Source organism: Rousettus aegyptiacus, unplaced genomic scaffold (assembly GCF_014176215.1).
Source record: "Rousettus aegyptiacus isolate mRouAeg1 unplaced genomic scaffold, mRouAeg1.p scaffold_m13_p_3, whole genome shotgun sequence".
In the NCBI taxonomy this organism is placed as follows: Eukaryota; Metazoa; Chordata; class Mammalia; order Chiroptera; family Pteropodidae; genus Rousettus; species Rousettus aegyptiacus.
The window spans coordinates 139482616-139626794 of NW_023416306.1; the positions used below are offsets into that span (position 1 = coordinate 139482616).

Consider the following 144179-nt stretch of genomic DNA (forward strand, 5'->3'; position numbering starts at 1 on the left):
GAACTTGGCTATTACCGTGTTCTTTAATTATCTCTGGAGATTTATTGGTGGAAAAATGATAATGTGAGAGACACACAATAGGCCACCAAGATGACAGCATATGCTGTCTGTTAATCAGGCCATTACTCTTTGATTTTCTACGAAAGATATAAATGAGTGTGACCTACAAAAAGGCCCCTGATCTCACCTGCTTTCCATATTGACAAATTATTTTTTCATCAAGTAGTTTTTGAGCATCTACTGTGAATCGGGCTCTGTTTGAGGCACTGGAGATAGAGCTATAAATAGTACTAAGTTCCCATCTCATTGAGCAAAGGATATTATAATATGAAAAGCAATAAAATATCATATTTGATGCTCTTAGGGATAGGCATAGTTCTATTTAATAAAGTTGCTATATCTGTGTCTTTAGAAAAGAAAAAATGTATGGTCAAATAAGTTTGACAAAAAATGCAAGGTATAGTTCCGTCTTAATACTTTAAATTACACACTAGCTTATTAAAGCCCTGAGGTATTAAACGATAAAGATATCTGTTTAACTCTATTTCCCTGACTTATTTGACCATCGAAACTTTTTTTTTCATTTTTGGGTTAGCACTTATTAACCTCTTGTGGAATGAATGTTCCAAAGAAATGAGTTTTATGAAATACTGAACCACGATAACTCTTTGTTATTGTTTTTGTTTTTATGGATGTTCTATGATTCTATGTCAGTTTTAGTTTTTATTTTATATGGTACGTTTTGGAAGGTATAATGAACCTCTACTAGCTCAAATACATAGCAACAATCAACTATATTATAATACAGGCGTCGGGAGCCATTAAGAGACACTGAAGAAGTCACGTAGCTGATGGCCAATGAAGCAACTGCTGACTCTGCTTAAACAATGGTTCTAGGAAGCAGGGTGTGGAGTTAAACGTTACTGACCCTGGAGGGGAGGTTTGCCTCCTAAAGAAATACTCTTAAGATAGCGGAATGTTTTACAGCCCAGAAAAGGATGTTTGTACCCTGAGGGAAGGATATATAGGAACTTATGTAAATGTCAGCATTCTTATGGTAATGTACATTGTGCTTTGCCATTGTACTCTGTGCTTTGCTATCGTACTCTGCTATTGTAACCAAAAACTTATATAAAGGCTGTGCTAAATAAACTCGAGGCTGCAGCATTGACTCTATGCCCTCCCGAAGTGCTTTTCCCGTCTTCTTTTTTCTGAGGCTTCACCCCCCTCTTTTAGGTGCTTGCTGTTCGATCTCTGCCGGCAGGCTCCAGCATACAGGTCTATTGGATATACTTTTTTTTCCTCACTGTTTCCAGGTTGTTTTATTTCTGTAAATTGCTATAACTTTTAAAAACCTTTAAACTGTAAAATAAAGCATACAAACGGAAAACTAAACAAACGGAGAGCTTAACGAATAATTATAAGGTAAATACCCTTGTAGCCACCACCCACGTCGAGAAATAAAACATTTCCAGTCATCTCAGCTGTCCATCACATGCCCCATACAATTCACAGCCTCCTCTCTTCCTCCAAAATGCCCACTATCCTGTCTTAGTAATTATTCTTTTGAATTTCTTTACACTATAGTTTAGTCTTGCCTGTTAAAAAAAAAAAAAAACCCACACCTTGCTGTGTCTTTTAAGTCCCTTTAAGTCTACAGGTTTTCTCTCACCTTCCTTTTTCTCCTAATTTATCTGCTGTAGAATTCAGTCTGGTTGACACCTAGAGAGTCTTACAGTCTGGATTTTGCAGATTGCACACTCAGGATCTCATTCAACACGTTCCTGTGCCCTCTGTGTTTCCTAGAAATTGGTGGCTGAATCCAGAAGCTTCATCAGGCTCAGATTCAATCCCTTTGTGTCCTTTTTAAAGAAAGTCTGGTTTTCACTTAAAATTTTTTTAATGTTAACAGCCATTGATATCAAAGTCTAACACAAAACAGGAGGAAACAACGTAAGAGGATGAGATATTTTTGACTTATTCCATTCTTTATGCAAAAGACAGCATATATGAAATTTGGGATTCCACTGTATAATTTATTATAATTTTGAAAATTTTACTTTATCATAGGAACTAATGTCATAAATATTATAACTGGAATTTTTTTATGTGCAGTTTCTGACTTTATGTTCACGGGTTTGTTATGGCAGTAAGAATATTTGCTCAACTGCTTTCTGGCTATACACCTAACAATTTGATAAACGAGACCTGACCAGCAGGGAAAACAGAGTCGGAACTTTTAAACATTCACTTAACCATAAAAATTGTGTTACTGTGTTAAAAAAGTGATCTTAAAAACCAAAGTCTTACATCTCAGTTTTACTCAATAATTTGTTTCTAAAATATTAACCCTGTTATTGTGAAGTTTGTGATAATTAATAACAGTCACTTTTATCTGAGCATTATTGTTTACAAAGCACTTAATTACTATTATCTCAATTAAACTTTTCCCAGCTTCATAGATAGATGATATTATTTCTACATTACAGATAAGATCACAAGCTCACAAACGTTAGGCACCGTGTTAAAGATTGCCCAACTATTAGGTGGCAGAAATGGGATGTAAACCCAGTTCCTTTATGCATAACCTCATTGTTTCCTTTTCACTATTTCACTCCTCTGGAATGGGACTTTCCTTTCCTCTCACCCCTGTCCCGTTTGCCAGATTACAAATGGATAACTGCTTTCCCAAGTAGTTTACAAGTCACTTAGCCTCAGATCATTCAATCGACTATAACATATCTCATTTCTTCAGAGTAGCAGAGAACACTTGTCCCGCAAATTTTATATCTCCTTCATGCCACAGTAATAGAATGGTTAGCCAGGAAAATGGCCACCCAGACTAAAGTTCATTTTCTAGCTTATTTGGCAGGTAGGTATGGTCATGTGATGAAAGTAACCATGTGTGACAGTTTTTAGAAGCCTTCATTCCAATGCGCCCCTTTGCCCATTCTTGTCACTTTCTTAATCCTGCCGCCCAGAGCAGAAATCCTTTCTTGGATAGTGAGAATGAGGGCTGTACTCTAGGAATGTCACCAGGTTGGTGAGCTAGAAGGAGATCCTGGATCCCAAGGACTTTTGGGAGCAGAACTGGCTGCTCTACCAACTCGTACTGCAAAGTCCTAGTCTCTTAGGCACGAGAGAGAACTTCTACTTTGTTTAAGCCATTAATATTTTGACTCGCCCAATCGCATCTTAATGTATATATTCAGTATACATCTGTGGAAATCTAGTTATTTTCCCAATGTTCTTTTACGCCTTCTCCCATTGTGAACCAGCCTGGTGGTTGAGTGAGACTGACCACACATCCCACATTTCGAGGGCACCCTGCCTGACTTAGGGCCAACATGTGGCAGTAGTGATCTGTTCAGTGACAAGCGCCTAAACCAATCAGTTCATTGTCTTCCCTTGGCCCCAGCGTTTGGTATGGGTGTGATACAAACGGTGTTCAGCTTAAGAGAGCACTCTCTCTTTAGAGAAGGATGTAATGCTGGATGTAAACACGGAAACACGTACCTTTTGAGAAACCTGGCTGGGGATACAGCTGGAGGAAGGTACAACCAAGAAATGTGTGGGAAAATGATGCTTTCCCTCAGATTGGATCAGCCCTAAAGCCTGCCCAACTTGTGGTCTTTTCAAGAAAGTGAACCAACAAACTTCCAGTTTTGTCGTTTAAACTGATTTGAATTTTTCTGTTTGCTGCATCCAAAGACATCTTAACTGACATACCCTTTAATGGCTTCAGGATTATATCAATACCCAGTTATGTATATTGAATTTCCAGGAAAGTATTTTTGACAAAAGGTCCTAATTTAACATAAGTTTTCCCACACCGTTTATCCTGTTGCTTTGTTTGCTAATTTTATTTTCCGAGTCTTGAAAGATAATTTTGGAAAGGCTGAGGTTTATGTTAAAATGTAAATGTAGAGCTTATCCTTTCTGGGAATACTTTTCGATTTTCTTATATTGTCTCATTTCTCCACCTTTTTCTTTTCCCATTTCTTGGATTATTTCTGTACTGATCCTTTTATTTTATTTTCTCTGCTCTCTCCTCTAGCTAACAGCAGGCATGTCCTTAGGTTTGGATCTGGCCCCCGATTTAATATGAAGTCCTTCTCAAAGGTGCTTCTCATCTCTTAGATTGCAAATAATCGCATTTCCAATGCATGTCTCCAACCCTCTCTTTGTGTTTTACATATCCATTTCTGCCTCCACTTGGAGGCACAGTAGCCACCTAAATGCAGTATACCTAAAACCTGACTAGTCTTTCATCTAAAACTAAATCTCTCTAAGAAGCTTTTCTGTTTTTGCTCTTGTACCACCATTCTCTCAGGCACTCAATTTCAAAATGTTGAGGTTATCCTTGTCTTCTGTTTTCCCTTTTCTACCACATTTACTCTGTAACCAAAGTGTAATCTCTTCCTTTGCAACGTTTTTAAGGTCTTTTACGCGGGCACAGCACTTCACAATCTTGCATCTTACTAGCCGAATTTATTTTCTAACTTGTCATCCTGTCTCTATCCCTCCAACTCATTTTATAAGTGAATTCTGAAACACTGCCTTGCTAAGAACCTTCAAAGACCTCTTAAAACCTTTATTCTGGCATTGAAGGCCTCCAAAATGGGTTCTTTTACTCAGCTCTCCAAGCCCATCTCCATCAATCAGCAAAGTGGTACACTCATTTCTTCCCAACTGTCACGTTCACATCTTCTTTGCCCACATTCTTCTCCATCTTCTTATGTGCCCTCTTTCTTCTGATTGCTCCTTTAAAGTGAAGTTCAAGTTTGATTTCCTCAAAGAAGTTGCTTCTAAGGTAGGTAGTAGAATGGAGGTCCCCTCTCCACTTTTTTCCTTTTTCTCCCAGAGTCAGACATATGTCAGGCCAGCCTAATGGAAGACATTCGACCTTTTAGCAAACCTTCAAGCAACTGCAGGAAACACCTAAAGATTGTTTAACTTTCTCCATGAGTGATCTGATGTTTTTTAGATACCAAAACCTGAGGGTTGACCACTAAAAGGCCTCTTTGTTTTCTTTCCATCTTGAGCCTCCAGGGTTGGAAACCCCAACTCCATCTAGCAAGGAACCCAAATAGGTCAAAAGACTGACAACTGGCACAAAAGGCAATGTATTGCCTGAGTCAGGAGAAAGAGAGATTAAAACAACAACAACAAAAGAAAACTCTTGTAGCTACAGGGGAGGAGACTTCCCTGATAATGTAGTGCAGAAAGGAGAGATTGAGGTTTGGCTCCAGTGAGAGAATTCAGGGAGTGGAAACTGATAAAAGAAAACAGAGTAGTCACTCCTGTATCTCCAATACTAGAAGAAAAAAGGCTATTTTGTACATTTTTTCAGACTTTGTGAACTTGACCTGTCTCTAAGGGGTAAGACTCCTTGGGGACAAGAACAATGTTATCTCCTTCTTTCTAGAATATGAATATAATGTATCAGTCAGGGTGCTGGCCGGAAATAAATGGCACATTCAAGAGAATGATTACTACGACAGGAGTTAAACAGATATTTTTATTGTTTAATACCTCAGGGCTTTAATAAGCTAGTGTGTAATTTAAAGTAGTAAGATGGAACCGAAGAGTTTAAAAAGGAACTATTGTCGGAGGCATGGGCGGGGTTAAGGGACCCAACAAAGGCTGGTGAAGTACCTAGGAATTAACAGCTGAAAGCTGTTAACTGCTATAGGCCTGAAGAGGCAAAGGCAGTGAGCGGAGTCATCAGAGACCTAAGGAGCTGAAACCTAGGAGGGAGACTACCCAGCTATAGTTGTGACCAGAGAGTAACACAGCCCCTGCCAGAAGCACATAGGGTGATAGGGAATAAATCTTCCTCTGTGTCCCTCCTGTTTATTCTCAGGAGCGGTGCTTCTCTTTGGCCATTCCCAGTGGAAGGCCACAGGATAAGGGAACTACACCTGCAAAATGCTCAATTTTGCTGTGAACTGAAAATTGATCTAAAAAATATTTATCGATTAAAAAGGAACAGTCTGAAAATTACAGAAAAGTTGCTAGTACGGATAACATTTTATCTTGAACTACTGGAGAGTATGTTGCCAACCCGATGCCCCAATACTCCCAAGTACTTTAGGGGATGTATGTAGGACATTTTCCTACATAATCACAATAGAATCATCAAGATCAGGAAATAAATATCAATAATGCTACCTGATCCTGAGATGCCATTAAATGTCATCAATTATCCCAGTAATATCCTTTATAGCAAAATAAAGGATCAGGTTCAGGAACAGAAAAAAGATAAGAATTTGGAGGTTTGAATCAACTTTAATAGATGGCACATTTGAGCACAAATGATCAGGAATGTAAAAACTAGAGGTCAGTAATAAAGAGCTGGAAACTTCCAACTCTTCATGGACTGAAAATAAAGAGTTTGAGAAAAGGACTAAAAGAAGAGGAAGCTAAACATTAAAACAAGTTGAGCTAATGATTGACATAAGAAAGATTTGGTCTTTAGACAATGCACTGAAACAAAGTTTCAAGTAGCTGCAACCAAAACAGACTTCAAAATACATGACAAGAATAAACATCAACTTCAGCAGCACTAAACAATGCTTTGAATGAGAATTCTTATTTTCAAGTTGTATTAAGCTGTACTCACAAGAAACCAGAAAATAGCAAGGAAGAGTAACTGAAAGAATCCAACAGAAAAAAAAAGTTAGAAAATGTTAAAGTGCCCATGGAACGAGTTCTAAACGATAAAGAATGTCAGAGCAAGCCTTAGGTGGGCATGTGCTAATGATGAGAGATCAGGCTACTGTTCTTGGAGAAGGCAAAAAGGATGGTGGGAACTTGGGAGTGGATATAACAAATGCATTAGAAAATGGCTGCTTCCTAGAAAATGAATAAAAAGAGTTGGAGAAAAATGGATTGATATGGCTGAGTTAAATGCTTTTTAAAAAAAAGACACTAAATGTCCAATTAATAACTGAAGAAGTTAAATTATTTGATGCACTTAAAGATCATATTAAAAGTCACTAAATGAGTAAGTATCATTGCAGTTAGGGGGAAACACACACACACACACACACACACACACACACACACAGAAAAGGAGTCATAGTTCTGGCAGAAACTTCAACTTCTTTTTCAATTGCATCAAGAAAAAGAAATGAATTTTCACCTAATAACTGATTTGGAGAGAATTTTCCCTGTGAAGATAGAGGAGAACCTGTCCAAAGCAGATGTGAACCTAGCCACACGTGTGAAGACGTATAAAACAGAAACCTAAATTCCTTCAGAAAAATTCAGAAAAACTGCTGGCTCTTATCAAAGCTAGTTCATTCCCCATGGAAAAAATAAACTCATGATAACGGGTTGAGAGTTCTTTTGGCTGAGAGAAACTTTGATAATTTAAGAAAAGAAAATGCATGCATTGAGTTATTTGGAAAAAGATCCTCACATTCCTGACATTCCAAATAGGATATTTGACAGAGGCCCAAGAAGACCACTAGGGAATTCTCTGGATGACCAGATCCCGAAGAAGAAAGAACATCTGACTGTGATGTCATGGAGAAAGGGTCCAGGGTCCTATATGGACCAGATGGAACTCCCACAGGATCAGAATCCTAGAAAAAGAATCCCTCTGTCAGGCCAGCTCCATCTTGACATGGATCCTCTATGAGAGCAAGACAGAGCTTGTTTCGGTGCTCCTCATGCTGACAGTCACCCAGGGGGCTACTTCTGGTTCAACTTCTCACCTGAACAGGGGCCTCTGACCCAGGCATCTCCTCTCTTATTCTCCCGTCAGGGGTCAGACGTTGTAGAGGGGACAGAGGACAATTCCTGAGATGTAGTTCCCCTTATTCTTCCATATTCTGAAAAGTGAGGCCAAAGCACCAGGATCCTTTCCACTCATTTTGGGGACTTTCTGACCCAGCACACATCACCACTGGCAACAAGAAGTATCTATACCTCAGGGATAGATTTGGCCTCTGTTCACACAGCCTAAACACAATGCATATCACCTTCCGAGTTGATGCCTCCTTCCAATGATTCTACTTCTAAGATCCAAAAGACCACAGGAAGTTACTTTTTTTAAAATCTCAACTACAATAAATTAGATCTTTTTCTAGTTTTTAGTTTTATTGCTGTTAAATGATCATACGATGACTTAAATTTTAGAATAGGGTTTTACAACAGTAGATTTTTTAAATGTGAATCTTGAAAATCAATCGCTTCCATTTTATTTTATTTGTAGATAGTATAACAATGGTATTTTTGTTAAGTTCATTAAAGTCATTCAGAAACACATATTTTTGTCTTCCAAAATAATTTTTTTGTCTTTTGGTTTTGTTGGTTGATTGCACAATAGCTCAACTGGAAACTTAATAAAACTATAATTCTTAGACAGGTTTTTAAAAAATATATACTACATAAATGTGAATTTTATTAGTAAATTGTTTCCACCTTATTTGATTTCTAGATGGTGTATCATATTTTTTATTGCTATTTAACAAGTCTCTTACATTGATCCAGAAACAGCATTTGTTGGTCTCTTTACTAAAGTGATTTTGAATGTTCTCATTTAATTTCACCGCTGTAGTTAAGTGATTATACAATTGCTCAGAGATAAACTTGATAGGATTATAATTCACAGGACTGTGTTTTATAAATGTAGCTTATTTAAAAGTGGCTTTCACAAGGGAATTGTTTCCCTTTCTTCTATTTCTAGGTGTTGTAAGGATAGCATTTTAGTTGTCTCTTTTAAACATGTCTTTTAAAATACCAACTGTTGCAACAGCCTTACGTGAGAAATCTCGCAGCCAGACTTTTGAAATTTATAGTGTATTTCTGTATCCCAAAGATTGAATTTCCTCTAGTTATAAGACCGATCTGTCTACATCAATTTTTAAATTAAAAATGAGCTAGTTTCAAATATTAATTATTGGTAAAGTGGAAAAAGATAATTCTATTTATAAGACAAATATTTTAAAATAAATTTTGGCTTTAAAAATAGAGTGGAACAAGCAAAAATCAATGAAATGGTAGGTAAATCATTGTTTAATATTCAATTTTCTTTATATTCTTTAAACGGAGAAAGCTTGAACTCTGATTAAAGGTCTGTGGTATGTAGTAAAGCTCGAACACAATATATTGCTTTCTCACCCCTTACTGTAACTTCATTATCAAAGGCCCCTAATGGTGGTCTGTGTGCTGGGGTTAGCTAGCACTTAGGAAAGGGCACTTTATGTTCCTCTCTTTCCAACTCCACATTCAGTGTCTTCACATTAATAGCTTTGACTTGGTCAAGGTGGGAGATCCCTGGAATAACCCGCCCCCATCCCTGAGAGCCAGTTTTTTAGCATATCCCTGGTCCATACAGTAGCAATTCTTAACCATCACTGTGCATCAGAATCATAAATGCCTGGGCAACTCCTCCCAGAGATTCTGATTTACTTGGACTTGGGCAATGCCTTGGCAAAATACTTTTCAAAAGCTCCCCAGATGATTTTAATGTGTAGCCAAGGGTCAGAGACACTGCCTGTAAATACTTTCGACTGGCCTTTGATCTGTCTATTGTGGATGAGATCTTTAGATGTTTCCTAATACTTCTTAAAGGAAAAACAAACCTACCTTATCAAGTTTTAAGTTCTCATCCACTGGGACCTCTCTCTCTTGAGGCAAGTAAAAAGCAGTATGTGAAAAGATCATACGGAGAACGCCTTTCATGAAGCCACAGGCTTTTCTCTGCTGGAATTCCGCCCCCACCCCAGAATACTTGGCTGTTGCTAGCACTCCTTCCCATCAGGCATCTATTATCAGAATGGTTTCTTTAGGTCTGATGCTGTTTTTGACAAAGGTCTCTGGCACTAACTCATTTTACATAAATGGCACTTTTTTCTTTTTTTCATATGACTTCTAAACTTTTCAGGCAAAAATAAAGGGTTTTAATGATTATTCAGCATTTTGTTTAGAGCTTGCGGAGGCTTCATTAGCCCTAACGATATGTTTGAAATTTATTTAGGATGAAGTGTAATAAATAGTCAAGGAGTTGGGCACTTGGGGGCAAGTGACCATAGACAACATCATTGCCACAGTTCCATAAAAGACATGTGATAGAGTCATGTGTGTTTTTCCTTATGAATGTCTTGGCTGTCTGCATCCTTTGCTGTACTTAACCTTTGGTGGTACCGTTTCGTAGTAGGTTAGCCATATGCTTCTGTGCTTTCTTTTCTGGAACCAACTAGAAAAGCTTGTAGGATGATTCAGAGAGATGAGGAGAACTTTGCATTCTGTCTAACTGCCAGTACTGTGTATGCTTTTATTTTTTTATTTTTTAAGATATCTTATTTTCTATTTTTAAATTTTCTTAATTTTTCAATTACAGTTGACATTCATATTATATTAGTTTCAGATATGCATGCTTTTAACAGCATTATGGAAGCATTTGCCCCTAGAGTTATTCTAAGTGGCTTATATGTGTCTGGAATTTGTTATTGTCTTCTCACTGGAAAAAAAGTAGTAATATCAGCTAAGTAGAGACAGAAATTTTAGCTTCACTTCCTTCTCTCAAAGAAGTAGTTATCATTTTTGCACAGTAAGACTTTTATGTGGTTAGCTAATAGAGTCTTTGTTTCATAAATGCTTTGGGATAAGAGAAGAAAATAAGAATGAACACATTACCTATAGGCAATAAAAATTAAATTATTAAATTATTAATATTAATAAATAATAATAATTTGTTTTCTTCCCAAGGGTATTCTTCACATTGCAATCTATTCTAAAATTTTCAAGTGATTGTAATTGCAATTGCTGCATTTATGAAATACATCTAAGATGCAAAAAAGTTTTCAGAGTAATTTTACAAATACTTAATGAATTCACCACTTAGAGTTTTTAAAATGTTAACCCTGAACCAGCTATATTTTGTTCAGATATCTTTTTCTTAAATAAAATGTTACTAATACAGTTGAAGTTCTTCTTTGTGCCTCTTTCTAATCATTTCTTTTCCCTTTCTCCCCATTAGTAACTATTCTTCTAAAGTTGTTTTGGACCTTTCTTACCCATGTCTCTACTTTTAATGTAATTGGAACTGTCCATAAACAATATCTGTCATTGTTATACATGTGTTTTGTTTGTGAGTTAAGATTTGTGTAAATGGTAACATAGTATGTATCTATCTGCAACTTTTATCACTAAACCAAATATTTTCTGAAATTATCTGTTTTGATACACACGGATCAAAATTATTCATTTTAAATGCTGTTTCTTATTCCATTGAACAAATATATCTCCATGTAGTTATCTATCATCTATTGGTCCAGATCTCTTTTTCTTCTTTTCCTTCCAATAAATTGGCACAAATAATATATGTAGAGAAATGTTTACTTTTTCTTAGGTATTTGAAAACAGCTTTCTCTTCCTTACTCGTCAACTCTCCCCCTCTTCCCTCCTCCTCTCGTTCTCTCCCCACCCTCCCCCTCCTCCTTATCCTCCCATTCCTCTTCCTCCTCCTTTTATTAGGTACTTATCAGTCCTTCTCTGGATTTAAACTTGACTGAGGGTTTTATGAGAACCACAGGAAAAAAAAAAAGGAGGAGCTCAGACTGAAATAAAATTTTAAATTTACAGGTTGAATTGCTGCTTAAATCAATTAAATTGTCCTTTAAAAACAAATAAGAAAATAATAACCTTTGCTACAAACTTATTACAATGTAATTTAATACTTTTTTTTGCATTGTTTATCTTTGAAAACAGTGTACAAATTGTACTCCCATCCAAGATTAGGCCCAATCTGTTAACTAATGGCATCAAACTCTCTGGAGAGAACATGTGAGTCATTTTACCCTGAGAAAGCACTAAGGAAAGCGTCAGCCTTTGGAAAGACCAACGAGATTCACTCCAGCAGCATTCCAGTTACCAACACTAGTTTACTACCCAGGGAAAAATCACAAAGCTTTGCCCATTGGAGAAGGTCATGCTTTTTAATTTAGTTCCATTTACGTAAAACTGACAAGTTTGGCAGTTTAACTATTGCACTTAATAAAAAGGTTTTTTCCCTCTGAGTATTTTGATGAGGTCCATGAAATTGTTCTCATAGATTGTTCATCCATTCACCAATTCGACAAATCGGTAGTACATGTCCTTCAATTGCTCACAGAGGGCGAAGGTAGCTACGTATGTAGATATGTTATATTGAAATGTTTTAAGTGAAATCAAAAAAGTGGAACAAAGTACCATAAGATCATTGATTGTGGGGATAATTCATTTTGTGTAGGGATTCAGGGGCAACTATAATGTAGCAGGTGGATGACATGTTTGTGTGGGCCATAGTTCTTGCCTCTTCTCTGCACAGCTTGATAAGCCACCCAAATGCAAGAGCAATGGCAAAAGGGTGCAAAATGAATACTACTTTTATTCATTTTATGCTTCGTATAGACTCTTGAAGGAAGGAAGAGTGGCTTAGCCAGTAGTTTCGGAGCTTGAAAAACATTCTTTTCCCTGTGATATTCCAACAGGGCTTTCATTATCAGAGCACAACTTCCTCCTCAAGGCAGGAAATTAGGAATCAGATATGTCAATATACAAAATTACACACATGTGAAAACATATTTAGCACATTTTAAAGAAGTACTTAATGAATTTAAGAAGGGCACTGTTTCACACATACTAATCACACATTGGTTTTATTCAGCTCGGAGTTCTAGGGCTTTGCCAATACTGGAAACATAGAAAAGGAAATTCGGTCTACCCCTGAATGTGCCCGATCCCATCTGATCTCGGAAGCTGAGCAGGGTTGGGCCTGGTTAGTACTTGGATGGGAGACCACCTAGGAATAGCAGGTGCTGTAGGCGTTAAAAAAAGAAAAAAGAAAATGCGTACAGCCATGCAAAAGTAGCCTTTGACTAGTAGAGAATGAAGGAAATAACTGAGAAGGGGAGAGGATTCAAACCTACACTCAATATGCAGAGACTCCGGTGACACCCTGTATGAACCAACGATAGTCTGCTTGGCTAGTGATGACTATGAAAGTCAAGTCATTTTGCAAGAGAGTCAAGAAATATGGGATATATGGTAAGGACAGAAGCAGAAAAGAGAAGAGAAACATATGGAAACCTAGAAAAGTGCAGCTACAGTAAAAATAACAGATGGCAAAAGCCACAAGAACAATGGGGCCTTAAGGAATGCATAATCTGAGTGTGAAAATGTTGGCTCTGAGATAAACTACTCAGAAAACCAGAGTCCTTCTGAACAAGGGGGAGCAATCAAATGCCCTCACCATTTTACAAGGTCATCATTATGCCACTTTGGAAGTATGCTTTGGCTTTGTTGGGGAAGGGGCACTTAGAGGAAGGACAAAACAGGCTCATTTGCTTTACTATTCACATGTGTATTATCACACACAAAAATTACATGTAGCTCATGGGTAAGAAGTGAGGTGCGGCGAAAGATCCATGGGACTCTCTGTTACAGTAACAGTAGACTAAGACATATGTGTTCATATGGTGGTGCATTCAAAGGAAGCCAAACCATTGTACCCTCTTCCAAGGAAAACATCTAGTTTGGGTACATTATTAATTAATAAAATAAGTGATTTTTACAAGGAAATGCTGGTAACTGAGTTCTGTACGTTTTGAAAAGGGCTTTTGGTATTTCAAAGAGAGACTTGGCATTTAAAGCATAGTTATGTCTGGTGGAAAATGTCAGCAAATCCTAAAACTGCAGAACAAGTTGGTGGCTTTTTTGCAGAACGCAGTTCTGAGCAAAATCTATTCCTCTGGACTATTTTAGCAAGATGATGTAACTAGGTTATTTTAGCCAGGCAGCTTCTTTGTTATAGCAGGTGCCTGTGAATTAGGTGTGCTAGAGCTTAGGAAGAATAAGAACAGACTAATGCTGTAGGCTCCCCAAAATTAAATTTTAATGATTGGAAAATGTCATTTCCTTAAAGATTTCAAATGTCATATGAGTTCCTACTCATTTATTTAGAGAACACAAATGTATGCATTAATAGACAAAGATTCTTTTCTCACTGACTTTATTCTGAAAACATAGCAACACAAAATTATTTTATTATTATTAAAGTATTGTAGAGTTTGCCTCCCTCCAAAGGAGTGGGTTAGTTTTCCCCCTCCCAATATATTTCCTATTCAACATCCCCCCAAATGTGTATCAGGATGTTTTCAGTGACTTCCTAATTTTTTATGAAGTCTTATAAATCAGCAGTCTTCAACATTTTTGGCACAAGGGACTGGTGCTCCTATGAGAAGCTAACGCCTGATGACCTGACATGGAGCTGAGGTGGTGATGCTAGCATTGGGAAGTGGCTGCGAATACAGATGAAGCTTCGCTCACTCACCCACCGCTCACCTCCTGCTGTGGCAGCCCAGTTCCCAACAGGCCACGGACTGGTACTGGCACATGGTCCAGGGGTTATAAATGACTTGAATAAGAATAGCATTTATTAACTCATATAATAAGAAATCTCAAGGATTGGTTAAATCAGAGGTGCAGTGATGTCATCAAGGATATAGGTTACTTCCATCTTTCTGCCTATCATCTTATGCTCTCTTCAGCTAACAGCTCTCACAGTCCCAAGATGGCGGTCACAGTACCAGACACCACGCAATGACATCTAGTAGCAGATGAGGGACTGTTTCTTTCTGTGTGTTTTTCTGTGTTTCTCTCTCTGTGTCTCTCTGTCTCTCTCTCTTTGTCTCTCTCATTCTCTCTTCCTCTCTCACTAGTAAATATTTTATTTAATTTAGGAAAGTGATGAATCTCAACAGAAAACAAATGTCTTTAAGGGAAAAGAAAATAAACTTTTTTCAGAAGTATCTCAGTAGACTTCCACTGTATTTTATTAGTAAGTTCTGCATCACATACCCATGCCTGAATCAGTCACTGACAAGGAGATTGGGACCACACTGATTAGCAGTTTCTCAACCTTGACACTATTGGCATTTTGGGAGAGATAATTTTTTGTTGTGGGGGATGAAATGTACCTTGTAGGCTATTGAGCATCATCCCTGTTTTCTCTCTACTAGATGCAATAGCACTTATCCCCAAGTGTGAAAATCATAAATGTCTCCAAGTTATTGCAGAATGTCCCCTTGGGGACAAAATCAATTGGTCATCCCACTGAGAACCACTGGCTTAGGTCATTATTGATTATTCACCTTATGGGTCTGGACCCACCTTTCCTGGAGTGTGGAGGTGGTGCCGGAGATCAGGATTCTGTTAATAAGAAAAAAGGAATTGCTTTTTGATAGATGCCAAGTGTGGGCAGTTACACGCCCCCTTTCTTTCTTGCCTTTTTTCAACACATAGACCAAGGCCTTATTAAAAATATAAAATACATAAGAATGAATTAACTAGTATTACCTAGTGAATACTGGTTCCTGTCTAAATGAGAAGTGGATAAGTATTCTTATAATCAACTGGTGATTTAGAACATTTATTCAAGGGTAATTTGTGTTGAAGCACTGAAATCATGACTGGTTGGGTTCTTCAGAGTTCAGATGTTCCTACTTTTGGTCATATTCTTGCAGCAATAAATTCCTTTATTCAGGTTTTATTTCTAATGTACAAGACATTCTACCCTTGTTACTTTTATTAGTCATCCATTGGTGATGAACTCTTGCATCCTGGATTAAATTGTTTAATGAGAAAAAGTATGAATGTTTTTATTAATTCAATAGACATTTATTTGGTGCCTGTCATGTACCAGGTGTCAGTGCTATGAAGGAAAGTGACAGGCTGAAATACTACGTTAGAGAGTTAGAGAAAGCTCTCTGAGGTTTTAACATTTCAGCCAAGAAAAGAAGAAAGGAGAGAGATTGAGGAAGGGGACATGTCTGATTATAATGGGCCATAGCAGAGTTCTGACTATGATAAGAGAAGGAAGGATTGATAGGCTTAGGGATGGTGTGTGTGTGTGTGTGTGTGTGTGTCTGAGAGAGAGAGAGAGAGAGAGAGAGAGAGAGAGAGAGAGAGAGAGAGAGAGAGAGAGAGAGAGAAAAGCTACTTTCCTTTGACCTGTTGTATTTTTGTGCTTGGAATGCAGAATGATTCCCAACTGGATTTAATTCCTTCTGCGCTATGATAATTAGTGTGATATGCAAACCTGTGTCCTTTTTTTGTGATTTTTTTTTTCCTTCTGTTTCTTAAGGTAGCATTCCTGTCTTGGTTTCCAGTCTCTTAAACACAGCTTAGTCCTCCTGGTCTTCTAAGACGCTTCAGCTTCTGGCTTTATACCTAGTGCTTCCACATGAGTGGCTTCAGGCTGCAGGGTTTGTGGTCTTCTCCTAACTATCACATTTGGTCTTACTCCACTGATTGTGGAGAGAATATCTCCTGGGGAAAATCTCACTAGAAAGTCTCTACTTCTAGGAGCAGAAAGATCCCTCTATTTTTTTGGCCTCTCTTTTCAAAACATTTCTTCCATCTCTCATAATTTGGGAGGTTAAACCATTCCTAATATAGATCACTGCTGTCTTTTTTAAAAAAAAAATCTTTTGAGAATTTAAAAAGAAATCATTCAACCATTCTTTATTGAGTACCTTTGAAATGTCAGGCATTGACATTAGGATATAGCAATGAATAAAACTCAGTTCCCATCCTTTTGAAGTTGTCCCTCTACAGGGGATTATAAAAATAAAAACTAGTGTAATCAGTGCTATGAAATTTTATGAAAGAGGATAATTTTGGGAAGACTAGATAGGCTAACTAGGCTCAAAGTCTGGGCTTGAGGAGGTTTTAGCTATCTTCCCATGTAACCTCAAGGGAAAATAAAATCTAAACAAAAGTACATGCCATATGTGGCAAACTTAAGGTTTTGAAAGTACTTTCACATTTTTCTTATTTGAGCTTCATAATAATATAGTTAAATAGGTAAGGAAAGGCATTATCATACCCAGTGATCTAGTTTTGTAGTAAAGATGGGTCTAGATGGAAAATCTAATGGATCCTGCCACTAGGTTTCCTTTCTGCTGAAGTGGAAGAAATAGATTTGGTTAAGGATGAAGAGTTTGGGTGTAAGGCAGAAGATGAGATAGTGGGTGTTTTCTCTTTGGAGATAGGAGTGAGCATATTAAGGAATAAGTGTTAGGTTTTTAGTTTTTTTCTGCGTAGAGAGCAGTGATGAAACCAAGTCTATACAAGCAAGCCCAGCTTACTGGGTTTTAATATGTTTGCTGGTCTGAGATGACTAAGTGCTAATCATTGATGGAATAACCAAAGTTTTATACTGTTTATTTTTAGACCTTTTCTGTTGTTGTGCTACCTGAGGCCACCTTCTTATGAGTTCCATGGCCTCACTTTGCCACAACATCCTTACCCGGGAGATCCCTCCTGAGGGCCTGTAACAAGGCCCGAGGCTTGATGCATACTGCACTGATTCTACTGGCTTCATTTCTTGGGGGTCATTCCCATTGTATGGAGAAATAGAATCAAGGGAAGGACTTTCCTAAAGTGGTTTCGCAGCCTCCTAGTTATCTTCTTTTTCCTAGACCAGAGCTATTCAAGGTGTAGCCCACTGGCCAGCTTTCAAGTCAGTCCATTATCAATTGCAAAGTTTATATATATGCTGGTAGGTATTTTGGCCATGATTTGTATAGAAAAGAATGACAGAAGGGATTCTCCCAGCGCCTTCATTTTACAAATGAGAACTCCGAAGCCCAGCCTTCCAAGCTAGTAACAGACCAAAAATAGAACCAAAGTCTACTAGGATATCTAATAGTAATCTAATACCATTTATAGCTCCAGATCCACATGTTAGTATTAATAAACTTGTCATGTCTATTGACTGAACACTGGTGTTACTACCATTCTGGCTAGCCTGAGGATTTGACTGCTTTCCTACAAGTCGCGCTGCAGCTTTCACTCTTCACCACTTGGGGGCCGCAGTTGCTTCACCCGGTTCTCCCTTTTTCAGTTCCCCGCTCTTCCCATCCCCAGCGCCCGCAGTACGGCAGAATGCCCGGCAGGGGGCGGTGCGACCTCCTGGTCCCGCGGCCCCTCCCTGGGCCAACCGTCGATTGGGCCGGCGCGTGACGTCACGCCGTTTTAGCCAAACAAATGGGTTTCGGGGAGAGCGTTGGGCTCCGCCGCGCGGCGCTGGGCGCTCTGTCCGCCTGAGCGGTGGGGAGCAAGCCAGGCCTCCTGCCGCCGCTGCCGCTGCGTCGCGGTGTGCAGCCCCGGGCCAGGCCCCGTCCGGGGCGGGAGCGCAGGTGGGTCGGGGCCGAGCGGCGTGGCACGAGGGCAGCGCGATCGGGGTTCGGCCGCGGCCACCGTGGCCGTTCCCCGCCCCCCTCCCGCCGCTCGCCTGCGCTCCCGGGACGCGGGGCGGGTGGGGGCAGGGGCGCCGCCCGCGGGTTCGGGGCGCGCGGGGCGCTGCCGCGTCTGGGGCAGGGACCCGGCGGCCCGCACCTCCTCCCGGGCCGGCCTCCGCCCGCGCACGGGCCGGGCGCTGAGCGCCCCCGCGGGCCACGGAGGGTCTGGCGGGCCGGCGGGCGAGAGCGGCGACCCCGGTCCGGGCTGACGCCCAGGCGATCACGGATAGGCCGTGCGGAGGCACCGGACCGGCTCTCCCGCCTCCGGGACCAGCGGCAGTGAGGAAGTCGGGTCCTGGGTGGGGGTCGCGTCGCACAGTCGCTCCCGCCTGGGCTCGGCCAATCTGTCCTTCCCTGTCCCAGCGCAGGTGAGCTGGCGCCCGCCCTTAACCTTTACCGGGACCGGGCACGACGGAGGCTTGGAAACCTCTTTCGCCGCCCGGCTGGCGCAAGTCGACTGCGGGTCGGCCCCAGTCCGCTATGAAGTCATAGTGCTGTGGGTCCGCGTGTCTGTGACGTCAGGGGGTTCCAGGAGATGGGCTGTGATGTCACTGCAGGCCCTGGCGGGGACCTTGGCGCGGAAAGGCCGGGAGGATCCGGAGGGGAGAAAAAGGAAGTTTAGTCTCCTATCGACTCTTGGGAATCGCACCGGATTTGAATCGAAAGTTGTTTGGTATCAGCATTTTACAATTTTAATGTAATACTTGTCAAGGTCTTTAACTTTATATCACACAAGCATTGTTAGTACAGTTCAATATGAGACATTTGATTTAGAAACATCTGAATCAGGAGGGTTTTTTTTTTGGACGGGGGTTGTTGAATGTTTAAAAGCCTTTTAGGAAGCTACTCATAGTTTAATTGTTTGTGATCGGAATTGCTGACAAAGTAGAACTAACTGAGTGCTGGTAATTCAGTCTACTTTTTTTACTAGACAGTTTCGAGATCATCTGTCTGCTTTTTCACATTTTTGTTAGAGAATTGCCTGAAAGAGCGAGAGTGGATCTTAAAAGAATTTTTCTGTTGAGGGGGAGGAGATGTTTGAGTTAATCCAGTATTATTCTTAAATAATAATTACTTGAGGATTTAATTTATCCAGATTCTCCCTGTCCCATGCTACCATGGATAATTGAGGGTTTCCTGTGGTTATAGTTCAGCAACAAGCCTTTTTCTTACTTTTTATTTCTTACTAAGGCTGGGTCATAACAATATAATAACATCCCAGGATTGCTTGTCTGGACATGCAGCTAAAATTTTGTCTGTAGTGTTTTCAAATATGAAAGTACAGAATTTTTAAAAGGTTCCTTGTCTGAATATTGTTTTTCTTCCAAAGCTTTCAAAAGAGATCAGGCTGGAAGAGAAGCTAGTCACTTGCCATTACAGACTCTCTTCAGGAATTCCAGCTATCATTTTCATCACTTCTTCCTCTCTATAGAATCATTTAATAGAATCTAGTTTGAAAGGTAGACGGCTTAAAATTGAAGCGTAATTGCAATTTTGTGTCTTCAGCAGGAAACGGGTAGAAGTCCTCAATCCTTCACTGACCTTGACTTGTAAGGTAGGTTTTTTTGTTGCAGTTAATATTTCCTCTCCTTCCAGTTTGCTCTTTATAGATGATTGATTATGTATTGTTTCTCTGAATTTTGCATTAACATGCAGATGGAAGTAATGCTGTGTCCATTAATATAGGAAATGAAAGCAAAGATTTAGCCTCATTAATTACTATTAGATTTGACTGGAAGTTCACAAAACAAGGCTTTCATGTAAATCTCATTTTAATCATCACCATACCTTGAAAATTCGACAGCATTGTATGTACTACTGAGAGTTGTTCATTTTTTTTTTTTTTTTAAGGAATTAGGAATTGTATAGTGACAATGTTGTGTGAAGGTTTTAAAGACAAAATTTGAGCCTTTGGATCCTCAAGACTGATAGGTACTGATTTAACATGAAACTGTTCATACTGAGGGTGCTAATCAATTTACTCTTTAAGAGGAAAGAATCATAGCAAGATAATATGTAATGAAATTGGAGGAGGTACAAAAAAAGGACCCTTGCATGTGTCTTTTCCATTTGGTCTTTCCGGGGCAGGCTGCATTTCTCTGTTAATGAACTGTACTGATGAGTAAACGGGAAGGGATGAAAGTCAAACTAAATGTGAATTGAAAGACATAAATGATGATAATTAAATAGCTCCTCCTTGGCAGTGCATTTTTTCCCTTGTTTTGTTAGCAGTTATGAAACTTATTTTTCCTTATGGAAAATGAATTATAGGTAGAGAATAAATGTCTTAGTGTATTCTGATGTGACTGAGGAACAATGACAGTTATAAAAAAGCCAGCTTATTCATACAGTTGCATAACTATTTAACAAGCCATAACTAACTCTCCTGGAACATTTTTAGTTTGTTTCTACTTTGCAGGATGTTTTTCACCTAGGCCTTGCAGTTTTAAATGTAGAAAGAAGCTTTTACTTCTTATAAATGGAAATTTATTTGAGATCAGGTTAATTATTATTTTAAAATATTTTGTCCTTTTATCCATTTACAGCATTTGAAGGGACTGAAACAACCAGTCTTTAATGATACAGCATTTTTTAGAGAGATAAAAGCAAATATGAGGAATGAAAAGTGCTGTATTTTAGAAATTCTTTAGAATATGTTTATTGGGTCAATTACTCTAGTAACAGGTAGAATTACATTCTAACACAAACACTCTACCTTATCTTCTAAACTTAAAATTTATGCCGAGCCAGTTTAATTTGGTCTTGATATCGTAGTAGACCTTAACGTGTTTTAATATTTGTTGGGGAGAGACATCATTTGGTGTTACCTTCCAAAACTTGCAGCTGTTTAAAACCAGATACTTGAGGGAAGCTACTATGGTATAATGAATGCCTTCCTTGTTAGGTCATGTGTGACAAAGGCAAAACTCAGCAAGTGCATAATCTGCAGTCCTTTGGAAACAACAATAACAAAAAAGGGCAGATTAACTCCAAATGCATTTAGGTCATCTGGAAATTGAATTCCTGTCAATCCTTATCTTTGCATAATTTATCTTCTCTCTTTTAGTTCATGCTTATGGTATTTTGAAGCTGATGAACTTACTGTGTTATCTGGGAAAGCATTAATGATTAAAACGTAGGTGTTACTTGGTTGAGTTTATCAAGCTCTTGTTTCCAAGTTTTTCTTGTAGTTAGCTCTCCACAGAAGAGGCTTCAGATCTTTCCTATTTAAATATTCACTCTCAGAATCCTAGCACACTCTGAAACTAAGTGCTATTTATGTGTATTATATTATCACACACACATTTCATTCATGTGACATACATTTTTTTGAGTACCTCCGTGCCAGCTTCTTAGCCACGGACTGTGACACTCAGATGAATTGTCCTTGCTGCATAGACCTTTGACCTTTGTTTTAACTTTATTTTTTTGCCATGGAGGGCTACGGGTCTGAGAGGCTGGAATTAGACCAACAGGATGAACCATTTATATTATGCCACTTTGGCTAGAGGTCTCATCTAAAGGCCTATTTAAGGAAGTATTAGAAACTCAGGTAAAAAAAAATGGAGAACAGATTATCAGAGCTTTTCGAATTTGGATTGTCCTAGAATAAACGAAGTTTAGTGAGTGAGTACTTTCCTTGAACCTAGGGCCAGAACTAGTTCGAGTAGGCAGACTAAAATTAGAGGTAGAGAGAAGATCCAGACATCCCACTCTCACACATGTAATACCTTCTTTTCTGTCAGTACTTTAAATTGACAGATTTCTGAAATATGTGAGCCTCTCACTATCTTTGTTTCTCTTTGCCTTCTTTCTCTAACATTTTATGAAAAATTTCAGTCAGAAAAGTTGCAAGAAATGTTTATATGAATACCTAAATACCCACAACCAATTCTTTAATTCATATTTTACTGTCTTTGCTTCTCTCCATCCATCTTATGCTCCCTCTCTCCTTCTATCAATCGATTAATCCATCTTATATTTTTATTGTATTTTAAAGTAAGTATTCTTTACCCCTAATCACTTCAGCATACTTATCATGAACTATTTATTTTTTAGGTAAAATTTACATACAGTAAAATGGTGTAGTACTTATGTGTACCATTCTCTTAATTTGGACAAGTTCATACATCTGTGTAACCTATAACCTTGTCAAGATCTAGATCATTACCATCATCACAGAAAGTTCCTTCATGCACTTCCAAGTCAATTTAATTAACTTTTAATCTCCTGCAATCTTATTTGCACCAGTTTCTTGTGAAACGACCTGTTCAAAGGGTCTGCTTTGTTAGCAGCACATTTGAATGGCATTATGCTAGGTATTCAGAATATAAAGAAATGAAGAACACAGGCCCTGTTCTCTTCAAGCTTATAATTTAGTTTGGATTTTAGTTAGGTATATAAAGGGAGATGTAAATAAATGTTACATAAATTTAAAGGGGGCAACTGGGACTGCTAGAGAAAGCTTCCTAGGTGTGGGTCTTGGATTGAGCCTTTAGGATCCAGAGAAAGAGGTGTTTTGTTTTTCAGATAGACTTTACGAAGTTACAGTATAAAGGAACAGTAGCAAACAAGGGTAGTTGGGACCCAGTTTTGGAAGGAGTTTGAGCATTATTCTGTACCCAATGACAATTTTTGAGGAAGAATGTAATGTGAAAAGCATCTTAGTTGAATTCTTATCCTGTTTGTCATCTTTGGTATTGAGTTGTGTAGAAGATCTTTTCATTTTTTGAGTTGTCTTCTCTCTTCTTTCTTTGCCTGTGTCTGATTTCTCCTGATTTCTCAGCTTTGCTGGTAGTTCTTTCTTTTCCAGATCCAAGCTATCCAAAGCTCTTTTCTTGATTCTTCATTGTGCAACTTGTAATCTGGCCCTTACTTCTTAGCGTTCCTTGATTATAATTCTTTACAGGTCGTACCTACATCTCTATCCATAACTTAACTCTTGTTAGGGTTCTAATTGCTATTAGGATGCTTCTCTTTTTATATCCCTGTTATTTTGTACTTACTCTTCAAGAATCTGTAGCAAGAACATTTGCTCTAAGCAGTTGTAGGAAATGGGATTTATTGAAAAAGAAAGATACGTAAACTTTGGGCTGAATGAACAGTTTAGAATTTTTTTAAATTACAATTGACATTCAATGTTCTATTAGCATAATGGTTAGACATTTATTTGGTTTATGAAATGATCCACCCCTAGAGTACCCACCCGGCACCATACATAGTTATTACAATATTATTGACTCTATTTTGTTTGCTGTACTAGAACCATCATTATATGGTACTTTCCGCTCTCAATATCTTATGCAGGTATGTCTGCTTGTCCATACTTAGTTCACGTGTGAAACCTCAGCTTCAAGGGCATCTGGAAAATGTCATTTTTAGTTGTCTATCCTCTATAAAATAGGAAGTCCACGTGAGATTAGATTGGCATGAGTACTGAGTACACTTCAGTACACTCAGTTTGAAAAACAAGTCATTTTTGCTAGATTCCCTCGATGTGACAAAGTTAAGGCTTTTCCAATTTTGCTGTTTTTCTGCAAAGACTGCGTATTGTTCTAATTCCCTGAGATAGTAACCGTTGAAATTAACTGCCATTTAGATTTTTTATGTTGTGAGTATAACAGAAAACCAACTCAAATTTATTGGCTCACAATACTGAAAAGTCTGAAGGTAAAGCTTGATCCACTTATTTCAAAGTGACCAGAACCTTGTCTTTCTCTTCTTTTTTTCATTTAATGAGCTCTACTTCTATGATGTCGGTCCCTTTGTGGTCGCAGCATGTTCAACTGCTCAAGGCCTGCTGTCCTCAAGGCTTAAGTCCTCATGTCTTCAGGCCCACAGAGGGCGAAGCAGAGTGCTTCCACCGAAGCTCTAGGGCAGGGAGGGCTCTTGACCACTTTTGTTCCATAGACCCCTTTGGCAGCCTGAAGCCTATAGGACCCCTTTTCTGAATAATATTTTAAAATAAAATACATAAGACTATAAAGAAAAACAGTTATATTAAAATTAGTTATCAAAATGTTTTTTTAAACTATAAAATAGAATGCACTTCTTTATTAAATAATAAGATTTAGTATGGGTCTAATAATTTCCAAATACTGATGAATATGATTATTTGGAGGGCTCTGCAACCAGTGATCATGTGATAGAAAGATAGCTGGGATTTCTACTGGTTACAGAGTGACAGATATTGCTAATATTGTGGTTTGTTGATTGAATTAACAATGGAAGGAAATACTAAATTTCACTTGGAGTTTAGTGAAAGTTATAATTTTCCCCCCCGCATCTGAGTTTATCTCCACCTAAATCCATTGGGGGAAAGGGTGGTATCTATAAGCCTCAGCTTAAGAACTACTGCTAGAAGAGACTTTTGCTTCCCAGAAGGCCCAGCAAATGTCTTCTTGCATGTCATTGACTTTGAGTTATATTTCTGATATTTCTGCACCAGCCACTAAAAATATGGACTTGTTAATTTGTTTAGCCAGCCCAGGTCTACCCCTGGAGCTGGGGATGGTATCATTGCTACCTCAACAGCATGCTGAGAGAAGAGTAGATTCCCAAGGGAAATTTAGGGGCTACTGGATGCTGACTAGCAAATAGTAGATGTCCGTTATGTCATCCCCTCTCCTTTGCTCCCATAGTTAACCAGAAACCTTTGCTTGGATTTGACTTTTCCTGATCAGTCTCTGCCAACACTCTAGGCCTCCAATATGGAGTGTGTGGGATAGTCCATTGGATTGCAAAAAAGAAAAATAGAATTTCTATTATTTTTTCATCCTTCGAATATTTATTTTTGTGTATGTTTATACTGTATGTAAGATATATTAGTATAATGGTACATGTATAGATATAAAATTTATAAACATGTATTTATGGACACATTAAAATTATTTTAAATCATGGGAATGGGTCAGGATAGTTGACATAAGCGGAGAACAGTGCTGCTCAATAGAAATATAATGTAAGTTACATGTAAGTAAAAAATTTCCAGTTAGCCACATTAAAAAAGTAAAAATAAACAGCTGAAAATAATTTTATTAATATGTTATTTAATACCATATACCCCAAACATCATAATTTCAACATGTAATCAATACGAAAATTATTGAGATAGTTTACATTCTTTTTTTCATAGTCTTTGAAATTCAGTGTGCATTTTATATTTGGAGCACATCTCAGTTTAGACTGGCGCTATTTCAGGTGCTCAAGAGCCACATATGGCTAGTGGCTTCTGTATTGGGTAGCACAGATCTAGACCACTGATTATTCCGAATTTAGATTTTTATAATTGTCTATGTTTTCGTAAATCCGTATTTGCTCTCTTCTTTGTTTTTGTACAGTTGCCAGGTTAATTGAACAAAAATTCCACTGTGATGTTATTCTCTTGCCCTAGGTTTCTGTGGCAACATGTTTAAATGTAGTTTTTAAGACTTCAGTAAGATGGTCATTCCATCCTTCTGCCTCACATATTTCTGGAACTGCCTGCAGCAAACCTGGTGCTCAATTTGGCAGTTTTTTCAGCCTAGCCTTCCTCCTTCCCTCTCTCCAAATATAATCATCTATTACAAGAAGCCTGGGCCCATGAAACCTCCTTGGATTCTGCGGTCCCTCTGCAGTCGTTCCATTTCCTGAACTCCTATGGTGTATATTGAGTACTCAGCCACTTAGCACACTTTAGCAGTTCATTACATATTGTTGTTTATTGCTCTCTAATTGCTTCATGTGTATTAGTCTTATCTCCCCTATTAAATTCTAAGCTTCACATCTCATGTCCCCAAATCTAGACTCATAATTAAAGGCTTAGCTTTTTTTTCTTTCTTATCTTTAGGGGCTTGCCTGGGCTATTTAACTCTGTATCTTAAAAAATTTTTTTGAAGTTCTATTTTGTTTTCTACTCTGCTGGTTCACTTAGTCGTCTGCCTTCTAGCAGATTCAATTGTAGGATGAGTTTTTTGTATTAAAGTGTTCATTTGCTTCTTGAAAATGAAAAAATATAATTTTGTTTACAAAGTCGTCTATTTGTAGCTGTAAAACCACTCTTGGAACTGCATTAGGGAATTATCGATTAGCTGGAGTTTCTGAAGATGAAATCTGAGTTTGATAAAGAAGTCTCAAAGGACACATTTGCTCCATTGCCCAGGAACCGGGAGAGGCAAACTTGTTTCCAAAGTAGGGCAAGAGATTTTATTTCAAGTTCAGTCATCAGGATTATTCTCTTGAGGTTCTTGGTACTTTCTATATACACTCTAGTCACTTTACGCTTAGGGGAGAGGTTTCTCTAGTTCAGGCTTAGGTGAGAGCTCTATCACCATCACAATTTTTTAGCTCATTTGAGACACTACAAAGAGGGCTGTGAAAATGAATCCTGAAAATAAGTCCAAAGAATGTCATAGGTTTTGTGCTTTAAGAATCTTATCTTTCATTTGACATTTTCTTTGCCTGTGTTTTATTTAACATGTTATATGGTTAGCTTAATAAAATAGTTAAACACCAAAATTTTTAACTTGTTGAGTTTCTAGACCCGTTTGTTGATTATTCATTTACTTAAAAAAGTGCAGTGTGTTTTAAATGCCAGGCATTTTGCTAAGTGCATTGGTTGTGTTACTTTTTTTCTTAGCACTATTTTATAGATTTTCTATGTATTCTTTGGCAAGTAGCAGCCTTTATTTAAGAATTTATCTTTTGTCTTATTGATTAACACCTTGTTGATTTTTACTCCCTTTTTGGCAAATATCGATAACAAAATGGATTATTAGTCAAAATACTAACATTTCTAGAAAGTTCAAATTTTTGTTTTATTAGCAGTAGGTTGTAACTTTTTCTCAAGTTTTACATTCTAGTTGCATGTGTTTTTAATACTATAGTATAAAATACTTTTAAACTTAAAAATTATAAAGCATTTCAGAACCGAGTTTTTAAAAAATTTGACGGTTTTGAAATTTAAGTGAAAACCTATGCCGCCACACTAGTTACTATTTTATTTCTGAAACTAAAAAATGAATTATTTTCTCCTTTATTTCATCTACGGGCTTAGCATTTATATTATAAATTTTTTCAGTTATCTAAAATATTCTTGGGTTTATTACCAAAAAATTATTTGATTCTTACTGTAATTGTAGTTTGTTTTATTTCGTGATTCTATCTTGTCTATCATGCTTAAATTTTAATTATTTTAGTAGAGAATTAGGACTTATAAAGCTTCTCTTAAGAATTGTTCCTTTATGAATGCCTCATGAATTTCCCTTCCTTTTAAGAGAGGTAGGAGGGGAGCATGACTCTTTAAAGGATATCATTAATTTTGAAGATTAAAATCTGCTTGCCAGCTCATTTGTTGGACTATTGAAATACTATGGTTTTATATTATTGAAGGTCTTTTCATGTGTCCCCAGTGTTCCAAGCAATTCTTTTACTAAACATTTGCCAGATCTTTCTCTTGTTTAATAGCTCTGATTTCAGTGTTATCATCCAGTGGGAATTTCTGTTAAAAGTCTTAAGATTTTGGTTTCTTGGGTAAATTCGTTAAGGACCGGACTGACAGTTACTAATCTTTATTTCTTATAGAATCAAGTAAAAATTTGTTAAAATTAAGTTTGAGTAATCCCTCTCCTTGTGTTTACGCCGTTTATTTAATATTTTTGGGGCATGCCATATGAAATTGATTAGTCCTTTTTCACCCCCAAATTGATCATTTAGGAGAAGTTAGAAGAAAACTAATCTTTACCTTTTCCCTTAACAATTTAAAAAAAATAATGAGTGTACGTTTATCACTTTTCTGTTTTCAGAGCATGTTAGTCTTATTGGTTTATTAACGATACCATTTTTGAAGACTCAGTATGAATTCATTGTAATGTTCTTGGCAGATAGTTCTTTTCCCCCTTTAGAAGAAAACCATGTCAAGCCTTCGTCAGTGAACTTCAGTATAGTTACTCAATTTTCTTCAAGAAATTTGTCATTTGTATTGTATATTTATAGTGTAGACATTATTCAGAGAAGTAAAGCTTAATTTTAATTTTACTTCCCTGTGCATTGTATTGTTTCAAAACTATTAGTGTTCAGTTCATTCATCAAATGTTCATTATGCCTGCTTTGAGCTTTCTGCATTTGAATGTTCATTTAGTCCGTGTTGCTGAAATTCTGCTTTATAGGATAGCACAAAGAACTGTACTGGAAAATGTCAACTTTGCCACCAGGAGCATTTACTTTGAAAGGGTTAATGATTATTGTCTGTGCCTACATGTGTTTCAGAGGCCCCAAATGAAATTTCCACACTAGTTACTACTACTTTCTAAAGGGTTAGTGATTTTGTTTGTAACCTTCCCAACCTCAGTAGAAACAATTTGATGTTTGTATTCACTGTTATCAGCCAGAGGATGTAAATGATGTTTCTTTTCTGGGTTTAAATGATTGTATTTATCACTTGAGAGGTTGTTTGTAATTGAGATGGATCCGTCCATGGTTGGTGGCCTCTACTGTAGGATGTGGATAGTCATCTGGCATTTGTGTGAGAAACGACTTTCTTACCAAGTTACCTTTTAAGAATGAAAATCCAAAATTTTATGGATATTTCTAAAGTGAACATTTTTTATTTTGTGCAGTTTAATTATTACAAAGAAATAAGTATATGAAAATGGAATATAAAATATATACACTAATTATACACAAAATCACATGCAAGAATCATACTAATCATAGACAAAAAAACATGTATGTGTTGGCCAAGACTTGGGCAGCCGACACAAAACTAAACGGTCTGTTTAAGAGTGCAGTAGATTTTGAGTGATTGTTTTATTGCTTATACCATGAAAAAGGTAAGATTTTCATATGCAGATTTTAAAATAGCATTGAGAAAGAAAGCCACCTAATGTCAATTCAGTAAATTTCTCAAAAATTCTCATTTTATTTCAATTTCTAATCTAACTCACAGACTGTCATGTTACTGTTTGTAACTCTTCATAATCTTTACTACCCTAACAAGAAAAAGAAGCTTTTGTACTATTCCTTCAGCTAATCAGAAAAGTCTTCTTGGCCTATTTGATTTAGTTAGCGGCTTTTGTTTGTTCCTCACTCAAAGCAGAGATTGAGAAATTAAAACATATATAGTATATATTTCTACCAGTAGAATGACCTCAATGCTTTTCTTTTTGGTTAAAATGTTTTCTTGCCTTTTTCTCTTGAAAGAAGAATTCTCAGCATTCTTCATACCTATTTCCCCCTTCCAGCATTTTTTTTTATTATTTTGTCATTTTGGCGGCTAGCAATTCTTGGGGTAATTAGTTCAATGTGGGATCGTTTTGAAACTAAAGTCAATGTGTCTTTAAATCATTAAAATCTGAAAATATATGAAAATTTGAAAAATTAAATGGAATTTTTAATAGGATTAAAGAAAAATTTATTTGTCAAATAGGTAATGTGTTCACATGGTTCAAAATGCAAAAGATACAGAAAGTGAGTTTTCTCTCTTCTTTTCCACGGGCACACTTTTCCCCTCACTGGAGGCAACCAATTCAACTCTCCCTACCTAAGAAAACATAAATGGCAGCATATCTTACATACTGCTATATTGCTTTTTTCAATTGATTTTGTTATTTTTTACCTATTGGTATATGAAGAGTATATTAGTGATAGAAAACCTACATCAACAGTGGGTTAAACAACAAAGTCTCATAAAAGTTCCGATAGGTGTTCTACAGCTAGAATAGCAATTGGTTCAGCACTTTCTCTATTTATATTTTGAGGCATAATGAATACAGTAAAATGCACAGATATTAAGCAGGCAGTTTGATGAGTTTTGACAATTGTATAGAATAAATGTTACACACCTGTTCTATACAATTGAGAGAGAGATTGAGAGATGGCTGGCCCTCTAGTCTGTCTTCATTGTCCCCTCTCCACTTTCTGATTACTTGAGCTCTTTTTGTGATGTCACTGCTTTACCATATGTTGCTTGCATCCTCATTAACCTAGCTGGATCTCCAACTATTGCAACCCATTTCAAGCTGCGAGATGCAAGAAGGGGCAAAGGTTACATGCCAGCCTTTTTTTCAGGAAGATTTCTAGAACCTGGCACTTAACAATACTTCCCATCAAATTGTTAGCCAGAAGTTAGTGTCATATATGAATGCAAGGGAAGTTGAGAAATGGAGTCTTTTTTTTTTTACTATCTTTTCCTATTTCTAATGCTTTAGTGAATAACCTTGTTTATAGGTTGGCTTGTGGAATAAATTTCTAGAATTGGAACTACCGAGTCAAAGAATATTTGCAGTTTGAGAGTACACCTATTTTTCCACATTTTTTTTAACATAGTTTTTGTATTTTCTAATCTCATCAGTAAACCATGATGATGACAGGTTAGCTGTAATGTGCCTGATGGGGCATTTAAGTAGAGAAAGTACTGTTACTCTAGCTTAAGATGCCTTGAAAACATGGACTACACAACTACGTAATGTAATGCTAAGTTGGGTAAAGCATATCACAGCATGTTTTCATTTTATTTTGGCTAGTCCTAAAGGAGACTGATGGTTAAGGTTAGAAAAGAAACTCTCCTTAGAAAAGAAACTCTCCTACCCATGAATACTTCATGGTAAACTGACAGGAAGATAAGCAAGTAATGTGTTTTTTTTCAGGAGTTGCTCTCTTAATGAAAAAATGGATTAGGGCATAAGGTTAAAATGCATAATTTTTTAAAAAAACTTTTCTCTCATGTACATTCCTTATCATATACATTCCTTAGAAATATGTTTTCAACTAGCCTTTAATTTTAATTTTTCAATTACAGTTGACATACATGTATTAGTTTCAGGTATACAACATAGTGATTAGACGTTTATATGACTTGATGAAGGGATCACCCAGTAAGTCTAGTTTACATCTGACACCATACTTAATTATTACAGTATTATCGAGTGTGTTCCCTATGCTGTTCTTTACATCCCTGGGACTTGCTTTATAACTGGCAGTTTGTATATTTCTAAACCCATGTTTTCAACTAACCTTAATGTACCCATTAACTTAGTTGGGGAAAAAGAAACTAATCAACAGATAAATTCCATTTGATTCTTTTTAAAAAAATTTTGTTTTTCAGTTGCAGTTGACATTCAATATTATATTAATTTTAGGTGTACAACATAGTGGTCAGACATTTTTTATAACTTAGAAAATGATTCCCTGATAAGTCTTGCACCTACCTGACACCATATGTAGTTATTACAATATCATTGACCATATTCTCCAGGCTGTACTTACATGTGACTATTTCGTAACTGCCAATTGTTTTTCTCAATTCCTTCACCTTTTTTACCCAGCCTCCAACCTCCAACCCCCATCCTTTCTGGCAAGCATAGTTTTTTTTCTATATTCATAAGTTTCTGTTGTTTGTTTGTTTGTTTTTAGAATCTACATGTAAGTGAAATCACATGGTCTTTGTGTGACTTATTTCACTTAGCATGCATCCTCTCGGTCCATCCAATCTCAAATGACAAGATTTCATTCTTTTTTATAGTCAGGTAACGTTCCGTTATGTATGTACCACATCTTTATCCATTCATATTTTGATTGGAGCATTTAATTTACATTTACATTTAAAGTATTAGATAGGTGTGTAGTTACTGACATTTTATTAATTATTCTCTGATTGTTTTTATAGTTTTCTGTGCCTTATTCTCTTGCTCTCTTCTCTTATATGTCGATGACTTTCTGTAGTGTCGTGTTGGGATTTCTTTCCTTTTAGATTTTTGGTTTGTGGTTACCATGTATTTCATATACACCAAGCTAGGTTTATAGCGATCTAAGTTGATGGCTGCTTAAGTTCCAACACATTCTACAATCACTACCATTTTTACCACTCCTTTTATGTTTATGTTTTTACTTTTATGTGTATGTTTGTGTGTATCCTTTAATTTATTGTTGTAATTTTGCATGCTGTACTTTTGCCTTTTAACCTTTGTACTATATTTAGTGTTGGTTGATACAGTGCTTTTATTATGTGTTTGCCTTTGTCAGTGAGAAGTTTTTCTTTGCGATATTTTCTCATTCATGCTTTTGATTTTTTTTTTTTTTTTAAAGACCCTTTAACATTTCTTGTAATACTGGTTTGGTAGTGATGAGCTTCTTAAGTTTTTTCTGGTCTAGGACATTTGGTTCCTTTTATATAATATTTCTTGTGGTAGTTCTCAAATTTCTAACCTTTTATTCCAGTTGATAAGGGGCTTCAGATAAATTATATAATTCTGCTAAAGTTATTTTTTTTTAGAATAATAAGTGTTTTTAAAATGTGTTTTTAATTCTGTAACCTTTTGGTTGGAACTAGAGGGAAAAAGTCAATAATTTTCAATGCAACCAGGTGGTATTATGACCTGTGTTTATTTTTGAAGTAAGAAATAGTATAAAAAAGGATGTATATGCATATGTTTTCCCATACCACATAATGTGAGATCTTGGAGAGCAGAGACCTGTTAGCTACCATAGCAGATGGCACAGCACCTTGAACTTGGTAAATTGCATTTTTTTTATCTACTTGAAGTGAATCTTGGGAAGGTAGTAGAAAAATTATTAGACTTCCACTAGCAATGTTTTAGCCCTTCAGGGGTATGGGGGAAAGATATTAACGTAATATCATTGTTAGTACTTTTGAAATTATCATCTATTTAGGTAGAGAAACTTAATAAGGGGCCATTGCCTATGCTCCAGTGATAGAGACTTTGAGATACTTTCAGTATAGTATCGTTCCACCTTATCTGGAGGTCAAATTTCTGTAAATCTCTGTTTCTTAAAAAAAAAAAAGATGGCCTAGTAAGAACAGGAAAAGTGCTTCATATACTTAATGGGCTTCATAGTCAACCTCAAGCGTCTTCATGATGTCTTCATAGTGTAGAAAAATATCATTTGTTCAACAAATATTTACTGAATACCTAGCACATGTGTTCATTAAATATTTGTTGAATGAATGATATTTTTAAGTAGAATTTTTTTTAGGTTTTGCTAGCACAGATTTTTCTTTTTTGGTGGGAGACGGGGAGCAAATATCATTAAGAAACTAATAGCGCTAGCTGATGGTTTTGTTTGTTAGGTAGTGTTGGCATTGTTAATCCGGTAGGCAGGCGCTTGCCTCAGGAGTTACATGGGCTGGTCCCTGTGCCTAGAACACTGTTCTCTTAGATAAAATTTCATGCCAAACTTCCTTACTGCCTCCAAATCTGCTTACATATCGCCTTCTCAAGGAAGCCTGTGTTCATCTCCTTGTTTAAAATGGCAGCTGCTCTTTTCCCCCTGCATTTCCAAGTTCCTTTACTGTAGTCTATTTTTTCCCCGTAGTGGTTGCCTCCTTGAAACATATGTCATTTACTTATTGTCTCTCTCACCACCAGAATGTTATTAGTTGAGGGCTTTGACTATTTATTCACTGTATTCCAAGTGTCTTTTAGGTGCTGAAAACATTTGTTGAATGGGTGAAGGTAGGAAAGAAAGTAATGTGAGAAAATTAGCTGTAAATAACATTTATGTTTAAAAGCATTGTTTCCATTATTTTTAAAAGTTTTGCTTTTGGAGACCACTGTGTTCCATAATGAAATCAAAGTTTAAAGACTCACTGTATAGTCTGTTGGAATGTAGAGACCGAGTTTAGCTTGATGAAATCCATCATCTGCCTTAGGTCTCTAGCATCTTTTTGGTGAAGTTGCTGCTTATAGCCTTCTGTGGTGGTTTAGTTAATGAGAAAGAGTCTCTAGGGTTGAGCGTGTTCCACTGTGTGCAGATGGAACATCCCTTTCCTACTGGAGGTGGCTTTCCACAAAGTGAGGGGTGGCAATATTAATAGCTTCCTTCCTTCCTTCCTTCCTTTCTTTTGACTAGGCCTTATGCTACACATTTTTACATGTATTATCATTTTTAATCTTTATAACAACCCTATGAGGAAAGTATTGTCCCTTTTCTCTTGTGGAAAAGTTAGTCTTAGAAGTTAAGCAGCTTGCCTAGCTCGTAAGTGTTTTGGAGCTGGAATTCAAACCCAAGCAGTCTGACCTATAGAGGAACTTCACAGCACGAAATGCCTTCCTAGTGAATAGCACCTAGAAGTGAGAAAAGAAATCAGAAACAACTTGGTGGAACTCTAATGTCACAAAGAGTCACCTTTATCTTTATTTGCTCCAGCTTCCCATGATTTGGATAGATTGAATGAGGCCACTGTGATTGAAGCAGTAATGCTATGTTAAAAGTTAATGCTAATTTATGTAAAGTATATTTTAAATAAAACCAGAACTGGCTCCTAACCAGATCTAATAGTACTTAGACTTAGTTAAGCTCCAGATAGTTTAGCTAACCTCTGGGGCAGAATTTGTATGGTCTTCCTTCATTGTCCCTAAAAATTAGATTCAGTAGGAAAGCAAAAGTTCTGATATGGCTGTACAGGAAGGAAGTATAATTCAGCGGAGGAATGAACAGAAGGGTAGAAAGTAGGTAGGTCTTGCTGTTCTAGATTTTTAAGAGAAAAACTTCCCTATTATTTTTATAAAATTATACTCATGGAAATAGCCATCCATTGTCTACCACACAAAATAATTGGTTATTTCAAGTTTTGATTAGAAAAATCTGATTTTTTAATGTGAATTGCTTTTTGAACCCTAATGAGCTATTTGTCTTTTTTTTTTTTTTCTTGTAAGATGGTATTTTTTTTCTACCCTGCCATTAAAATATTCTTGCTCCATCCTAAGGCACCTCAGACTATACCTGGTTATCTTCAATATCATAAATTAATTTTAATTTGTTTTAAAACAATGGTGATTTCGAGGGGTAAATTAGAATCTACAATTGCAGGAAATGATGCTTGAGGATACATATTTATATGCTGAAGCCAGTAATGTGCTTTGCATAGGAGAGGTTGTAGGGCACTATTGTGTACCTGGCTAGTAGAATCATTTTATTAAAAAAAAAATTCTCCAAAGCAAGATACGAGGTACTTTTTTTGGAGATACATTGAGACCGTTTTGTGGCTTGAGATGATCATTGGTGAAAGAAAGTTTCCTTCCTAGGTTTGTAGAACTGTGATGAGAACATCATACTTAATTAAGTACTTTTCTTGATGCTCACATTCAGTTTTAGTGGGATGAAAATACTGAAAAATGTTTTTTCTTGTACACTTCTTTTTTGCCTTTGAAGTAGCCAGCAGTGACTTTTTTCTCCAATACATGTTTATGGTGGGAGGAAAATGTAATGGTTCAGAAGAGTTTATGATGGAAACAGGAATCCTTTTGTCCTGCCCACCCCTATCTCCCCACTTCAGTGCCCTTTCCCAGGGGAACCACTTCAGGTGTTTCTACGTTTGATTCTTCTAGTGATAATACCCCATGTTAACATGCTTATACTTCCACTTCTTAATATGTCCCATTTTGTTAAGGCCATTAGTAGATTTTACTCTACTTGAAGCTAACAAGTTAGCCTGCCCGTTTTATTGATGCTGAAAGAAGACTTAGACTCTTGTGTTGGTAGAAGGCACAGAGGCAGAGATGAAGTAGATTTTTACTCAGAGCAATAGCAATAGCCAGAGTATTAGCATTCATTTGTGCCAGCGTCTTGAGCCTCAGTTCCCACAAGGCACTGCAGAGAGGGCCAGATAACATCTGTTCGCATAATGGGTTTTGTTACTGGGGAAAACTCTTTTGAGTTTAGAGATTCGAAATATTTTATTATGGGCAGTAAGCATGCCTGCCCTTTGCTCCAGCAGGAGACAATAAGTATGCCTGCTCTCTGCTCTGGAGGAAGACAATTTCTGTCTTACCAAAGCTGTTTGCTGTGTGACCATTCTTGAAAAGATAGTCTAGAACAAAGAGCAAAGACAGTGCCTTGCTTACAAGACATAGAGACCCATGAAGAATTATTTCCCACTGCCACTACCTCATTCACCACCCTCTTTCTGATATAGTTAAATCATTCTTTTTAGCTCTCTGGTCACCTCGGTAAATACTATATATTTTTATTTCATTAATAGTTGATAATATCTTTCAACTTCCTGCTTTGAAAGAGGAGTATTTTAGTTAGGGATCTTTGTGTTAGAAAACCAGCTCAACCATAATTTAACTCAAAAAGGAAATTTTTTCCTAGAGAGTTCAAGAGGATGGAGTACGATTGAATCCAGGTGTTTAAACTTTGCTTTAAAGAACTGGTCTTTTACTATGTTTTTTTTTCTCCTTTTAGCTTTATTTTCAAGATCCTCTTCTTCACCCCTTCCCCCACTAGTACTGGTTCTGTGCTGTGTTTATTTTTGGACAAGTCACTATGGCAAGGTGGAGAGAATTAGAATAGTTAGAGCCTGGTTACATGCCCACTCTTGGGGATGGATATGGATACCTCCCCATAGAAGAGTTCTCAGTTGTATTCTGTTTTTGTGTGTATATATTAATTGTTTTTAAAACTTACTTAATTTTTCCATTTTCTTAAAGATAGTATCAAATATATAGTATATAGTATATATATGTAGTATCTCCTTTTAGTCTTACTCCCTTCCTGATGCTCTCTATCAATCTGTGCTTTATTTAGAACTGCTGCTCAGGCAACATATGTGATTTGCCTTCATTATGCTTCTACTTCCCATATATTTCTCTCTCTCTCTCTCTCTCTCTCTCTCTCTCTCTTTCTCTCTTTCTCCCCGCCCCCCTCCACTTTGCCTTGTTTTGCTGGGGTACACAGTAGGGTAAGACATATGGGAGGTAAATGCTGAGTAATTCCATGTCTAAAAATGTTTTTATTCTGTTCTTAAACTGGAAATAGAATTCTAGATTGAACATAATATTCTGTCAACTTTCAAGGCATTGTCCCATTATCGGCTAGTATCCTTCATTATTGATGAGAAGTCTTAGGTTATTTTAATTCTTGTTCTTTTGTAGATGAACTACCTTTTCTCTGAAAGCTTTTAGTATCTTTTTTATCATTGTTGTCTGAAATTTCTCAGTAATAGGTCTTGGTGTGGGTCTCTTCATTTGAGCACTGAGTGGACCCTATTAATTGGAGGACTTGTGTAAAGTCTTCCTTAATTTGTTAATATTTCAGTTGTAGAAAATTCATATTTCTTTGAAAACTTCCTCTTCAATTTAAGTTTTCTTGTTTTGGAATTATTATTAGTCACATGCTGACCTCCTGAATTGTTGCCGTGTCTCCTTTGATAACTTTTTGTCTTCATTTTGATTTACTTTCTCAATTCATCTCCAGAACTTCAAACCTTATATTGCCTTTAAAAATTTTTTTCTAAGAGTTTTTCTCATTCTTTTTTATCTTTTCATGGCTTCCTGCCTTGCTTTGTGGATACAATATCTTGAATCTCAATTAGAAGGCTTTTAACAAGTTCTGTTCCAGTTTAGGAATTCTTTCTTTTCCTTTGTCACTTTTTTTTTTTAACTTTTCTTTCCTTACCTCTTGCATGTTACAGATATTTGATTCTGTTTTAACCAATCATATGGAAGAATGAAGCAATATAAAACTGATTGGAATCTTTGTAACTAGATAGAATCTCTCAGCTGGTGAGTTTTGCAATAGGGTGAGCAGTTGGGAGGTCCCATATTCTTGGAGTGGTGCAAATGCAGATATAACAGCCATTAATTCTCTCCAAACAGTTTAATTTACTTGCCAGGTTTTCTCCCTAAATAAAGTAAAATCTAAAAGATAATTGGGATTGCAAAGAGAGCCAATGATCTAGGGTGTAGAAATGTTCAAGTGGTCATCTTTGAGAGTGAAAAGGGTAGAGGGTAGTATAACACAGAGTAGCCCAGATTTTGTGGCCAGACTGCTTGGGTTCAGATCTGGTCCTGCCACTTAGTTACGTGCGTTATTTAATAAGTTACTTAGCCTCTCAGTGCCCCTTTTCTCATCTGTACTATTTGGACAATAATAGTACACATCTATTAGGGTTGTTAGGAAGATTTAGTTAAAAATATATTAAATACGTGGCATATAGTAAATTCTCAGAAGCTGTTAATTTTTCCTTTTCTCCCTGCCAATAATAACGATTATGTGATTTATATATGGTGGTGATTGCCCACAGCGGAAATTTTGGTAAGATCAGGTAGTTTTAGATTGTGTTTTTCTCTTTAGAACCTCAAAGAACAGTTGGTATCATTACTCGAAGTGCTGAAACGCATATGTGCAAATGTTTTCATAGGTTCCCCTCCCCCTCCCACCTGCCAAAAGGATCTCAGTAAAGATAATTTGATAAGAAAAGTAGTCTTGGAGCACATCCAGAAAACTAGGAATGAAAAAATACTGTTTTCATACCCAGAAACTCTGTGTACAATCAGAATCATATGTGCTCAGGATGATTGGGAAGTTTTGTTCCCATACAAAACACACACTGACAGTCCGTCCCACTTCTTGGACTTCAGAAATGTTGAAAGTTTCTTTCTCAATGGATGTTTAGGGCAGGGCTGGCAGGAGGAAATAATTCCTGAAAAAAAAAATTTTGTGTGTGTGCGTGTGCGCTTTTGTGCCCCCATTATGGTGCAACACTGTGAGACTTTCCTCATCGCACTCTGCTGGCTGTAAAATTCGGGCGAGTCAATGAGTAAAACTCTTGTTTAGTGTTTCCTGCTCTCCCAAACTGGGCCTTTTTTAAAACCGGGTGTGGGGATAGTTTAGGTTATTTGCCTTGTTTTGTTTTTCTCTCTCACATGAGTGGAAGAAGTTCTTGAAATCTATTAATGCTACTCTTCTGTCTTCAGTAGTAAATTTTAGGTGTAAGGTGGGCGGCCAAGGGAAACCATACCCAGTCCAAAGGGTTAGATTGGGTCAAGAGCAGGTCTGTCAGAGTGAGCCAGGGTGTACATACAGTCCAAGCCACTTGGGCAGGACAGTTTATGAAACAGCTCAATAAAACAGGTGAGCCATGTCGCATGGACCCATTGTCACATTTCTTGTCCCCTGCTCTGGTCATTGTCTGGAAGATAGTACAGTTCAGAAGATAGGCATTAGATCGGTTCTAGGAGTACAGGAGGAACAGTGATTAGATTACTAAGAAGACAGTGCAGCCAAGGGGAACATGGGGTTCTTGGGACCAGCAGACAGACTGACTAAAAGATGTAAATGGAACTCCAGCAGCAAGGATGGGCAAGCTGGTTGCAAAGTTGCAAGCAAAAAGTCTAATAAGAACGAAAGTAAAGGAGCAATTTCTTGTTCCTTAAATGACAGTTTCTTTCATGAGACCTCACAACAGTTTACTGATGAGTATTCCAACCAAGCCTCTAGGACTGAATAGCAGGATATCATACGGAGATGATTTTTGTTGGGAATTTTTCTGTTTATCAGCTAGAATCAGAAATTTGGACCTGGGATGATGAATTTCTGTTTGCTTTTGCTTGGTGGTATAGGAAGTTTGTATGATGTTAGGCTAGTTAGGATACAAATTAAAATGCCTTTGCTTTACGTCAAGTGATTCCATAGTATTTAGGAATAAGTATAGGTCTTCAAATACAGCATTTTGTTCAGTATCAGGATGAGATTCCGTCGGAACTTAACTCTTGTTTATATTAGCCTGTGGTAAATTGGTTTCACTATACATTATGAACCCATAGAGGATGTTAAGTGAAGACTTAAGTGTATAGGGATAGAGGGGTATTCTCAGGGAAACTCACTTTAGTCGTCGTTTTCTCATAGCTAGCAGTGGGTCTGACTACTATGGCTATAATAGGCTTTATAATTATAAAGTAGTGCTAAATCGTTACTTATTAGATATAGGAAACACATTTTATGGTGTCGCTTGGGTTTAGAGAAGAATTGATTAAAGCCTAAGAAATGTTTTTTTCTTTGTTGGCAAGTTTCTTTCTAAATCCAGTCTAACTACTTTGGGCAGATACGACAAAGTATAAGGGACTTATAAGTGGAGTATCAGAAATAGTCAAGGATGTTGTACATTCATTGCTTGGAGTAGAAGATACCCACAATGGTCTGGATTGTTCTGATAGAATATCACTCTTTGGATATGACAAAGGAGAACAACAAAAGAGAGAATTCTCTGCTTCTTAAATTTCAGCAGTTGCTTCGAAGGTCCATTTATAATAGTAAATACATTTATAAGTGAATCGAATGAGCAAGTTTTTGCATGGTTGCTGTCACAGCTCTTATGGTTTCTTTCCCTACTGAGAATCCAGGTGGTCACTTGAGAAAGGTTCTTGGTTATGTCACCTGGCTTGGCAGTCTGCTGAAAAACACTTGAGATATACCTCATATGCACCCATCAACTTGGGACCCTGACTATACCAGGGTCTAATACTGCGATGGTATTAAATAAGTATCCTCCTGTTGCATTTAGGTTTTAAAATTTGAAAGCCTGCAAGTAGTCCTTAGGCACAGCTTTCCAAAGTTGAGCAGTCTTTGTTGGTGAAATGACTTCCGTACCATTGGAGAGGTTCAGGCTCTGTAAAATCTTAGGGGATGGGCTATCAGAAGGACTCAGATATCATATTGGAACTAGGTACCATGTAGATTATATACATATTTTGTTAATTTATAAAGTGTAAAAATTAGAGACTTCCCCTAACCTTGAAAAATAGAACTGGAAAACACCTTTAAATTTCTTCTTTCCCCACTCCTCACCTAAATATTAGGCTTTCATAACTCTAATCAACATCTGTGTTTCCCTCCATTTGGAGATACTGTTACTTCATACGTACATACAGAGTTTTTTAAAAGGAGGGGCGGAGACTTCTTCCATTTCCCATCATCCACATACTTTTGTAACTGTACTGGAAATGTAAAAAAAGCTTGTTTCCATTGGTTCCTTTTCAGGTAACAACTGTAAGCCCCTCTTCATTTACAAGGCAGTCAATTTTTTTGAAAAGTATTTTTTTTTTAGTGTGTTTACATACTCTAGTGGTATTGGAGTATATATTTTAATTTTAAGATGTATAACTTAATTGTAATTCATTTGTAACACAAATATGCTACTAATTGTTTAGGTAAAGGCAAACACACAATAATGGAATAAAACTAACCCTTATTCTTTATTCCAGTCTCAAATTTTGGTGGCTTTAATTCCTTTATTTTTCCAACATATTCCAGACTATTCGTGAGCTATTCTGCTGTGCTAAAGCTGTAAGAAACTGGCATCTTGGGTGAAAATGGCAGAAATCTACAACCTTAAATGAACTCACTGACTCACCATTTGCCGATCTTTGCACTTCTTTTCAGGAAAAGTAGACAGGTTTGCTAACATCATTGGGCAAGGGGCACAAACAAAGCATTATTATTTGCAAGATAGCAGCTGTTTTAAATCTTCGTCATTCTCTTTTGAAAACACTCAAAACACAAAATAGCACCAAAGAGGAGATGTGCAAAGGTGCTCTGGTATCACTGCAGAGTTGAATGTCTCATTTGCAAACACTTTTAAGTAGCGCTGTGCAATGGGTTTTTCCTACTAGTTTGTCTGAATATACTGGTGTCCCTTTTTTTTTTTTTTCGTTTATGGTTCATCATTGTCTCTGTGAATGGCTCCGTGGACAATAGACTTCACTTACTGGTTTGTGTTTTCTTATCCATGGGCTAGATTCTACTAGAAGTACGTTATTCCCATGATGTATTGATTTAACAACTTTTACTAATCCCTTTATAAATGAACTTTAAGGATTTAAACCGAAAGATATTGGGAAAAAATGGGGACAGGAATTTGAACCTAAGTTTTGTAAGTTTACCTTATAGGGGACTTATAAACAATTTTCAGTTTTCATTTCTTTTTGTTAATGAAATAGTTTTTAAAGAGTTGTTGATTAATCAGAAACTTCAGAAAAGACCTCAGAAGAGCTGGAATTTGAAATGGTTATAAAGATAGTTCCTTTTTATTAAGTGCTCATAACATTTTTGTTACGCATTTTGCGTGCATGTGTGTTAAAGACAGAACAAGATTATTTTTGCCATATTATTATTAGACCTGTGGGCGAGGTGTTATTCTTTTTTTTCAAGCTCTCTAGGAGGTTCTGATTTGCAGCTAAGGTTGAGAACAGTTGCTCTAGGAAGATTCACAGATTGCTGGCTTGGACCTCTAAGTGGTTGGTTGTGGTTTTTGAAGAGAAAACATGGAAAGAGGCTTAACATGTTAATGTCTGGTTGGGGTTGGCAGTGGGAAATATTATGTGAAGCTCAGTGGCAAAGTCAATGCTAGCGATGAGGTATGGGGGAATGATTGTTCATTAAATGGTACTCCGAGTTATGGGATTAGGCGAAATTGCCCTGTGAGAGCTTACATGATGAAGATCAGAATCCTGGGGAACCTCGAAATGTTTCGAGTGGGTGGAAGAGGGGAACAGAGATAAAAGTGTTCAAAAAAGAAGCAGCAGCAAGTGAGTATTTCAGAGGCCAAAGGAGAAGATAGGGTCAGGTTGCAGGGGACTGATGTGCATGGCATATGGTAGGTGTTGGATAAATATTTGTTGCAAGAAGAATTTAGTGAGTTTTTAAGAAGTCATAAATTTCCACTGGATTATCAGTTAGGAGGTTGCTGGTGATGTTGGTAAAAATAGTTTAATTGGAGTAGTATTTCTTCTCTTTTACTCCGGGCTCTTCCTGGTCTCCTTTTTAAGTTCCTCATCCTCTGCTTTAACAGAGTTCTGTGGGACTTCGCCCTAGGCCATTGCTTTGCCAAGTGTGGGTCCCCAGTCCAGGACCATCAACATCACCTGGGAACTTGTTAGAAATGAAAATCCTCAGGTTCCACCTAGACCTACTAAATCAGAAACTGGGGATGGGACCTTGCCATCTGTGTTTTAACAAGCCCGCCAGTTGATTGTGATCTTTGCTGAAATTTGAAAACCAGTGTTTTAAGACCTTTTCTCTATCTATGCTTTCTCGTTAGGCATTTAGTCTATTACGGCTTGAGATACCATGCTGGGTGCCCAGACTTCCAAGTTTAACTCCTTAGTCCAGTTTTTCTGAGGACCAGGTCCACAGAGCCAACTGCCTTTTATTCATCCCGACTTGGATATCTCATAGTTCTTTCAGTTCCATTTGTCTAAAAATGAACTCAGAATTTTTTTCCCAGCCATCTTTCCCCAGGTTCATTAAAAGGTACTACCATCCATGCAGATGTTCATGCTAGAAACCTAAGCTTGATCCACTTTTTTATACAAATACTAGTAAATTCTAAGCACATTCTATTATATGGGTTGAGGATACACACACACAAATAGTAATAATTTTAATAATATAATGAATAACTCCCTCTCCCCAAGTTAAGTGTGAGACAGGAAATGTCTTTCAGGAAGCCTCAATTCTCAGAGCACTAATAAGTGATTAACTTGTGTTGCTGAGTGTGATTCCAAGGTTTAAAAGTTAAGTACAAGTGTTACAAAACATGATCTCTAAGCCCAAGTTAAATACTTTATTTGCTTAACCAAAGAAACTTGTGTATAAATGTATAATATATGTGGCTACTGTTTAGGATTGAATATTAAAAAAAAACAAAACTGTGTCGTAATCGATAGGCAATTTCCAGGAAAGGGTAGGTAATGGTGTTATAGATTGTGGGAAGCTGGGACCATGATACTTTATTTAGTTCAAGTCGTGATAGTGCCACTTGCTCTGACCTTGGGCAGGTTACTTTCCCTCACTATACCTCTGTTTCCTTATCTGTAAGATGGGGATAATAACCATCTATACCTCAGAGTTATTAGAATTAAATATAATAGTATATTTAAGGGTTTGGAGTAAGTAGTGTTTGGCACCTAGGTAAAGATTCAATAAATAAAAGCATGTTATTATCTCTAAAGCATGGTGTTATCTCTTTTACCTTGGCTCTCTATTCCAGCCATTCTTGAATTCTCTTAGCTACTAGTAGTTATTCAGACATGCCCTGCCCTTTTCTGCTTTTAAATGCTTATTATATATCCAGGTCTTCACTTAACTCCTCTGAATTCCCAGATTAGGTTAGTGTTCTTTTTATATATTTCCTTAATACTTGGTACTTCTTCACAATGCTTTGTAAACATTACTATTTTTTTTAAGTAACAGCTTTATTGAAATATAATTTCGCATACCACACATTAACCCATCTAAAGTGTATAGTTCAGTGCTATTCACAGAGTTCTGTAACCATCATCAAAATCAATTTTAGAACATTTGATTCAAGTTACGCGAGTTCCACTTGCTATCATGAAGGTACCAAAAAGAATCCCTATACTTACTAGCAGTCATTCTACTTTCTCCCCACCCCTCCCAGCCTCTAGCAACCAGTAAATCTGTTTTCAGGCTTTATGGATATACTTATTTTAGACATTTCATATAAACGGAATCATACATTATGTGGTATTTTGTGTCTGGCTTCTTTCACTGCGCTTAATGTTTTCAAGGTTCATCCGTGTCATAGCATGTATAAATGTTTCATTAGTTTAATGGCTGAATAATCCATCATATGGATATACCACAATTTGTTTATTCACTCATCAGTTGATAGACATTTAAGTTGTTTTCCACTTTTTGATATTATGAATAATGCTGTTATGAACATCTCTGTACAAGTTTTTGTGTGGACACACGTTTTCATTTCTCATGAGAACATACCTCGGATTGGAATCGCTGGATTACACGGTAACTCTCATAACCGTTTCGAGGAACTGCCAAACTTTTCCAAAGCTGCTGTTCATTTTACTGTTTCTAACCTCAGTGTATGAGGGTTCTAATTTATCTATATCTTGCCAACATTTATTGTCTTTTTGATTCTAGCCATCCCAGTGGATAGGAAGTGGTGTAGTTTATATTTCCTTTATGGCTAATCATGTTGAGTATCTTTTCATGTGTTTATTAGCCATTATTATGTATTCTTTGGCAAAATATTCAGATCCTTTTTCCATTTTTTATTTGAGTTATTTGTATTTGATTGCGTTATGAGAGTTCATTATATTTACCAGATACAATCTCTGATTAGGTGTGTGATTGCAGGTATTGCCTCCCATTGTGGGAGGTTATGTTTTTTCTCTTAGGTTAAAATTAAGTTTTTAATTTTGGTTGAGTCTAATTTTTTTATTTCCTGTTGTTTGTACTTTTGGTGTCATATCTAAGAAACCATTGCCTAATCCAAGGTCATGAAGATTTATGCCTATGTTTCTTCTGAATTTTGTAATTTTACCTCTTAGATGTTATATAACTATTTTTGTCTTCCCTGTTAGAATTTCAACACCATGAGTGAACTGGGATGGTGTTTGTCTTATTTATTTTTCCTTAGGCCTCGTTTAAGGCTTGGATAATACTAAGTGTTCAATAATGAATGTTAGTGATTTTGGAAAGACAGACTTTAAGGAGCTATTATTAAAACTTAAATCTGTGAAAGATTTAGAGAGGCTTTATGCACAAGTGAATATCTTTAACACTTAACTTGAAACACTTTTTCAATTTTTTTTTTTTAAAGCTAGAAACTGAAATATTACACTTTGTTTTGGCAGGAGTTGAATTAATACTGCAGATTAAGGATACTTTAAATAAGTGTATTTATTATGATTGCCCTCCTCAGTTCTTAGAACTTATCTATTTAGCTTTACAAAATTGGGCTTTGTAGGAGTATTTTAATGCATTTGCTCTTACTTGAAGAGTTAGTTATTACTCATTTCTCCTTTGATTTTTAAAGAAAGAACTAAGGAGCAAGTCCCATGTTTCTATACTTTTATGTTTCCTCGTTATAAACATTTCATGCCATTTTCTGGGCCGTATAGGTATTGGAAGAGCCTATTTTCTGATTATTTCCACCAGTAAAGAGAATTTTGTAGGCTTTTCCTATTCTATAGATTATGTTACCCTCTCCTGTAATCCTAGATTTGTAATTAGGGTGGCATAAGAAATGAGGGCTTCGACATATATTAAATCCAACTGCCATGACTTTCTTTTAAGAATAACATAGACTTTGTCACTATAAAACTTCTTAATCTTTTGAGGAGAGAGAATTGGCACTTTGATAAGGAGTGATTTTGTTGATATAGTACTTAAGAGTCAGTTTTATGTATTTTTAGTGGATTGATGTTATAAAGTAATTTCAATATGAGAAGTATCATAAACTAGTCCTTTAACCCGATGATGGTACATTGCTAGACTTGAGACAGATTCATGGAGGAAAATTCTTAGGATTAAGCTAAATCATGGAGGAATATACCACCTCATATAACATTTTAAGAAATAATGTGAGTTTAAGCAGGTTTCAGTAACGGGTGTTTATTAAAAATGTGTATGTGTTTATATGTATTAAACATTAGGGTTTTCCATCAGAAAATAAATCAAGCAATCTGATACCTTGTAAAGGATACACAAGGGAAAGAATAGAATATGGTTTTATTGCTTAGTTACAGTGACATGTCTACTATTAAAGTGATGAAATTGTTTAATATGAGTTAGTATATGTCTCATTTCTAATGAAATTGGCTTTAGTTCTTTGTTTATGCTTGTGATTTTAGCGTTTACTATGGTAACCTCATTCTATCATTGAAAACTTAAAAAAAAAAAAAAAGCTGCCAGCATTAAGTGCTGTACTTTTTATGTTGGGAGTAGGAGGTTTTCTCTAATATTTGAAACACCAGCCCATCTCATCAACACCATCACTGTCATTCTCATCCATGAAAATATCTTTCAGAATATATAAATTGGGGTACTGATCCGATGCAATATTAAGTCATGTTTTCATGATCAAATTTTTAAATTGTTTTTCAGTCTCCCCATACTTACCCATCACTTAATTTTATTGTGAACCTGAATAATTTTATGTTTTTGTATGATTTTTTTTCTGTGATCTGTAACAGTCAGTTAATTACAAAGCAAAAGCAACATAACAGAATACCTCAAACTGCAGCTTCCACAGATTTCAAGAGAACAGCAGTTCCTGCACTTCAAAAGAGGGTGAGGCGTGGGTTTGACTGAAATGAATCATTTATTAGTGTTCTGTGTTCAGTCTAATTAAACTCTTTTTTCTTTTGACCTTTAAGTAGATTCCAAATACATTTAATGGATTAAATTGTCTTGTTTATATTTTTATTTTGTTAATTTGTTTTCAAAATAATTGCCTACATCAATATGTAATTCAGAAAAAATTTACAACTTTATACATTATTTTCTTTATTATGCTTGACCATATACCACTGCCCCCCAAAACCCCCCAAAACCCCCCAAAAAAACAAAACAAAAAGAAAAGGATAACATAGGCCATCTTTTAGAGATAAGAGGAAAATAGGAGCCAGTAGAAAATATTTGCTTTGGGCAGTTTTTTTGGGAATGCCTTTTTGAGCTGTTTTGCTTTTTGCAGTGCTTTGGGCAAGTACTGAACTTCTTGCCTCATCACCTAATCTGCGCAATAAGTCTTAAATAATGATAAATGATTTTGCCTCAAGTCACTGTAAATACAAGTAATTTAGGTGGTCAACCCATTTTTATTGTAATTATCTTTCTGGGTTTAGGGCTCTGTATGGGACTGGTTGATTTTTCAAAGTATTTTTTTTTTTTAATATTAAAAATAGGGTATTCACTTTGCGACTTTTGTTAGAAATCATAATAAACAGTTCCTATTCTTAGAACAAAGTAGGGCAGTAGGGCTGAACCTACTGAGGAACTAACTGCCCAAGAGTTTAAAATTTAAAAACCCACTGAGGTTCTGTTGAAAACAACCGGTCTGAAAAGGCACTCTCTCTCACTTTAATTTGAGCTGTAGATTTCTCTTGCACTGGCACTGACATGAAATATAAGTTCTCATTAATGCGTTAGAATTGCACCTGGAAAAAAGTTTCAAAAATCTGAGTCTTAAAAGCGAGCTATTGAAATTGTTTTATGAAAATTTTCACTGAATTAGTTCAATTGTGGGATTCCTGAATTTTATTTCCCATTTTTCTCTATTTACTAAGTACTATATCTATGTATGTCTATGTTGATATGATTACAAAATCATATTTTATTATTAAACTCTTTTTCATCCCTTCTCTTATTTTTGTCCTGAAGCCAGTCAACAATGCATTAAGTAATATATTAGTTTAGAGTGTGAATACATTGAATAAAATATTGGCATACATGGAATAAACTGATACATTTTAACCCTGTGTGATGTAGTAGTAGAGTGGCTCAGTGTTTTATCAAATAAACTACATTCTGGCTGAAAGGCCTTTATAAATATGTGTGCCTGTATGTAATCTATAGTTCTCTTTCCCCAGCCATTTAACATAGTTTCTTCTCTGCTTGAGAATAAGCCATGAAATTGAATTGTTATCACCATATTTGAAAAATAATTGCTTAATGTTTCGGACTTCGTTATGATTAGGGAACATGGGGTCAGGAAAACCATATGGGAGAATAATTCGTTTCTTGAGGAATAAAGCTGAATATCCACAGCAAGCCAAGCAGTCTTTAGGAGGAGGCTGGATGCCTTCATTTAATGCTCGCCTTCATTTAATGCTCGCCTTTATTAAATGTTTGTGAAAACACTTGGTTTTTCTGTAGTGTTGTAGTGACTGTATTTCAAGATGTCCTTTCTACACAGGATTCTTTTGAAAATTATACGTCAGATCTCATATCCAGGGCATATATTTCAAGTTTACAGATTATACAAGGAAATAAGCATTTTTGTGTTTAAAAACAGGCCATATGTAGGTCTTAGTAAATGGAACCTTTTTTGACTAGCACTTTTCAAGTAGTAAAAATTTTTATTGTGTTAAGGAGGAAGAGAACTTAGCATCTGCATTAGGATCATTTTTTCCTATATCCTATTAGCTAATTCCAAGATTGTTTAACATGGTATCCACCCATTTTATTTGGCTGCAACCTTTGCTCTCATGAAAGTAAGACTGATTGTTCTGAAATGCTGTGTGTATGTGCTTTGGCACAGCATGAAGGTACCCTTAATAACATTGTCATTGTCTTTAAAGCAGCTCGCAGTTATGACTACAAATAAAGGGTGCGACAGGAGGGCGTGATAGATAATGGTTCTTTTTCCACCCCCAGTGTTTAACAAATTTGCTTTGTACTACTAGCCTTTTGTGCTCCCTGGGCTACCTATTCCTGCTGTATTTTCTATATATTGTTTCTAGTCAACTAAAATGCTTGCATATTTGTCACCATAACTTTGACTTGTCTGCAGTTGACCACTGAATTCTCTGGAGGCAAGCAAAACAAAGTATGTGGGAAGAAGTCGAGTGACTTTGTTGGCATTTTTTTTTCACATGCATGTTTGAATACCTACCCTTAAATCATTTTGTGTGACTCTTGTCTTCCAAATGTTTGTTTCCTTTTGTCTGGTTTAGAAATTTGAGAATGGCCTTTGGTTTCGATTCCTTTCCTTTTTCAGTGCACAATAGTAATACTATCTTTACTGTAATTTCTTTTTGCTATATAACTTGCTGGCTATTTGAATGGCTGTTTTAGATTGCTGAGAGATTCTGTACAGACCAAGAAGGAAGGATGTTATTTGTCCTCTACTTTACTCAACTTTAAATAACTGTATCAAGTGATGGAGGAAGAGAAAGTAAATATTTATAATGCAGAAATCAGAAAAGGGCCCTTATTACTTTAGGAGGTTATCTTTAAATGATAGGTTCCTCACTGACCTGTTTAAGAGAAGAGGACTAACACTTAATGACCTTCTTGGCAATCTCATGTGGTTGTTAGCATTAATTTCTATTTCATTGATTCAGAAATGGAGGATCAGAGAAAACAAGCATTTTGTCTAGAATTACAGGCGCATAGTTTTAATAGTCTGACTCTAAAGCCAGTACTGTTTGTTGTAAATGTATCATTTTCCTCGTGAAGTGGCTTATTTCTAGGGTTAGTTTGTCCTTTTGGGAGATCTACTTGGTAGCATAGTAAGTATACTAAGAAACCAGAATAACTTTAATTTCTCATAAAATTCAATGCTCATAGCCTTACCTTTAAAGGTGCTACTGTAATACTATAACATGGATTATTAAATTTGATTTTTCACGTTAAGGTTCTTCCATAATTGGGTTATTATCTTTATTTTACAGATGATGAAACTGAGGTGCAAGCTTGAAGAGTTAAATTTGAGGTTCAGGTTTTCAGGAGAAATAGTGATTTACTGTAAATAGAGGAACCCAGTGATTTGTGATCAAGATACCTCAGGCAAGCAGTGCCATCAATTCCTCCTTAGTTCCTTATCTTTAAAATGAAGAGGTTGAACCCAGTGATCTCAAATGCCTCTTTAAATGCTCCAAAGTGATAACGCTTTAAAAGCTTCAGGGGTCCATGAACTTGAATGAGAAAAATGTTAGATATTTGTTTTCACTTATCTCTAAATGAAATTTACAATTTGCTTCAAACTAAGCAAATTTGCAGTCCCTGTGACTTTGTCGTCAATTGAAATCACAAATATTTTTTATATCACACAACAATTGTTACAGATATCTTGAAAATATATATGTTGGTCACAATTTGGAAATTAATAGTAGTTAATAGGCTTGTCATTAGACTTTGTTATTTTATATAACATTAAAAATAAATAAGTATTTAATACTGCACAAGTTTTAAAAAATATTTGGTAACTGTATGTTAATGTAATTAGTTTCCTTTGTGTTTGGGTCTTTTTGCTTTAAGATATTCTGAGACTCTATAGTCTTTGCATAAAGGACTTAATGGCACAAAAAAGGTTAAATACCCTTGAGCTGCATGTTCTGTGTAGTGACTACAAAATGGCCCAGGTAGATTATAGATGATATGAAAGAACTTTATTTTCTGGGGAGCTATGTGTGGATTGAGGCACCATCTCTATGTCTCATTTAGGGTTCCAGAATGATGGCCTGTGATTATGTGACTTTCCACTAATACTGAGCAGGCTCAGTAGAAGCAAAATGGTGATGATAGAAATAAATTTATGATCATCTGTTTTGCATAGTGTTTTTGTAAGAATCAAGTTCCTAAGTAGTTTTATTTGAGGGATATAGGAAAAGACCTCTTATTTGAAGTTATCTGCTATTGATTTTCCAAGTAAGAGGACTAGCTTGCCAAGAACTAAAGTTACCCACACAACACATATACTGCACAAAATATTTCTGAAACAAGATCAGTTGGAAGGCTGAGCTACCTTAAAAACTATAGGACATTCGCTGTTGAGCTTTTGTGTGTGTTTTGGGGTTTTTTTTTTTTTTTTTGCCTTTTTTCTTTTTCTTTTTCTTTCTTTCTTTTTTTTTTTTTGCTCATGTAGCTCTTACTAATTTATGTATTAATCGAGTATGAGGAAGTAAATAGTACCAAATTCTTCATATTAGTAAAAGTAGGAGTATACACAAAACTCAACACCTTAATTGGAACACAAAGGCTGCTGGAGTTCTGTCCTAAGGTGAGTCTGTTATTCCACTTGTAATGCATTTATCTTTGGGTAGGGTGGGATTTGCATTCCCAAAGTTACAATGAGTTTCCAGATCCTTATCAGTTAGTAGTAGGAGTGACTGTTTTTAGTAGTGATAATGAGGCAGCTATTCCCAGGAGGAGACTTAGTCACTGGCATAATTGTCTGAACCCTGAAATAGTTTGGAAAAGCTCAGGATGGAAAAAGCAAGCTGTTTCAAAAAACAAAACAAAACAAAAAACTCAAGCTGTTTTTTTGGGGAGGGTGAGATGGGGATGGATAGAGGTAGCAAGAAACCAGATGAACTTCCTTGCAGTTTGCAAGCTATCTAGAATCGGGAAGAGATTAGTATTATTTACCTAAAGCGTTCTAGTGTGAACATGAAGTTTGAGCTCATTAAGATTAAGTTGGTTAACAACCACTAATCTAGAAGTATGTTCTCTGTGTACATTGGCAGAATTTAATTTGACTTTGGGAAAGAAGGGATTTCTTTTAGCAGCTTGCTTTTGTTGCCAGTTTGAGAAAAACTCAAGTAGTATTTTATGCCAAGAGTATCTTTTACTGGAGAGAGGGAGGGAGGGAGAGGAGGGAGAAGAGAAAGAGAAAGAAAGTGCTCAGGATCATACAGACAAAATTACCATGCTGGGGTTTACTAATTAATAATGAAGACAAGATCATCTTCGACAATATTAGGCAGAATAAAGGTGAGAAATGTATACCATGACCTCAGGGATGTCTGTCCCACCCTGATTTTAAGTGAAAAAGCAATCTTTTTTAAGATTAGGGTTTCTTCATGGCTGCCTGCCTACCAACATAACAAGCTGTAAAACTTTGTTTAGTTTTCCTTAAATCCAGAAATGATTTTATACCAAATCCAAACAAATCAAATCACTCTTAAGGGAATAAGTGAAAACATGTGTAGTTGCCTTGGCTGGACTACATTTGTCTGCAGATTGGCTCAGTTCTCTGTGGTAAGCAAATTCCTTCTTGAAGGTTCTATGATGACCACCTTTGTCGTTATCATCATCACCATCATCATCATCATCATCATCCAGTCTGGAGGTGAACAAAGGATGTGACAACATTTACTTCTCTGGACTGTATTTTGTAAACTGACCATAACTACTTTTCTAGCTAGATAAGAGCTAAATGACAGCTATATAAAGACAGAATAAGAACAAACTGTATCCAATTGTATTAATATATTGCATATTATAATTTATACTGAACGGCTTTAATTTAGAGTTGGGAATAATAAAGATATGAAAGAAATTGAAGTTGTTGCCCCCTTACAGGCACATTTTAGAGTTCATTTGTTTATTACTTGAATTTCTCAAAGGATTAAATGGAAAGTCTTGTTGAGGTAAGAAATGTGCAAACCTGTAGAGAATTTTTGTACGAATTTATTTGAGTCTAACTGACTATAATCATGGAAGCAAGATTTCAACTGAGAGTTTGTGTTTAGAATTAGGTATTATGTGCTGCCTTGAGGGTGGTTGCTTTGAAAAAGGCATTTCAAAGGTGTGTTAACCGAGATGCATGCAAACAACCCACAGAGCTTGCTTAAGCAAAGATAAGCCTTTTACTAAAGAAATCATATCCTGGATGTAACTACTCACTGTGACATGTCCACTTAGGAATTTTATGATCAAATCACCCTGCGAGGTTACTCTCTGTAGAACCCTTTTTTTTTTTTTTTTTTTTTTTTTTGCCTACAGTCTCTTTATACTGTTTTAAAAGAATGTAGGCTTGCTGAGGGAAACATAGTGTGAGATACAGAATAATTTGATGTAAACTGCTGAGATAACTCCTGGAAAACAGGCCTCTGCCTTTTCCTGAGCTGGGTCAGGTTGGGTATCTGATGATAGAGGAACATTCCAAAATACTCGGAGTTACAAATAATTTTGAATATCAGACAGTAGTGAGCTGAGTATTAAGTTTTATACAAGTAAAAATTTTTGTTGTAGAAAAATTGAAAAATACAACAAATGAAAGAAAAATTTATTAAGAGAAAACTTGTAATCTGAACAAGGAAGCATGAACTAAAATGTTCTGAACTTTTCTGCTAATTTTTGTCATGTATTTTTTTTTTATCGAAGTGTTGAATGTGCACAGTTTAAAGATTCAGTAGCTCTGTAAGACTGTTTTGAAAGGCAACAGTTCTCCCACTTCATCCCCCACTCTCCCTCCCTAGATGCAAATGCTTTGATTTCTTCTTCTTTTTTTTTTTTTTAATGCCTACAGCACCTGATATTTCTAGGTGTTCTCCCATCCAAGTACTAACCAGGCCCGACCCTGCTTAGCTTCTGAGATCAGATGAGTTCGAGCACATTGAGGGTGGCGTGGCCATAGAGCTTCGATTTCTTATAGCTGATTCTTTTTGCATTTATCTCTGTGTTCTTGTAGGGGAAGAAAAACTATTTTTCCTACTGCTTCGTTACGTTCTCCAGTGGAGGCCCTGTAAATTGGACTGACAAGACAGATTAACAAGAAAAAAGCATACAGATTTATTTAATGTAAGTTTTATGTGACGTAGGAAACCTCATAAGGAGATGAAGACCCAAGGAAGTGGTTAAAACCGAGTATTTTTATGCTAGATTTGATGAAGAGCAAAGTCATGTAAAACTGATGACAAAAGAATATGAGCAAAGGGTGATAAACTGGGGAAATTTAGGTCATTTACTTTGGATTTTTCTCTTTGTTTCTCTGTCTTCAGAGATAAGGATGCCCCTTCTCTCTTATGACCTGCTTTGGGAAGAAGGGAGAGTCAGAGTCCTTCCTGCACTTGACATTTCTCAAATTTCTTTAGCTGAAAATATCAAGTATGCCAAGGCATTTTTTTTGGGTATCAATTCTAAACACTCATTCTTAACTGCGTTCTCGTATTATTCCTTGATTTTGCAGCTTCAGGCATTATCTCTTGATTTCCCATGATGGCAGGTGAGGATTTAGGTTTTTTCCCCACATTCCCACATGCTATTTTTGTTCTTCCATCCTAGTATAAGGTATTCATAATTTTGCTTAGATTGGTATTCAGTGTTTACATGGTTAAGACTGAAAGTGCTATTACTGTGTAGTAATCTGTGAACACTTTTACTTCTATACAGCTTTTGGGTTTTCCTGAAATTTATATTTTCCTTTGTTGTTTACTTTTATATTAAGTTTTCACTAATACAGCATGTCCTTGGATAACTTCATTTTGTTCAACATTTCATTATAATGTTGATGAGAAAAATCAGTTCCTGCCCGGGGCCACTGCCCATGTGGAGTTTGCACGTTTTCCCCTTTCTGTGTGGGTTTTCTCTTGGGATTCCAGTTTCCTCCCGCATCCACAGATGTGCATGTGAGGTGAACTGAGTGAGTGTGGGCATGGTGAGTGTCCTGTTTAGTGTGGGGTCCCGCTTTGTACCTTTAGTTCCTGGGATAGGCTCTAGCTAGCCACCCATGACCCTTGCTTGTTTTTAGTAATCCTTTTATTATTATTATTATTATTTTATTTTATCGGTGGTTTTACTTTTTTTTAATTTATTTTTTATGACGACATTGGTTAACGAAATCTGGTAAATTTCAGTTGTACATTTTAACAGCAAGGCATATACATATTCACACCGTGTGTTCACCTCCCGTAGTTAGATTTCTTTCTGTCACCACATATTTGACCCCCTTTACCCCATCTACCTCCCCCCGCCCCTCACCTCCTACCCTCTGGTAACAACTAGTCTGTAGTCCATGTCCACGAGTCTCTGTTTATTTGTCCTGTTCATTTGTTGCTTTTAGGTTTATATCCCACATATAAGTGATGTCATGTGATTTTAAACTTTTCTGTCTGGGTTATTTCACTTAGCATGATTATCTCGAGTTCCATTTGTGTTGATGCAAATGGCAGTATTTCATTTTCTCTTATGGCTGAGTATTAATCTTTTTAAACTGTATGTATAGCTTATTTATTTTAATATTTAATATTATAAATGTTTTAGATCTTTATTTAAAAGCTTGATTAATGTTTTTATGACCAGAAATATGCTGTAGGCACTTAATTCTTATTTATACCAATTAGCCTATAGTAAAATTGGTTTCCTTAGACTTTGTTTAGCTTAAATCTGCAATTTCCAAGAAACTGTCTGTGGTGTTAAGTAAGGATTTGCTGTATAATCAAATTGCAGCTTGTTCAAATTTTCTTTCAGGAAGTTCTGACACTTCATGTATTCTATTAACTTCTCATTTTCCTGAAGATGTGCCCCCATCTAGACTTGTTACCCATTGTTTTTATGACTGTCCCTTGGGATTGCCCTTCACCAGCATCTGGGTGGGTGGGGTGGGGTGGTGGTGGTGGTGGTGGTGGTGAGGGGGTGGCATATTCTTTGCTTCTTTGTGTTGGATTTCTTGTTTTCTAGATCTCATATGGTCCTGTTCCTTGGTTTATGCTCTTATTTTGGCAAAACATTCTCTAGTAGGTGCCTGAGAAAGTTCATGGGAGTTAAACTTTTAAACCTTGAATGGCTGAAAATGTCCTATTCTGTCATTACTCTTTTTTTAAAAAAAGATTTTTATTAAAATGTAGCTAACATATACTATTATATTAGTTTAAGGTGTATACCTTAGTTATTCAACATTTATATACCTAAAGAAGTATCACCATAAGTCGGGCAACCGTCTGACACCGTATACCCTTATCATAATATTATTGACTATATTTCCAGTGCTGTACATTACAATCCCATGACTAATTATTGTATATCTGGAAATTTGAACTCTGTTCTTACTCTTAATTGGTTATTTGACTGGGTATAGAAATCTGTCTTGAAATTTTTCCTTTGAAATTTTAAAGTCATAGCTTCATTGTTTTCTAGTTTCCTCTGTGTTTACTTAATTGCTCTTGAAGCCCAAAGCCATTAGCTTCTTGATCCTTTATGTGATCAATTCTTTGTTTCTCAGTCTTTGACACTGCACAATAAGGTTCATTAATGTGAATTTGGTTCCAGCCATTGTACTGAGTACTTGGTGACCCCTCTCAGTCTGGGAACTATTTTGTTGATGACTTTCTCCTCTCCTTTTTTTACCCCCCTTAATTTTCTCTTGAATCTCAAGTTTTCAGATATTGGACTTCTTGAACTGACCTTCCAATGTTCTCATGTATTCTGTTCTTTCATTTCTACTGTTACATTTTTAATTACCAAGAAAGCATACTCATTCTCACTTTATGACTTTTTTTAGTCTTTTTTTTCTTGTAGCAAATTATTCTGGCTTTATGTTTGTAATTTATGTTTCTGAAAATATTAATGGTGTGTTTTTCTCTAGAGTTTTCTTCTGCCTGTGTAGTCTCTATCAAGACTAGCTACGTGATTCACAGGGCTGAGTACAACATTGTTCAACATTTATTAAAGAATTTCAAGACAGCCACAGCAGAGCATTAAACCTAACACGGAGCTCTTCTAAGTGCAGGGTGCTGTATGACTGCTCAGGTTACATGCCGATGAGGCTAACCCTATTCTCTCTTTCTTCCAACTTGCTTTTTCTGTTTTATGCTAGAAGTGTCTAATCTTGGTTATTTGCTAGTATTTTAAGAGCGGGATCCTAAAAAGCTTATCTGAAGTTCTGAATATACAAGTAGGGCTTACCAGTTGTCATCTTCACTGTAGAGTGATCTGACTGGACAAGTTTAGTTTTGGAATTTGTCAGTATCTTCATGTTTTTGCCTCAAAGGCTAATCACTGGTTAGATTCCCTAGAGAAGTCTCTTCTAATCTTTTCTGCTTGGAAGTGAAATCTTCTGGGAAGAGTGTTGATAGAGGGGGCTGGGGTCAGTTGGCTTGTGCTAGCACATGAGAACCAATTATTAAAATGTTCAGTAACTTTTTGAGCCAGTTGCTAACTAAATACAGTAATTATTAAAGATTATACAAAGAAATGTTAGAGTAAAATCAATGTTAATAAATACTAATAACTCACCATTTCCTAATTACATTTTATTATGGATGCACTTGAGATTATTTACATCTGTATATATGGTGGAAATACTATGTAATAACAGGCTATTGTGCATCTTTTCTGAACTCTGCGTTCACCGACATCATTTGGTAGCTTGAAGCAGCCGAGGAAAGAATGTTTGTACCCAGGAATCAGTAAATATTACAAATAACTGACCCTGTCAGTCTCCGCCTCCTTCCCCCACAAGATGTTAAACATTTATTTACTAATGTACCATGGACTGGGAACTATGTTAAATTACCTTTGCCTTACCTGATGATCCCTAGTCCAATTAACCCTGTGTTTTAACCCTTCTCAGATTACCTTCAGCCTTTCACAAGGGTGAGGGGAGGGCATTTGCCTGCCTCAGTGAGAGAGGGGATCTGGGAATTGCATTTCAGAAAGATTTTCTGTTAATTCCTCCCATTTTATCCCTGCTGAACCTTTTGGGGGACCGTTCTCTGATGCTTATCATAGGTTCAGTTTTCCTGGCTCTTTGAGTCAAGTTCTTTACCTCTTATTTTCAAGCTTTCAAATATTTGTGTCTGTAATCTTTTTTCTTTTTTCTTTTTTTTCTTCAGTCTCTGTGGGTTTATATCTTTAAAAAAAAAATCTGTTGGTGTTTGGGGAAGGATCAGCCCAATAGCTCTGTATTTAAGTCCGTAATCCTTACTCAGAAGTATAGGATCTAATTCTTGAAAAAAAGGGGTAAATAGCTTCAGCAATTTAAGGGAATTCTAAATAGGCTTAGCCAATCCCCTGTTGGTTTGCAAGTCTTATAGAATGTAGTCAGGAAAAAATTCTACTGATTATAGAATATTTTTCATTTCCATAAGGAAGAAGTAACCTTGTATAAGTAGGTGTTGAACCAGATGACCTGTTGTAGTTTTTTATATGAATGTGTGGGGACATGAGGAAACAACATAAAATAGTTTTAGATCACATAGTTTGTTTTTAAGGACAATTGGAACAATATACCTACTCGTTCGAGATTCTGTAGCAATTCTAGTTGCCCATCAGTGGCAGGATCTGATGACCTGTTCACTTCTTCCACTCTGAAGCAGGCTTCCTCATGTAGTGAGTCTTTTAATCTTGTAACTTTGTCTCTACCATTAACCTTTTCTGCTCAAATTCAGACCCCCCCCCCCATTAGATTTGATGCGATTGGGTTGCTTTGATTTTCATTACTCTTAATTTCACAATAGGCCACATCGTAGTCCACCAAGTTCTCCTTTGCCTATTGATGGTTATCATTTAGTTAAGGCCAGAGTAGAAAGGAAACGGGATTCCAGGGTGACAACTTAAGTAGAAGAAACTACCTATCATCTCTCAGAAGGGGGTTGTGGGCCTCTCAGGCACTTAAAAAACTCTTGGATTCCTCTATTGAGGAATGCATATATTTACATATATTTTTTTAAAAGATTTGTAGTTCAAGACTGTAACAGCTGTGGCTAAAAGGAATAGATATCTGATCAAGTTCTGTTCGATACTACATGTGAAATAAATTAGATGACCAGGTGAAAATTCTTGTTCAAAGTTGTGACGATGGTAATTATTTCTAAAGAAACAGCGTGCAGGAATATCCAATTGCTAAATTTAAATATTTCTACAAAAAGGACTTATGGCAGCTATTGCTTGTTGCTCCTCTTTCTAGCCTCTTCTCACACAGTCTTTCTTGTTTTAAGTAGAAGGCTTTGTTTGTTTGTTTGTTTAATCCTTTGTAATTTTTGATGATTTCCTGACTGGGAAGAAATGCCTCTCTCTCTCTCTCTCTCTCTCTCTCTGTGTGTCGGTGTGTGTGTTGGGGGGGGGGGGACTTAGGCCAGGTTATTTTCATATCATCATATGCTCAGGAGCAACATTCTGTAGAGTCTGAAAAGATTTTTTTTCTGGGCTTCGAACTTTATTTATATAAAATTCATACAAAATTTCGTACAACTATCAAATCACCACACATGAAAACAAAATACTGTAAAACTGGGACTGTCTTGAGGTAGCTAGATCCTTCGGCTATCATGCTTACTGTAATCTCTCCCCAGAACCTGCCCTGCGTTTGCCCTGGCATTGCCCACATCACGTGTTCGAAATAGGAAACCTATAAATCAGGGGCCTTGCTGGCATGGTGCAGGGGGAATTATGGTAGTGTTGTGGTAGATTTAAGAAAGCTCGCTTTGGCAGTTGACTGTCAAGGTGATGGTGATTGCCTGCTTGTCTAAGAACCTCTCAGGAGCTCTTTTTCTGAGCCCTAGATTGTAGGGATATAATCTAAATAGCTGCCGCCATACCTCTCCTATTTTTGAAATGCCCTAGACTATATGTTAGGGTGAGTTTTTTGCCAAACTCATCAATGGTTTCTTTTTGCTGCCTTCTTTCACTTAGGGGACACCTAAAAAAAAGTTTTTAGGTGAGAAAGTTAAAAAGTTTTTTATGTACTGTCATGGCCTTTATTAAAATTTTTGTTAAAACTGGCTTACTATTGAAATAACAGATGGCTGTGATAAAATGGGAATGTATGAACTGTAAAAAGAAACCAGTGCAGATTAAATCATAATTTAAAATATCTTTAATATGATTCACTAAAATGTTTTTCCTTTGAGTTAACTGTTAATACTGGGTTCTCTTATTATTATTCATCTTTTGATAAAAACCAAAGAATTTAAAAAATGGACACAGAAAATGACCAAGGTGGCTTTAAAGTTTACTCATCCAAAGACTTTTAGGACGTGGACTTTCCAAAGTCAAAGAATCTTGAAAATAAAATATCAGTGTGTAAGATCAAGGCCGATACTGGCTTTTTGCTTTTTCTATTCAATGTGTTGTCAAAAAAATGGGTTATACCTATCAGGAATACCTAATCTTCTTGTAATATAAGTAATATCAGAAGGTCGTTATCCACAGATGCCTTAAAGTGGCAACGGCTTTAACATGTTATCTCCTATCCCCTTCCCTTAAAAAAAAAAAAAAAAAAAAAAAAAAAGATGTGTCTTTCTCTCCCTTATTTCCCTTGCCAAAAGTAGGTATACATGAACTTTTGCACAGACAGCTTGCAACATTTCTAACTGGTTCCAGTGTTTAGCTCGGCCCCTGTAGGTGTTCAGCATTTGTTTATTGGAGAATTGAATCAATATCTGTTTCCCAACTGGTGCCTTTCACATCCATTCTCTGTAAAGATGCTCCAGGGATCTGTCAAAAATACTAACCCAACCATGCTACTTCCCTTTTAAAAATCCTTCAGATAGCCCTCAGCAATTTAAAGTTTTATCTCCCAGACTTTTTTCCTTCTAAAATTGTTTTTGATTTTATGCAATTAACCATATATGCTGTGGTCAGAAATTCAAACAGCACTGAAAATAGATGCAAAAAAATATATGCTCCTAACTCTCCTCCCCAAATATCCAATTTGCTGGGCATGGTGTATCTTTCTGTGTATTTTCAAACTGCAGTATAGTCTTCAGTTTAGTTTTACACAATAGTATTGTCCTCTTTTCCCCCTCCCCCTCTAATGCTTTGGGTGAACTATTTAATATCATGGAAATTAATGCTTTGTGTATATTGCAGATATTATTCTCCCTATCTTTTGCTTATTGCTTGTTTTTAACTCTATGTTGTGTTTTTTTCAAACAGGTTTAAATTTTGTTTTGTCACATATATCAGTATTTTGTGTCTTTTGTTGAGGAAGGGGAGTTACCTCCCACTAAGATTTATAAATCATTCTTCAATATTTGACAGTATTGGATTTTATGTTTTACTTAATCTGGCACTTTTTAAGTTTTTGTTTATGATGAAGTAGGCATTTACCATTTCAGATACTCAGGTTTCTCAATTTATTCAAACATCCTGTTTTTCACACTTGCTCTGCCTTTATCATGTAGGATGCTGTTTGGTTGAACTACCTGTTTCTTCTCTGCTGCTTTACTATTTTGATTACTATAGTTTTAATGTATGTTATGGGAATTATGTCGTTCCCACCACAATTCATATTGACTATTCTCTCCCATTTACTTTTTTATTTAGATCGAAATCATATATCATAAAATTCACATTTTAAAAGTGTATAGTTCATTGATGTTCAGTATAGTCACAAAGTTGTGCACTCATCACTTGTAATTCTAGGACGTTTTTGTCATTCCTAAAAAGAAACTCTATACCCATCAGCAGTCACTCTCTCTCTCTCTCTGCCTGCCCTGTCTCTGTCCTGTCCCTAGACAACCACTAATCCACTTTCTGTCTTTATAGGTTTGTCTGTTCCTACCATGGAATCATAGTAATATGTGACCTTTTGTGTCGGGTTTCTTTCACTTAGCATGGTGTTTTCAAGGTTAATTCATTTTGTAGCAAGTATCAATATTCCCTTTTTATGGCTAAATAATAACCCATTATGTGTGTGTGTGTGTGTGTGTGTGTGTGTGTATACCACAATTTATCCATTCGTGCACTGATGGACATCTGGGTTGTTTTTACCTTTTGGCTTTTAAAATAGTGCTGCTATAAATTTTTATGTACAGATATTTGTTTGAGTACCTATTTCCAGATCTATATACCTAGGAGTAGAATTGCTGGGTCATGTGGTAATTCTCTGTTTAATGTTTTTTGTGTTACCTTTAATTTTGATCTTTTATCTGATAAGTTTTGACTTTACTATTAGACCAAATAATTTTTAATTTAATTGTTTAATTTGAAAGCCCCAAATAACATGTAGTTTGCAAATAATAACAGATTTTTGTTTCTTCCCTTTGAATATTTTCATCTTTTTGTAATATGATAGCTGACATCTTTGTTTTATTGCTAGCTCTAATTTGGGAATGTTTTTAATATTTTGCTATTGTGTATGCTTTGCTATTTTCTGTAAGTTTCTGATAGATTCCTTTTATTAAGGTACAGTTTTCCTCTATCTCTAGTTTGCTAAGACTATTTTAAAAATTATATGTAGGTATTGGATATTATTTTAAGAATTTTTGAGATATGGAATCTTTCCTTTAAACAGTGTTTCAGGAGCATCGGACTTGTGTATTGGCCTTAGTTGATTCCTGATTATTTCAGTGGATTTTTCCCCCCTATCCAGTTTGTTGGTTACCCATATACAAAATTTGAAAATTAATCTGAGAACCTCTGTTCTGGAAAATCTGTAGTGCCAAGTTCAGTGCTGATGTAAGAGCTGTACATGTTAGAATGTGGTGCAACATGTTTATTTTCTTTAGTCCTCATTCTCTTCATTTTTTCCTGTAAGCTAAACCACTTAAAATCTTGCTGTTAGATTCATGAAACACACTCCTTTACATGTTTATAAATATACTTCATAATTAGTTCTGCTCCTCCTACCTCATTCCTGATAAAAAACAAAGCTATAGAATGCTTTGAATTTTCAGTGAAGTAGCAAATTATCTCTCTTCATAGGTTGCTCATCACCATAGTAACAAGGAGCCAAGTCATGCTTCAAGTGGGTCAGAATGCTGGTCCATTGCTTTTCAGAAGGAACTAAGACAATCTGAATACCATTTTGTAGATTAGACAGCTGGCCTGCCCAAGGTGTGTCTCAACATCCCCAGCATGCGCAAGGTACAGGAGATAGTTTGTAGAGGAAGTGAAATTCCCTGAGTTGAGGTTTCATGACATTACAAAGACTCTAAAACAAATCTAGATGTTCTTTACTTTCTGCCTGAGGATAATCAAGTTGTTTCCTTTTAAGGCTCATTAACCCCTTCCCCTGCACCCCCACCCCTCAGTCCCCAAATCCACCTGAAGACAACTGGTAGAGAAGGTCAGGGGACTAGAGAATTAAATGAGGACAAGGTAAAAAGTGATTTTTACATTTGGGCCAGATCTGTGAAATGGGAACCACAGATAATCTTTAGTTTGAATTCATTGTGATTACATTTTACAGTCCTTTGTCTTAGATCTTGCTATGAGAAAAGGTTGTTTGAAACCTAAATTTTAGAGATTTTCCTTAGCAGTTGTGTTTAAAGATAAGATCTTGGAAGAGGCTTAATTGGGAGAGAAATAGATCAAAATTTGAGATTTTTCTGCCTGAAACATCTACCCTGACTTTTGGAGGATGTCAAAAATAAAACTTAATTTTTAGTTGGCTAATAAAATATAGAGGATTGTCTAATTTTTTGTTTATTAATAGAATTAAAGAGTTAGGAAAATCAAAATGTAATTCATTTGGATTAGCTAAATAATTTTCTTTATAGAATGATGACCCCCCAAAAAGCATAAGTTTAATTATTATCAGGAAAATATGGGAGTTTGAGATGTAAAATAGAAAAACTCCCAATAATACAAACTCTGGGGACATTTTGATATTAATTAGAATATTAGAGGTCTCCTGAAACAACTGGTATAATTTTTATTCAATAAATATTGAGTGTCTAAAACATACTGTTTGGGTTCCAGTAGACACAGAGGTAAATGAAACTAAGGCTTCTCCTAGAGCTCTGTTCTAGCGGAGGAAGATGCACCAACATGGACACACGTCAGGAGGGAGTGCCTCTTGTAGAAGATAACATTTGAACAGAAATGTGGAGGAAAGAGTGACACAGGTAAATATCTGGGAGAGGAAGCAAAAAGAAACAGCTGCAGGTATAAAGCTGTGAGATGAGATTGTGCTTTGTGTGTTGGAGGAACAGAGGGAAATCAGTCTCACTGGAGCAGAGTAAGCACAGGAGACAAGTAGAAATCAGAAATAGTCGGGGGGCCATTTAGAGGGAAACCAGTGAGGAGTGTGTCACAGAGAATTATATGATGGAACTTACCTTTTTCCTTATCATTCTGGCTGCTGAGTTTGAAAGTAGACTATATGGGGAGCAAGAGTGGCATTGAGAGACTAGTAAGACACTAATGCAGGTGAGAAGCAGTGGTGGCTTTAGAGCAGGCAGTAGCAGCGATGGTGGTAAAGGGTAGTTGGATTCTGAATATATTTTGAAGGTAGAGCAAGTGGGATTTGGTGATGTGCTTTGCGAGAGAAAAAAGGGGGTCATGGATGACTCAAGATTTTTTTGGCTTTAGCGACTGGAAAAATAGGGTTGTTGTTTACTAAAATGAGGAAGATTTTGAGACAGTGGTGGAGCATATACACAGGGAATCGGAGTTTTGATTTTGGACATGTTGTGTTTGAGTGTTATTAGAAATGCAAGTGGAGATTTTGAATTGTCGGTATTGTCAACCTTAAAAATAATATAGCCAGTTCTTTTACCAGCAAAAATGAGTTTATTCGGGAATGGCAAAGGAATTGAAATTTGGGACACTTGGGCTATGACAAACCATAGGCAAGTCCTGGAGATAACAAAGGAGAAGTATACTGCTTTATAGAGAAAAAGGAGGGAGTTAGGAGGAGCTGTAAATAAAATGTCCATTGGAGGAAACCAGGAATTGAAGCATAGTGGCTTTCCATTGGCCGATTCATTACGGTTTCTCAGTGGCTGGGTCTGTTGCGAGGCAGGTAGAAAATCTCCCTACTTCCTGCTGGTATAGTAACTATCTTCCTGTGGAGAAATGTCAGGAAGGGTGTGCTTCCTGTTGGAGTCTGCAAAGTGTCCTGAGTGGTAATGCATGAGAGTGCCCCTTTCAGGACTTCCCACTCCATTTTAATGAGGATTTTAAATGAGGTTTCCTTCATTCGTTGTCACAGCATACAAACCTGGAGTCTGAGAGAGAGATTTGGGCTGGCCAGTTGACAGAGCATAAGTTATTATATTTTGAGCATTAGGCTGAGGTGTGGGGGACTTAGGGTGCCATTTTGTAAACTGTTTGAGCAGCCCTTTGATATCCTAGTGAACTCACAGGAGTTGCTACAGGATATTTAAAAATTTCCAAGAAAACAGCTTGCCCTGTGTTTTTAAAAAATTTCTAAAAAGATGTATGAGATATGAGCATATGTTGTTGTTTTGTATGTTCCTCTGTGGCTGAGATCAGCTGGGCACAGTTTTGTATATATACCTGTTTTTCAGAGAAGAAATAATACATAAGCAAACACAAAATTCACATTTTACTCAAATTATTCTCTAGTATATCACTCAGTCCCATATGGCAGAACTTATTATACTTAGTTCCTGGAAGCTAGAGTAGAGAATTTGCTCTGATAGAGATGTGTACAAAATGTCTTTACAAAAAATGGTTTATTTCTAAAATTTATGCATATTTTGATTATTTTTTCTCTGTTCCATTCTTAAACCTTACTAATGATTAAAATTAATTCTATGGTCTAAACATTTGTTGCAAGAATGAATGGGTAAGTAGGCTGTTTTCTTCAAAGCGAGTATACTACTCGCATTTGAGAAGATAACTCAGAAAATTAGGGAGATTCAGGTAGTAATGGATGAGATCAGACAACTTTAGAAGGAACATAAAATAGTAAATGAGTACTAGAGAGATTTAGAACAGTCAAGGAAATTAAGATTCAGAAGAGTGTGAACACTTAGGAAGTTAAAATCTAATCATGTCAGCTGAACAAAGTTTGTAATAAACTTAAGTTGATTAGGCCTTTAGGAGGAGCTTAAAAACAAATTTCAATCCATTTTCTGCTTTGAGGAGAGGGGATTAGGGGAGAGGCTGAATCTTCCTGTATTGAGTATTTTGGTTTTTAAGGGAGGATGTAATCAGTTGTGGATCAAAAACTGTATTTCAAGATTCATTATAGCCTGATTGAATTCTTCCTTAGATGACTTTTTTCTTTGCTTTTTTTTCTTGGATACACCAAACCTGGTTTAATAATTTTGATACCAGGAGAGGGGGTAATATGAATGAGTGGAAGATTCAGGTGTTCAGATTTCTGAAATTAGAATTTTAATCCCCATTATAACTTTATAAATCGACACACTGCTTTATAGTATGAGCTAGCCTTGGGAGCCTCGTTAACTGAGTGCAGTGATAAAAATGGGTTTCTGGTTCTGCATTAATATATGAAGTGGCTAGGTGGTCTCATGATCACTTTATGATTCTCAAGATTTATAATTCCAACAGAAGAGAGGTCCTGTTCAGGAAACCAAACTTTTTTAAAAGGCATTTTTTTGGATTAAGTTCTTTTTTAAGACCAAAAAGAAAATTTTACAGTTATTCGATTTTTCTGATAAAATGTGCCTAGTATGTAAGGGGATTTCCTCTTAACCTCTTGAGCCTTTCCATTTCCTCTGCTCTTAGTTCCATGCTAGGAAAAATGTTAATTTCAGAGCTGTTTTTCTTTACCTTATGGCTAGCCTTTGTTTTGCGTTTTCAATCCAGTATAATTTTTTTCCCCCTGTTTGACTTGCCTGTTTTTTGTTCTTCTAACTACCGATGTTTCTCCCTCCCCTTCCCCATCTTTCCAAATGAGAGCCTGTGGAAGGCATTTACCTGTAGTTTTAATTTTTGTGTTTCCTGTAATCATTTGGGAAATTTCAAGCCGAGTGGTATCAGATAGACTTGACATCACTTTTCTCTTTCTATCCAAATTTAGTTATAGTATTGAAGATGTAGGAAATAACTGTACACTTTTTGCTAATAGTGACCTCAAGAATTTACCAATTTAAAACTTTATTTCTGGGTGTTCCTACTTTCCCTGTATTGTCTCAACCTCTCTTTTAAATTTTATTGGCATCTCCATCAATGTCTTTCTAAATTTGTTTCAGATCTACTTAGAGTATTTTCAGGAATGGTTTGAGTACACACCAGGATCTGATTCAGTTCCAGAAGGACCTTGCTTTTAGTGCCATTTTGTTTCTGTGCGTTATCCTGATGTTCTCATCTCATTTCTGGATTTGTCATGTAAATGAGCACTCATATTCTTTCCAAATGGTTTTATTTATTAGGACTTTTTTTGTTTAATGATATATCATTTGTGTATGACACATATACTCTTTGCTTCCTTTTTTCTCCATAGAGACCTTTTATGTGTTGTGTGCTTTATTAGTCTATCTCCCAACTAGAATGTAAGTTCAGGGAGGATGAGGACTTTTATATTTTGTCCACTGATGAATCTCCAGTTTCTAGAAGAGTGCCTGTTACATATAATAAGATGCTCAATAAATATTGAGTAAATGAAAGATTTATTTGACAACTCTCGAACTGTGAGATTTGAATAGAAGAAGTGATTGTTTGAATGTTCACATTAGAGACTAGAAATTATTTTATACTTGTGATGTGAATTGGAAGAAAATTCACCAAGGTTAAGGATTGGTGAAAATCCCCAGTGATCTTTTTAGGCCCCAAGATTGCAATTTGAGTGCAATGCTAGTGTTGCAGGTGGGCGGGCCTAGAAATCTGTACCTTCTTTGTAGTTTCAATCAAATTTCTGGGAAATAAACTTCATAAATATATTAATAGTTTTTCCTATGCTGTTATCATCCTCTCCTCCACTGAATAATTTCTGGTCTGAAGCAGTATTTTGTAAATTTGAGCAATATATGAACCCATCCAAAGGGAGAAATTTATTGAGGCCTGTCAATATAGATAGAATTGTAAAGTTTTTATGTTATATTATAATGTAGTTAAATATGTATGAACAAAACTAGTAAACCCTGTTGCTACTTTCTCTTTTACAACTATACAGAAGTAATAAATACATAGTACATAAAATTTTTCAATATTGTTTTGATGTTAGTTTGAATAAAGACTAAAGTAATACATACAATATAAATGCCGACATTAACTGCAGATTCTTTTGTGTTTGTCATGTTTTAAAGATACTATTCATTGGAACTACTGCTGAAACCTTTGTTAACATATTATTTGGCTTTCATTTTGCCTTTGTTAAACCAGGATTTCAAGAACATTAAAGCATATCTATGAGTATTAAATAATTATTTTCCACATAAATTTAGGAACTGAAAAACATCCAATTTCATTATCCTTGAGAGTTTAATATATTCTTACCTGTGCATTCTGCTCCTAGTAGAAATAAGAATTATGATAAATGTTGCTCTCCTTGAGTGTGGTGTTATGTAAAACACTGGATCGACTGGTTTAAAGGGTTTTACTTACCTATGACCTAGGTCTAACACTATCAACTCTCCATAAGAACCCAGGTAATATAAGTTAGCTTCTGGTTTGCCTCTGGGTAATATTTAGTTATTTTGTTAATCACTGTAGAGGGCTTTTCAGATAAAAAGTTCTTTCTCAGATTGTCTTAAATTGTTTCTGGAACTGGGAGGGAAGTGTTTAATACAAGATCGGACTGAGTGTCAGTTCTTGAAGTAAAATATTTTACAGAATGTTTTCATAGGGAGAACTTAGTGTCCCTCTTTATTTAAATCTTTTATGACTTAAAAGGTGGTTTGTTTTAAATTTTCAGCATGTCAGAAAATGTTAGTTAACCTTTGAAGTAATGGCTACATCACTTCCGTGATCTTGAACAAGTTTAGGTTTCTCAGCTTTTATCTCCTTTTCAGCACAGTGGTTATAGACTCAGGTACAAAAACATTGAGGGATATGAGGTTTGTGGTGATAGGAGGACCACAGAGGGGTAGGCATGCAGAGACTGAGGAGAAAGAAGGAGCGGTTGGTACAAAGGTCCCAAGATGCAAATGAGCTTAGGAACAGAAAGAGAGCTAATGAGATGTTTGTGAAAGTACTTTGTAGATACAAAACATTCCTGTAGGGCTCTGTGCTGTTGTGGTTGGGAAAGATGCATGTGTGTGTGTTCTTTCTCCAGTTTGTTAGCTGCAAGGCCACCTTGCCCAGGGTGTAGGATGCTGCTTTGAGGACAGAAAGGAAGAGTAGGACCCACGAGTCACAGAATTTCAGAAGGTTGTACATTATGGTAACTGTTACTTTATTTGTACTAATAGTCTTATTTTCTATAGGTTTATCAATAGGAAAGAGAGAAATAGGCTTATTACTAGAAATTTTGGGTGAGAGAGTTTTATATCATTTCTAACTCTTACCGTGTTTGGCATGTGTAGTTTTGCTATCTGTTAACCCAACAGTGAAATTTGATCTTCGTTACCAGGTTCTCCTTTGTGGTTTAGTTTGTTAATAATTGAAGTACCTGAGTTCTGAGTGTGAACTCTGCATACTTTATAATTAATTTAGGACAAGGGAAGTTAGGATTTTCTGTTGAAATAATTAATAAATCACTGTGACTTCAAAATATTTACATGTATAAATAAAATTTGGTTTGTAAGAATAACCAAAACATGATAATAGGACATAGTTTATGTTTTTATAGCCCTAAAGTTGGATGTATTTTTAAACTTCTTAGTGTCCTCTTCTTTTCTACTTTGGGTGTATAGGAGTCTGTTTATCAGAAATTTTGTTAGTGTCTTTTTTTTTTTTTTTTGGTCTTTGTAAACATGACCCTAGACAGCTGTGTTTAATATAGTGAAGAATCATGGGGAGACTTTAGTGTTTCTTGTTGAGACTTATTGTCTGTGTATTTTAGTATTTAAAGGATGTGGTTTGAGGCTTTGAAAATGAGGGGGAGGGTGCCTAACCCATAGCTGTATGCCTGCATATCTAGAGTGTTCTGTCCTGGAGGTTATTAACCAATGCGAACATTGTTTTTAGTTAAACTGGCAGTATTCAGCTAAGTAACTTTATTGTGGAAGTGTTTGTTTGCACATGGCTGGTGAGTAGAATTTTCTTTTAAATCTGATATTGCATAGGAGTGATTTAGGTAACTATAGTGCTGTCAGACTACTTTTTGCTTTACAGAAAAGTAACCAAGATTAAAGGTGACCATGACCTAGAGTGTGTCCTGTGACTTCCCTTCTTCCACCTCCTGTCTCTGCTAGAGCAGAGTACAAGATCAGGAGTCGGTGGGTGCAGTTGCTTAAGTGCATCAGCTTCCTGGGCTGTCCAAGTATTGATTAGTCAGACACTCATCAGTTCCACATAGAAGGTCCTTGCTCCTTGCTGATCAGCTGGTTTCTTTTAAGTTCTTAGGTTTGACATTGATTTCACTCTAACGAACGCTTGCCGTGGACAAGGCATTGTGCCGTATGCTCTGTGAGAGATACAGAAAGGGTAAGATTACTCATCCCTTTCAGGAATTTACAGTATAGTAGAACCGATGAGGACAAGATAGACCATGGTAAATGTTCAAAGAGAGGCACAGTTCTGGGAATTCAGAAGAGGCATGTAGTATCTGTTCTGCAATATTGATGGGTGGGGATGGGGCAGTGAATGAGACCTGGGCGGGGGGAGGGGGGCCAGTTGGGGGAGCAGTTTCAGTAGTTCAGGTGGGTAAGGAATCTTAAAGATGCTTTAAAGGTAGAGAAGAAAGGTCACATGGCCACCGTGAAGGTAAAGAGAAAAATAGGAGGAGGAACTAAGGCAGCTCATAATAAGACTCCCAGAAGTTTCCCTCAAGTTCCGTGCAAAGTTGTTTACATGTGTACTCTGGCATTTTTCTTGGGGCTCAGCCCATTTCTCAGATTGTGGAAAGAGTCTAGGGTCCAAAAAAGGTTGAGAACAACTGTGCTAAGTTAGCAGCTTTGATGACTGGGCTGGTGTTGATTTTTGAGGCTTTTTTGAGAAATGAGGAATTCAAGTAGTAGAACAGACTTTTCCTTGTGGGAGGTAGGGTGGAATTTGGGGGAACTGAGCTTATGCAGTGGTCTGTGTGTGTGTGGTGGTGGGGGGGGGTAGGTTGCCTGTCAAGCTGGGTTTCTCACCCAGCACATTGGGTAGATCCATTAGAGACTGTGTGACAGCGAAGGCCAGGTGTTTTTCATGCAAAGGAGCCCCTTAGCATTTCCCCCTCTTTATTTGGAGGCCAGGTTGATGAAGATGTAGGAGACTAGGATGCTGTTGTAGAATAGTTTCTGGCATTTACTTTTCTAAAGTGTTCTATGTCTGATCTTGTGGAAGAATCTGTAAAATATCAGACAGGGACTCTGCCCTTCAGGAGCCGATAGTATGTAATGCTTTTTGTTCAGCTTGGATCTGTGCGTGTTGTTATCTTTGGGTCTTTGATCATTTCCTGGGCAAAGAGAAACATTTCCACTAAAATGAACTTGAAGTGACTTTGGTTTGCAACTTTATCTTTTAAAAGAACGGGGAACCACTGGGATTTGAGGTTTTAGAAAATACAATTATAAATATTCTGTACTTGTAATTAGGAACCTCTGTACAGCTGATTTTGTGACTTTTAGGCAAATCATTTGACTTCTCTGACAATTAATGGTTACATAAATGTGTATACACATACAAGCAGGGCTTTATTTAAAATACTGTAAAGAACATTTAAAAAATGATCCAGCACTTGCTTTCCTAAGATGAACTGCCACTGTACACCCAATCCTTAAATTAAAATATTATTCATTTATTAAATTATGTCATTAAATATATATTCATGTTTACATATATAATATATTCAGTAAATATTTGTTATATAAATATACTCAGTAAATGTATTTACGATTTATATTATGAAATTATATTAATTAAAATTTATAACATTATTAAAATATTCATTATACTTTAATTGGTCACTTTCCACATTTGCGAAATGGGAATAATAATAATAATTGTATCTCATGGAATTGTCCTGAAGGTGAAATTAATTAGAGTACATATGGATAGCATACATAATGAAGCTCTTTGGCGTACAGTTTAAGTGCTCAGTAAACATCAATGGCTACATTATTATTAATAATATTATTCCTCAAGGGCGAATGTGTGTGTGTGGGGGGTGACTTTTTATAAAAGGATTTACATTGAAATATCTTTAGCAAAATTTTCTATGTATTTATTTAGTTTATAGTTATCTTTAAAGTTGTGAAAATTAAGTGCACACGTACAAGGCAGATTCAAGTATTTATTGCACTGCTTTATTTATGTTACAATATGAAGAATTGAAAGCCATGTTTTTCATGAGAGATTGAAAGCCATGTATTTAATTAAGAAATAGATTCTTTTTTATTTGACTGCCTGTATGTTTGTCTCCTTTTCATTTATTTTTATCTTTCTTGTTGCTTTCTGATTTATTTCCTGTCCAGTTTTCAGTAATGGGTGTGGAATAGGGCAAGACTCTTACATTAGTTGGTGCCCGGTATCTGAACCAGGAAGGAGTGATGCATCAGACAGCCTGTGGCTTAGTGGGGAGGAATTTAACCATGAGCCCTACAGAGTTGCCCTGCCTAGGGAACCACTGAATTCCGTTTCCTCACTCCAGATCAGATGGTATGCAGCTCCACACTGTGTGTGTGCATAATGGACATTTCTAGGCTTATTCATCCAGCGTTTTCCAGATGTTTCCATTTATTTATATTTCTCTTTTTAAAAAACTAGTAATTATGGGAAAATTTAGTTATACACAAAAATACAGAAGTGGTAGAGTGATAAACCCCCACTTAGCCATTACAAGTTTCATGGCCGTTTCTTCTTTACCATATTGTTTTGAAGGAAATCTCAGACATCGTGTAATTTAAAAGATTTTAGGATGCATATATAAGAGACGAGGACTAAAAAATACACACACACACACACACACACACACACACACACACACAGATATTTTTACAATATGTATAGGCTCCTCTCTCTCCCTCCCTCCCCAGCCTCTGAATTTGCTGTAAGAAACCAGCCATATTTTGTTCTATAGTTTCTCCCCATCTAGATTTTGCCATTTTTTTCTCTTAGGTGTTCATCTCTCTGTTGTGTTTCTTGTAACTGGGTAGCTGGATTGACAAAATTAGGATTGATTTTTTTGTTTGTTTGTTAAGTGCAGTTTTTCCCCACCAGGAGAATGTAATATCTGGTTATTTCAGTTTTGTGGTGTTAGCAGCTACTGATGACCAATACCGAGATCTATTAATTCACTAACAGTTGAAAAATGGTAATACCTATTTCTTTCATTCTTTTCATTTATTTTGAATAAAAACCTATCAGGAAATTAGGTCGTTTAATAACTTTTTAAGGATAGTATTTTATTTTGAATTAGTATTTTTTCTCTATGACTTTGTAGCAGTGATTAAAGTATAGTACATGGTTTGGTGTTAAGATGTGTAATATGCTATATTGGATAGCAGATAACTGCAGAATGACTTTAGTCATATATTTCATCTAGTTAGAAAGTTGTCTTCAAGGGCTTACTGATGGCTATTACTTAGCTAGAAATAATGATTAGGGACAAAATATGCATTGTAATTAGTATGTAGCTTTCCTACTTGTTTAATATTATAAATTTCTTTTTTAAAGTCTTAACCTGCTTATGTACTTTTTTTAAAAAATAATTAATTTTTATGTGATATTGGTTAACTAAATCCAATAAGTTTCAGCTGTACACTTTAACAGTAAGGCATATATATATTTATACTGTGTGTTCACCTCCCATAGGGGTTTTTTTTTTTTTTGAAGTTATTTTGTAAATGAGCTTAAATGCTTAATTTTCAAAAAATCAGTTCTAGGCTTGATTTGGAATGGGGAGCAATAATGTCTAAAATATGTCTCCTTAGTACAGTCAGTTAGCTTTGGTGTTACTTAGTGAAGACCTTGGTTTTTAAACTGCCTTTTTTTTTTTTTTTTTTGGTAAAATTGTAGAAGGGGAGGCTTGGAAGATAATCTGATTTTGTTCAGTTTCCTAGTTTACAGTAAGTCCCATTTAATAAATTTTGCATTTTACATTTGGGTATTATCCATAGGGGTCTGGCTTCCACTTGGTATCTTTGAGGACCAAAGATGCCAAGTCACCTCAGTGGTATTTCATTTAGAGCAGGCAGCTGAAGCAGGTGCGCTAGAAAGTGTTCTAAAGCCTAGGGTTTGATCAGCTCAGTGAAGCTCAATAAGTGTCTGCGGTAGAGTTAATAGGGGAGATTTTCTTGAATAAATCTTAAAGTGACCAGGTAATTAACTTCTTTCCCCTCGTACATCCTTGCTGCCTTTCTCCTGTGCTCTCTTCAGATCTTGTTCCAGCTCAGTGCTCTTGAGGTGAGCAGACTTCTGTCTTATTCAGAGCTAATTAAATATGGTTGAATTTAATCTTCAGATACATCTGCAATGGAATAAACCTGATTTTCACTTTTCTTTGGGGGATTTTGAGTCTGCTTTCCAGATGAACTTGGACTTTTAATCGTGTAAATGGACATAGAAGGAAAATTAAAGTGATAGATCAGGAAATAAAATTTTAAGTTTTTCAGCAGTTTGCCAGATGGCTCTTCAGCAAGTTATTTAGGTAACTCTAGAAAATAATGATATAATAAATCTCTTTAATGAATAGCAGTTTTGTTTTTCGAGGCTTCATCTTGCTGCTAATAGCTTGTTGGATCCAACACAAGGCTAGAGTGACCCAATTGAGGTCCTTGTACAGTAGAGATTGTTACATTCTTACCCTGTCTTCCAGATTCAGGCTATTTCATCTAGAATACGTCATTCATTCAGATTCAACAAACATTTTTTGAGTGAGGCTCTAGGGCAACAGTGGTAAACCAGGTAGACAAGGGTCCCTGTTTTGGGGAGCTTACATCTTAGTGAAATTATCCACAGAATTCCCTAGGTGAACTGGTGGAATTCCACATAAGTTTCTCTGTTGCCCAGTTATCCAGAGCTGCTTTTTGAGGAAAGTCAGAGACTACCTTTGAGTAGAGAGAGTAGAATACTAGCCAGGTTTTAAAATTTAACAACATGACTTTATTTTTGTTGGCTTTTAGTTTGGTATGTAGAAAATAATGGATCTTTTCAGTAAACAAGAAACCTGCTAGTATTTCTGCCTATTGCTATTTTCTCTTTTTAGTCTAAGATTTTGTGCTGAATTGCAGTAGGTTTTCTTAGTTTAGATTTTCTGAAATAATATTTATTTTCTCCCCATCTTTCATGTTGCCTGGTAGGATTAAAATTCATTCTGATATTATTTGGTTGACCATTAGCTACTTCCAGTCTTTTGGAAGGTAACTAAATGTAAACGTGGTTATCACATAGCCTGTATTTTTCAAAGTAATCCCATTTTCAAGTATGTGTTCCATTTTTAGATACTAAGTTTTTAATTTAAACAATAAATGATCCATTAGGTCAGTCAGCTCTTTAACCTGAGTCCATGGATCCTGATGAACTTCAGGGAAGTTTGTGAACCTCCTGAAATGATAATGCCAGACCTTATAGATAGGTCAGGAGAGGCCCACTTCCTTTCAAATGAGATTTTATTTAATAGGAATGATAAATTTTTTTACCCTTCCAGACATATTTTGCAGAAAGTTAGAAGGTTGTCCAGCTGTTTATTATTATTGGAGCAGTGAGCTCTTGAATCATTTGAAGTGTTCTCTTGAGCCAACTTGGGTTATATAGAGATCAAATCAAAATAGCTTTATTTTTCTTTTATGTGATCTTAAAACATCAAACTTTAACCTGAGCGTTCTTGTTATATATCCCCATTGTTAGGGCTGAATCATGTGTCCCTCCCCCTTCACATGTCAAAGCCCTAACCTTCAGTTCCTTGGAATGTGACTGAATTTTCGAGAGGAGGGTGAGCTCTAATCTCTTCTAACTTGATGCCCTTAAAAAAAAAAGAGGAAATTTGAACACAAAAGATAAACACAAGGGGCATGTGTGAACAGAGGAAAGACCAAGTGAGAAGGTAGCCAGCCATCTGCAAGCTAAGGAGAAAGGCAAGGCCTCAGAAAAAAAGACTTAATGACACCTACATCTTGGACTTCTAGCCTCCAGAATTATGAGAAATAACTTTTCTGTTGTTCAAGCCAGTCCAGTCTGTGATATTTTGTATGGCAGCCCTAGCCAGATTACATACTCATGATGAAGTAGCAGTTGAGTGACAATAAAAAGTATAGCAAGGTAATTTAACTTTTTCTCTGCCCTAGTGCATTTTTGGAGAAATGCCACAATGTCACACTGTCTAGTACCTGAAAGAGATGGGGGGATCTAGAAAGTCTAAATATATTAATATTAATTCCTATTTTTGTTCATCTTATTCTTTATTGATTTATCATTTCAGAGTTTCCCACTTGTTTGTGGCTATATTTTAATGTCATTCTCTTCTATTCTCTAGCATTTCTCACTCAGTGAAGCTAAGTTTTATAAAGAGGTCTGTTACAAGCTCCTTGTGTGTTCTATGCAGTCAGTCAAGTCCTCCTTCTGTGATAATGTCCTCTGTCCTTGCGCCTCTTCCAAACTGTCAGTTTTCTTTTTTTCCAGACCCTCTTTTTTCTTTCCTTGTTTTTCCACTTAAAAATTTTTATCATTAGTTAGATGAAGTTGTTCTTTGTCAGACAATGTTGGTTCCAATCCTTCAAAAGCTGTTAATATCTGCTTCATAGTCCAAGTCTTTCAGACTGTCCACACACACCCAACATTGCAGGTTCGGTTCCAGACCACTGCAATATAGCAGACCATCACAGTAAAGCAAACTGTAATCTTTTTGCTGGTGGGGGGGGGGGGCTTGCCCTCAATTTGCGGAAAAAAGCAACATCTGTGAAACGTAATAAAGCTAAGTCCAATAAAACTAGGTATGCCTATATATTCAATTTTTGAAGTTTCTCTGCCAAAAGTAAAATTTGAATGTATGTAACGGTTCGCTTCTATAGGTAACTGATTCACTACAATGAAAACTTTTAGATTTGGAAACAAATGAAAGGCCAACGGGGACGAATGTATGTTTCTAAAGTTTGCGAGAGGGCAGGTATTCCATCAGTTTTGTTCATGCTGAAGCCACAGGGTCTGACACAATGCCTGACACTTAGCAAGATGTTAAATATTTGATAAACAACTAGGTTAATTTTAAGTAAAACTTAAGGCATCCAAAATTGAACTTGTAGCTCAGATTCTCTTTCCTTCACAGTTAGACTGCTGAGTCTTCATTTATGATATTGAGAATAAGCTTGCTAAGGAGCATCGCATCCATGTGTTTCTCATCTGTCCCTTCCTTATTGCATGGTGTAGTAGGTAAGAGTGTGGCCTTTGGCTCCTGACCGCAAGTGTGTCCAGGCTCCTTGATGTGCTCGCCGCGTGATCTTGGCAAGTTCCTTAGTTTCCCTCTGCTTTGGTTTCTTCATCTACAATTGGAGACAGAGTATGCACTTCTTAAGTATTAGGGGGGACAGTGAGCTTAAAACAGTGCCTGGCACATAGTAAAGATTATAGAGCTGTTAAAGCAATTATTAGTCTAGTGTGAAAACTAGCTAGTTTCACTTTTTGTATCTTTTATCTCTGTCTAACATTGGTTTCTTTCCCAAGGTGTAAAAACAGTTCTCTCTAAACAACAAAACCTTTGTCATAATGGGCATGATTTTCTTGGTGGTAGCAGTATAAATTAGCGCTACCCCTTTGGAGAGTGGTTGGGCAAGATATATTCAGTCATAAAAATATTCACACTGTGACTCAGGAATTCCACTTCTGGGAAACTTCTAAGGATGTAACCCTTAAATGCATAAGAGATTGTATTCATGAAGATGTTAACATTATAATGTCCAGGTTTGGAGAGAATGATTTAATAAATTCTGGCAGCAACATGTTTACAGTTGATGGGTCTGTAATAACATGGAAAATGCTTGTAAAAAAGTAGAACATTGTATGTACAAGATGATTACAGTCATGTTAAGTAAATATATATATCCAGGAATTCCCAGGGAATAGGACTTAAAAGGGCTGTTTTAGCCCCATGACTTCCTTTCAGATTCTCTATTTATACAAATCTCATTCTAAAGGCCCAAAAGTTTGCCCCGAACGGAGAGTTCTTTATACCTTTATAACCATACTTTTCATATTTGAGTTTAGTAATTCCAGATTTAGTCAAATTCTACAGAGTGAGATGGCTGTGGGGTACAAAGATGAAAACAGACCTTCTGTGTACTCAAGGAGTAGTTTTATATGAGAGAGAATACAAGTACGTAAACCCCTGTATGTAATTTTTTTGTCTAGTAACTTGACAGTTTAGGCTTCTCGGTGCCTAATGATTAGTTTACTGTACTGTAGATTTCTCACATTTACCCCTTGGAAATACTAATTTTTAACTCCGATATTTAAATTGGCTTTGGTCAGCTCTAAAAATAGGCCCCAAAGCAGCAACTTTTTAGGTTTTCTGTTCACCATAAACCTCATTTGTTTACAAATGGTTGTTCGTAAAGTGTACCAGCCAGTGCATGGGCCGCCACTGCAGTCTTGGTTCAACAGATTTGAGAGGAACGTGGTAGAAAAGACAGTACTTACTGAACAGCTGGGCCCAATCAGGACTGTGGCTTAGGCTGTATTTCTCAGGTAAGCATCCTGAGTCTTATTTCTGAAGTAATCACTTCATTTCCTTCCACCCCTACCCAGGATTGCTGACAAAAGTCTTGATAGCTCTTTTGTCTGCATTGATACTGCAGGCAAACTGTTCTCCCTCGTGCCTTAATATTTGTTACCCTGAATTTTGATTTTTACCTTTTTTTTCCCTTAGAGATAAGCCATTTTAAAATTCAGTTATCTGTAAGGGTGCTAATGTGGCAGCCTGTGCCCAGCTGGCTTTTAGGTACGTGGCTCAAGATTGAGGCACCGAACCCAGGGGGTGTGTGTGCATGCTGGTAGACAAGCACAGTGTGGTGCTGCATTTACACTCTAGAATTCGTAGCTGTTCTCTTATTTTTCACATCATACTTCATCTGGCACCTAATGAATTTTTGAACTGCGTTCATGGATAGTATTGGAATCTTTACCATTTATTTCCTAGGAGAGGTGACATCCCTATGCCCGAGTTACTTACATTGTAAGTTACATCTTTTAATTTATCAGAGCATAAGTTAAAGCTCTGATGAGTTCTTTGAAAGTAATGCACGTGCGAGTGATGTCAAAAATTTCTATTGCCTTAACAATATATAAATTTATATAAAATATATGTGGAAAAATGATTGGTTTCAAAGTAGGAGAAAAGCATCAGCTAATTCAAGAAAGTAACATTTCACTATATGAAAGGGTAGAGGTTTTCTTTTCCTTTTTTTTTCTGTAAGAAACAGGATAGGAAAAATAAGCATTTTTAACAGGAATGCTGAATATCTCAAAATCTGTTTAGGCAGAATTTACTTGGTAATACTCAGTATATGTCTCAACTATATTAACAGTTTTCATGGAACTATACTTTATTGGGTTTCATTTAGATTTTGATGTTTAATCTAGCTGGGGCTACCAAACTGGAGATGTCTCTTCAGCTTAGGTAGCGATAAATTGTGATATGCCAGAGTTTTGTGTTTGTTTTACGTCACAGGAGCAATAGGACAGATCTGTGAACTACTGTTCACTGGATTACCTTAGATAACAAACATGGTTATTTTAACAAAATTAAATACTTCAACTTGTGTCTATCCCCATCTGTTATTTAATAATTCAAAATAGGCTGAACAAGTGCTCTTCCTCTTCCAGGCCCTCCCCTTTCCTCCCTACTCCAAGAAAAGGGGGAGAAGGGGACCCATGTAAATTAGCATAACGTCAGTAATTCAGTATTTTGCAATACTGTTTAACTGTGGTAGGTGTCTCGTCTGTTGTGATCATAGTGGAAGAGTAAAGTAATGGTTACCATTCCCAGTTTGTATATCCTGGGAATACAGGATATTTTATATATTTTGTTGCCCCATCAAGCTTATCATAACCTTTATTTTCTGGAAGTTAGCTTTGTTTGGTCTTTAATAATGATATCGAATCTGTATTACAGATAACCATAAAGTAGGTGTGTGCTATACTTAAATACCATTGTGAATTCTAAGAATGATGAAAAAGCTGTGAGCAGTGAGTTCTTGAAAACCATGCATGCATGTTTCCAAAGACTATTTTCTGTGTTTAATACTCACTATCTATTAACAGACAGTAAAGGATTTTTCCATTAAAACGTGCACTACTAACCATCCAACCCTCCTGAGGTAAACTTCAAAGTTTCCATGAAATAACCTTAAAGAATATTCCTTTAAAAAAAAAAAAAAAAAGTCAACAACTCCCTCCCTGAAAAAAAGCCATTTCCCAATATTTGGGAGCTTAGTTTGAGAAATACCATCTTTTCTGATTTAGTTTGTTCTGTTGTTTCGTTAAGGCGTTTTGCTAAGGCGCTCTGTGGGAGTTAGATGCATCCTGTCCATGTTAAGGCTTAAGGAGGGATGTCTTTTCTAATGCCTCTGCTGTGTCCACACACTCCTGGTTTGGGTACTTTTTCCACTTTAATAGCCACGGAAGCAGTTTTTACCTACTTTTATATTAGCATGGCTTCCTATGTAATATGATATGTCTGCTATGATTCATCACAGTTTTGTATTGAAGTTATATGTGGCACTTAGGAAAAATTGATTCAATTTGTAAGATGAAAGCTCTTTGAATAGAGGCTTTCAGAATTATTTAAATTTATTTGTGTCATAATCGAACTTAGGATTTTATATGTTTTTTTTTGTTTTTTTTTTGTTTTTGTTTTTTTTTGATAGCAAGGATAGTATAGATCTAGGAGACACTTACCGGATTCTGATCTTAATTCTACCACTTCTAGCTGTGGGGCTTCAAAAGTCATTTTAGCTCTGTTACTTCATTTGCAAAAATAAGGATTTTATTACATATACATGCAGTAGCTTGCTAGTGTTGCTAATCACTTCTATAGTGGTCCAGTGAAAAAGACAGTCATAAGATGTTTTCTGGAAGCTTTTACATTTTTAAAGAAACAGTGAACTTATTTACTGTGTACTTTTTTTCCCCTCTAAAGGTATCTTTCAGGGACTATTCTATTTTTATTCCTCTGACTTTATGTAAATAAAGAGTAACTCTTATTATGTTAATAAATGATGACTCCTTTTTGGAAGCATTCCTGTGCCTTTAATGAAGCAGAAAGAAACAGAAAATGCCTTATTGTCCAACCTGTTTTGTTTTTTTAATCACTAATTTTCTTCTAACCTGTTTTGAAGTTTAGTACCTTAGACTAGGAGTGACAAGTGGGAAAGCAGGCATCTATCTGCCTTTCATGTTAGGTTTCTATTAGCACTAAGCCTATCAGCACCAAGAGAAACCCTGTGTTTCCCCATTCTAGCCCCATATTGCCATTTCGATTGCTCATTGATCAAGTTTATCCCTCCACAGACAACAACAGGTAGTAGTATGACTCTTTAGACTTTGGCATTTATCCAAGCACTTCGTTCCCTAAGCAAAGTTAAATTCTCTTCCATGGCTTCATTTTAGGATTGTACACTATGTTTAAGTGAGAGTTTTTTCCAGCTTTTTTGAGTTGAAATCAGAAGTTACAGTCTAAAAGGAATAACTGAATTATTTAAAAGCAGAATTTTGGCCTCTACTAGAGGAAAGTTAAGTTTTAATTGATTCATTGTTATATCTCGCCTTATTCCTGGAAAGGATTTAAGGTGACAGGTGCATACAAAGACTTTACAGCCAGGTTCCGTGAAAGAGTTGCTGAGGCTCAGTTTCTCACCTTCCAGTCACTCCTGCACCATGAGCTCTGGCTCTGCCCCGATCACCCAGCGGAGTCACCAGGGACTCCGTGTGTAACTGGAAACAGTTCTTTATTTGACCTTGCTGTGGGGTCTAAAAGTGACTGTTCCTTCCTCTTATGTAACTTTTTTTTTCTGAAATTTTTGAAAAAAGACATCCGTAATCTCTATTTGGAAAACTTTCTTATTGAAATGTTCCTTCGACAACTTTCCTCTCCCTTTCCTCCTGTTCTCTTGGCCAGACCTGTGTTAGTCTGCCTACTGTCTTGCTCTATCTTGCAGTCAGCCAGCCTTCCTTAAAACTGAACTTACCTCGGCTTCCCCTGCTCCAAATCTGCACAGCTGCTTTGTCACCATCTCACTGAAAGGTACTGAAACCTTAATTTTTTTCTTTCTTTTTCCTTTTTGAGCAAGACACTGAAATAGACCAGAAAGGAATAGCTTCATTAGAAGGGAAAGTAAGGCAACAGTACACTTCCAGACGGGGAGGCGGGCCTGAGCAGCAGGAGAGCGGCTCAGAAGGCCCAAGGGCTCACGGGCCAGTCCTGAAGCCTTCCGATGAGGACCCGTCCTTGACTCCTTCCTTTCCCTTAACCTCCATTTATGATTAGTAGCTAAAATCCTGCCTCTTCTTTCTTACTAATCCATTTACTTGTCACTTTCCAGTCATGGTGCCTTAGGTCGGACTCTTGATTATTTCTCACCTACCTCAGTTTCCCAAAAGCATCATCTACTTTTGAATCTTACAGGACTTCATATATCTTCCTTCAGGGCTTAGCTTAGAAAATCAGGGCTTCTCTGACCTCTTTTCTGCATCTCCAAGACTGAGCTTGGTGCTAGCGGTCCCCTCGCCTCCCTTCATACACTCCTTCCTTCCCTGTACCCCTCTGCCAGTCCCCTCAGCTCTTCAGCACCCTGTACTATCCTTATAATACGCATCTCATTCTCTGGTAATTTTTATATATGTTTCTGTCTCCTTAAAGGCAGCAGTTATGTCTTATTTATAATTATTCCAGTAATACCTAGCCCAGAGTGTTAAGTCAATTTTTGATACTAAACGGATAGAAAGAAATGGCAGTAAACATGAAAAAATTTTGAAGTTGTCATGTTAGTTTTATGGTTCTTAAAGTTTGTATCTTAAGTATATGATTGGCCTTCATCTGCCTGGCCCTCTGGTAATGGTTCTGTGAACAAGCTCCAAAGTATGTAGTAGTAAGGCAAAGCAGGAGTGAAGCTGATAGGCTGACTGGGGCGGGCTCCACCACCTGGCCTTGCACTGATAAAGAGGGTAGGCTTTCCTGTAGCTAACAGCAGTGAGGCCCAGATAAGATGGCTGCTTAAACTAGGGCAGGCGTGCTAGGGATAAAAAAGACGGAGCATATTAGTGACTTGATTGAGTGTGTGAGGGTCAGGGAGAAGGAACTTAAGTGACTCATCTTTCTGGCTTGGTTGACTAGGTACTTGACGTTATCATTAACTAGTTGTTTTGATTTTTGAGATTCTTTTTGACATTCAGGTGAGTATGTCTACTAGGCAGGCAATAGAATATGAAGATTGGGAGAGTATACCACTGGAAAATCATCAGTATGTGGATGTTAAAACCACAAGAGATCACTGCAATATATGGCTTAAGAGTAATGATGCTCTAGAAAAACAAAGAACTCTGAGGAACACTGATGTTTAAGGGCTAGGGAAGAGGAGCTGAGAACTGGGGAAGCAGTATCAAAGAAACTGAGGAACTGGAGTTGAACAGGACATTTGGCAATAAAGCGGCCATTAACTTTTTCCTGCTGTACAGAGAATAACAAGAAATGGGCTGTCTTTACCCAGCTGTTAGAATGAATGCTTCAGTATGGACAGTCGGCCTGGCTTTTTGTTGGGCCATCCCACCTCACCTCACCTCTGTTGAGGTAGCTCAGCTACCTCAGCCCAGCCCAAGTCCAGAATGCGCTGACATGCTTATATCAGATCTGACATATGACCTTTAAAGTTCCTTCCAAATTCAATCTAAAGTTAAAAACAGATTCTGACCCAATCCCAGAAACCCTGATTCATTGGGCTCAGGGATCTTAAATTTTTACAAGGACATTTCTGATCATCTGAGGAACACGCATGTGTAAGTAGGTGCCATAACCCTGCATTTAATTGCAAGAGAGCAGGACTTTATTATGATGAATTTTAAAAATACAATTGCGATGAAGCGTTTGGCGACCATGGAAACCTGGCTGGAGCTTTCTGCAGTGTCTGAGGGAGTTGGGGGCGGGGGGAGGGGAAAGCGCCACCATCTGTTGTAATCTCTTAGAGAGATAAAGTTCTTATTTTATGGATTTTTGTGTCCTGCTCATCCATGTGGTCCAGCACCCATATTTTGGCCATTTCTTACTCTCAGTCTTGCCAGCACATTTCTATTTTCTGCCTCAGGACCTTCAAGGCTGGCAAAGGAAGGGGAGAGATTAACATCCTAGGCAGCCTTCACCTGTTGGGAAGTGAGCCTAAATGTTCTGCCTCCTTCAGGGTACCCACAGAATTGTCCCCCCACCCTCCAAGTAGTCACCCTGATTGCATCAAATGACCTTATTAGCTTTCTCCTTCCCTGTTGTACCTTAACTTCTCTCACTTCTCTTCCCTGATCAGATCCTGTTTAATCATGCTAACACCTTATCTATTAGTAATGTGTCTTTTGAACTGACTTTACAGGGTAATAAATGCAAACAAAAGCCTTCTGAAATCACACTAGTTTTTCTTAATGTCTCTATCACTTTAGCACCTAAAATAATGTGTGGGGGAGGAAGGCGAAGAGAACACACTGTGCAATGCAGAATGCCACACATATTGCTGAAGTTTAAATTTATTCACATTCTGTAATGAGATCATTATGTGAGAATTTATTGGATTTTTCAACAACCTCTATTTTATTTGAGTTGTTCAATTTAGAGAGAAATCGAAGGGATATGAAAAACCAGAAAATTGTTGACACAGAGATAGCATTAGATGTGCCTCTTTTATTCATTGATTTGTTTTTTTCATATATCTTCATCTTGTCCTTGAAGAATTCTGGGTAGTTCTTTTTGTAAGATAAAATTGTAGAATGCAGTGATAGGAAACTACTAAAAATGTTAAAATGCAGAAAAGGGGAAGATCTATACAGATTTAAGATATAAATTGCCAAAGATCAGAAACAAACCAGTCTGATCTATTTCAGGGATACCTTTGAAAAGATGCCTTGTGTGCCTTAAATGCAAGATTTCCCTTTACCAAGCTAGGAGATAATCATATGTATATTTCTTCTTTTATATGAGACTGGACTCTAGAAATTAAAAGTCGAAGTGAAAAGCAAACTTGTTCTGGGTAATCACTTTCATATTTAATGATTAAAACTGATCTCTGAAAGCAGTCACTATAGAAGCTGCCACACTGCAGACACTCAGTAAATGTTACAGAGTGAATGAGAGAGGAACATGCGGAGTTGCCCAATATGTATGTCTTAGACTGGTGTCCTCATGAGTGAGAGTAAGACTCCATGTGCTTAGACCTGTGGGGCTCTTGCCTCACTTCCACCAACCTGAGACTGCAAGTGTTCGTTTTGGTCTGTAGGGATTTTTGTAGGAGGCCAGGAATTTCAACAAAAACACTTTCTCAGAATGTTCTGTGTGGTAATGGGCTATTTTGATGTATAAATTGACAATATCATTAGATAGATAATCTAGTGTTCCAATCCCTCAGTTAACAGTTTAACTCAGACTCAGAGGGGAAGTGACTTGTCCAAGGTAGAATCACCGTGTCTGGTTAATTAGTGATATGACAAGGACTAGGACACAGGTATCTGCATGTAATCTTTTTGTCTGATTTTTAAAATGACTTCCATCTCCACCCCAGGACAGGGGAGAAAACAAGGCACTGTTTCAGTGAATTAGTTTAAAGTGTTTTTTAGAATTAATAAAGATTGTGGGTTCTAGATTTAATTTACAATATTTGCAGAAAAATTAGAGCTTACACAAAGAGATTTAGAAAATCAAGACTAATAGGTGGGCAAAGTACATAAGCAAACAAGTGAAAAATTGGAAACATCTAAATATTCAACAGTATGGAAATATCTTAGAAAGCAATATAACAATGTTGATAGACTTTTGCAACCAATAAAATATTAGTTGTGTTGACTTAGAAATAATCTACTAGAAATTCTGGACAAGTTCCTTTTCTATTTTCCTTTCTTTCTGTGATATTTTCGGTAAGTTCAAATTACTTTAAAGTGCTAATTTTATGTATAGAAAGTGACTAATGTCAGTTTTCCGAAGTTCTCTTAATCTGTTCACTGAGTCTGAAATTCACCAATTTATTTTCTGGCCTCTACACCACAGAAAGTGGTTATTTTGCTGCTTTTATTCTCAATCTGTACATTAAAAGTTAGGTGAAATGAAAGTTGGTGAAGATTTAGTGATCTGCTAGAAAATGTTTGTTACTTGCTAGAACCATCTGAGTGTAAGTTAGAAAAAAACTCGTCTAAAAACAAAATCACCATTGTAATCAAATATGTATTTCTTTTCTGTAGAGCCTCTGTTATGCACCTAAAGCCATATTGGAAACTCCAGAAGAAAGCACGACCTCTGGAAATCAGCAAGGAAACTCTGAGAACTCCTATGAGCCACCAAGAGGCTATAAATGATGAAAAATGCAGAGCTAGCTACATGAAACCAGGTGTCTTTCCTTCCACCTCTCCTGGTAAAGCGTCATCTCGACAGCCTTTTGGGATCCTTTCTCCAAATGTTCTGTGCAGCATGAGTGGGAAGAGTCCTGTAGAGAGCAGCTTGAATGTTAAAACCAAGAAGAATGCACCATCTGCAACAATCCACCAGGGCGAAGAAGGGGAAGGGCCGCTTGATATCTGGGCTGTGGTGAAACCAGGAAATACCAAGGAGAAAATTGCATTCTTTGCAGCCCACCAGTGTAGCAATAGGATAGGATCTATGAAAATAAAAAGCTCCTGGGATATTGATGGGAGAGCTACTAAAAGAAGGAAAAAATCAGGGGATCTTAAAAAAGCTAAGATACAGTTAGAAAGGATGAGAGAAGTCAACAGCAGGTGCTACCAGCCTGAGCCTTTTGCGTGTGGCATTGAGCACTGTTCTGTGCATTTTGTGAGTGACAGTGGCGACGGCGTCTATGCTGGGAGACCTCTCTCGGTCGTACAGATGGTTGCCTTCCTTGAGCAAAGAGCCAGTGCTCTGCTAGCCAGCTGTGCAAAAAATTGCACTAGCTCACCTGCCATGGTGAGGTTTTCTGGGCAATCCAGAAGTGTGCCCCCAGCCTCCGAGCCCTTCTCTTCCCCAGGAGCTTGTGAAGAACTCACAGAAAGGGGAAATCCTGATGTCGGTGAACCGCAGAGTGAGCCAGTCCGTGTCCTTGACATGGTAGCCAGGCTGGAGTCCGAGTGCCTCAAGCGGCAGAGCCATCGTGAGCCTGGGAGCCTCTCGAGGAATAACAGCTTCCGTCGAAATGTAGGCCGGGTGTTGCTTGCAAATGGTACTCAGGCAGATGAAGGCAAAACAATCAAAGGCACCTTGGAGGCACCCGACGCTCAGGTGAATCCTGCGGGTTCTGTGTCTGTGGACTGTGGCTCCTCAAGAGCTGACCATTGTTCTCTGAAGGGAGACCAGGCCTGGGATGGTGCTCCTCGGGGCTGCTCCTCATTGCCAACAGGTGTGAGTTTCCACATGGACAGTGCAGCATTAGAGCCAGATCAGCAAACTGCTGTGAAAAACAGCAATGGATATGATGTGGAAATGACAGAGGAACTTGTTGAGTCACCTGTTCCTCCTCATACCTGTCCACAAGCCATTGAGTTGCCCACAGATGCTGTTGATTGTGTGAATAGAGAGCTTGTGCCCCTTACTAGCCAAAATCCTGATCAGAGAAGAAGAGAATCTGTGTGCATTAGTATCACTGTATCCAAGGTAGAGAAAGACCAGCCTTCTGGTTTAAAGTCTGGTGAAGACCCACTTCCAGGGATGTTGTTTTTTTTGCCAACTGGTGAGCATCAATCAGACTGTTCCCAGTTGAATGAAAGTACAACAAAAGAGTCTTCCAAGGCCAGCCAGCTTGAAGATGCTGCTGAAGGTGGCAGTGCATCTGAGGAAAAAAATGTTTCCGCTGATTCATTTGTCCCACCAGCCTCTCGTGTGGGAAATACATCGCCGGTGCTTGAGGCATCCAGTTGGAAGAAGCAGGTGTCTCATGACTTTCTGGAGACCAGGTTTAAAATCCAGCAGCTTTTGGAGCCTCAGCAGTACATGGCTTTCCTACCCCACCACATTATGGTGAAAATCTTCAGGTTACTTCCCACCAAGAGTTTAGTGGCTCTTAAATGTACCTGCTGCTATTTTAAGTTTATCATTGAATACTATAACATCAGGCCAGCAGATTCTCGCTGGGTTCGAGATCCACGCTATAGAGAGGATCCTTGCAAGCAGTGCAAGAAAAAATATGTGAAAGGGGATGTGTCCCTGTGCCGGTGGCACCCCAAACCCTATTGCCAGGCATTACCCTACGGGCCAGGATACTGGATGTGCTGCCATCGGTCTCAGAAGGGCTTCCCTGGCTGTAAACTGGGGCTTCATGACAATCACTGGGTCCCTGCTTGCCACAGCTTTAATCGGGCAATCCATAAGAAAGCAAAAGGGACTGAAACGGAAGAGGAATACTGAAGTCAGTGTGAGAGGCGACAAAACGATTTTTAAAACTGCAAAATACCACCTAGACGTACCGTTCAAGTGAGTGTTGCCCCTCAGAGCCATGACTCTAGGAGAGTCTGTACTTAACTGTCAGGATTGCCATTGCTCAGGCTTTTTTTTTTTTTTTTTTTTTTTTTAATTTACAAGCTGTACTAGAAAATTGGTCTCATCATTTTATAGTGGCGCCTCACTTTTGATCCAGGGTGGTAGCCCACAGTTTCATTCACTTGGCTGTGAATAATTATGTCTGTTTTCCGAAATCAAATCCATTTCTCAGAGGATGAAGACTTTCCTCCATCAAGGACATTCAGGAGTTCATTGCAGACCATGCAGGCAGTCCCCCAAAAAGGGTTCCAGAAATGTTTTGAGCACTGGCACCGTATTTGCAATAAGTGAGTAGCGTCCTACGAAAAGAATAGCAGCACTCTTGGATGGAAAGTATGCTTACGAAGGAAAAGTCAGGCACCTTACCTTAGACTTTGTATGCTTGATCCTGTGAGATTGATGTTTGTGGTTGGAGATGGATTTCATGCCCTGTGGTGTTTACAGTGTATATAATGGTTGTGTTTTCATAGGGCTGTGAAAGTGCACATTAAACCCGAGCGCCTTTACCTTAGATGAGTGCTTTTGGCCCCTCTGTAAATAACACAATTAAAATCCAGTTGTACATAGTGGACAGCTGACTGAACAACATAATCACCACAATGCAGCTAGGATAGTGTTGCGGCTATAGTTGTGTGTTTTTTATTGTCTCAAATTTGTACATCCTGTATAAAATATGAATGTTTCCCAAATAAACTATGAATGTTTCCTGTATAATATATGAATGTTTCTGAGAAGAAACTCTAAATAGTTAAGAGGTTAACCTGTTGAAAAGATACCAAATAATGGTTTAACTGGACAACTTTAAAATTAGCATAGAGAACAATCCTTTGTTATATTTTAGTGATCCACCAAGAATGAGAGAATATTATATAGTCAGATTATAACATTTTTGTCTACTTTATTTCTGTCTGGTTACATTTTTTTTTTAATTTCAATAAAAACTTGCATCTTAAATGGGACCTGAGTTTTGCAGTTTTTTTCCTCCTTTTTTTGAAGTAATGATGTAAATTGAGTTGTAAGAATTAAAAACTATTTTTGAGGCATTTTAACATTATGAGCTTACATTTTTACAACCCTTTAGCTTGAGTTTGTCATCTGCCCAACACCCAGTGTATATCCCGTTGAATGATGTATTATTATCTAGTATAGTGGTCCCCAACCTTGTTGGCACCAGGGATCTGTGCTCCTGTGAGAATCTATTCCCTGATGATCTGAGGTGGAGCTGAGGCGGTGATGCTAGCGCTGGGGCATGGCTGCAAATAGATGAAGTTTCGCTTGCTCACCAGCTGCTCACTTCCTGCTATGCAGCCTGGTTCCTTATGGGCCACAGACTGGTACTGGTCTGTGGTCCAGGGATTGGGGACCCCCAAGGTAGGGCATTCTTACAACTTGTCCTGGAATAATTAGTTTATTGTTCAGAAGTCACCGAGGATGTATTCAGTTCTGTGGTCATGTACTGCCTGGTGGGGCCGGGAGGTACTGCATCCTAGAAAACTAGGTGGTTTGAAATCAAGTACTCACCGAAAAACCTTGCCACCGCTATGAGATCTGGGCTCTGGTAAATGTTCCAGGAGAGGGGGACATTTCAGATAGGGAGGAGATGAGTGAGGGCAATACTGTGATGATCCTGAGGAGAAAGATGTAAAGGCTGAGTAAGCTTTGGCCAGGCTGGCCAAGCAGAGTGGGGCAGCAGTGGAGCCAGGTGGACCCACATTCACCTTGGCAGAGGCTGTGAGTGGCCACAGAGCAGATTCCAAACTGGTATCCACCTCAGCTGCTTGTGCCCGTCTCCAGGCAGTAGCTGCTCCTCCCTGAAAAATGGGTACTAAAACTGAAAAGTATTTCTTGATGCTGTCAGCCCTTCAGACACATGGTAATGATACCTCTGACAGCCTGGAGCCCCACGGGCTCACACAGGACCGAGGAGAGCCTGAGAACAGCTTGCTTTTCCTTTAAGGTTTCAATGTCCTAATGACTTGCCCTTGTTGAGGTATGTTGGAAATGCTTTTTTAAAAAAATTTAAAATTCAGTTGACATGCAGTATTATTTAGGTATACAACACAGTAATTAGACACTTAAGAAGTTATAACTTGTAAAGGAAATGCTTTTCCAGTGCTTGTCCTTCTCCCATGGTTTGCTCTAAACTCTTGATCTCTGTGTTCCTTCCTAGTGAGTTATGATTACTAATTTAGGGTTAAAGGAGATAGGCACATACGGTACAGACTGGTGTGCGGTTCAGTGCCCAGTAAATGGTAACTATCATTGTTATTGGCTTTCGGTTCCACATTTGCCCAGGGTCGACACACAGGGTAACAATGCTCTTGGTTGGTTTTCTCAAGTCAGGCGTTGCTGATCTGGTTTTCACCTGGGACACAAAGCTGTGACTCTGAGGGGCTGAACTGACCAAGATTAGAGGACATAGTAAGAATGCCAAGTCCATCTTAGCATGCAGTTCTCCCTTTTGAACTATGTGGCAGGCCCCAGTTCTCAGTACTCTCTCTGTGAACAATAGAGGATTTTAGCAGTGGCACCATAGGGTACCCCTTTCTTGGTCTGGACAAGTGCAGCTTTCCCCTTAAGAGAAAGATGCTGTGCTTCAGAGCCCCCTAGTGCCAAGCTGGGCAAACCAGACCACTTTTTATTTTCTGCAACAATAGACATTACCCGCCTTCCTGCGTAGCTGTAGAATCTTAGACTTGTGAGAGGAAACGGCATGTGGGCACCAGGATCCTAACCGTCCCTCCCACCCCCCAATAAAGAAAACTTCCCTTTAGCTTTTGCTCAGAGGCTCTGATAGGCCTGGCCTAGTTTTTGTCTCCTACCCCTCACACCATTTGAAATTAAAAACAGAACTAGATAAATCTGGAAGAATCAGAGCTTCTACTGTCTTGGGCAATTTGGCTTTGTTCCCTGCCCAGTGGATGACATATCCGAAGAAAAGATGAATTGGAAATGGAAAAAGGGCTACGATTAAAAAATTAAAAAGCCTTGTCAAAATGAATTTGGCTTTAAAATGCCATGTGAAAGGATCATTCAAAATTGACCACATACTCTGCCTTAGCACATCGGTGGCTGCTGTGCTCAGGAGGCACATTCTTTGGCACCCTGCACGTATCTACCACTTTCCTTTTTGAATCTGGACTTCACTCTGGGCTCAGGGCGGCTTGTTCATGTTGTCCCCTCAGTGTTTCATACGCAGTATGCGCTGCATAAAATGTGCCTCTCTAGTGACCATCTCAAGGTGAAGGTGTTGGCAGGCTCTTATTGCTCTGGTCTGTACTGTAAATTTTTATCTAGGCTTGAAAACTGATGGGGATGGGAGTGGAGTAGATAAGGGACCTAGGAAGACCCTTTCCTCCGGCCACAGCTGATCCCATGGGAACATTGGTTAGGGTTGCTCCATGGCAGCCCTAGGAGTTTTGCTGCCAGTTGTGCATTTGGTATGACCTGGGCTCGTTACCAGTGGCTCCCCTGGCGGCAAGTTGCTTTGGTCTTTCTGACTGCAGAAGGCTAGGGGCTGAGGGTAATACGTGGTCTAGGAGTTCCCTTGCTGGGCTCTGTCCAACCATCCTAATTTGAACTTGTCAGGTCCTCCCTGCTGACCTTTTTGGACTGGCTTCGGGCACTTTTTATTACGTAGGCATTCCCAGGTGTTTTCCATGGTGTTGCCTTCATTCCTTCTTCTCTCAGCAGACTGGCTGTTCGTCTTCTCCTTCATCCCACAGCTTGCCTCAAAAACAAAAGCAGAATAAAGCCAGTCTGCACCCAAACCCTTCTTGCTGTCTGTACAACACAAACCACATTGATAAGAGCTGATGTCATCTAGCTGTCATGTACCACACTGCCTTTAAATATATTCTCTGCCGTGCGCAGCGCCTGACACTCAGGGAATCTGAGTTTCTATCTCTGTTTTTCCTTTGGTTCAAACAAGCAAGTGTTGTAATCTCTGCAGTGGTGAAAGTACCTGTGTGGGAAATACGCAATCCCTTCTATTGACATGCACACTGTTCCTAAATTTGTGGCAATAGCTGGTGTTTGCACAATCTCATGGGAAGAGTAAACACTGTGGTTATGTACCCTTGGGTGATTTCCAGTGTGTTTATACCTAACTGGTTTAAGCAAAACCACAGATAGGCATCACCCCCATTCTAGTTTGTGTGACCTTCGTGTTATTTTAGAGGAGTTGAACCACTAGAGTTGGTAGCTGGGAAGGGAGTGAGGGCGGAGATGGGAGACCTAACTCCAAAAACCCTTTGTTAGACGTTCCTCTCTTTAAAAAGTAAAAACGTACTCCCCTGAAAAGCCCCCATCCACTCTTCAGTGAGTAGAACCCGGACTTAAGAAGAAATTATTTTTGGCACTCTTTTGTCTCTCATTTTTTGGATTAAGGTGGGCTATAAAAATTTGAAGGCTCTACTAAATGTTGATTTGTCTTTGGATTAAAAAACAGCGGGGATTTGGTTCTAAATTAGCAATTGGGGGAAAATGACATTAAGCTGAAATTACTCTTGGAAATCCTTTGTGGCCATCACCCAGTAGAGGATGATATATACCACGTACCCTGGTGGGAAATACATAAGTCATCTATGGTGAGGTATTCTCGCTGAGTGGTAACTGCAGAGGCTGAGACTTGGAGGAATAGCAGATCCCACCTCCCAGTTAGCTGGGGTAGAATTACCTGTGCTATTTAAATAATTTCCCTCTTTTCTGGTATCCTCCACCCTCCATTTAGAGAATCACACTGGAATTTTCGGATATCTATTTAGTAGTATGAAGAGATCAAAGCAGTTCTTAAAAAAAAAAATTCAAAACCAGTTGCTAAACAGTAAGAAGGACAGCAAGGTGGTGTTGTAGCTGTGTCAGCCCCTATCCATTACGAGGTTAGATGCCCCCATTCGCATAACTGAATGTTTGAGGTCTGCTGGGAGGGTAGGGATGGAGCCAGGCCTGTCCCACCCGGCCTTCTCTATTCTAGGACTGGGCTGTGGGCTTTCCTCTGCCTTCCTCACCAAGCCGCCTCTATGTAGGCAGCTGAGCATGATTCTGCTACAGGGTTTGTGGCCTGCCATGAACAATTCCACCCCAGACCTGACCCACTCTCCTCCTAAGCAGAGGTGGTGACTTGGCTGCCCCAGTGCCCACGCTGGGACTTCTTGCATGAACTTTTCCTTTTATGCAACTAAGTAGCCCTGACTTCAGTCCCCTCAACTTGCTTTCAATGTGTGCTCCAAAGAGGCTTTTTCACATGGGGTCTCAGCAGGAAACTCCTGGGACACCCAAAATGAGTAAATTCAAGGAGGGTTTATTACAAGAGTGTACATATAGGGACAAGCCTTTCTCAGTATTTTTGTGGCCCAAGGCAAGAATACAAATTGGACCCTCCTGGAGCCCCTCCCTTATCTCCCCCAGCTTAATTTTTTCATATTGATTACATGCATGTTGAGATAATATTTCTGGATATCTTGAGTTAAATATAAAAAATAAATTTTACTTTTTTTTTTTTACTTCTTTAATGAAACTACCAGAAAATTTTAAATCATACATGTGGGTTACATCATTTCCATTGGACAGCACTGCTCTAGATCAATGCTTTTTAAATATTCATGTACATAGGAATTACCAAAATGAAGATTCTGATTCAGGAAGTCTGAGATGGTGCTCCCAAGATCCTGCATCTCTTTAAGTGAAACTTTAAAAAATTAAATTTATTGGGATTGACATCAGTTAACATTATGTAAATTTTCAGGCGTACAAGCTTCTAATTCGACATCTGTGTCGTCTGCTGCATGCTCACCTCCCAGAGTCGAGTTTCCTTCCATTAATATATATTTGACCCCCTTTACCCACTTCACCCTCCTCCCACCTCCTTCCCTTCTGGTAACAACTTTTGTTGTCTGTATCTGAGTTTTTGCTTCTTAGTTTGCTACTTTTTGTTTTATATTCCATATGAGTGAAATCACATGGTTTTTGTTCTTTTCCATCTTATTCCACTTAGCGTAATATTCTCAAGACTCATCCATGTTGTTCCAAATGGCAATACTTTATCATTTTTATGGCTGGGTAGTATTCCATTATACACACACACACACACACACACACACCTTTTTTTTAATCTAGTCATCCATCAGTAGACACCTAGGTTGTTTCCATGTCTTGGCTATTCTAAGTAATGCTGCACTGGACATAGGAACACCTACAATAAGTACTGCTGGATATATGATATTCTGTGCTTAGTTTTTTATAGAAACCTCCATACTATTTTCCATAGTGACTTGTACTAACTTACAATCCCACCAACAATGTATAAGGATTCCCTTTTCTCCACATCCTCTCCAACACTTGTCTTTTTGATAACAGCTATTCTAACAGGTGTGAGATAGTATCTCATTGTGTTTTGATTTGAATTTCCCTAATTAGTGATGTTGAACGTGCCATCCGTATATCTTCTTTGGAGAAATGTCTACCCAGGTCCTCTGTCCATTTTTTAATCAGATTTTTTTTGTTGTTATTGAGTTGTATGAGTTCTTTATATATTTTGGATGTTAGTCCCTATTGGAAGTATCATTTGCAAAGATCTTCTATTCTGTTGCCTTTTTGTTTTGATGGTTTCTTTTGCTGTGCAGAAGCTTTTCAGAGTGATGTAGTCCCCATTCATTTTTGCTTTTGTTTCCCTTGCCTTTGGTATCAAGTTCACAAAAACACCTCTGAGACCGAGGTCTATAAACTTAGTGCCTATGTTTTCTTTTATGTATTTTATTGTTTCAGGTCTAACATTTAAGTCTTTAATCTATTTTAATTTTTGTGTATGGTATAAGATAGTAGTGTAGTTTCATTTTTTAATACATGGCTGTCCAGTTTACCCAACACCATTTATTGAAGAGACTTTTTCCATTGTGTAATCTTGGCTCCTTTGCCAAAAAGTAGTTGCCTGTATATATGTGGGTTTATTTCTGGGCTCTCCATTCGATTCCATTGGTCTGCTTTGATTACTTTAGTTTTGTAGTATAGTTTGAAGTCAGGGATTGTGATACCTCCAGCTTTGTTCTTTTTTCTCAGGATTGCTTTAGCTATTCAGGGTCTTTTGTGGGTCCATATGAATTTTAGAATTTTTTTCTATTTCTGGGGAAAATGCCATGGAGATTTTGATAGAGATTTCGCTGAATCTGTAGATTGCTTTAGATAATATGGACATTTTAACAATGTTCATTCTTCCAGTCCCTGTGCACAGAATATCTTTCCATTTCTGTCTTCACTTTTTTTCAACATGTCTTATAGTTTTCACTGTACTGATCCTTCACCTCCTTTGTTAAGCTTATTCCTAGGTATTTTATTCTTTGTTAGACTGTAAAGGGATTGTTTTCTTCATTTCTTTCTGATATTTCATTGTTAGTAATACAGAACAGAAATGTAACAGATTTTTGCATATTGATTTTGTATACCACAACTTTACTGTATTCATTTATTCTATTAGTTTTTTGGTGGAGTCTTTAGGGTTTTCTACAAATAGAATCACATTACCTACAAATAGTGACAATTTTACCTCTTCCTTCCCAATTTGAATGCCTTTTCTTTTTGTTGCCTAATTTTCTGGCTAGAATTTCCAGTACTATATTGAATAATGGGAACAAGAGTGGCATCCTTGTCTTGTTCCTGATCTTAAGAGAAAAAGCTTTGCTTTTCACCACTGAGTATGTTAGCGGAGGGTGTCCTGTATGGCCTTTATTATGTTGAGATACTTCCTATACCCATTTTATTGAGGATGTTGTATCTTGTCAGTTGCTTTTCCTGCATCTATTGAGACATGATTTTTATCTCTTATTTTGTAAATGTAGTATATCACACATTGATTTATTTTTGGATGCTGTATCATCCTTGCATCCCTGGAATAAATCCCACTTAATCATGGTGTATGATCTTTTAAATATGTTATTGTATTTGATTTACTAACATTTTGATTAGAATTTTTGCATCTATGTTCATCGGAGATACTGGCCTATAATTTTTTGTGTGTGTGTGTGATGTCATTGGCTGGTTTGGGTATCAGGGAAATGCTGGCCTCTTAAAATGAGTTAGGAAGCATTCCCTTCTTTGCAATTTTGTGGACAAGGTTGAAGAGGATAGGTATTAAATCTCTGAATGAATGTTTGGTAAAATTCACCTGTGAAACCATCTGGTCCTAGACTTTTATTGGGAGGTTTTTGATTACTGTTTCAATTTCCTTACTAGTGATTGGTCTATTTAGGTTTTCCAGTGCTTTGAGATTCAGTCTAGGAAGGCTGTATGCTTTAAGTATTTAATTTCTTCTAGGTTGTCCAAGTTTAGTGGTGTAAAGCCTTTCATTTTATTTTTGTATGATCTTTTGTATTTTCATGTTGTCCACTGTAACTTCTCATCTTTCATTTATGACTTAATCTGAGTCTCCTTTTTTTCCTCAGTCTTGCTAGAGGTTTGTCAATTTTGTTTGTATTTTCAAAGAACCTGCTCTTCACTATTTTTGTTGTTGTTCTCTATTGTATTTATCTCCTCTCTGATTTTTATTATTCCCTTCTACTGGCTTTGGGCTTCATTTGTTGTCCTTTTTCTAGTTCTTTTAAGTGTAATGTTAAGATTGAAATTTTTATTTTCTCGAGGTAGGCCTATAATGCTATAAACTTTCCTCTTAGTACTACTTTTGCTGCATCCCCCAAATTTTGGTTTTATTTTCATTTGTCATTCTCTGTCTTATATTTTTTCTTTGACCCAATACTTGCTTAGTAGCATGTTGTTTAATCTTCACATATGATGGGTTTTCCATCTTTCTTATTGATTTCATTTCATACTGTTGTGGTTTGAAAATATGCTTAGTATGATGATTTTGGTTTTCTTAAATTTACTGAGACTAGTTCTGTGTCCAAACATATAGTCTATCCTTAAGACTAGCCCAGTGGCTGCCAGCTGCATTGTGCTATGTGAGGCATCTCTGCTGCCTCTACTGGGTCTGTCTCAAAGAATCAGTGAAGGGAGGCAGGTTTGTGAGTCTGTGGCCACTCTGCCTCATTGCTAGTGATGGTGGCACTAGTCTGCATCCACCACAGTGCTGTGCTGTGGCTCGAACCTTGTCACTGGGTTTAGCTGCAATGAGCGCCAGCTACTCAGGCAGGAATGTTGTTTCCACCCCTCCTACTCTCTAGGCTGCCGAGTGAGGGCTGCAGCCAGAGTAATCCACTGCTACGTCAGTTGGGTCCACAGTGGGTGTCAGACTGTCTGTAACCCCTATCTCTCTCCTGTCTTCCCTTCTCATTCTGATATGTCCACTTCCTTCAGATGTTTCGGTAGATGGATCTCTCAGACATATTTGTGTGTTGAGCAGAAGATCCTTTGTTGAATTATAGTCGTCATACTTGTAACTTTAAGGGGTCGTCTCACTCCAGTGCGCTGCTGACATCACTCTTAAGATCCTGCATTTCTAACAAGCTCCCAGGTGATGAGGTGATGCTGGTGCTGCAGGTCCAAAGATCACTCCAGGAGTAGCAAGGCTGTGGAGAAATTTAGGCAATAAAGGGTCTTGAGCATGGTGTTATCAGAGACCTCTGTAGTTCTTCAGCTCCTAGCAGGTTTTTCTCAAAGGCCCTCAAGAGGACAGCAGAACTCCCAACTGAAGCCAGTACCAATGCCCCAGAGCCAGAAAAAAATATATACATTTCCCCCTGTGGGTGGGTGCTGGATGGTCCTTCCTGCTATGGAGACAACAATTAAATTGCTGACACAGAAGATATACTCTACTGCTCTCTCTCCTTAATCAACCTTGGATTGAGAGATGTGCCTCTTCCACCTACTTCAAACCACTTGGCACTCTCTTACTCAGATTGACAGCCACACGCTTGCTTGTGCTCTAGAAATGTCTTCCTGATGTTTTTAAGTTTAGAGAAATAAGCTGCCGGCAAGGGTAGGAAAGCTCTTTCCTCAAAATCCAGGTGTCTTCTGAAGTTACACAGTAATGCTAAGAAGCCACAGCCAAAGCAGGAGATAATGAACGATCTGATGCAGATCCAGAGGTGTTACCGCCTCAGCCACGGGACCCGTAATCACTTGAGCTTCCTGCACTCAACTGACTCTAGCCAATTTTTCAACACCTAGGCTGTCTGTCAAATATCTCCTTCCTATTTCTCACTTTTCAAAGGGGACCATTCAAAATCATCAGATTCCCCGCCCCCTGCCGCCCGCCGATTCTCATTCTTTTCTACGAAAATCAACGAAAAATTCATTGATGTGGCTCTTGCTGTTTTACCACCTCCCTCCCCCCGCCCCACTCCCCCAGAAAAGACTGCCACTGGACAAGACATTGGTGTTTCTGGTTAAAAAAAATTCCACTTAATCTATGTAACTCTAAGTAGATTCAGAATCGCTTTTCCAGGGTATTTCTCACAAGATCCTTGGAATGCGGTGCTGGTGGTAGCTTTTTCTCACTTAGCATTTCACAGCTGAGGTTCAGATAACTTGCTCAAAAGCCTAGTTTCAAACTTCCTGGTACATTTTGTTGAAGCAACTTTCAAATGACCTCCTTTGTCCATGAAAGACAAAGTTTTCATTCCCATCTTTTTCAATCCGATTGCTGTCTCAACTATGATATAACTCTGGGGGCTGGAATCTCCATATGCGCACTAGATGGGAGCATGTTTTTAACTTACCTAGAGGGGCGAAAGGCACTAACGGAAGCGCATGCCCTGTACGGGGACTCTTCCACTTCTTTGCCTGTTTTCCTCTCGCTGCTGGCTGGCCGCCGACTGCAGTAAGAAGTAGGACAACCACGGTAACAGTTCCTCGGCATTTCTCCAAGTTGGCCTGGCTCTTCCACAGTAGTCACTCTTGGTATCTCTGTCCTGCAGGATTATCCATCTGGGAGACTAGTTACCATGAAAAGTAGGGGCGGGGTGGGGGGGATCCTCCAAAAATACTTGGTTCTCTCAGCTTGACAGAGTCTCTCTAACCTCTAACATTTCTCTTTCTTATCTTGAAGAAAGTCTGGGCAGGTTCCGTATTAGCAACTTAAAGGTCCCTCTCTCCATTCCTAGGGGGCTGTTATAAGATACCAAGTACTTGTAGGACACATATCATGTGATGGCTACCAAAAAATCCATCTTTAAAGAAAGTATGTAACTGGTAAGCAACCAGTGTCCCAGCTTGCTAAAAATGGAACATTATTGTTAATACCGCATAATACCTAATCTATAATGTAAAAAAAGTACCAGCAGGCATCTCTCACCTGCCAAAAAACTCTTTAAAAATTTATGTAAATTCATATAATTTATATAAAATACTCCATGGTTATACCTCATTCCTCCTACCCTCAATATATAAGTAGAAATGGATGATCAAGAGTTTGAAAAAGACATACATATTAGAAAAATACTGTTAAAAGGTTTATTGCAATAATACAATAAAAGTTTAGAAAACATGTGTATGACTCAAACTGGTTTGGAAGTTGCAGAGCAATGGCAAGTTCCTGCAACATGACACCATGAGGAGATTCTCCGGTACTATAGTTCTTTTTAACAGCATGCCACCAAATGCTCTTTCCCAAATCATCCATACACAAATCCTTAAATGAACCCTGTCTTGCTATACCCAATGTTGACTTATTGTTTTTCGCCTTAACTTACAGATGTGCAAAACTTTTCTTAGTCATATTCCATCACAAAAATGTGTTTAACAGACCATTTTGAGCAGCCTATTTGGTGCCTCCGGGTTTTATTAATATTACCTTGTTTTAACAAATCATTTTAATATGGAAAACGGGACCAAGTTCTATGGCTTTTTGTTTAAAAAAAAAAACACCAGCTTCAATTTTTTTAAAAAAAATTGTTTACATATGGTTCTGGCACCTAAATTAAAGACTTTAATGAGCAGCAAAGAGAGTAGAAAAAACAGTGGTTGAAATGTATATTTAAGACTATTTACAGGGTGGATCCAGTGCAAAATAATGAAAACCAAAATACCTCAGCAGTGTAAGCCAGTATGTTGGTGTTCATAGCCACCAAAGGGTTTGATCATTTAACCCTAAGTAAAGTGCCTCTAGGTGATATTAACAACAACAAAATATACCCTATCAATCCCTAAATTTCCCATATCCTTATAAGGTCTATTGAATTACTCTAGATATGAGTCTGTGATCTCTGGATTCTATTCCTAGCTTTATCTCACATTCATGGTTTCATAAGAGGCTTACTTGAGAAAAACCATGACTCATGTGCATCTTTCTGCTGAAGTCACCCTCTACCCTCAAGCCCCAAATCCCGATCTTCCAACTCTTGAGACTAAGCACTTCTTTTTGAGGGTTTGAAGTACCTGGACAACTCTTATCTCATGGGATTTTAAGTTCACTTGGTATTTGTTCAAGTCTATCACACCCATTCTCTATGAGTTACAGGCCTGGATGGTACAACACAAGTACAGCAATCATAAAACTGAGCAGTTAAAACAGAAAAGCCTGTTTCCTCTCCAAATGAAAAATTCATAGTTGGGGAACTTGAGACTCCTGGAAAGGAATAAACACCCTTCTGCAACTCTACTTGACACTCTACTGAACGTTAAATATACCAATAGCAAAAACTATATAGCACCTCGGATTTGGAGGCAAAGTATTTATAATAATTATAATGAGAAAAGAAGCTAGGGCAGGGCAAACCTCTAAATGACTTATCTGAGGTACTATCATGCTAATCACACTAACAAGATATGGTAATAATGCTTGTTAGGAATTTTTCATAGGATTTCTTTTTGTAGTTGTTACATAGAATTTTTGCAGTTATTAAAAATAAAAAACTACTTACATATTTGTACACAATGCCTCTCTATGGTTTTCTTATACGATAGATTGTCACTAAGAATGACAAGACACGGCTGAAAATGACCTCTTGGTGAGGGACAATTCTGCCCGGGGAACTCTCTCCCCAGGAGAGCGCAGTGTCAGCTACAGTGACCTGCTCTGCATTTCTAGGGGAAGGTAGTGTCCTCAGAGCAGCAACGACCTCTAGGAAACAAACAAGCAAGACAGTTTTCCCTGAAAAAAACCTGCCACCTACCAAATCCCTTAAAAAGAAACTGGACACCAGAAGAATGAGCAGAGGCCACTTAATTAGGTGGCTTTTAACCTGTGCCCAGGCAGGCATTTAGCTTACATAGGCGAATGACTTAACCTAAGTGCAGTTTCAAAATGCACATAGTGTGGATGGTAGGAATCCAGTCATCTAGGTAAGAATGAACGTAATTCCTCTCAGAATATAGGAAAATAGGTTAAAAAATCTCCAGGACATTATTGCAGCTAGAATTTCTTCTGTTCGTGGATGTGGGTCCTAAAGACAAAAAGACCTTAAGTTTCTTTGGTGTGAGGGGAGAAAGGAAAACAGGAATGTCTGACGAGCTACGACAGAGCAGCACAAGTGAAATAATTTTTAAGCTACCCATCCTCCCCCCCAAAAAAATACCACCCCTTCCACACAAAACCAAAATCCTCGACCTAAAAACCAAACATGACCAAATTATAAAGAAATCAAGTATATCAAACGTCTGCTGGTTCTCTGTACAAAAATGATGGCATAAAAACAAACATATCAAACTCATATTTCAAGTCCTAATCGTTAAGAACCACTTCTTTGTGATTCAACCCCTAAAATGCAAAATGTTCACAAAGAGTCTCACCATCGCAAGGACCTACACGTCAGCTTGTCTGTGGGTCCTGTGGCCTGTGCTCAGAGGGAGCCCAAAGGAATTTCTGCCTCAACAGAACTGGCCACATGCACTGGTCCGTCTTCCACCCACAGTAGTCGGGGTAGATGACCTTTGACTCCTCTGTTCTATTAATTATCATAGGCATGTCGGTCACCACCACTGGCCATTTGACAAATAGAAATGCTTGTCTCTCTGCTTTAAAAAAAAGTTTATCCTCCTTTTGTTCCAGGCGCGATCTTACCTAAATACATAGCTCACTAGTTTACTTTCCTGATGCAGATCTGGCATGTTTTGGTCCATGCTCATTAGCGGTGTCCAGTGTAAGCTTTAAACCAGGAGGTCACCGAGGCTGCGGCGGAGGAGATCATCCCGCCAGCACTGCTGCTCGCGATGGGCAGGGACGCCTGGGTACTCTGGCTCTGTGAGACTTCCACAGGCTGGGAAGGGATGTCACAAAACCGGGGGCTCGGCAAGTTCTCCCAGTCTGTGCCCAGGTCGGTTTCGTCGTCGCTTATGTGCTCGTCTCCACTCTCGTCGGATTCTCCAGCAACTCCAGGGCCCACGAATTCCACGGACTCCTCGAGGTCCGCTCGCACTTCGAAGGGTCCCGACCTGTGTGCAGACAGTGAGGGGCCTCTTTAAGACAACCGCCATTCTCTCACAACGTGTGACAGCAGGTGACAGAAGACCTGACGGCTGTAGGAGGCCCAGAGCTGTCACTGTACTCGCGTCCTAAAACTGCACTGGACCCACTCACTGTTGGTCTACAATTGAGTGTTTCTTTATCTATATAATAACTGCCATCCAAGTAATGAATAAAATCACAACGCCACACTTCTCTTCAATTTTCCCTACTTTATTTGTGGATGGAAAGACCCACCCACTCAGACTATCCATGCTGGTCCAAAGTATGATTTCCTGTTTTAAATGACGGCAGTGACTATGCTTTCCAATGAGACGATTCTGACAAAAACAGTCACCTGATGTATAGGCTGGCATATTAGAACATTACACGGTATACAAAGAAAACTGTACAGGTGTTCTGTGCCTATGGAGGCCTCGAGTTAGTAAACTCAGGACCCAAAAGAGCTAAATAATATGGCCATATATATTTTAGCAAAGCTTCCTGGGACTGGTGTCAGCAGCCTCCCATACACGTTTTGATATCACATAGTTTTCCAGGGACGTGTTTATAGCATAGGATGAGATATAATTATTTAGAATATATTCCTCTGGAATAGCATGCATTTCTGAACTGTATTTCAGGGGGAAACTATTTTTATTTCACGGAAGTCTCTAATAATGTCCTCGCCTCCAAATCTAATAACTTTTTTTTCTCGGGCCTCATACCCTTGGTGGCTCCTCAGTGCTACTCTGAAACAAAGCTCACACAGGCCTGCTGCTTTTCCCTTGCCCCCTTTCAAGTGCCCATCGGCTCCTGCCTCAGGGGTGCCGGGGTGCATTTCCTTTGGGCGGGCAGAGTTGCCCCACCCACTGCCCCTCCAGGTTTTCCTACAACCAGCTATTGGTGGGACCATACTGCTCCAACAGCCCCTAACTCTCTGCTGTTGCCCCTAAGACAATGCCTTGGTTCATTTAAGAGTTTCACTGGTAATTACTTTGAGGAAAATGACAGAGGTTAGCAAAAATAACAGAAATGAGAAATACCCTAAAATTGTACAGCCTGCCATTTGAGGCTATGATCCAAAATTCTTTAGTCTTTATAATGATAAAAGCCTAGAGTTGGTCTCCAATGCACCTCACCAGACCTGCACCCTCTGGGTCACCTTTTCCAGGGTTAAGAAGCCTTCATTCTTCTAAGACCCTGCTTCCCATCTGGGACTCAGCAACAGTATTAGCTAACATTTCTGTTCTAGGCAGTGTTTTTTAAGGCTTTACAAGTATTAATCTTATTGGAAGATATACCACAGGGTTGGTCTCCAGTGAGCAATTTACATTTCAAAGAGCCCCTCAAACCAGGGGCTGCTAAGCTTACCAGGCCTCCACCCTGCTCAAGTCCTGATTTTGCAAGGGGTCAAGGGAATAAGTATTGGGAGGGAGTTCTCCCCACAATCTTCCTTCCATCCTTTGAAACTTTCTCAAACCAGTAACCACTGCAACCAGTATCTTAGCTCTGAGTATCCCTTTTCTGTTTCCTTGAGGTTTTCCTTACAGTTTGTTTCTTTTCTCCCTTCTTTTTTCTTTTCATTGGCAAACAGGTCCACTCCAAAGACATTTTTTTTTTTTCATATTCCTCTCCTAGCTTCACTTCCAAACATCCTTCCGCCTGCCAGAGCTCTCAGACTGTGTGTTGCTAACCTCTCATCAGACTCATCTTTTCGGATATCTGAGCCAGCCTAAACACATTAACCTGCAGGGGATTCCTCCCTCACACTACCTGATATCACTAAATAACCACTTTTCCATCCTCGTTGTGTTTCCCAGCTCAAGTCCTCACTGCACCACCACCTCCTAACCAGCCCTATCCCCTACTGCCTCATCTTGCCAGAGAGCTGCCCCTCTCTGGTGCTTCCCTGCTAAAAATGTTCACAATTTAAGCCCTTAGCTGGGCTCCCTCCTTTCTTAAACACAAGGCTCCCTGATTCTGTTCTGTCCAGCAGACCTCAGCACCTACCACCAGGTTAAGTCTCCTGACTCCCCCAGGCTCCCTCACAGGCCCAGGTCAGCTCTCCACCACTACCTTCCTTCCTTCCTGCTAGCTCTGAGGCTCGGCCTGCTTTCTATTCCTCTTTGATACTGTTTTATCTACTGTTGGGGTCTTTCTTGGCATGAGACTGCTACTGTCCCTAGAGTCCCCTCTTTAAGATATCCCCAGGAGACAGGAGTGATATCGAGGAGGGAAAGGAAAAGTTCTTCCAGGCAGAGCCCCCTGCTAGAAGTCAGTCACCTGGACTCCAGTTTGCAGCTTAGAATCCCAGGGCATGGAACAACAGGTGCTCAATTAAGGACTTCAAATGAAAAATAAACTAGTGGATGATTCCCAAAGTAGCCAGTCAGAACAATGTGACTACTAACGAGTAACCTACATTTTTGAGAACTGGCAGGAGAAGAGCTCCCTTACAGAGGACGCTGGCACATTTCTCCACCCAACGCCTCGCTCCCATCACTTCCGGCTTAACCTATTACCTACCCAGTATGCCACACACATCACAGAATCAACTAGCAAAAGAATTAAGTCTTTCTGCTTAAAGTCTTTGGGGAATACAGATTATAAAATAATTTTCAGGTTAGCTGGAAATTTACATTTTTTTATTGAGTACCCTGAAGCCAGAGTACTCATTGTCTTATGATGCTGTAGGGAGTTATTCTTATCGATTAAGGCAACAAAATGATATTTTTGGCTTTTTAAAATTTCTTGCAGAATATCTTTTTCCAAAAATATCTCGTAGAATGTACAACATCAAGAGTGAATGAACTCTAATGTAACCTCTGGACTTTGGATGATAACAATGTGTTAAAGTAGGTGCCACTGTGGAAAAGACTGGATCAGATAAGACCAAGAGATACTAAATCCACGGAGAAATTCTGATTAGGAGACAGACAACTGCATGGTTTCAAAGTGTCTCCACACACAATGCAAGGAAAGAAAACTATCCAGTGGAGGAATTATACAGTGGAGAAGGCAAAAGGCAGCTTGACTGGGTGACTGAATTAACATCAACAAGGGGCAGATGGCTACTGTGGCCTCAAGGTGTGATACCCAGGAGACACTCCCACACAGGCAGTGCTCCAGCCTAGAATACATAACCTGAATCTCACTGCAAGGAAATAACCAACCTCAAAATGAAAGTTCTATTCAAAAAAAAAAAAAAGGAAAAATGTTAATGTCATAAAAGACAAAGTGGCTGCAAAAAATGTTCCAGATTTAAAGGAGGTTAGAGATATAACAATTAAATGCAACATCTGATTCTAGACTGGATCCTGTACTAGAAGGGAGAAATGCTATAAAGGGCATTATCTGGTCCACTGACAAAATGTACATATGGACAGTAGATTAAAATATTACGTCAATGTTTCATTTTCTGATGCTGATAACTATAATGTGGTTCACTAAGAAAATATCCCTATTTTTAGGAAATATACATTGAAGTATTTAGGGGTCAAAAGCCATGACGTCTGTAACTTATCCATGTAGAGCTCAGAAAAAAAATATTTCCGCGCATATTTATGGAGACGGAGGGAGGGAAGGAGGCAGTGCACGGATGACAGGGCGAATGGAGTAAGCCACTAACGAAGGTGAATCTGGGCAGAGGGTATATGTGTCTTTGTGCTATTTAGTTTTTGGAATTTTTCTGTAAGTCTGACTTTATTTCAAAGAAAAAAAGTTTACATTGGATTCTGGATGGAATCCTTGGTTTAATTGGTCTCAATGGAGACAGGAAGTCCCATTCAGGTTCCATTACCAAACTCTATAAGCCTGACCCAGGCAAGTACTTCTGAAGCTCTGGCCTCCTGGCTCAAAGACTGGGAACTTGGATGTGACGATAGCCTGGCTGTGTATGTGAACTTCTGTAGGACAGAGCCCTCTATGTAAATGGAGGGCTGACTCAAGGGCAAGCCTACAGAAAACTTCAGATACTCCAAAGAAATCCATCTCTAATATAAGACTGCCTGTTTTCTTAACCACCAACACTAGATAGTAGCAATTCTTTCCTTTTTGCCAAAATGATGAATGAAAAATAGAAACCTGTTTTAAATTGCATTTCCTTTTTTTGAATTGGATTTCTTTATTCTTGATTGAGGCTAAAGAGTTTTTTCATTTGAATACTGAGTGCATTTCTTTTGTGTGAACTACCTTCCCTGCCTGAATATGTTGTCTATTTTTCTGTTAGGCTGTTTGCCTTTCTCTTATTAATTTGAAAGACTTAAATCACCTAGTTTTTAATCCTTTGTCTTACAGAGGTTAAAAAATGTATCATCTGCTTGCCTTTTAAGTTTGTTTATGGTATCTTTTACCAGAGACACTTAGTTCTTACACAGTAAAATGTAAAACTGCTTTCCTTTATGGTTTTTGAGTTTTGTGGCTTGCTGGGGAATTCCCTTCCCACCCTATGATTATAAAACATGATCCTTTCTCCTAGTTATTTTACAGTTTCTTTTTTTTTAATTAAGGTCTTTTATATCATCTGGAATTAATTTTTTGTTTACGGAATGTGGTGTGAATCCAACTTTTTTCCCCATATGAGTACCTAACTGGCCCACCACCACTGAGCTGCTATTATGATTCGACATGCCACCCCTACAATATATTATATTCCCATACATACAAGAGTTTCTAGACTCTTTATTTTCTTCCCCTAATTGCTCCACCTATTTTCATGCTAACAGCACCCTGTTTTAATTATCTTTAACTATGTTTTAAGAGGGGTTGGGCCCATCCCTTTTTCAAAATTTCCCTGCAGACTGTGTTTTTAGTTTAACTTTAGAATCAGATTGTCAAAGTTCCATGAAATATCTGTTGAAATTCTTTCAGGTTTCCTTTACAGGAGGAGGAGCATTTTTATAATGCTGAGCCTTCCCAACCTAGAAAATTGTAAAGGGTCTTCACTGCCTCGAGTCTTCTTTCACTCAGTCCCACACCTCATACAGTGTCTGGCAGACATTCAAGAATTACATGTTGAATCACATTTTTTTAATTTTATAATTTTATTTATATAGGTTTACATGTTTTGTAAAGATTATTCCTCTAATTTATAGTTTTTGTGCAACCTTTTACTCTATTATATTTTTTAAGTTGTTGGCATACAGAAAAGCAACTGCTTTTATATATTCTTATATCTAGTCACCATACTGAACTATCATTTCTAATAGTTCTTTTGGATACCTAGTTCAATAATCATGCCATTTACAATAATGGCAGCTCAGTTTCATTCTTTCCAGTATAAAAACACCTTGCTTCCTTGCTGAGATGTTCTGCATCTGGCTGGGCCTCCTGAGTCACATCAACATAACAGTGACAGCCGGCATCCCAGCTTTCTCCTGACTGTAGAGGACAGCCTCTATTAAACATCAATGTTAGTAACATGTTGCTAATATATAGTTTTTGCTATTTGTTTACGGCAGATATCCTTTAATAATAATCTTTTTAATCTGCTAATAGTTTCCTTCAATTATTAACGGGAACTGAATTTTATTCATTGTTTTTCTGGCATCTATCAGGTTAATCTTATGTTTTTTCTTCTTTAATCTGTTAATGTGAGGAAGTAATGTACATTGGTTAAAAGCATGATTATCTACAACTTTGGAATCAGCCAGATCTGTTTTGGGACCCTGGCTCCACCACTTTTACTGGCTCTGTGACCATGTGGAGGAGTGACCTGACCATGCTAAACCTCAGTTATCCCTCCCCTCATAATAATCCTACCTAGACTTAAGAGACATAAAATAGTTGGCCCAATGTCAATAAATATTGCGTCAATAAATATTAGTTCTTATTATTGATAAATTTACTAATGCTGAACCTTTTACAAATGAGGTACAGAGAGTATGGCAAGCAAACCCACAGAAATCAACCACTAAAACTGTGGTGAATTTCTAATAGGTTTCTGCAGCTCCTGAACTAATGAATGGGATTGAGGTGAGGAACATCAATTCCCTATGAAATGGCACAAAATTCTGGGTGTATGTGCAGTTTCCTGGAGAGAGTCACAGCTTTTTTCAAAGGGGGGAGGGGAGTGGGGAGAAACACAAGACTGTGGTTGAGGGCAGATTACCACGGAAAGTTCACTGCAAAGTGGAGGAAGCCAGGCACTCTGGTCAGTGGAGGGGACTATCCCAGAGCAGCTGGTTCCAGTGTCTAAGAAAATGGAATGATGGGGGAGTCCCACGAGAACTTTCCCACCTTTTTATCTTTGTCCTCTTTCAAAAAAAAGTGCAAGTACATTAATCAAGTCATATCTGCAGAAATGTGTGGACAGACTGCTAAGAGGAAGGAGAAAATATAAGCACCAGAGAAGGGGCGCTTGGACGGTACCAAAGATAAGTCTTGTCTGTGTCATGCTTCTGTGGGCCGAGAGACTGAAAAGACCCCGTAGACCAGTCCTGGTTGGTCTTTTTTGTTACTGACTCCTATTTTTAAGCTAATGGATTTTAAACTACTTAATCTCATAAACATGTCATGCCTTTATCTCCAATAAGTGGTGGTCAGATTTACTCGATGACAAAAAGAGAACTGTGAAGAACTGTTATGATGGGAAGGCACGAACATGCACAAAAGAAAATGCACAAGAAATGCAGCAGACGCCAGGCAGGGCTAGAGAAGAAACAGACGTGGATTCAAAGAAATGGTGTTTGATCTTTGGCTGTTGGGGACAGCCAAAAGTCCCCAACTCCCGGAATAACTCTCCAGAACATCTTTTTTAGGTGTTAAAAATTGTTTGATATTAATTTTCTCTGAGAAATGATTACTAAGGACCATAATGGCTCAAATATGATGAGCCATTGTTTCTTTCTGTATAGGACTACATTATTTTTGTACACTTTGGAGAGCTGAGCTGAGGAAGAGGCCAGGCCCCTGTTCTCTGCCAACACATACAACAACTCTACTTAAAAGTAGTCACATGATATCATATATATATATATATATATGATATAAACCTAAAAGCAACAAATGGACAGGACAAACAAACAGAGACTCATGGACATGGACTATTGACTAGTGGTTACCAGAGGGTAGGGGTTGGGGGGAGGGGATACATAGACGCGGTAAAGGGAGTCAAATATGTGGTGATAGAAAGAAATCTAACTATGGGAGGTGAACACAGTGTTATTGTTAAAGTGTACAGTTGAAATTTACTGGATTTCATTAACCAGTATCACCATTAAAAATTTTTTTGAAAAAAAAAAAAAGTAGTTACATCACAACCACTGAAAGAAAAGCAACAAACACCCTTCTTACCTGCCTAGGTGTTCAGAGTTGGGGCTGACCAGGTACATTAGATTCCTGAGGGTATGCAGTGGTTGTAATTGATCTAAATTTACATGCTACAAAAAGCAAAAAATTGGTTACTATTTCAACCATGTAAGAAATTAAAAATTAGTTCACAGCACATTTTTCATACCTGAGAAAAGCAAAGATAAAGAATATTTGCATTCAGTTTCTTCACTGCTCGAGTAAATTTCTGTCTGCTGAGATTTTCTCCACAAAATTCACTGTAAAACAAACATATAATTTGTAAAGTTGTATTTTTTTTGAGGAAATTCTATGTTAAAATGTTCATTTTGAAGAGTATGCTTTACACTACAGTTCAGTATAAAACATACCCTGTGGTCTTTGTTTCTTAATAATTGTACTCAGAAACTTTCTAAGAAGGAACTGTTACCCTCATGGAACAATTTCACTGCATCTATAAAAATTACAAATGCATATACCCTTTGACCAAGCAATTCCACTTCTGGAAATTTATTCTACACAAACACTTGCACACTAATGAAGTGATGAATGTATATGATTAATCTTTGAAATATAAAGAGAAGACTGGTTAGATTCTGGAACATGTATACTAAGGAAAACTGCAACTATCCACATTAAGTCAGAGTGACAGCTGCAGGCTCCAATAGCCCTACGAGGACCCATACAATTTGCACCTGTACCTTCCTTGCTGCCCTTGGTCAATACTGCTCTCCTTGCAGCTTACTCTTGCCAGGCCATTGCCTTTCTCTCTGTCCCGCAGTCTCTTTCCCCAGGATCCACATGACGTTTCCTTCCTCCCTCAGGTTCACACATGATCACACACCTGTCCACTTAAACACAGTAAGCCCTTCACTGCCTCCACATGCCCTTTATCCCACTCTACTTTAATATTCTCCATAGCACCTGTTACTATTTAATATACTGTTTATTATTTGTTCCTTCATTAAGTACCAAGAGGATAGGGATTATGTTTTCATCACTACTGTACCCCCTCAGTACCTAGAATAGTGCCTGGAAGATAGAAGGCATTTGATAAATATTTGTTAAATAAATAAGAACTTAAAAAGCAGGGTGCAAGATACCTTAGTACAGCACGATACCTTTTGTGTTTAAGAGTGGGGAGATGGTAACCATACATATTTGTATTTCCTTGACATGAAGGATAACTGGAGGAGGGTGAGGTCTTAGTAAGAACTGGGCAGACTGTAAACCTTTACATTTTAAAAAATTTTAAACCATGTGTTAAAAAAAAAAATTCAAGTATTTCAAATAATCCAGTTCTTGCACATGAGCATACCTTCTGAATATTCTGGTTTTTCCTTCGATTATTTTTTCAAGTGGGAGAATTCTCTGTGGTCTCCCCAAACACTTCATATACAATTTCAAAATAACACAAATTTGCACCACCTGAGGCTTTTGAAATGTAGCTCAATGAGGCATATGAAATTAACCTCAGTATCTTATGGTCAGATCTTTACTGTCTTAATAGCACTTAAATTCTTGTTTTCGATTTAATCAGAACATAAGACTACAATAGGAACATTAAAGGCCCATGGCAAAAAAGACATCACCATCTTCAATTACTTGCCTGTTACACAGTTTTTTGGGAAGATTTACGTCGAGTATATGAGACAAAATGTTGACCAGCTGAGTCGCATAGCACAACGCAGCACTGATTGTGTAAGCGGGGTTGTTATGCTCCATGTCTGAAGTATAAAAACAACAACCATACACGAAACAACTTTAATTTCAACAGAAATATGAACAAAACTAAATTTTATGATTTCTAATTTTACCATTACATTATTGATGGTTATATTTCACTCCTCACTAACAGAAAGCCCACAGCCAGACATTAACATTTCATTGTCTATGGTTTTTGAGTAAAATGTAACCTAAGCAAATGGGCCTAAACAGGTCCAGCATAAATGAAATTAAAGTGTGAAATGCTTGGACCTGGTACTATATTATTTATCGGGACAATTAATGACCAACTTAAATGTTACCTCCTCAGAAAGGCCTCCCCTGACTACCTTACAGAAAAGCACAAAGCGGTCCCTTCCTTGTAGCCCCGCCCCAGGACGCTGCTGGTTCTGCCCACAGCACACACTCAGTACATGGTGCTTTTGATCACTACTTACTTCCTATCTGCCCCACAGAAAGGCAAAGACACCTGATTTGGTGACATCACCTCTGTATCACCAGCACTGTACATAACAGAAAGCATATACCCACTAAATATTTGCTAAATGACTAAATGAACAATCCTTCATCACCAAAGAGAAGCTACAGGAGTTTCAAAAGGTATCTCTATTGCAGTAGTCAATCTTCATTTAGGATTGCTAGAACAACCTCTTTACAATGTTAAAAACCATAAAAATGGGATTCAGGCTACATACACTTCTCTAGATAGTGAGGTCTTTTTATATAAATAAAGCAATATTGATCACCAAGAGGTGAAATACCAAAATTACATGTTTTTTGGCCCGTCAACAGATAGAGAAACAATATGTGGTATATCCACATGATAGAATGTTTTCAGTCATAAAAAAAATAAAATCCTGATACATCCAATGATGTGGATAAACTTTGAAAACATGCTAAGTGAAAAAAGCTAGACACAAAAGGCCACATATTGTATGAACCCATTTATATGAAATATCCAGAAAAGACACAGCTATATAGAGAGGAAGCAGATTAGTGGTTGCCAAGGGCTGGGAGGAGGGGAGGAGGGGGAGTGACTGCTTCGTGCCCTGGCCTTTCTACCTGGGGTGACGAAGTGTTTTGGAACTAGACAGAGGTGACAGTTGTACAACACTGTGAATGTACTAAATGCCACTGAACTGTTCATTTTAAAATTGTTCATTTTGCTATGTAAATTTTACCCCAATTAAAAAATATGTATGTTACATGGACAATGGACTAGTGGTTACCAGAGGGGAGAGGGAAAAAATAAAATGTTAAAAAGAAAAAAGTTAATAAAGAATCTATGAAAAAAAATAAAAAATAAAAAAATATATATGTTTATAAATATATTTTGCTTCTCACCAGGCCCCTGTGTGGTTTTCTTCTCTTCCACCCAATTGTAGTAGGCGGAGTAGTCCCCGTTGTTGGGAAGGCTAATCCAAGGCCCTGTAATGCTAATGCTTGTGTCCCCATTGTGATCATCACAGACCCATCGCCCCGAGAGGTAAGTTGTCCTCCGGGCTTCAGCAAGCTTGCTCACGGTGCTGGAGGTCATAGCACTGTCACTCTCTGAAGACACATCTGCAGGATCTCTAAAAATCAGAAGATGCACATGGATTTCAAAGGACAAGGTTTTACAGAGTATGCAACATAATTGCCAGATATGCAGAACACTGGGAAGATGTGCACGAGGACAGGAATTCATTTGGAATGTACAGGGATAAGTGACTGCTATCAGAGATAGAGCTGAAGAACAAATGAGTTGCACAGAAGCCCACGTCATTGCGAGGACAGTGTCACCATGAGTGAAGGCCTTGAATATCAGGTTCCCAAATGATTTGGTCTCAAGATTCCTTTTTAAAAGGATCCCAGAGGGCTTTTGTGAATGTGGGTTAGATACATCGATATTTACATTAGAAATCTGAGAAAATTTCAAATTACTAATTCATTTGAAAATAATAAACCTATTACATGTTAACACAGAATGTCTTTAGGAAGTGCCAGGGATGGATGGTGTTAGAAAAGCAGGTAAGAAATGGGTAGACTGGAAAGGGCCTTCCGTGCTGCAAGTTTAGATTCTGTTTTCTCGGCCAGGGGTTCTTAATCCTTTTCCTTCTGCCACAACACACGTGCAAGATAACTCCCACTGGCTGCCATAGATAAGACTGGGGGCAAGGATGTTATAGCTAATTCTAAATTATACTGCTGTTTCTTCCTTCTCCCACTCAAGATAAGTTTGAGAAATGTGGTTAAGAAATCTTATTAGAGGGATAACTTTAAAACTATCAGCTTAAGAAATTAACAGCATATAATAACATATGCTAGGAGAAAAAATTTAAATAGCACAAGAAAGGAGAAAGTTGTTTCCTCTTCTGCGACTTCATATGCAGTTGTGCCTCCTCAGTGCCCTAAAACCTGGAACAGTGTCTTAGTCTTTGTTTATTGCAACATGTTTAACATTGATATCTTGGCCCATGAGAATTTAATTTGGCCTAATATTTTGTTAGCTTTTACCTCCCCTTGGGCCTGGCCAGTAGTCTTTACACCTATTTTCAGGTCATCCAACTTCTTCCCATTGACCCAAAAAGCTACCTTACATGTTTCTTTCTGAACATTCTAGTCTGCTCTATTTTGAATGTGCCTTTTACTTTTATTACTATTACAAATTACTTAGTAAGAGTCAGAGAGAAGGTTTTCAAACTAGAAATAACAGACTTTTAAGCTTTTAGGAAGCCAACTCTGGCAACAGAAGAAAGGATAGATTGAAGGAGAGGTAGCAAAGAACAGGCACACAGCTAGCGACTATCCAGTTCAGGGGAAGGTGCTAGAAAGTGAGAGTGACTGGAAGAGGCAGGAAAATCCTCAACTCGAACAGCCTGGTGGTCAGTGAGGAAGCAAATAAAATTCTTCATTGGCAATTTCTACCCCTGGCTGCTCCTCAGCATCATCCAAGCAACGTTTAAAAATATAAAAGCATTATGAGATGGCTGAGAGGTTGGAGGTGTGTCCTCTGGACTCATATTTTTCAAAAGCTCCTGGATGACTCTGATGAACAGCCAGGTGGGGTACCACCGTCTTGCCACCCTACTGCCTCCTGAGAGTATCCATGAACTACCGCCTAAGACTGGACTCATGGTATCAAGTGCTCGACAGCGGCCAGTTACCAGGAAAAGGCTATCACCATGTCGTGACCACCCTGTAAGAGGCCCCAAGAACCAGGTGTTTTCTTCAATTTTAACTCATGATTTCTCGGTGAAATAGGCATTTATTTTCCTTATCTACCAGACAAGAAAATAAGACTTCAAGATTCAAGAAAACTGCCTTACAGCACGCAACTAAGAAACCGTCTGATTGGGACTGCTGCTGACATCAGCCATCAGATGGTTCTTGATCAGGAGTGAGTCAGCTCCTCGTCAAGAAGTTCTACAAGAGTACACAGGCCTGTACTCCGCCAAAGGCCACCGCCCTCTACCTTGGCTGCTTCCCCAGCTTCATGCAGCGTGTACTGTTTGCTGAAGCAGATAAGACTTTAATTTCATTACCAAGAAATCCAATGGCTCCAGGATGCAGCCCAATAAACGAGGTGCTGACGTATTTGAAAAATACTTGATCTTTGGAACCTGATCTATTCCTAGAGTCAAAAGACTTGCTTACTGTACCTCACACCAGTCTTTACTTCCTCGATTGGAAAAATGACAGAGGTGAGCTCTAATATGTGGGATCTCCGAAGATTTGCCAGACACTCATAATGACTTCTCAAGTCAATGGTTTTTTTTTCTACTAGGTCACCAAGTTTGCGATTATGCCTCTGAAACTTCTCCTTTTTCTCTTGATGCCGTTGTGCTCGAGTATAAAGCTTCTGATTCTTTTCCTTGGTTTTGAGAAGGCCTTCAGAATCTAAAATAAACCACACCCAACAATTATCTCCACAAATAGTTCCAGGGTACTGCAAAACCCCACTCCACTAGCATAAGTGTCTTCCTGCAGACTAAAGTGAAATCAAAACCTCAATAAAATTAAGTGGATAATGTTCTCTAAGTAGAAATTGAGAGCTTAGTTCAAGTAGATAATAGACATAAAGCAAAGGGGACCACCACTACAAGGACTCTGGATCTCCATTTATCATTTTTCTTACTATGAATCAATTACTCAAAGGCTATCAAGTTTAAGTTTAGCACAAAAGTACCTGCCTTTCTTACTGTAAGCGCTGAAGAATAGCCATATTGGGCAGAAAAGATTTAATTCAAGTTTGTAAAACTTATTGGTTGATTTTCCTTAAAAACCTCTTACGTGTGCCTTGGGTTACATTCAGAGAACTCAGAGTAGCCGGTGGTCATGCAGCAAAGAAATAGATCAAGAGCTCTGAAAAATTATAGTGGAATACAGCAGCACCCAGCTGAGTAGGAGTGCCTATCTGGTGAGCGCCTGCTATACCCAAGGCATTTTAAGCACAGAAAGGACAATGAAAGCCTGGCCACACAACCAAGAAGGGAGACAGACTCCCATCCTGTCTGATTTATGTCATTTTTATGGAGCCCCTTCACATTCTGGATCCCAAGACCTGCTAGGGATGTTGGGTTATAATGAAACTGCTCTACAGTAGTAAAAACAAGTTGTAAAATCTCACGATAGACATCTAGGAACAAGCTAGGAAGCTCAAGTTCAAAATCAAGCTTCCTTTTACATTGCAAGCTAGGTTCTCTACTTCATGATTATTATTTTTTAAATTGTTTATTGGGGTAACATTGCTTAATACAATTATATAATTTTCAGGTGTACATTATCATTTGACATCTGTATATTCTATTGTGTGTTTACCACCCAAAGTCCCGTTTCCTTCAGCTAATCCCCTTTACTCATTTCACCCTACCCCAAACCTTTCATGATTATTTTTGACCTTTCCACTGTCTAACTCAATCCCTCAATGGTCAGTTCCATGACCCATCCTACAGTTCCTTATATCTAGGGCTTTAAAAAAATCTCTCCTATCACAATCTTTTAACTCTCATCAAAACTCTGCCTATCGCTAGCTTGGCTCCACTCTACACTTCATGCCCTCTTTCACTGGCTCAGTCTTCAGAAACTACATCCAATTGTTAGTGGTTCTCCACTGCTGATCAAATATAGGCCAAACTTCTCAGCCTCCAGACCACCACCAACCTGGTAGACATCCCACAGTTCCGTTCTCACCATTCATTCTAATCTTGCTCAATCGCTAGATACTTTAAATCTTTTACACAAGGTGGAACTACTTCAGTAAATGCATGGATGGATGCTGAACGAGTCGTCATTCTTTAAACTCTCATTCTCATCCTGTTGTTCAAATCAATGTCTCTCTAGGAATACTCTATTTGCTATTGTCCATATTTTACTCATTCAGCCAGGCTCCCCTCCATAAATGCTCCCCAGACATCTTGTTCCACAGAAAATGAAGACATTTTCAAAAGAAGCTTTTACACCATTACATATCACTGTAAAATACTTGCTTCTGAAAGCAATGGGTAGAGAAGAAAGGGAATACTCCGTGGTAATGTGTGTGTACCTCACTTATGGCACAGTTCTTAGCTGCTTATACCAGATACAACCGAAGCTTTGTCATCAACTGACTAGAATTAAACGAGCCTTCGATAATTGTGGACCAAAAACCACCCTCTTTGACTGAGGACTACTAAACCTAGGTATTTTGTTGCAGGTATAAAGTTTCTTACAGTTGTATTTCTCCTTAGATGCATCTCTTTACCATTCCTGCTCAATATGAATATCCTAAAGGTTTAGTCTCCAGTTCTATCAAACGCTTTAAACCAAGTTCCTTAATTTTTATAATCTCTACTGAGCTCTTTACAAGTGCTCAAATGAATCTGTCTAGCCATGGCTCTGAGTCCCAAGGTGGTCAGACTTCTAAAAGACAGTTTCCAATTTAATATCATGACCCCTCATAGCTGGCAGGAATCATCAGTCATCCAACCGGCACTAGTGCAAGACTCAGCACTCAAGAGTTCAGTTTGTCCTTCTCTCCATGCCATCTCCCCCTAAACATCAGAACATTTTGAAGCTATTTCTGTAATCTACTCCTGCTTATTTGGGTAAATAACTTTGCAGCACAGATCAACTCAATCCTAAAATTTCATACAATCTAACTTCCCTGTCAGTGCTGGATTATTCTGTATCATGACATCTTAAATCAAGAGTCTGGAGAAATAGTAATCAGGTTCTACAGTTTATAATTTATGTCCTTTTCTAAATATATTTGATATTTCAATAACCAAGTTATAAAGAGTATTCATTATGTAGCAAGCTTAGTCCATACACTTGAGCGCATGCATAGCTTCTGGAATCCATTAACCCCCTTATGATTGTTTGCAAAAGGTTATGCGGGTGGCAACTAGACTGCATTTATGTTTTCAAGAATAGTGATTCCCAATCCTGGCAGGTTACTGGAACCACCTAGAGTAGTGCTACTCAAAGTGTGGCCTATGGGCCTGGGCCAGTATGCAAACTTTTAGCAGTCAGACAAGAGAAGTACAGAAATAAAGAGTAAGTTTAGAAACTCTTTTCTTTGATATGGCAATTTGACATTGCTGTAATATTCAAGTGTGTAATCGTTTTTTCTAATAATTAATTTTAATGTATTTCACAAAAGTATTGGTATTGATTTATAACAGAGTGGAAATCAAAGAGAAAAAAACTGGTCTTTTACTACAGACAGTTTAAGAATCACTGATCCTGTCCCCATGGATGAGATTTTAATTTCCTAAATCCAGGGTGGGTCCCAAGAGTCTCTAGATTTTAAAAAGGTCACCAAGTTGCTCTGCTAGGAATGGAAACCACTATTATAGGATCACTGCTTTAGAACCATATCTTTTATTTTCTGTGATTGCTGCTTTTGTATTTTGGGTTAGGAACCTATTAGAGCTGATTAGAGTTTTAAACCTGCTCATCAGAGAAATGCACATGCTCAGTAAATTCAGTGATTATAGGTGGTTCTCAGATGCGTGGTGACAAATCCCTGGTGTGAGCATCGTAGGAGGATGCAGAAAGAGGTGAACCAATGTTAAGTAACAAGTCCCTATACTGCTGTTGAACCAAAGGCTTTGTAGAATGCATGTGAAACTTGGTGGATAATTGCCTGTCTATAGTTTTTTATCATGTTGCCCTGTTTCTCTGGCTTATTAATCCTGTGAAACTCCACATGAGCATTTATGAGGACAAACATTTTCAAAGGAAGCTTTAATACCATTACAAAGCACTATAAAATACTTGCTTCTAAAAGCAATGAGTAGAGAAGAAAGGGATTCCCAAGGTGTGATGGTGACTCATTCTAAACTTTAAACACCGAACTTCAGAAATACATGGAATATTTCTAAGGATGCAGGATTTCTAAGAAGACTCTCTTAAATTCTGACAATCACCCATGATAAAGTATGAACTGTACAAATGTAATATTAATACAGATTAAAATATGTATAAGACACACTATGGAAGAAAAAGCCAGTATATGCTTCTGGTATGAATAATTATTATACAATAATTATTATAAAGGACTACCGAGTTAGATTCTGAGTTTGCTATTAGCTAAGGCAGATGGGAAACATACATTCCTTAACTTTTTAAAGTGAGAAAGTTAATATGTTCAAGTCTTTACATAAAAATTCCTTACACAAATGTTTCATGAGAAGCAAATAGTGTGGTAAGCAATAAACGTATCCAGGCTGCAATCCCCCACTCCACCTCCACACTCCTCCCTCCCTCCCTCTCTCTCTAATTAATCCCATGAAATTCCACATGAGCTCTTTATTAGGGCTTGAGGGAGGGGGTCAAATTACTTACTTTTCTTCATTTCTTCGTTTCCTTTACATATAGTTTGTTTCAGTTGTTCAATCCTCATCTTGCAGGACATTATTTTCCATCTCTTAAAAAGTATGTAATAAATATCAGAAACTGGTCTCTTAAATTAAAATGATTATCTATCTGGTATTGCTACCTAGTTGTAGGTATATCTTAGAAGCATAATGAAAAAAAGACCAATATACTTGTACTTATAGCTTTTGTAACTATGGTGGATTACAAAAAAAGACAGACAATGTTATTCTTGTTCAAAACAGGACCTGCTAGGAAATTAAGAGTGAAAGAGAAATTCATATAGTTCTTTTGTATAGTGTTAAGGAGCACAGAGAAAAATGTTGAAGGATATTCTCTTGATATGCTCTGTCTAAAATATAGCTAGTGGCAACAGGTGGCTATTTAAAAGTCAATTAAAATTACATAAAATAAAAAAATTCAGGTCCTTACTCACACTACCCACATGTCAAATGCTCAACACCACTTGTGGTGAATGACTACCATACTGGTTTGTGTAGATACAGAACATTTGCATCATCACAGAAAGTCTGATTGATACATTGCTCTAAACTCTTAGTGCTAGTTACGGAGGAGACCATTAACACCACTGTATTATCTCACCAATATAATAAACAAATATTACTTCTGAAATAATTAACCTACTTTCCATTTAGAAAAAAAAGTGCAGCTTGCTGCCAGTATTAATTTAATTTTACATAAATACACTTTGAGGCTGAAGCAAATCTGACTGGTTTTCAATGTGAAAATAAAATATAAAACCCATTTTTGGAGTTATTTGTAAAGAGAACTTGTCCCTACTCCTAATGTAACAGAAATGTATTTAAGTATTTAAGTCAAATTCATCAAATGAACCTTCGGCTAACAACTGTTCGAGAATAATGTTAACATCACACGTAGAAATGCTATGTTTTCTAGGATTTGACATTCTCAGTGGTTGAGAATTACTATATTTTTTGTAAGTGGTAACACCACTACTAAAAACAGAATGCTATAAATAGAATGATGTCATTTGTTTCCAAAGACTATCGATATACTAGAGTGATGTGAAAATAATAACAGCAGCAAGATATTTTGTGGCAAACATTGGGGGGGCGGTGGTAAAGTTAGGACTGTAATCTTCGAGTTATTTTGGGATAAATGCTGTAGCCGCATGTGACACTGGCGAGTATTCTCAGGGCAAACGGGAAATGGGTTAAAACGGGAATAAAACAGAAGTTTGTAAAAAGTACATAACTCATGTAAGATTTTTTTGAAAAGCCTCAAACAATTGTATGAAACATGAAATTTACATTACCAGGATTTGGGTACAGCTTCCCCCAAGGTGAATAAAAGGATCAGTGAAAATGTGACCTAGTAGTTAAAAAGTATAATTATCTAGTCTATTATGCCTCTGTAAGTGTGGTTAATTAAACAACACTCAAATGTTTTCAGTGTTTAATATCTAAGTAGTCTGATAGTACAAGATACACAGTAGATTACAGGGATGTTCTGAAGAGCAAAATGTTAGCCTCTCCAATGGAGTGAGGAGACATTTGAAAACAGATTCATGGGGACTGGTGGATTCAGGAATAAACTGGCAATGATATGTCTTCACTTTTAAGAGGTATTAGTCTTTAAGAAGCAACACTTAAGTTTTTGATAGAAAAACAGGTTTAGGATTCTTTGTAAATAACCTTTTCTGATCTTTTCCCATACAACATATTTTGTTTCTGCAATGTTCAGAGCATGAACAGAATTCACTTGTCACAAATATTCTTTATTATTTAAAAATTATGTGATGCTTATTATTGTGAAAAAAAATTACACATCACAGAAGAGAAAAAAGAAAGTGATTGTTAGCCTGACTCCTCCCCATTCCTCAAGAGTAATCTCAATTAAGGTCTGGCATCCATCTTTTCAGATTCTTTAGAATAGATGTACAATTAAAACAGATATTCACACAAATAGAACCATACTTCACTCTAGCCTACTTTTTGTTTTTCATTAAAAAATATATCTTGGACAGCACTCTTTATCAATACATGTAGACTGACATTCTTTTTAACAGCTACACAGTATCATAATTATTTACCTCATCCTGATTGATTAGCATTTAGATGATATATTAACTTCTCTACTAGTGCTGCAAACAATCTGCTTCTTTATCCATAAATCTCTGCATTCATGTGTATTTCCTTAAGAAAAATTGCCAGATATACCATATGTGCATCAAAAATAAAACCAACAAACCACCACCAAATTGTCCCCCAAATGTCATTGTATATTCCCACCAAAAGAGAATAAAAATGTTATCAAACTCCTTATTTTCATATGTATTTATTTTTCCCAGTTCATGTTCATTTTGCTTATAAAGGTCCTCTCACTCCCAGGTTACATCAACACTTTTCCATATTTTATTTTTATATTTTTATGAGTTTATGTTTCATATTTAATCATTAATCCATTTAGAATATGTTTTTATAGTAAGTTTCCTTAAAAAGATAGCCAATTGTTCTTATATTTCTATGTCAATACCAGACTTCACACATTGTCTACACAACACAATTAAGTGCCAATACCCTGTTTTCGGTGTCTAGATGACATATTTGAGAATCCTACATTACAAATATATTCAAAGAGAAAATTGCCAAAAATGATCAAAAATAAATTTTAATGCACAATGGTTTTTTAAGCTCTATCAACTTAAAAACATGTAATCCTAAGTATAAAGAATATTATTTAAATAGTTCTTACAGCTTACCAACTGATCTGTTATCCGTTTTCCTTCCATAGCCTTTAACACTCTGTATGGAGAAGAGATATGAGAATGAGCTCTTAATAAAATTTTGTGAAGCTCTAAAATGTAAAATCAACAACTTTTTAAAATAAGGTCTTACAAATGGTTAGAAACACCAAAGTGGGACTTAAGCATTTAAAAGTGTTTTCCAAATTCCCTGTTCTCAGCAATTTTTTTCTCATCTTTCCTTTTGCATTTCTAACGCAGCCCAGAGCTTTTCTATAAACATTAACAATAAACTTACATAATAACCAGAGCCTTTGTCCTCTGTCATAACTGAAATTTTCCATCATTCATAATTAATAATGATAATTAAGAGAATTTATGATTGAAAATGCTATGATCATCTCCCAAAGAAATGGCACAAGCCGATATCTATAAAAATTTGTTCCATGGAATGAAGTGTTACAGAAGTTTCTGTGAGGTGCACACACAACGTAAATATATATATATGCTTTACTGCTGAAATGTACAGCTAAAGCTTAATGGATTTCGTTAACCAATGTCACCATAAAAATAAACAATAATAATTAAAAAACAAGTTTCTATGATCACATAAATTAGAGAAATGACTAAGTTAAATAAATCGAAGCAGGTTTCTCTAATCGAAGCAGGGCATCTCGGAAGATTTAATCTGCTTATCAGTGTGTTATCTGACCTGGGGTGTGTCTAGAGAACAGTGACTAGGTCAGTTTGGGAAAGAGTGTTCTACTGGACAGTTCTCAAATCCAGAGGGTAAGATGCATCAGGGGTGCCTGTTAATAACTCATACTCCGAGGCCTCCCTCAGCCCTAATGAATCAGAACATCTGAGGATTGGATTTCAAGAATCCACGTTTTTCCACCATTACCTCAGTGAATGTATTCTGATAGAGATGAGATGCAGATCACACTACGCAAAACAGTGATAGAGAAGAAGGTAAATGGAAACAGTAACGGCTTACAGAGGCCACTATCACTCACTTGTCTAATATGCCTACTGTCCTAGGCCCATTTACTATATATAATTATCAGGGCCAGGGTTTGATTCACCTACCCAGTCACTGAGTACCTACTGTGTTTCAGACACTGGGTCGAATCCCTCTGTTTTCTAGAAACTTGATAACTCTATTCTGCTTCTCCCAGATGCGCTGCTCTTCCACTCTTGGAGATTATATCCTAAATTTAGTAAATTAGCAATCCATGTGTCTGCATACTACAACACTAAATTAAACCACATGGTGACTAAATAACCACCACAAATAAAAGCCAAAAGAAAACTTACTGTTTTTGAAATTCTTCTTGCTTGCTCTTAAGTTGACTTAACCGTTCCTTCTTGTCTATAAACCTATAAGAAAAAAAATCAGTGTTTTATTTATGCTCATTTTTTTCAGTTCAATGAGATTATGCAAATTAAGAGAGCCAATCTTTTCTGCAGACTCATCTGGAAATGTCATCATCTTCAATATAAGTACTATACACATCTTCTCAATGAAATGCACAAGGCTGCTTACCACTTGCTTATTTTAAAACTAAGTTCAAATTCTCAGCTTTATAATTCTTTCATGGGTTTATAAAATATGTTTATAGGTTTTCCCCTCTCCCAAGTTAAATTATTTTCCAAAACAGGCACATCACAGCACTGAAGTGAATGTGAATTCAAAGAAACTGAGGCTTCTGTTATAAAGGTAATTTTAATTGTTATGCTTCATTTAATCCTGTTCTCATCTATAAATTGGTTCCCTATAAATTTTAAAGTACATTTTTTTCTTACTGATTTTACTGCTAGTCATTGCAGGTTAAAAAGTTACTTAGTAAAAGTTACCAAAAGGAAGGGATACCATATTGTAGTTCATTTTCTCTTTGTCGGTCTTCTACCCTTGTAATTATTTTCTTCCTATTACCTTAGTTGGTGTTTAGTTTGCCCTCTCCTCTCCCTTTTTTTTTGTTTAAGGTGGAAACTCAAATCATCTATTTTATGCCTCTTTTCAATATTTAACTATATAAAGTTATAAATTTTCCCCTAAGTATTGCTTTATCTAAACCTACAGTTTTTGAAATGGTGTATTTTCATTATCATTTAGTTTGAAATTTCTAATTTTCCATTTCTTCTTTGACTCATAAGTTATTTAAAAGTGTATTTTTAATTTCCAGAAACATGAGCTTTTCTAAGTAACTTACTGTTGTATCTTCTAATTCGATTCTGATATGGCTGCAGAACATATCAATTAACTTATCAGGCTTTTTCTATGTGCCTGCAACTTATAACAAAGGATCTTCAACAATATTAAGAAATCTAATGATTTCCGCTCTGTGTACTCTTGGACATATTAGTTATTTGTTATATGCTTCCATTTCCTTGTATCAAAAATGAAAAGCTAACATGTTATTTATTTCTCACTAAAGCAATGTGGTGATTCATGTTCCCATAATCTGAAGGAAACAACAAAATGACAATACTCATCAAACCATACAAACAAAGGACAGACATGGGGATAAAATCTTGCTTAGACTTTTAGAGGCTATAAAAGTTCTCCTTTCAGATCTGTTGTAAAAATGCCACTCCACTCTGCACTAAAACAAATTGGGATGACAAACGACTCTACCCAGTTTTATATAGAGCTGGTTGATTCTCTTGGGCTTTGTTAAAAAAAAACAAAAGCAAAAACAAAAACAAAAACAACACAGATGACAGCACAAATAATAAATGCAAGATAAATTCTCCTGCATTGAACACTTCATAGGTCATGTTATCCTTCATGAAGGAAATTAAAAATATGTTCTATTAAAGCTAAGCTAGCAGATGATATCAAGGAATGTGGCCAGGTCAGCTTTTCAACTGCTCATCAGCACACTCATCCATTCTCTGCATTCTTCATCCCGCCACTCATGGAAATAGGCAAAAATTCATCTCACAAGTCTGTGCTTTCTCAATATAGTTTCTAACAAGTAGAAAGATTAATAGACAGTCATCATATTTAAAACACACTTAATGATACATGTTTCATTTTTAAAAAAAAAAAAAGGAAGGGAAAAGGAATCCTTTTTTATGTACTGTCTTTCAAGTTAGGTTTACTATATAAAATATCTTGTAACTTTTCCCATGTCAGAACATATAAATCTATCTCATTCTTTAACAAGTACACAGAATTTCATTGAACACACATCATAAAATTTATTCATATAAATTCCTACAGAACACTGCCATTGCTTCCAAATTTTCATTATTATCAGTAATATTATAAATGAATATCCTAGTGTACAAATCTTCATAAACTTTAAGATGAGAAATTTCTATACATTAAATAAATTGTTGGGTCAAATATTTACATGCAAAATTCTGGAAGTTATCTTTAACTTCCCTTGAATCATTTCATATAATTTCCAACCCAAACAACTGTAACAGAACCAGTTTTCTCATAATCTCCCCAAACAGTGCACATTTCTTTTTAGTCTTTGCTAACCTGCCTCCCAAGCCATTCTCCCAAAGACAGTTCATAATTTATTTATTTGCCTTTATTTCACTATTAGACATGTTGAATGCCTTTTTCTATCTTATTGGGTACTTAATTTTCTTTTGTTATTCCCTTGCCTTCGTCCTTTGTTCATTTTTCTAGTTTTTAAGGGTTGCTTATTAGGGAAATTAGTCATTTTCTTTTCATACATCTTGAAATTATTACTATGCTTCTTTTCTATTAAGAATTTCCCAACTTTTATGCAGTTACAGTTATCAATTTTTTAATGACTCTAGTTTTTGTCTTGTTTTCTGACAGGAATCTGCCAGTGAACCTGTACCACATATCATGGCTTTCATAACACAATTGCTTATATTTTCTCTCTCGAGTGAAAAATGCTTCTATATTATTTACCAAACTCCTCCATATTTACAAGATTTGTTTTTTTTCCCCTAAAAAAGCAGTCCTTTAAATTGACTGTTGTTTCCTAAAGTCATCCATACTTTTGCAATTAATTTTTTTCCCATTAAAAAAAAATACTCCCTTAAATGACTTTGAAAGTGTCCCTATAATAGAGGCTGATGGGAACTAGGAGAGGGATGGTTGGTCACACAGAGAGGTGGTACAAGAGACGGCACACAGTTCAGGCTTCAGAGGGAACCTTCCTGAAGTCATGCCTCTCTGGGCTGAGACTTGGGGATGAGTTAGAGTTGGTGCTGTTAAGGGAAGGAAAACAGTATGGAGGTTCCTCAAAATATTAACAAGAACTACTTTATTACCCTGCAATTCCACATCTAGGTATTTATCTAAGAAAACAAAAACACTAGTTCAAAAAGATATATACATCTCTATGTGCACTGTAGCATTAATTACAATAGCCAAGATATAGAAGCAACCTAAGTGTCCATCAACAGATGACTGGATAAAGATGTGGTACATATATATGATGGAATATTGCTCAGCCATTAAAAAAAAAAGAAGAAAGAAATCTTACCATTTACCAACATGGATGGACCTAAAGGGTATTAAGTAAAATAAGTCAGAAAAAGACAAATACCATATGATTTCACTTATATGTGACATCTAAAAAACAAAATAAAGCCAACAGAAACAGATTCAGATCTAGAGAACAAACTGATGGTTGCTAGATGGGAGGAGGGCTGGGAGACTGAGTAAAAAGGGTGAAGAGATTAAGAAATACAAATTGGTAGTTACAAAATAATCAGGATATAGTCAATAATATTGTAATAACTATATATGGTGCCAGATGGGTACTAGACTTATAGGGGGCGGGGTATCATTTTGTAATTTTTATAAATGTCTGACTACTATGCTGTACACCTGAAGCTAATATAAAAAATATTGAATGTCAACTCTAATTGAAAAATAAAATAAAATAAATAGTTCCTAAACCAGCAGGCAGATGTTCTTGGTGCTACAGTCTCTGGGTATCCTCAGATTAGATTCCCCATTCCACTCCTACACCTATCATAAACCTATAACTGATTTCTTTCCAGTTTTGACTTCAACTTGTCAGTTATCTATTGGGTAACGGTGCTATTTTTGGTGTCAGATAAATGCGTAACCTGGAAAATTATATTCCTGTTAAAAGACCTATAATTTAAAAATGTTTACCAAAGAGGATCATGTTGAGAGTACTGCTCTCAGTCCTCTTCATCCCTTAAAGAAGCACACAAGTTAAAAGGCGGACGAAAAAGCAGAGAAGAAAGTGGGACCGAGGTGAGAGATGAGGAAAGGATCGTGTTGGTGAGGATATAAGGTATAAGGAAACTTCCCACTGAACAACAAAAAAGTAATGAGTTTAGATATTTTTCAACCAAACTAATACTGTCCACAAAATTATAAAGAGTACATGTTCTCTTTTTAGAAGTCAAAGGAACTAATCATTGTGAGAGTTAATCTTTAATACCTAGTCTTCCTTGAACTGCTAAACCACTAAAACCTGTATACTCAGCCAGTCTATTAATAAAACCTGAAAAAACACATTTACGAGAACTTTGATACACATTATCACATTCAAATCTATGTTGGCACAGCTAATTTGTCCAGTTTACTGAAAAAAAAAAAAGTTAAACAAGGGTTTTTTTTAACTCTGTTATATAAAGCTCCATCCATATTTTATTTCCAAGTGGTTTCCCACAGTTAGCAAGGGGTTTTTCATAAAGTAAAAGAGTCTGAAAGCAAAACAGAGAATACAAAATTTTTCATAAATATTGAAGAACGTAGGCTATCTCACAATCAATCTTTAAGCAGAGATCCTCTCTTATGTAACTTGCTAGAATATTTTATGCAGATAACTGCACCCAATGAGAGCTTGTTAAAAATGATCTGGCTGTTCGGACAGTGGTCTTGGGTCTCAATTCTTTCATCCTAGTAGATACTGGGAATTGTTCTGGTAAGGAAGGAAAACAAACTCCTCTTCTTAGGGAATACACAGTTCAAACAGGGAAATATAGAAGTGAAATGAAGCTGGCTGAGCAGACCACTGTGGCAGTCCTGCTGTCCCTTGAACTCTAAATTTTTTATTTCTCAATTTTGAGTGGCTCTGGTATTTACTCTTTATTTTTTTTTTTTGGTCAGAAAAAGAAATCCACTAGTACACATCCCTCTTCTGAAAGTTCACTTTAATACTCAGATTTAGTCAAGTTCTATTGCCTTTACCATTGCTTCAATAATATGCCTACTATGTGCTATCCATTGCCGCTGCACTAAGCACTGGTGATCTGATTTAACACACACAGAATTCAGGCCTTCATGGGACTGCATTCTGGATGCGAGTATCCACCTCAAATAATAACATTATACATTATGTTCAGTACAATGAGGAATTGAGTATTGCAATAAAAAATAGGGGGATATATGGAAGTAGGAACCTACTTTAGTGAAGGTCAGGAAAGACCTCAATAAGGAAGGGACATTTAAGTTAAGATGTGGAAGACAAGACGCCAATCAGGAGGAAAAGTGTTCCAGGCAGATAAACAGCAAGGGAAAAACCCCAGAGGTAGAAAGTTTCATGTGTTTGCAGATTTGAGAAAAGGTCCCTGACTATGTAGCAGTGAATATGAGGGAGCATGGCGTGAGTTTATTTTTTGAGTGCTTAATATGCATTATGCTAAGTACTTTAATGTATCCTCTTATGTAATTACTACCAGAAACCTATGAAGTTAGATATCCCATCATTTTCAAAACGAAATAAACAAGCATAGGTGAGCTTAAGTAACTTGTCCAAAATCACATAGCAAGTGGTAGTACTTGGATTCAATTCAATGCAGCAAGAATCCAAAGCCTACATTTTTAACTGAACCTTACACCCAAAGTTAGGTAAGCAGCAGCCGAATAAATACAGGGGGCTTTATATGCCATGGTAAAGAGCTTGAATTTATTTATCTCTTATTTTCTAATTAAGTTTTTAAATTTTATTTTAAGCTCAGTGGAAAGCCATTTAAAGGTTTAAGAAAAACAATGACATTATCTAATTTACATTTCTACAGTGGCCACTGTGTGGACAGTGAAGAGGGGTGGGGAGGAACTGTAGGAATAAAAAATAAGAAAGGAAACCAGTAAGTGGCCAGAAGAGAAATGATGGCAGTCTGGACTAGAAGTAAATAGGTTCAAGATCTATTTTGGAGCAGATCAAATAAGACTTGCCAACGATTTGGATTCATGCAATAAGGAAAAAAGGAAAAGTCTACGATAACTCCCGGGCTTCTGGCTTTCGTAACAAAATGGATCACGTTGGATAAAAATGAAATGGTTAGGATCAGACAAAGTTTGAGAAAGGGGGGTATATTCATTCAATCATTCAACAAATCTTTATTATACTTCTACTATGTGATGATACAACAGAATACAAAACTGATAAAGGCTTGCCCTCATACAACTTACATCATTGGGATAGAGGATAGTCACATATATTATTTACAGATATTAATATGTAGGTCATATTTGGTCAAAAAGAATTTCTCTAATGTATAAGTGGAGGCCTAAAGGAAACAAAGGAGGCAGCACTGAAGATTTCTGGGAGAAAAAGAGTTCCCAGAAGTCTAAAAAAGACTACAATGGCCATGAGGCAGAAGTGTTCTTGCTATGTTTGAGGACTAGCAAGGAGGCCAGGGTGGTATAACAGAGTAGGTGAGGGGAAAATAATAGGAGGTCAAAGGAGGAATCGGCAACATAGAACTTTGGTTAAGGATTTTGGCTTTTTTACTTTTGAGCAATACAGGAAATCCCTGAATGATTTCAACAGAGGAATGAAGAGCAGTGTTAGTCTGCTTACAATATGAAAATAACACTATAAAGGAGCAATGGTGGAAGCAGAGACTCAAGAAGCAATAATCCTTTGGTGGATCAGCCCACGAAGTGGTAAAAAAGACAGATTTATACAGTTTTTGAAGAATGGATGAATTTGTTGATGAGATTAGACAGGGTGACATTAACAGGAGTCAAGGAAGACTGGAAGTTTTTGAGGGAAGGAAAACTGGACATTTTTTTGGCCTGTACCAAAGAAGAATGAGATTATCATTTACTGGGTTGGCATGAGCATGGGAGGAACATATTTATGATGGAAAACAGTAAGTTCGGTTTGCCAGGATGGAGATACTTATTAAAAATTTAAATACAGATGTTGAGCAGGCAGCTGTTTTCTAGATTCCAGAGAGATGGGTTGGGAGATATTTAAATACCATATATGCTGAAGTCTGGCAGTCTTCAGCATATATGATATTTAAATCATGAGCATGTATGTAGGAAAATATATATAGAGAGAAGAGGATCCAGAATGGAACCTTCGAAAAACTCCATCAGTTAGACATTTCAATCTCATGACTAGTATTTTTACAATAAAAAAAAAATTGGTTTAATTTTTAAAGCTATTAGCAGTTTCTAAAGTCATCAAGTGCATCAATGAGACAACAATAAACTAAAAAGACTAGATTCCACAAATCTTGAAAGAGAAAGAAAGTAGCTGTTTTGATCAGAGGACTACTAGAAACTCAAAAAATTGCAAATACAGAGGTTACACAATCCAGTGGTTAACTGCATGGTAAATAAATTCGGACTACCTGGATTTTAATTCTGGTCCCTACACTTATTATCTATGTGAATTGGGGAAAGGCACTTACTATGCAGTTTCCTAAGCAATAAGTTGGGGATAACTTATTGGACTGTTGTAAATGAAGTAATAAAACGTCAGCTGTCAGCTATCATATTATCACTGACACTAAGTTACTGAAACAAAAGTTGGGAGAGACCCTTCAGCTAATAATACTAATTTTTCAGTTATCTTAACCAAAGACTCACAGCTGTTTTGATTTCAAAACATGGCCAAAACACGTTCCTGAATTCAGTTCTCTGAACTTAGAGTTTACAGCTCCCATTCTGGATTTAAAACAAAGCCAAAATACATCCCCAAACTCCTTAGCGTGCAAAACAATCGCGAAGCAACTAGCTAGTCCTAATTTACACATTAAAGTAAGCCTGTCTGCTAACAAGATCCATCTGTGTGACACAGGCTTCCAGTACCAAAAACCCTCTTAACCAGTTATTTGATTCTCCCCTGGTCTCTTTTCTAGAGAAAGAACGTGCTTTCGAAGAAAAAGGTTAAAGCAAGCTTTGAATGAGAGTGCAGCAAAGTGCCAAATATCCAACTCTATAGCAGCAACAGGGAAGACTTCTCGAGTAACCATCTATCCGTTTTCCCTAGTACCCAGGAGCACGGTGGGGTCAAACTCCTCTCAGGTGGATTAAGGGGAAACGGCGACCTTCTCTCATCTAGCCCCACCCCCGATCCTGTCCCCTGGGAGCAAAGCAGCATTTCTCTCTCCCCCTTCTCTCGCGGGACTCCTGGGTTCGGACCCAGGCCTTAGGCTCCAGTCTCCAGCCGCCGAGCCAGAGGAGACACCAGGGGAAGAAACAATAGGGCCGTGGCAGCCGCCGTACCTCTCACGGTCGCGGCCGTCGAAGTAGACGAAATCGCCGTTCTGGACACACTTGGCACAGGTCAGCCGCCGGCGGGTAGTGTTGCACAGCGGACACCGCTCGACCGCCACGTATAGCCCCTCCGCGTCGTCAACCGAGTCGACCAGGTCCCGGGCGAGTGGCCGGGGCCCGCAGCCAGGAGCCTCAGGCGCCCGGGCTCCCTTCCCACTGGGAGACGCCATGATAGTCTAAGAGCTGAGCCAGTCACGTGGGATTTTGTTTTCAACCAGATGCATCCTGGGCGAAGAGGAGGGGACTGAAGCTGTGCTGGGAGGGCGGGAGTCGGGAGAGCCTCTTGCTCAGCCTCCCAGAACCCTCGCCGAAGGCGTGCTGACTGCACTAACTCTTTTCCTGTCAGTTGAGGGGCAGCAGGGCGCCAAACAGGGAGAATTATGTTAGAGGGGCGAGTCAGCCAAACAAAACATCATCCGCTGGATCATGCCAAGGCTACAAGTTAACGCCTCGACCGTGCGCAAGAAATAGTAATACGATGCCCCAAGGATTCTGGGGAAACGGATTGGGAACAAAATAAGAGAATTTGGCTATGGATGCTTTAAAATTTGGCTAAAACTACATCAAACAAGGTTGAGTGAGGGGGCTGGGTCTTGGAATGAGGTTTAATTTTGGCTCGCCAACTTAATAGCTGTGTGATTTGGGGCAAATGCCTAACGTCTCTGTGCCTATGTTTTCATCTGTTTAAAGACATCATTACACTACCTACTTAACCAACGTCATGAGAATTATTAAGCAAATACGTTGAATAGTAATCTGGTATACTTTACTGATAACAACTAACAAGTGGAAACAACCACACTATCTTTGTATCTTTATGAAAAGAGAACTGTAAAGTAATGGCCAACATTCCTCCTCTTACTATGGTTCAAGCTCTAAAAATTTGAACTAGGTAGAATTTAACCTAGATAGGATTACTCCCAGTTTCTTTGCGGGAGGCAGGGGGTGTAAATTGGGTGGGTGGGAATATTATATCAGAGTAATTAGTTTTTGAATATGCCTATAAACCACAGAAGGAAAAAAAGAAAAGTGTGCTTACAGGTCAAATTATCTAGAGCAGTGATTCTCAAGAATTATTTTCATAAGCTGTCCATGAATGACTGCCCTAAATTCTTTCTAGCAGGGACTTCTTTCCCCTGTTTTATACCCAAAGATTCATAACTGCCTGCTAAGCATCAAGTGATGTACCATGGCATCACAAGCTCAAAGTGTAGGAAAGTGAACTCTCCCTCCTCAAAAATCTGTTTCCTCATCTTGATGAAAGACAAAATCATTGGCCACTTGGGGCTATGAGTCATGTTAACCTCATCTCTCCCTGTTAACTTCCACATCTCTATCAAATGCTGATGAGTCTACAAACCAATTAGGTCTTGAATCTAAACTCTTTCTCCATCCTTTTAGGATTATAAAAGCACGCAAAAAGCAAAAAATCCCTATTCTGTTTCAAAATAGAGCTTATACTAAACTTGAATGTTTCTTGAACATTTAAGATTCATTTTTAAGTGAGAGAAATAATTTTCTCTGATCGTTTCAAACAAAAGGATATTTAATTTTTCTAAAGGTTTCAGACTTTCATATTTCATTTGTATTCTGACAGGATCCTTCACAGTGCTCATATCTAATGTCCAGGATCATCTACACGATATTTTAAAAGGCAAAAAATAGACACATTAATTTCTATCCTGCTGGATGTTACAGATAGTATCTATTTTGTGCAGTTATTTGAAATTTCTACATATTGCTATGTATTTTGAGAGAACACATCATGCACTACATCTTTAACAAGAGCAGAGCATTAAATTTTAATGATGGTACAAAAATCACTCTAGCAAGGCACTAAATCTCTCAAATTTTGAAATAACCTCATTTGTTCGGTTTTAAAAATAACATGAGTCATTTTGAATCAGAAGTTTTCTTCATTTCTTAGGCATGGTTACTCACATAGAATCACCCTTTCATAAGTCAAAATGTGCATGGAATATCTACAATTAAAGGTAGAAAAATCCAGCTGTTTCTGTGCTGGGCTTATGCATATGCAGCAACCAATATATTATAAGATGATGAATGATATACTCAGGCTTTTTTAAAACCCTTTAGAATAGGATAGATGTTTTCAAATGCTTCGTAGATCTCAGAACGTTCTTTGGCACCTGTAAAGAAATCCAAGTTTATAAAATCTTTAATATAAAAACAACAAAAATTTTCTTAAGACAAATTTCGTTGTCATCTCCAATTACTTTTAATGTGACATTTCTTCAGGTGTACCTGAGAAGTGACATTTATTCTTGGTAAAGACAAAAGAATTTAGTGACTACATCCACATTTCCACAAACGCACACACCCTAAAGCAGAGTTTTCTAGTACTTCGATGTCGGCATATCAGATAATTTTTAGCTACACAGGACTCAATATGAAACATGGAATGTTATCTTTAAGCATGCAACAAATATGACCCCAGAACATGACCTTCATCACTTGTGGCACTTAACTACCAGCAAAAGGGACTTCCTTTGATCCACTCATCTGTAGTTAACATCTTGATTTCCTAATGTTAAGAGAAACTGGAACTAAAGTTTTAAATTTGTTTATGAGAAGGGATTATTAGAAGGAAAACTGTACTACTGTCCCCCTTAAGAGTCTTAACTTTCAAGAGATCTTTACTTATAATAAACTGCTCTAGGAGTTAAAAGGGTTAAAAACATGAATAAGACATAGTCTCTGCCCTTGAAAGATATCAGTTCTGACTCATCTCTTGCCACCACCAACCACCTCTAACTACTTACACCTTCAAAGCTACATAGGCACATTGTGCTAAGAGTTAAAGCCTGGTATTATGTTTATATGGAGCTATCAGCTAATTAGGAAATTATCTGATTTTATTGTGGGAAAGAAGCAAGGAGTTTAATGAAAGGAATACAACTGTTAGCATAAAGAGGAATGGCAAATAGGTTAAGTTGATAAAGACTTCTTTGAGAACTATAAAGTTAGGAGGAAGGCTCAGAAAGAGCAGAAATAACCTCTGAGAAGCAGCTATCTGGTTTAACTACAGGACTAATCACAAGGATTACCAAAAGGAGCATCACCAGATTGGAGAAGCTGGTAGAATAATTAAGAACTGAAGATAAGCTATAATTTAAAAAATGGAAAATAGGTAATGTTGATAAGGATATGGAGAAATTGGAACCCTTATACATTGCTGATGGGAATATAAAATGGTCAGCCACTATAAGAAACAGTTTGGCGGTTCCTCAAAAAAGTTAAAATACTATTTACCACATGATCTGGCAATTCCACTCCTGGGTATATATCCCTGAAGATTGAAAACAGGTACTCAAATAACACACAGGTCGACACATGTTCATTCAGCACTATTTACAATAGCCAAAAAAGGAACCAACCTGAATTTATGTCATTAGATGAGTGGATAAACAAACTGTGATATATACATACAATGAAGGAATTAAGTATGAATACAGGCTACAGATGAAACTCAAAAACTAGGTGAAAGAAGCCAGATCCAAAAGGTCACATATTGTATGATTCTATTTATATGAAGTAATCAAAATAGATAAATCCGTAGAGACAGAAAGCAGATTGATGGTTGCCGAGAGCTAGCAGGAGGGAGGAATGGGGAGAAACTGCTTAATCATACAGGATTTTACTTTGGAGTAATGGAAATCTTTTGCAACTAGACTGAGGTGGTGGTTGTAGAACATTTTAAATGTACCAAATGTTTGTGAATTGATCACTTTAAGATGTTTAATTTTATGTTATGTGAATTCTATTTCAATAAATTTAAAATGTTTTTAAAGAATCAAAAATGAAGTCCTTATGAGATTCAAAGTCTCGAGAGATAAGGGCAAAAAGTTACTTACTCATTGCCAAGGAGTTTACCATCTGTGAGTCTCCACCCTCAAAGAAGTGAGGTGGAATAGAGAGGGAGTTAATGGCACAAATAGAAGAGACTCTGTACATTTGGAGTAGGAGAAACCCCTTAAGCCTCAGCAGATTTTAGTTTTGGCACTTAAATTTTAGTTTTAAAGAGAATGGTTTGGTAGAAACCAATAAGTTGAGGCAGGAAGTAGTAAAACACCAGTGTAAAAAAAAAAACTCCATGCCTCTGGTTTGATGGACTTTTATGGCTGCTGAATACATCTGAATGGAACAGCCTTCTTGTTAGGAGACAGTGAAGTACGTACAGCAAACATTCCCACTCCCTACCCCTCAAAAAGACCTAAAGCCAACATTCTTTTTACATTTCATTAAGAAATAGAAGATTGAGGTCCAGCATGTTAGGTAACTATGTACTTCAGTTTTATCATAACACTTAAAAAAAATCATATATAAAAGCACTGTATTCAAGCCCAAGGAATATAACATGCTGGCATTCCCTGGGGAGTAGAAAACACTCATTGCCCGGGAGGGACAGGGCATTGAGAGTGATCATTATTTTAAATCACAGGAAAATTTTAGACACGAAGGGCTTTAGGGAGATTATCTAGTACAATTTCTTTACATGTGGGAAAACTGAGGCCCGAGAAGTTACGGTTCCTCTGAATCATGAGTAGCAGCGATGGGGGAAGGCCTCGTGTAGCCAGTGTTCCTTTCTTTACACCAAAAGTCATCAAACCAACATTGTCAGGATTTGTACCCGGGTGTTAAAATGAGGGGACTTAGTCAATTTAATCAAATGTTTCCTCACTGAAATATTGGTATCAAAATTTTAAGAGAACTCAAAGCAATTGATAGATTCAATGCAATCCCTAACAAAATAGCAATGGCATTTTTCACAGAACTAGAACAAATAATCTTAAAGCTTATGTGGAACCACAAAAGATCCTAAATAGCCAAAGTAATATTTAGAAGAACAAAGTTGGCAGGATCACACTACCTGATATCAAATTATACAAGACTATAGTAATTAAAACAGCATGGACTGTGTAAAAACAGACACATAGATTAATGGAACAGAATAGAGAGCCCAGAAATAAACTCATGCTATACAGTCAATGAACTACAATGAAGGAGGCAAGACTACACAATGAGGTAAAGACAATCTCTTCAATAAATGATATTGGAAAAACTGGACAGATACATGGCCAACAGACACATGAAAAGATGATCAACATCACTAACCATAAGGGAAATTCAAGTCAAAATCACAATGAGATATCACCTCACACCTGTCAGAATGGCTATTATCAAATCAACAAACAAGTGTTAGCAAAGGTGTGGAGAAAAGAGAACCCTGGTGTACTGTTGGTGGGATTGTAAACTGGTGCAGCCATTATGGAAAACAGTATGGAGTTTCCAAAAACAAACAAAAAAAACTACTGTATGACCCAGCAATTTCACTCTGGGTATTTAGATGAAGAAATCCAAAACACTAATCCAAAAAGATATATGCATCCCTATGTTCATTGCAGCATTATTTACAATAGCAAAGCTATGGAAGCAACCTAAGTGTCCATCAACAGATGAACAGATAAAGATGTGACATATTACTAATGAAATATTACTCAGCCATAAAAAGAATGAAATCTTGCCATTTGTAACAGCACGGATGGACCTAGAGGGTATCATGCTAAGTCAGACAGAAAAGTAAATACCATATGATTTCACTTATAAGTGGAATCTAAAAAACAATATAAATGAACAAACAGAAACAAACTCATAAAGAACAAATTAATGGTTGCCAGATCGAAGGGGGTTAAGAGATGGGCAAAAAAGGTGAAAGGGATTCAGAAGTACAAAGTGCCAGTTATAAAAATAGTCACTGGGATGTGAAGTACAACATCGGGAATGTAGTCAACAATATTGTAATAACTACGTATGATGCCAGATTGGTACTAGATTTATCATGGTGATCACTTTGTAAGGTATACAAATGTCTAATCACTATGTCGTACATTAGAAACTAATGTAATATTGTATGTCAACTAGAATTGAAAAATAAATGTAAAAATATATATAAACAACAAAAAACCTTTAAAGGAACCTAAATTGGCTCCATGCTCATTAATAATCAATTATCAAACATCCCAATTTGTAACACCAGACTCCAATTAGATAACACTTGCCTTTTAAGCAATACTTACCAGTCAGTCCTCTCCTTCAGGTTTTAATGGTCTGGATGGGGATAAACACTCTTCCTAAGCCTGGTGGAAATTCTATGGCTGGTGCACTGGAGAAAGAACTGGCTTTGAGCTCATATCATTTGAGCTCAAAGCTCTACCACTAACTAGTTTTGAAATCACAGGCAAATTGTTTACCTTATGAATTTTAGTTTCCTTACCTATAAAATAAGGACAATCACCTTTCTCAGAGGGTTGTTATAAAGGGTTGAGTAAAGATTTGTAAGAAGTCTTTTGTGAACTTTTACATTTTACAAATTCTAAGCTGTTTTTATTGCTCTACAAGAATATATTTGAGGGTTAGGGATGTTGGGATGGTTGGTCCAAGTACATTTGGTTCTGTAAGAGCCAGTATAATTCCTGCCAGATGGGGAGTGTGTTATATTCTCTTCTATATACTCAGCAGCTAAAACAGTATGTGTGCTTGGAAGACATCCAAAGTTTTTGAAATATCTATCATCTGTCAGTAAGGTTTGTAAGCTTATCCCTATCCTTTAGCCAGTCCAACTGTCAATTTCCAATACTACTTGGATTTTCTAATTCTATTCTTACACCAAGTCATAACTACACATCTTAATTTCCCAAGTAATATCATGTGTGTGTGCACAGAAGTGAAAGTCTTACAAATTGAAAAAAAGGCATTAAACCTCTCAATGTATGCATTTTACATAATATACTAAATTGCTATTAGTGGACAATTACCAGTAGCGATTGACAGGGATATTCTGTCTCTCTCTGGCCCACTCACTAATAAATCAGTCTTGCTGTTTTTATGTTGTCTGACCTACTCATTGCTGAGGACCACTAACATCTAGCTGATTGAGAGTGACCCTCAGTAACAAAGACCCAGCTTCTTTGTCTATTATGCTGGAGAAAAATAAGTAAATGTGAAGCATCTTACTAAAGTCTCTTTGGAGCCATATTCCTATCATCAGGCGAGGCACAATCACAGTAAAATTCCAGTCTTTTTCAATGCTAGGGGAAAAGCAAGGAGAGTGGACTTTCACCAAGATGATAATAATAATAGCTAATGTTTATAACATGCTTACTTTATTCCAGGCACTGTTTGTGTTTCCTCATAACACTTAGATAGCATCTATGGCCAACTGCATTTTATATACATGGGAGTCAAGGTAGAGAAATTAAACTCGCCCAAGTTCATATAGCCAATAAGTGGTAAAGCCTGGTTTCAAACTGGGCAGTTGGCCTCCACAGTCCATCCTCTTAGCCACACATCTGTTGCCTCTCCCTGCTAAGAGTATTTATCATTTCTTCAACTGAAAAGATCAGGGAGATGGTGCACAAAAGACCACACAGGAGTTTTCAGACATAGAAAGAGCTGGGGGGCAGGGCAAGGACACGAAGATGGCAGACTCTGGAGTCAGGCTGCGTTAAGTTCCCACCTGTGCTGCAGCACATACAGCTGTTTGACATTGTTAAGGTTACTTAACCTCTCCATTGTCCTTATTTTACAGGTGAGGAAACAGATATTAAGTACAACCTCACAGAGTTAACTAGATCCCATATAATAGCCCTTAGCACAGTGCCTGGCACATGACTACCCAACATGGTAACTCTGTTACCATCTCTGATCTTCAAAGTCAAAGTTGACATATTTGCTGTCCATTGCATATTATTCTGGCAGACCCTGCTATACTGTTACTTTTACTGTGGTTTGAGAAAAAACATGGGTCCTGGAAGTCATACCAGCCATAGAAAAGCAGCATTGACCCGGAAAAAGAGTGTTAAGCTTAGCCTGGGTCTCATTGCTTTTTGCTGTCAGGAACAATGACAAAGTAGAATCACAGGGCCTGTTTGTCCTCAGCTCTCCTAACCATAGAACATTCAGATGTAGTCCTGGATATGGTAGCTACAGCTTTGGCACCTCAGGAGAGTTAAACAATTTTAAGTTTTACATGGACACATTATTTTCAAAGACTCAGCAAAAGGCACATGATACAATACTTTCCAGTTGCCACTTATTTCTAATATTTCTACAGTTCCTACCTAGGGGAGAACTTGGATTCATTATCACCTACAGTCATATTCAAAATGCATTTGCGATTTCAGTACTCCAACATTATCTAGGCAAAAATCATTTACCCTTACTGGGACCTTGCTTTCAAATGGCTCTGCAGAATGCTTGGTCTTGCCATGTTGGACTAGACTATGTGAGCCTCTAGGACTCCACTGGACACTCTACAGTCTACACAACCATCCTTAGCTGAGGTTCTAGAGGCAGGGCTAAAAAGAGGTCCCTTTCCCGTTATACACCCAAAATTAGGCCCTTGAGTTTTTAATCCCTTTGCAGGTGAAAAGGGTCTTGGTACCTAAAGTTAAGAAATAAGGGGCATTTGTCTCTAAGTTTACAGCAAACTTAACCTAAAACATGTAGTTCTAGGTAAAGTACTTTAAGACAATGCAGCATAAACTGGGAAAAATCCTAATAGATAAGTATCCATATTTCAGTAGTAAGACTGGCTTTCATATCATAATCTAAGCAGAAATTTGGATGTCAATTAATATATCTCATTTCCTTCTCCACAGAATAATCTATGTCTTGCAAGAATGAAGAAATTTGGCTTTGCCTATTCTATGTGCTAAACATATTAACAAATTTTAAGGCAAGTGTATTGGATGGTCTTCAGTATTGAGGGTTGACAATCCTTTGCTTTTGAGATTTGTAACTTCTAGCAAATGTGTTCATGACAGTATTTTTTCCTTTTAATTTGGGGCAAGTGGGAAAGTTGGAATGAATTAAGGATATTTAAAGAAACTTTTTTGTGTGTATCTATAATTGGAACTTAACCTACATCTGGCAATTTTCACTTTTAATAAGTCTGATTCGAAACGACACAGAGCACATATGTTAAAGTATTCTTCCAAAGTTCTTGAAAAGTTTGTTCCCTTAAGTAGGGCATATATTGACCTCTAATATCTATACTACTGAATTTACTTGGTAGGCTTTTCCCCCTTCATTTAGGATATACAGAGATAAACTTTGTCAGTCACTAGGTCTTAATTATTTCAGATTCTAAATTGGTGGCATCTGAGGAATTGTAGCTTTGCTGAATTCAAAAAGTTCTTGAATTCCAAAGTCTTCTTCCACTTCAAAGACACATGTTTTATTTCTTAGAGAAAAGCACACTACAAAACTATACTGAGAATTATAAAGACTTAAGAACAGACATTCCACTTTGCTGGATTCTGAGTGATAACTATTGATTTTTCTCTAATTCAGATAATGCAAAAATCTCAATTTTTTTAGATGAGGCAAGGTTTTATAAAATTCTAAAGTTTACTTGGAAGAATATTCAAGAGGAGGTAAGAAACACAAAAAGAGAAGCAATGAGAGAAAACCAGCTCTATCAGATATAGAGTCTACTAGAATCAAAACACATTTCTAGCATAGTATAAATACAGTAGGATTATTACAGTATACATCTGGAGCAAAGATGAACAACTCATATATAAAAATAAAAGTCAAAAGGAGTCATCACAAATTAATAAGGAGGAAAAGAATATGTAGTGTTCAGATGGCTTGCTAGCCATTTAGGGATGGGGCACAGAGATTAATTTGGCTCATGCCATATAAACTTGGCATTAATTCTGGCAGAGTAAAAAGTCAGACAAAAATATCAAACTTCAGTAGAATGGTATGGGAAAAAAAGTGTCTCAATCATTTACCTCAAGAACTTAAAAAATCTCCTATAGGAGAGCTGTCCCATATATCCATTCCTAAACAATTCCTAAGTAATTTGTACTAAGAATCTTAAAAATAGCCATATCCTTAAACGAAAGTTCTATCCACAAAAATAAAGTAATTCTCTACACATAAAAACAGTCAAGTGTTTGTGCCATTTATAAGCACCAAAGAAGGAACATTTAAATGCCTGACAATAGGAGAATAAGTTTGATACAATAACATGTTAGAACAGAGGTCAGGAAACTTAGGCCTGCTGGCTAAATCTAGTTTGCTGCCTGTTGAGGCATAGTTTGTGAGCTAAGAATAATTTTTATCTTTTAAATGGCTGGAGAAAAATTAAAAAGAGTATTTATTACATGACACATGTAAGTTATAGCAATTACATTAAATTCACTTACCAGAGGCTTTTTCTTTATGTAATGCCTATAGCTACTTAGACACTACAATGGGAGAGTTCAGTTGCGGTGACAGAGACTCAATGGTCTGCAGAGCCTAAAATATTTAGTATTTGGCCTTTTACAGAAAAAGATTTGCTGACCCCTCTGTTAGAACACTGTGCAGCTGTTAAAAGCCTTCATAAAGAGTTTGCAACAGTGAGTTAAACTACGTGTTCTAATGGTTAATTAAAAGGCAGGATGTAAAGATTAATATACCTATCAAAATAATATAAAAACTTGAAAAAAATACATTGTTTTGGGTATTGGGACCAATGATATACTCCTATTTTTCGTGAATTCTGTACTAGAAAGAATTGCTTCCTAAGCTATTTAAAAGGAAAAGCAAAGCACATACATAGCTAATGAATTTTATGAAAGTCAGAAAATAAATTTAGAACTTACCTGTCAACACAACTTTTCCAGATACAAAGATAAGCAACACAATTCGTGGCTTTACCATTCTATAAATAAGGCCAGGAAACAGTTCAGGTTCGTAACTGTTAAAATACAATAGGAAAAAGTTAAAAATGGCACTATTCAACTACTTTTCCATAATATTTGAGACCCAGTATACATTAAAGTTGCATATTAAAGCAGTTTTAAAAAGCTATTTTGCTAAAAATCCTTTGGCCATGTCGATAAAATTAGTCTTGAGTGTCCTAGATAATTTCCTGTATCAGTCAAGAACAGAATTAATATTTAGTCATAATATTTTTGTCAAGTGTAAGTCATCTTAAGCTGTTAGAAATTAAGGTAACTTAGGGCATCAGGTTTAATGTATTAAGATCTTGTTGGTTAAGTGTTCTGTATCTTTCCAAAAAAAGTCTGCCAATACATAAACGCATTTTCTAAATTTTCCAAGTTCCCCCAATAATGAGCATATTTTGTAGGCATTTATAAACTGCTAAAGTTAACATTTTTAGCAGATAAAACCTAAAAAAATGTCTAGACCATTGTTTATCTTTGGACAGGTACTCTATAAAGAAAACCAAACTATCCTAAGTTTTAAAAATTCAGGATTTGTTCCCATACAAACTCATTCCTATTTACAACTACATGTCAGCTGGCTTCTCCATGGAGCAAAGGATAAGGCTAAGAACTGCTTCTCCATACTTTAGTGTAGAGACGAGAGAACACTTACAAAGGCTTGAGCAACCTACAAAACACAAGTCAAGAAGTAAGAGGAAGGGAAGCTCATAAAACTATGCTCAGAACAATGGCTAATGGAGAACCTATATAAGAAAAAGAAAACCAAGAAATAGAACACTATAATACATGTGAATCTTTGCATTTAAAGGGTAAATCCAGATGACATGCGAAACTCCATTCCATTCTGCAAAAACCAGACCCATATAACAGCTGATGTAAAACCTCTTTTTGGCACCAGAGAGGCATCACAGTGGTCATCCTTCTGAAATATATGGAGGTTGTAATGAGTGGACTTGTCCTCTTGCAACATCACTTCGTTGCAGAAAACCACTTCCCAACACTGGGGAGACAATGAGACCAGCTAGAGCATTGAAAAATCCCTTCAGAACTATGAGGCTTGAGCCAAGAAAGTGAAGGCTGGGGTAGAGAAAAAAATGTTCCTATTTGATTTTCCAGCTGAATCTTAGAACTCTAAGAAGGAAAAAAGAAAACAAAAGTATGTAAATGATGATGAACTGCATTTGGCTTTCAGAACCATGATTTTAAGGTGCAAGCATAATAGTCTCTTGATTAATAATTTACTTCATTTATCCTCTGCCTCATTTCAAAAGAAGGTTGGGGCAGAAAAGAGAAAGAGGTTTTGGTTAGGGATGGAGAACACTTCATGAGGAT

General features: G+C 37.4%; 3 protein-coding genes and 2 pseudogenes across 16 annotated transcripts in view; 2 read left to right on the forward strand and 3 right to left on the reverse strand.

Annotated features, from left to right (window-relative positions):
• Positions 1 to 12705: 12705 nt before the first annotated feature.
• Positions 12706 to 12821, forward strand: LOC118600897 (annotated as a pseudogene).
• A 5219-nt stretch (positions 12822 to 18040) lies between these two features.
• FBXO34 (F-box protein 34) lies at positions 18041 to 89636 on the forward strand. Of its 13 annotated transcripts, none has more exons than XM_016144876.2 (4): positions 18058 to 18197; positions 19806 to 19854; positions 53983 to 54092; positions 86394 to 89636. In XM_016144876.2, the coding sequence occupies exon 4, from the start codon at positions 86404 to 86406 to the stop codon at positions 88543 to 88545; it is 2142 nt and encodes a 713-aa protein (XP_016000362.2). In that variant the 5' UTR covers positions 18058 to 18197; positions 19806 to 19854; positions 53983 to 54092; positions 86394 to 86403; the 3' UTR covers positions 88546 to 89636. The 13 variants fall into 13 exon arrangements, with proteins under 13 accessions (XP_016000373.2, XP_016000362.2, XP_016000361.2 ...); XM_016144877.2 differs by having other exon boundaries at positions 18061 to 18197; positions 19809 to 19854; XM_036238626.1 differs by lacking the exon at positions 18058 to 18197 and adding an exon at positions 18458 to 18667.
• On the reverse strand, positions 53812 to 53930 carry LOC118600785 (annotated as a pseudogene).
• A 10427-nt stretch (positions 89637 to 100063) lies between the features above and the next one.
• ATG14 (autophagy related 14) lies at positions 100064 to 132261 on the reverse strand. Its single transcript, XM_016144871.2, has 10 exons — positions 132031 to 132261; positions 123903 to 123965; positions 122604 to 122646; positions 119831 to 119912; positions 115663 to 115900; positions 113366 to 113595; positions 111906 to 112023; positions 110466 to 110556; positions 110303 to 110388; positions 100064 to 102996 (listed from the first exon to the last, which is right to left on the reverse strand). Exons 1-10 carry the CDS (start codon positions 132249 to 132251, stop codon positions 102690 to 102692), a joined length of 1479 nt encoding a protein of 492 aa, XP_016000357.1. The 5' UTR covers positions 132252 to 132261; the 3' UTR covers positions 100064 to 102689.
• Positions 132262 to 133683: 1422 nt separating this feature from the next.
• TBPL2 (TATA-box binding protein like 2) overlaps positions 133684 to 144179 on the reverse strand; it is a 21594-nt gene continuing 11098 nt past the window's right edge. Inside the window, exons 5-6 of one of the 2 annotated variants that reach the window (XM_016144867.2) lie at positions 142761 to 142855; positions 133684 to 134231 (exon numbers count right to left, since the gene is read on the reverse strand). In XM_016144867.2, the coding sequence (XP_016000353.2) occupies positions 134155 to 134231; positions 142761 to 142855 (172 nt within the window). In that variant the 3' untranslated portion in view covers positions 133684 to 134154. The remainder of the gene's footprint in view (positions 134232 to 142760; positions 142856 to 144179) is intronic. The other variant, XM_016144866.2, reaches the window with a different exon arrangement.

Coding starts and splice junctions, on each gene's coding strand:
- ATG14 (XM_016144871.2), bottom strand. CDS start 132,251: ATGGCGTCTCCCAGTGGGAAGGGAGCCCGGGCGCCTGAGGCTCCTGGC. Junction 119,913..122,603: donor AACGGATAACAGATCAGTTG/GTAAGCTGTAAG, acceptor ATACTTTTTAAG/AGATGGAAAATAATGTCCTG. Junction 110,389..110,465: donor TTTATCTTTGCTTTTCTCAG/GTATGAAAAATG, acceptor TGCTTTTTGTAG/CATGTAAATTTAGATCAATT.
- FBXO34 (XM_016144887.2), top strand. CDS start 86,404: ATGCACCTAAAGCCATATTGGAAACTCCAGAAGAAAGCACGACCTCTG.